The following is a 132957-nucleotide window of genomic DNA, read 5'->3' on the forward strand; positions in this document are numbered from 1 at the left end:
GTGAAGACAAGATTATAGAAAAAAGAATGAGAAGGAACGAACAAAGCCTCCAAGAAATATGGGACAAGACAAGATAAGAGAAAAAAGAATGAGAAGGAACAAACAAAGCCTCCAGAAATATGGGACTATGTGAAAAGACCAAACCTATCATTGATTGGTGTTCCTGAAAGTGATGGGGAGAATGGAACCAAATTGGAAAACACACTTCAGGATATTATCCAGGAGAAATTCCAGAACCTAGCAAGACAGGCCATCATTCAAATTCAGGAAATACAGAGAACACCACTAAATACTCCTCAAGAAGAGCAATCCCAAGACACATAATCGTCAGATTCTCTAAGGTTGAAACGAAGGCAAAAAATGATAAGGGCAGCCAGAGAGAAAGCTTGGGTTACCCACAAAGGGAAGCCAATCAGACTAACAGTGGATCTCTCTGCAGAAACCCTGCAAGCCAGAAGAGAGTGGGGGCCAATATTTCAACATTCTTTTTTTTTTTTTGAGACCGAGTCTCGCTCTTTTGCCCAGGCCGGACTGCAGTGGCGCTATCTTGGCTCACTGCAAGCTCCCCCTCCCGGGTTCATGCCATTCTCCTGCCTCAACCTTCCAAGTAGCTGAGACTACAGGCGCCCGCCATCATGCCTGGCTAATTTTTTGTATTTTTAGTAGAGATGGGGTTTCACCATGTTAGCCAGGATGGTCTTGATCTCCTGACCTCGTGATCTGCCCATCTCAGCCTCCCAAAGTGCTGGGATTACAGGCGTCAGCCACTGCACCTGGCCAATATTTCAACATTCTTAAAGAAAAGAATTTTCAACACAGAATTTCATATCCAGCCAGACTAAGCTTCATAAGACAGGGAGAAATAAAATCCTTTACAGACAAGCAAATGCTGAGAGATTTTGTCACCACTAGGCCTGTCTTACAAGAGGTCCTGAAGGAAGCACTAAATATGGAAGGGAAAACCAGTACCAGCCACTGCAAAAACACACCAAAATATAAAGACCACTGACACTGTGAAGAAACTGCATCAACTAATGTGCAAAATAACCAGCTAGTATCATTATGACAGGATCAAATTCACATATAACAATATTAACCTTAAATGTAAATAAGCAAAATGCCCCAATTAAAAGACACAGTCTGGCAAATTGGATAAAGAGTCAAAACCCATCAGTGTGCTGTATTCAGGAGAACACCTCATGTGCAAAGACCCACATAGGCTCAAAATAAAGGGATGGAGGAATATTTACGAAGCAAACGGAAAGCAAAAAAAAAAAAAAAAAGCTGGGGTTGTAATCTTAGTCTCTGATAAAACAGACTTCAAACCAACAGATATTGAAAAAGACAAAGAAGGGCATTACATAATGGTAAACGGATCAATGCAAATAAAAGAGCTAACTATCCTAAATATATATGCACCCAATACAGGAGCATCCAGATTCATAAAAGAAGTTCTTAGAGAGCTACAAAGAGACTTGGACTCCCTCACAATAAAAGTAGGAGACTTTAACACCCCACTGTCAATATTAGACAGATCAACAAGACAGAAAATTAACAAGAATATTCAGGACTTGAACTCAGCTCTGGACCGAGTGGACCTAATAGACATCTACAGAACACTCCACCCCAAATCAACAGAATATACATTCTTCTCAGCACCACATGGTACTTATTCTAAAATCGACCACATAATTGGAAGTAAAACACTCGTCAGCAAATGCAAAAGAATGGAAATCATGACAAACAGTCTTTCAGACCACAGTGCAATCAAATTAGAGCTCAGGATTAAGAAACTCACTCAAAACCACACAACCACATGGAAACTGAACAACCTGCTCCTGAATGACGACTGGGTAAATAACCAAATTAAGGCACAAAGAAGCTCTCCGAAACCAATGAGAACAAAGACACAATGTACCAGAATCTCTGAGACAAAGCTAAAGCAGTGTTTAGAAGGAAATTTATAGCACTAAATGCCCACAGGAGAAAGCATGAAAGATCTAAAACCAACACACTAAAATCACAATGAAAAGAACTAGAGAAGTAAAAGCAAACAAAGTCAAAAGCTAGCAGAAGACAAGAAATAACTAAGATCAGAGCAGAACCGAAGGAGACAGAGACAAGAAAAACCCTTTAAAAAAAAAAATCAATGAATCCAGGAGCTGGTGTTTTGAAAAGATTAACAAAATAGATAGACCACTAGCCAGACTAATAAAGAAGAAAAGAGAGAATAATCAAATAGACACAATAAAAAATGATAACGGTGATATCACCACTGATCCCACAGAAATATAAACTACCACCAGAGAATACTATAAACACCTCTATGCAAATAAAATGGAAAATCTAGAAGAAATGGATAAATTCCTGGACACATACACCTTCCAAAGACTAAACCAGGAAGAAGTCAAATCCCTGATTAGACAAATAACAAGTTCTGAAATTGAGGCAGTAATTAATAGCCTACCAACCAAAAAACGCCCAGGACCAGATGGATTCACAGCCAAATCCTACCAGAGGTACAAAGAGGAGCTGGTACCATTCATTCTGAAACTATTACAAACAATAGATAAAGAAGGAATCCTCCCTAACTCATTTTATGAGGCCAGCATCATCCTGATACCAAAACCTGGCAGAGACACAACAAGAAAATATTTCAGGCCAATATCCCTGACGAACATCAATGCAAAAACCCTCAATAAAGTACTGGCAAACTGAATTCAGCAGCACATCAAAAAGCTTATCCACCACAATCAAGTTGGCTTCATCCCTGGGATGCAAGGCTTGTTCAACATATGCAAATCAATAAATATAATCTATCACATAAACAGAACCAATGACAAAAACCACATGATTATTTGAATAGATGCAGAAAAGGCCTTTGATAAAATTCAACACCGCTTCATGCTAAAAACTCTCAATAAGAAAACAAAAATGGGACCCCTTCCTTACACCTTATACAAAAATTAACTCAGTATGATTAAAGACTTAAACGTTAAACCTAAAACTATAAAAACCGTAGAAGAAAACCTAGGCAATACCATTCAGGACATAGGCATGGGCAAAGACTTCATGACTAAAACACCAAAAGCAATGGCAACAAAAGCCAAAATTGACAAATGGGATCTAATTAAACTAAAGAGCTTCTGCACAGCAAAATAAACTATCATCAGAGTGAACAGGCAACCTACAGAATGGGAGAAAATTTTTTCCTAACTTCATTTTTCTGTTGCAGGATTCCATCCCAGATATCACATCACATTTATTTGTCATGTCTTTTTGGGCTCCTTTGGTTGTGAGTTGCCCCTACTTTGCTTCATTCTTCTTTATGGCTGAATAGTACCCCATTGTGTATATAAACCACATTTTTAAAATTATACTTTAAGTTCTGGGGTACATGTGCAGAACGTGCAGCTTTGTTACATAGGTATACATGTGCCATGGTGGTTTGCTGCACCCATCAACCTGTCACATACATTAGGTATTTCTCCTAATGTTATCCCTCTCCTAGCCCTCCACCCCCTGACAGGCCCCAGTGTGTGATGTTCCCCTCCCTGTGTCCCTGTGTTCTCATTGTTCAACTCCCATTTATGAGTGAGAACATGCAGTGTTTGGTTTTCTGATCTTGTGCTACTTTGCTGAGAATGATGGTTTCCAGCTTCATCCATGTCCCTGAAAAGGACATGAACTCATCCATTTTTATGGCGGCATAGTATTCCATGGTGTATATGTTCCACACTTTCTTTATCCAGTGTGTCATTGATGGGCATTTGGGTTAGTTCTAAGACAGGTCTTTTGAAATTATCCAATCAGAGGAATGGTTTTTAAAAAGGAATTAAAAAAAAGTAAAGAAGTCTTATAGGACTGATGAGACACCATTATGTGAAACTCCTGACCTCAAGTGATCCACCCACCTTGGCCTCCCAAAGTGCTGAGATTACAGGTGTGAACTACTGTGCCTGGCTGGCTGTAATATATTTTATGTAATTTTCATGGTAATCACCAAGAATAAAATCTGTAGTAGATAATAAAAATATTAAGAGAAAGGAATCAGAGCATACCACCACAACAGAATTCCATTAAAATTAAAGTATCCTGCTCTATGAAAGAAGTTGTTAAGAGAATAAGACAATATGCAGTAGGAGTAATATTTACAAAACACATACCTGAGAAAGTATTTGTTTCCAAAGTAGACATAGAAACTTTTTTTTATTATTATACTTTAAGTTCTGTGGTACACATGCATGTGTTCTCATTGTTCAACTCCCACTTATGAATGAGAACATGTGGTGTTTGGTTTTCTGTTCTTGTGTTATTTTGCTGAGAATGATGGTTTCCAGCTTCATCCATGTCCCTGCAAAGGACATGAACTCATCCTTTTTTAGGCTGCATAGTATTCCATGGTGAATATGTGCCACATTTTCTTTATCCAGTCTATCATTGATGAGCATTTGGGTTGGTTCCAAGTCTTTGCTATTGTGAACAGTGCCACAATAAACATACATGTGCATATGCCTATATAGTAGAATGATTTATTCCATGGTGTATATGTGCCACATTTTCTTAATCCAGTCTATCATTGATGGACATTCGTATAAACCACATTTTTTAATCCGTTCATCCATTGATGGACACTTAGGTTGATTCCATATTTTGCCTATTGTGAATAGTAGCTCTAACTCACTTTTTCCGTTATAAAAACCATGAGTTCTTTTTCACATGTAATACTTTACCAGCTTGGGGAAAGGGCATTGTGGTTAAAAAGACTCATCTTCCTTATGATCTGCTCCTGATTTGTCTTTGCTCTGTGCCCGAGGGATCATCACAGCCCCGGTTTTAAGCTCTCGGATACTCTGGGTAATATTACTGCCGCTGAATAGTTGTTGACTGGCTTTCTGTGGGGAAGAGTGGATTCCAGTTACTTCTACTTTGTCATTTTACTGATGTCACTCTCCCTGACTACATTTTTAATCATTAAAAATGTGTGAAAGGTTTCAATTGAGGGCCTTATACACAATACCTGATCGGTAATTCTCAAAACTGTCAAAATCATAAAAAATAAGGAACTTACCCAGTGACTTCACTCAACAGAAGGCTGTAGCCTGAGTCTCTGTTTGTTTGTGGAGCCCAGGCTGCAACCTTGCCTGAATGCACAGTTCAGCCACTGGCAGAAGCCAGCCATGGTGCACAGCCTGGAGCCCCGCCTGACCAAGAGCATTTGTGGAACCCAGCCTACCTTTCCAACCAATTGTAGAGTCCAACCAATGGCACCACCCAGCCAAGGAGCACAGCCTGCAATGCACTCAGACAAGGATTGTGGATCCCTGTGAAGGACTCTTCCTGACTGCAAAGTCTAGTCAGAGGTTCCACCCAACTAGGGAGCCAATCAGTAGCCCTGCCTTAGCTTGAAGCCCAGCCAGAACCCATCTCACCTCAAAGCATGGGGAGGAGCCCCACCCACCTAAAGAATCTTACAGCAAGCTCCACCTGCCTACATATACTAAGAGCTGGCCTACCAAGAACGCCAGGATGGACTAACTGACGGAGGTCTATCCCTGCCAAAGTGAACCCATAAAGGCTAGAAGAGGTAGCTGCTTCCTCAGATGTGCAAACACCAGTGCAAGGATACAAGGATCATAAAAAATCAGGGAAACAATACACCATCAAATGAAACTAATAAAGCTCAAATGACTGATTCTAAAGAAACAAAGATCTGTTAACTGACTGACAAAGAATTCAGAATAATCCTCTACAAGGAGTTCTGTAAACAAGAAAAAATTGATAGACAACTAAACAAAATTAGGAAAATACATGAACAAATCTAGAAGTTCAACCAAAAAAGCCCATTTTTTAAAAACAGAAATTCTAGAGATAAAGAATGTAATGATTAAACTAAGGAGTTCAATAGAGAACTTCAACAGCATACTAGATTGAGCAGAAGAAAGAATCAATGAACTTGAAGACAGGTTTTTATGTTTGTGTGTGGTTTTTTTTTGTTTTTTGTTTTTTGTTTTTTGTTTTTTTGACGGAGTCTTGCTGTGTTGCCAGGCTGGAGTGCAGTGGCGCAATCTCGGCTCACTGCAACCTCCACCTCCCGGGTTCAAGCAATTCCCCTGCCTCAGCTTCCCAAGTAGCTGGGACTACAGGTGTGTGCCATGAACACAGGTCTTTTGAAATTATCCAATCAGAGGAACGGTTTTTAAAAAGGAATAAAAAAAGAGTAAAGAAGTCTTATAGGACTTACGAGACACCCATTACGTGAAACTCCTGACCTCAAGTGATCCACCCACCTTGGCCTCCCAAAGTGCTGGGATTACAGGTATGAGCCACCATGCCTGGCTGGCTATAATATATTTTATGTAATTTTTGTGGTAATCACCAAGAATAAAACCTGTAGTAGATAATAAAAATATTAAGAGAAAGGAATCAGAGCATACCACCACAACAGAAAACATCAAACCACAAAGGAAGACAGCAAGAGAGAGGAAACAAACAAAAATACAACAAAACAGTCAGAAAAAAATTAACAAAATGGCAACAGTAAGTCCTCACCTATCAATAATTACTTAAACCTAAATGAATTAAATTTTCTAATCAAAACACATAGAGTGGCTATCCTTTGATCCTCTGGGGGTTGCAGTAGGGGAGATCCTTCCAGGCTAGTCACTATACAGAAGGTAGGGACTGGAAGGATTTTCTTTTATAGAAATAAACCAAAAATGTGGTCACAATATCTAGAAAATAATTATTTCATTGTGAAGCATTTTATTAAATCCTAATATTAAATCACATTTAATTATACATTCATTGACTCACATTCAGTAAAATTGCACAAAACCAGAACTATTCAAAAATTCAGATCAACGTAAATATCACCACAAAAGCAGCAGTCACTATGCCTGTTAGAAATGCTCACAGACAGCCTGCCCAGTCCTCCAATGATGATGGTTTTTCAGATCTGTACCATGTCTGTAGCTGTGCCACTCATGTCTCTGTGAGGGTCACCATTAGAATGTTCTGTGGCATGGCTCTCCCCCCTTCACAGAGTATTTCTAGAGGCTTGAATGTTGACTAAATTTATACTTTGTGATTGTATAACCTAACTCTTTATCAAACTTCTAGATTTCTCTTAATAAATAAGTGATTTGACTACTGACTATTAGATGTCTTTCTCTTTTTCCTGTTTTGAAAAAAAATTTTTTAATCTGTCTTTGATTTCTTACCTACTTATGGAAACATGACAATTAAACCAGCTTTTAACTACAAAGCTACTGCTATATTCCTCTGCAGTTCTTCTCTCTGCCTCACAATTTCTGTTATTTGGGACAATGATGCCAACTTGCTGAACAGCAATGGAGAGGATCCACCAATGATATATAAATCAACCGTTCCAAATCTTCCTCATGAAAATGAAAATACTTGGACAACCTTCAAAACATTGACTTTATATAATTTCAGGCATCTGAAATGCATAGACACATCCCACTTAAGGATCTATCTACATTGCACCAAGCAATATAAATTTCTGGATTATGTTAAACCAACTCAAAGATAATAGTCATTAATTAGCAGCGTAGAGATAACCATAAAGGTAGTTCCATGTCATGCTTGAATCTTCTCTAAAATGACACCAAAAAATGTTCTATTTTGTTTATTTGATTATCGACAATTGCCAAGTATTCATTTTATTCCATTGTCAGTACCTGAGCTTGCAACATTTCTCATTTCTTCCCAGATCAAAACCACATGCACAATACCCTTTAGAAGATAATTTGAACTGCTGATCTTTAATCTTTTGCCATAATGACTCATAGCAAAGAAATTTTCACTTGAATGGTAGCTGTTGGATACATTATTTCAGAGGAATGAGTCTAACAGTAAGACGTCCATGCAGGTTGTCTGGGAAGGTGTTTTGGATTAGAACCTTTCAAATATTCCACCTTGTCTTTATTTAGGGTTAACAGATTTGTGTTATGTATACATTGCGTTATCTTTCTTATGAAGATTTGATGGTCTTTAAATGAAGAAAGATAAAATGTGAATTCTTGTGATTATACAGCTACGTACAAATGGTCTTGATTAGCACTGTCCAATATATTATTTATGAAATTTTAGATTTTCTATTAGCCACATTTTAAAAAGTGAAATGAGGTTAAATTAATTTTCATGATATATTTTAACTCAATATATTCAAAATATTACCATTTCAACATATAACAAATATTTTTAAGTTATAGTTATGATATTTTAATTATTTTTGTACTGTTTTTTGCAATCTGGTTGTGTTTTGCACATACAGCACATTTCTGTTAGAACTAGCCACATTTAAAGTGCTCAGTCACTACATGTAGTTAGTGGCTACCATCTTGGACAGTGCAGGTCTACTTACAGTGGTGATTAAGAGGAGCAAATGGGCTTCAGATGGTTTAAGAGTTGGAGCTAATATGATACAATGAGAAAAATGTGGGGTTTGGTTACTTATATTCAAATTCTAGTTTTCCTAATTAACTAAGAACTTTTAGAAAAATGGTCTTGAATCTCTCTGTCTGTTTGCATGTTTGTCAAAAACAGAAAATGATATTTCATCTGGTTACAGTTAACATTAAATGGGGTAATGTTCATAAGTCTTTGAAAATGCAGAAAGGCCAGTGTTCAGAGAATGGGGCTCTCATGAGGGGCAGGAGCTTGAAAGAAAGATAAATCCCAGGAATCCAGGAAACCCAGCTGGAAGTGAACTGTTCTGCAACTAGATTCCCCTGGAGAGGTAGGTTGCACAAAAGTTACTCTCATGGTTACTGAAATGAAGAAATATGCTTTTGGGTCTAGCAGCTGAGGGGTCCTTGCCAGCTCTACAGACCACTGAGAGCTGATGATAGAAGCACACGCTGCCCATGTAGAGTCCTCTGGGTCTAGGGAGTTGAAGATCTATCTGCAAGAGACTGGAACTCAGAGTTCGTTGTACATGGCTCAGATAAAATCGGGTTCTGGGCAGGGATTCACACTTTTTTTAATGACCTGAATAAAATGAGGTGGGAAAGATAACTTTCTAGTTCTATTGTTCTATAAAACAAAAACCTGTAATTGTTTGAAATAACAAAGCAAGGAATCTTTCCTAAAGGAGACAGTGGAAAGAAAAGTAACCTAAGAATGCCTAGTTGGTTTGATGCTAAACTGAGGGAAGGAAGTACATTTGATAGTAGAAGTAAAAACCTGATTTTAATGTATAATTGGTAAGAGGTATAGCAAAGAGGTAACTATACCCTGATGGAAATAAGATGTTCAAGTTGCTGAAGTCATTATAGAGGAAAATGTGTATACAGGTACATAAAGAGGCAAATTAAAAAGAAGAGGAATGTGTGTTTGTTTCATCAAATACCCAGAAAGACAAGATAACCTGGAAAACATAACTTTAAAAGAGGGAATGTTATATGTCCCTCAAGGGAGAAAGCACAAACATGTCTGTTTCTTGCTACACAAATATCTTCTTCATAAGAATAGCAGTGCAACCGTAAATCTTTAGAGTATGTATCAATGAATAAATAAAGAAATGGATGAATATATAACTACTCAATAGAGCAGAAGTAGAAGTTAGGAAATTAAGAAAAAGAGAAGAAAAAAATAAATGCACAGGTCCCAGTGGTGGAAGAAAGAACTAATTCATATATTCATATATCTTATGGGACAAGGAAAAAACAAACTGAAACAGCAAACCCAGAGTAAAAAGTCAGAAGACAGTGTTAATAGCAAAAACAGTTTAATACTTTTGTTTTATTTTGTTTGTTCTTTTTTGATGGTGATGGAATGGGTCTTATTACTGCTAGCATCCCTCTGCTTAAGGAAACTTCCTAAACATTCTTACAAAATGTATTAATTTGGAAGTAGCAGTGTTCTAAGACAGATTTAATTCACAAAAAATAATTATCCTTCCTAGTGCTTTTTTTTTTTTTTTTTTTTTTTTTTTTTTGGTAAAAATGAGCTATTTTACCAAGTTGGAAATAACTGAATTGGGAAAAGTGGTTGAGAAGCAAGTGGCTTTTCTTATTTAAATGAAATTTTAGGGGAATCAAAAGCTGACTTCATTTTCGCCTGTGAAAATAGCTCAATGCAATGACCACATTCCACAGTGTCACCTAGTGGTCTTAAGGGTCTGGATCCAGAGCCGAGGCAAACAATGGGGAGACGTACTCTTGGCTTCAGAAACCTGCCATTTCAGAGAGCAACCTTCTCTTTTTATTGAAAGAGGGAGTTTAAAAGGATTAATTGCTGGCCTCAGAGCTTGGTTATGGCTAACAGTCTCCAGCTTCACCTATGCTAATGAGTTTTACAGCATTGGCCCTCAGTTATTTTTACAAGCTTTAAGTCAGAGCTTTGAAATTCGGTTTGCACATATCTGATGTAAAACTGTGTGGTCTGGTATTTTTTTTGAGATTTCTGTCCAAGAACAAGATAGAGAACATATCAGACAAAGAAATGCATGGTTTTATGCAAACATTATTTCCAAGTTGTGTGGAAATGATGTGTACACAAACAGCCTCATTCTCCCCATCATGCTGTCACTGTGTCTCCTATGTTTGATTGTCACTTGATTACAAGATTGTAGGCCTCACTGATGTGGCAGTGCTGTTTGGTTCAGGACACTGTCCTTTGTCTCCAGGACCATTGCAACTGCCCCTTCACTGACTTACCTGCTACCTTAGTTCATTTTCTGCTGTTAGAACACCACACACTGGATACTTTATATAAGAAGGAGGTTTATTTTGTCTCACAGTTCTGGAGGCTAAAAATCCAAGAGCATGGTGCCAACATCTGGTGAGGGCCTCATGCTGCTTTATAACATGGCAGGAGGTATCACCTGGTGGAAGAGGAAGCCGAGCAAGCCAAGGAAGCCGAATTCCAACTCACTTTTGTAACAACCCACTGTCATGATAACTACACCCCTCCATGAGATCTAACTCACTCCTGTAAGAACGGCATTAATTCCTTTATAAAGGCAGAGCCCCTGTGACCCAAACATGTCTTAGAGGTCCCATCACATCTCAATACCACATTGCAGACCAAATTTTAACACGAGTTCTTGGGGAGGAACAAACCACATCCAAACCATAGCAACTTCCGACATCCTGGACCCTTGAGAATTTATTCCCTTCATTGCTGCCAGTCCACTTTCTGAAATATCAATTTGATTGTGTTATTCTCTACCTAAACCCTTGATGGGTTTGTCTTTTTTTTGACCTCAGCATAAAGTCCAAATTCCTCAAGGGACATGTATGACTCTTCAGGACCCACCACTACTCACCTCCCAGGCTTGTCTCCTTCTACTCCTACTCAGATTCAAGCCCAGCCAGACCAAGCCTTATGGGATGCACACCTAGGCCCTTGCTCATGTTGCTCCTACTGCTAGAACGCTCTTCCCCTCCCCATCTTTACCTGTGTTTTTCCTGCTCATTCTTCGTCCTTCTTGAACCTCAAACTTGGGTTAGGTATCTCTTCTACATTCTCCTAGAGTATTCCTCATGATCCATCTTGTGATACTTCATATACTGTTTAATCATTACTTCTACTTCATTATACTATTAACTCCTTGAGTGTCTTATATCTTTATATCCCTAGTGCCTTAAAGAGTGCCTGGGACAGACTTAACCTTGACAAATATTTGAATGAAAGAATGCATGAATAATTAAGTCCATGGCTTGCTTCTCTGCACCTAATGCAACCAGCCAATCAACTTTGTTCCAAATATGAATGTGAAATGATGCTTGATGAAACTTATCTGGGGCTATTAAATCACAGAACCAAAGAAAAAGAAGATGTGTTACATTCTAAAAAGAGCTCACAACAATAAAAGTCAGACATCCCCCACCCAGGCTCTACTACAACTAAATAGGTGGTGGTTCTACAAACAGACAGATAAATTTAAGGCAATTTTTCTAAAGGTTCTTAGTTAACTGGGGGAACTAATTTAATTCTGAAAATTCGTGAGAAATATTTTCCAGTAAAATATCACGTTGGTATGCAGAAGAATTACCTAAGAATTAATCGTGAACTCTTAAATCAATACACAACAGTTCTCAAATATCTAAGGAAATTATTTCACTTTAGAAAATTCCTATTTAAAATTATTTTCACTATCTTGCAAGTACAAAATTTGTTCTGATTTTTTGAGTATACCTAAGTTAAAGATAGCCCTTTTGTGATGTTAATTTACCTATGAACTCCTTCCAAATTGTCTTTATGAAGAAGTTGATGACTTAGATATTATTTCTCTTTTCACAGTTGAAAACACCACCTGATACTTGGAAAGGTGCTCAATGCCACCCTGGGTAAACATCGGTGGTTTCCATTTATGTACTGGTTTCCTTTGCTCTACTTCCTATCATACTGGTATGGAAAGAATTTTTAAAGACATAAATGATCTAAGGAAATAATAATTTAATATACTTGGGGTTGAATACAAAAGAAATTTTAATGTTCTTTTCACTTGTATCAAAGTAAAGGAAGAAAGTAAAAGAGTTGTGCAATAAAATGTGATATAAAGTTTTATTTTGGGTCTTATAGGACATGTTTAGGGATAATAAATTTTTATGCTGTATGTCAGTATTTTTGTTGGAACTATTAACAACTCCATTAGCAGATGGAAATTCTCTCATTCGATGTATGAAACCTGTGAATCTCCTTCTCAGATAAATTTTATAGAGAATATTTTTCATATTTATATGAAACAGAGACTAAGTGGAAAATAAACTCTGCTTCATAGAGGAACAGTGTTTCTGCCATTAATGTCTGAAGTTTCTTGTTTGTAGCATTCTAATGGTATTTTATGATATCTGAAAAGAACCTCTCATATTTGTGCAACCCTCGAGATAACAAACTTCAAAAAAACCCAGAGATCACAGTGAAAATATGCTTTCCATTATGCCTACTGAAATGTTGAGCATAAGTCACATATACATCTATTTGGTTTATAAAGTATATCCTTCAAGCTCCTATTTCAGTTGGAATCCAACTATTCATTGAATGAGAATGGAACTATGGAATTAGGAGTTTGGGATTCTAGTCCCCTCTTGCTAACTACCTGTGTGATCAGGGACAGAATCTATTATTTTTCTAGGGCCTTGGGTTTCTCTGTTGTGAAATGAGTTGAACTAGATGATTTCTAAGATCTCATTTTCATAGAGCCTGAAAAGTGATTAAATGAATTATTATATAAAAATTATACATCACATCAACAGAATATTTTCCTTCCTCGAGCCACCAAGATTTTACATTTTAATAATTCCTAATTTGCCTAGAATGCTCTCTGCCATGTTTTTGCCCTGTGTGAACTAAAAAACAAGGTTAAATGGAATCTACTTGGAGGAAGTATTGATCTTATTTTTCTGTGAGATTAGAACCTGAAGAACAGCGTCTGTTATTTTAGTACTTAGTTAGAATTCCAATTATACACCTGCTTGACAAAATTTCCCAAAATGTATTCTCTTGAACACTGGCTTTGCGTGAGTTAACAGATACCCTGCTCTTACAGAAAGAGTCCTGATGTCAAATAATTTGGAGAAATGGTGGATCAGCAAAATTAAACCAGCCTCATTACCAAATTCAGAATATTAAACTTGTGAATGCTAATTTTTATTTTCCGATACAGAAATGTAGTGTGCTGTGAGCGGCGGGGGAGGTGGGGGTGGTCTGCTGCCACATCAGTAGGTAACCCCCTCCCATCACACCTAGCTCCCAGCATGAGTAATCAGACAATGAGATTTTTGGCCAGAGCAACCAAGTATGTAGATGCTAAACCAAACCCAGATTTACTAGTAGTAGAAAAGGCAGATCTTGAACCCATCCAAAAAAGTTCCATTTAAGCAATCTGCAAGTTCAATTTAAAGAAATACTCCCTAAAAATGAGAGAGAAGCAAAAATGGAAAGGACTTTTCTGGAGGCAATGGGTTGCGTTCACAGAAAATGTTCACACTGAGGTCACCAAGAATTACAGGAACCACATATTCTGGGCTTTTCCCAGGGGAAAGGTGGGTTGTGCTTGCTTTTGGTTAAGGGGACCCTGCCCATCACTGCAGATACCTTGTGAAGGTCAGGTGCTTACTCAGCGGGGGATCTCATGGCAGGGCTCTGCTACCCAGTCATTTTGCTGGAAGGCTGTGGGGTGGTACCCACTCCAGGGTCTGAGCTCACTGGTACAGCCTCAGGGACCAGGATAACCATGAGGCCAGAAGAGGAATATCACCCTCCCTGAAGTTCATCCTAACCTCAGCATCGTCCCCCCCGACTACCATGGACACCCAGCCAGCCTGACCCCATGTACTGGTCACAGAACAAAGTTCAAAAATGAGGCAGCAGAGTTTAGAAATTAGAGCACGGCTTTTGGGGTCAGACTCCCTGGGTTGGTATTCTCAGCAGTGATATGAACTATCTGTATCCCAGTTTCCCCATCATAAATTAGGGCATTATTTGTAGAGCTACCATGGAGTTGTTTTGAGAATTGAATGAGTTAGTCCACAGGAAACAATTCATAGATATTATTATTACTTTGCATTACTACAGCAGATTCAATTTTTTAAATATTTCTAAATCTATTCTCTTGTTTGAATCTTATAAAACCCTATAAATTAGGGCAAATGTAGAGTATTATGCTTTTTTCTGAGATGAGGAAATTGAAGCAAAAAGCAGCTGTATGACTTAGATGGCTAAGAGCTTTAGAATCAGGGATAGTTGGTTTTGAATCTGATTCTACCACCTACTAGTCCTATGACTTAGTAAATGTCTTAACCTGTCTATGTCTCTATTTGCTCTTCTCTAAAATGGAAATAATAATGGTATTTACCTCATAATGTTGTGAGAAATCAGAGTTAGTAAATTTCAAAGAATTTATAACAATTCTCGGCAAATAAGAACTAGTCAGTTTTACTGTTGTTTTTACTATTTCTCCCCTAATTAGTCTTACTATTTCCCTGCTGCCCCAGTGCTTGATAAAATACTTGCTACATAATAGGTGATAAATCATATTTCACTGAATAAAAATGCTATAGGATTTCAGAAGAGAAGGAGATCATGAGACCTGGGGAAGTCCTAGAAGATTTTATGAAGGAGGTGGGGCTTGGGTTGGCTTCATGGGTGACTAGAATTTAAATACGTGTGGAAAACACGTCAGCATTTTTATAGATGACAGAAGAAGGAATATACATTATACATATACTCCTGGATTTATTCATTTACTGTTATACATTTACTCCTGGATTTACCACATTCAACTTTGTATTATTTAATTTTCTCCATTTCCAATTAATTAATGGCAAAACCTATTCAAAACAAATTATAAAATGTAGCTTTATCTTACATACATGTTTTAGGTGTTTGCTGTAAGTTTCATTTTGTATAATCAGGCATCAAACTGAATTAATCATTATAAGACATTGTGGGAAAAAAGCAAACTCAAAAACCTTGGGGATGTTGCTCAGATGCATTGTAAGAAATGATCCACAATAATTTCACAGAGAACTTTCATTTTATCAAAATTTTATTTTTGTCAAGTAAGTCCAATTACAACTCTGCTTCTATTAGTAACTTGGGATTTTTTTTTATGGTTCCAGGCAAAACCTCTACGTTTAATCTGCCTGGAGTAAAATTCCTTCTTCAACTGTCACAGAAACAGTTGAGCTATTAGTATGTTTTTTACTTATTATTTGCTACAAGTCCTTGAGTATTTTGATTTTTTTGTTCTGCACATGTTTGCCATTGCCAGTGGGGGTACATTAAGCATATTGTCCTGTAATTAACACTGAGTGCTCTTCAGAAACTAAAAAAGGGTTTTTTGTTTTGTTTTATTTTGTTTTTAACCCTGTATTTGTAGCACTTCCCACCGTATAACACAATAGTCAAACACAAATGCAGAAGGACTGGCAGAACATTGTTCTCTATGTTGTTGTCCTCAGATCACCCCGTTGTTTCTAATACTCCAGAGGATCAGCTGAGATTCATGCTGTCACACTTGACCTAGTCACTCCTGTTTGTACCCCTCCCTCTCCAATTTTTTCTATTCATGGATAATTTTATCCACTGGGCTTTTTCTTCCTTTCTGTCATATTTCTTAACAACTTCAATACCCACATAGATGATTGATTCAGCATCTTGGCCTCTCAAATCCTCAGGCTCTTTGTTTCCAATGACCCATCACTTCCTCCCTACCTCAGCAGCACATCTGGAATCTGTAAAAAGCCCTCTTCCTGATAACCACAGCCTTTTCTTCCAACTCTTCTACCCTGTAGTGCCACCCAAGGAATTGTTGGGCCTACCAAAGTATCAACCCAACCGTTTCCTACTCTCAACCTTCTTCTGGTGCCCTTCTGTCCCATCTAACCCAGCACAGATTCCATGGGCCATGATTATAAACTTGGCCCCCTCTCTCCTGCCTTCCTCCCTTCACTGAGCTTGCAAAGCTAAAACTTTACTTAGGCCCTGCTAGCCACCTGATTTCCACCTGCACCCACACAGCTCAACAACACCAAGGCAAATATACAACTAATCCGACCAGCTTCTCTTTAAGTTCATAGAGAGACTCTCAAATGAGCACACAACCCTGTCTGGCACTCCTAGCATATTTCTAATGTTTGCCTGGACATTGCTTCATGTTACTAAAATAAATAGAGACAATCAGATGGGCACAGAATTGGTTCGCTTTACCTGGACTCACCTACATTAAGAATATCACTATTGGGTGCAATATGTGGATCAAGATATAGAATACATTTTAACAGTATAACTACATTTTTTGTTTCCCTGAATTTGTTAATTGAAAATATTATACCTGCAATAAGGCCAGGCTACTTGGCAGTATCTTTTAAATCTTCATTAGATTTTTCAAAAAAAATATTGCTACATTATACTATAGTTAGGCATTTTCCTATGTGTTTGGACAAAAAATTCCAGCATTATTTGAAGACGAAGGGTCAGTGGCAAGTAGAAAATGATCTGTAGGGTACAGGGTTCTGTTCTTGTACCTGTGTCTTTGATTTTTCTTTATGAATGAGTTGGATGAAGATACACAAAGCCAACTTACCAGATTCACAGATAGCAGAAAGTTGGAGGCAAAAACTAATATGTTGGATCAAAAGATATTGGTAAAAATTTAACATGCTGTAAGCATGGGCTAAAACAAGATAAAATTTAACAAGAATAAAAGTAAAATTTTTCACTTAGGTTGAAAAGCAAGTCTGTCATACAAGTTCACAATGTAGAGCACTGAATTAACAGAAAAAAAATGTACAAAATGCAGCAAAGCACCATGGCACATGTATACCTACGTAACAAACCTGCACATGCTGCACATGCAACCCAGAACTTAAAGTAAAAATTTTTTTAAAAGTACAAAAGTATTGTTGCATTTACATAAAATTTATGTTCATCACAAAGAAAGTAATAGACTTTCCCCTATTCCATCCTAGGCACAGGTCTGACCTCAGCTGGAGAATAGGGTTTAATTCTGTGGATTTGATTTCAAGAGAGATGTAAAGCCTACAGCTCATCAAATAAAAGGAAGACAGGATAGGGTAGAATGGAGACCCTGTGGTGAGTGTGAAGCACATATCTGAGGGGCTACAGAGCAAGCCCTCCAGTGACTGAAAGACAAATCCAAGGCCATTGGGCATAGTTGAGTCTGGTGTCCACCAGAACCCCAGCTCTGCAAGTGATTCATGCAACCTCTCCAAGCCTCAGTGGCTTCACCTACAGAAACATTTGGGGTGATATTAGTAATATGAACAATCACCTCTTGAAAATGGTGTGGAAACTAAATGAGAGGATAATCCATTTGAAGCAATTAGCCAGTCCTGGCACATAATAAGTGCTCCATGAATATGAGTTATTGAGCAAGGGCAGAGCTGGCAGAAGGTATGGAAGAAAAGCACATGGCTTCTGTGTAGCCTAAAGTTGGTACTTCCAAAGTTCAGTACTTTTTATATTTATTTATTTTACCTAGTTATTTTGGGAGGCTTTTTGGTTGCTTGTTTTTTATTTTGTGTTTCATTATTGTTGTACTTTTGAATCCAGACAATTTTAGTTCTAGTTAGAGGGGAAAGTTGAAAATAACTGTTTTTTCTACATTCAGTCCAGAGAACAGAAGGAGAAAAGTGGCTCTGAACATATTAGGTGTTATGGTAACAAGAACCATGACGCAGAGACAAACATGAGGAAATGGTCAAGACCTGCTTGGTTTCCATGCCCCAGAGTCTCATTTTAAAAACCTTTGCTCCTGCCTTGGAGGTGTGAGTTTTGTTTACACAAGGGTGATGTTGCCTTACCTGTTGCATTCAAGAGGACTAGAGGACAGACAGTAATTTCCTGTGGGAGAGACTCAAAGCAGCTATTTGTCTTAAGCCCCTGCCACTGTGCAGCTTGTCCCAGGCAGAGAGCTGTGAGCCTCTCCTATAACCTGTCAGGAATGATGTGGCAGGGCCTCACTGCTCCATTAAATGGGGTGCTTTGGCCTCAATCCTTTTCACTGATGTTAACCATGTTCTCCCCGTATTTGTCCCTGGAGAAGAAAAAGAATTGCTAATCACTTCTCCTTTAGAAACAGTACACGCCGCAAAACTAGCCAGATGCCTCATTTCTGTTTCTTTCCCCAGATCTCCTCTGAGAGACTTAGTCCATTTTCTACTGCTGTAACAAATAAGACAGACTACAAAATTTGTAAAGAAAAGATATTTCTTACATTTCTGGAGACTGGGAAGTCCAAGAGCATGGCACTGATACCTGGTGAAGGCCTTCTTGCTGCATGACAACACAGTGGAGGGTATCACACGGCAAGAGGGCCAGAGTGTGTGCGTATCGGCTCTGGCCTCTCTTCTTTTTATAAAGCTGCCAGTCCCATGATGGAGGCCCCAGCCTGATTACCTTATCTAATACTAATAACCTCCCAAAACCCACACGTCAAATCAACATGCACATTTGGGGATTAAGTTTTCAACACACAAAATCTGGGGGACAGATTCCAGCAGTAGGACTTGTATTGCCATGCTGCTCAATACGTTTCCACTCTCCTCTGTTCAACTTCTCAATCGGTCTTTTTAAAAATGCCTTTCTTGAAAGCTTGCACACTGTTGGGGGGAATGTAAATTAGTGCAGCCTCTATGAATAACAGTATGGAGATCTTTCAAAGAACTAAAAATAGAACTGCCCTTTAATCTAGCAATCTCACTACTGAGTATCTACACAAAGGAAAAAAAATTATTATATTAAAAAGATCCTTGCACTCATACGTTTATGGCAGCACTATTCATAACAGCAAAGCCATGGAATCAACCTAAGTGTCCATCAGTGGATGATGTGTGCCATGGAGTACTATTCAGCCATTAAAAAGAAGGAAATCATGTCTTTTGCAGCAACATAGATGGAACTGGAGGCCAATATCCTTAGTGAAGTGACTCAGAAACAGAAAATTAAAAACCACATGCTCTCACTTATAAGTGGGAGCTAAACAGTGGGTACACACGGACATACCGAGTGGAACAATAGACATTGGAGACTTCAGATGGCAGAGGGTGGGAAGGGTGAGAGATGAAATACCACCTATTGGGTACAGTGTTCACTATTCAGCTGATGGGTACACTAGAAGCCCAGACTTCAGCACTGCAAAATACATCCATGTAACACAACTGCACTTGTACCCCTAAATCCATAAAAATTAAACATTTAATTTCAAAAAGATAAAAGAAAAAATTGCTTTTCTTGTCTTCTTCTCCCTCTGGTTTGCATCACTCAATTTCTTCTGTCCTTTGGAATCAAACTTCATGAAAGAGTGCTTCTCAGAGCCAAACGTAGGAAGTGCTGTGGTCATGTTTTGTTATTTAGTTGGTGATGGGTGGTGATATTCATTTCATCACTGTGTCTTACAACTTACGTATATGTTACATATGTGTTTTTATAAACATCAATGGAGACAAAAGAAAAAAAATAGTAGCCTTCGTGTGTCTCTATTGCCTTCTTGCATATTTGCTCCTCAACCCACAGGAAACTGGACCCTTCCCCAGAACTCCATTGAAATTTCTCTGCTAATGTGACCAATGGCCTCTTCATCACTAGGTGGCTGTTCTTATTTCGCTGGAACTCTATGAGGTATCTGATGGGATTAAGACTCCATGACTCTCTTTTCCCCGGTTTTATTAGAGTATAATTGACAAAACTATTTATGGTGTACATGATGTTTATGTATATATTATTTAGTCAAGCTAATTAACATATTCATTATCTCAGTTCTTTTGTTTGTTTAAGGTATACTCCCATGACTCTTAAACATGTTGCTTCCTATTTTCTGGACAACCTCTCTCCACCCTAGTTTGCCATTTTCTCAATATTTCTTCCCAGGTCCTCTTTTTTCTGCTTAACCACCTGTAGCAGATGCTGTTGGTTAGCTAATCAACCTTCATTCCCAGTGGCCTCCTCCCTGACCACCTCCCTGGCAGGATAGGTCATTAAGAGAGCTCTGATGAATGAGGCTTATGTGGAAGGCTGTAAGGTTTTCAGCAAAGCTTTGCTTTCCTGATATTTTCACCCTTCTCCTTCCCTCCTGCTAGAATGCAGACATGATGACTGGAATTGCTCCAGCAAACCTGTGACTGGATGCTAAAGGAAAACATTAAGATAAAGAGATATCTACACCAACTGAATACTCAACTCGAGACTTTTTGTTATAAAAAAGAATAAAATCCTATTTTTTAAAAGCCACAATTCAGGCTTTCAGTTGCAGCCAAATGCAATCCTGACATACTCTCAAATGTTATCTCAGAATTCTATTCTCAGTTCCTTTTTCTTTTCATTTAATACATTCTCCCTGAATGATTGAACCAAACCCACTGACACCAATACTGATGATGCAGAAATCTACAGCTCTACCACAAACCCTTTCCCCTCCTCTATGTAGATATGTTGAAATACCTTAAATTCATTATGTCCAAAGCTTCTCTCACAAGCCTCTTCTCTTGCATGCACTGCTGGTTAATACATTCAGTCTTTAAGCAAAGAGAAAATAACTATAAAATCTTCTCAATCACCACTTAATTCCATAACCAAGTAGGGAATAAATCCTCCTCAACTTCATTCAGCCTCCCAATTTCCTTCTCCTTTACTTTGAAGGATAATTTCACTGGGTACAGAATTTTAGGTTGATGATTGTTTTAACACTAAATATTTCACCCCACTCTCTTCTTGCTTGCATAGTTTCTCTTGAGGGCAAGATTGCTTAAGAACAAAATACTTGGGTATATTTTTTAATGGCTACTTTTCCCCTCCCGCTGCCAGAAGCATAAAGGAATTTTTCTCTGCTCTTTAGAGAACCTGGAGGTAAAAGTCATAAAAGTGTGGAGGCTCCATCAAGACTGGGCCCTCCTGGAGTTTTTAACTCTCAAACTTGTCCACACTGACTTTTTCTACCAATTTGTCAATCACAGATTATGTTTTCCTACCCTAGTACTGGTTCCCACAGAGTTTTTGTTCCTGGGCTTCTGCTCTGATAGGTAGAATTCTATCTACCTATCTACATATACATTCTCTGTATATGCCTATCTATCAGTTTTGGGGCATTGGTTTAGCTAAGACCTCAGTTCTCTGATGGATCTAAGTTATTGATTTTCTGTTTGTTCATTTTTTTTTCTTCTTGCATGAACAGGATAAATGACTTCCATGCTCCTCGCATGCCAGGCTGGAAACCAGAAGTCCTGAATTTGTTTCTAAATGATCTCTTCTTCTCAACCCAGCAGCCATTGTCTTTGTTCAGGCCACCAGCATCTATCTTTCAGATTGATGCAACAGCCTTTGTACTGCCTCCCTGCCTCTAGCGTCACCTCTCTTCCATTCATTTATTTATTCAAACAGAGCATTTACTGAACACCTGCTTTGCATCAGGCACAAACTAAGACCACCAAAATGATGCAGCGATAGCACCAATTTCTGGAATGAAATTAATCAGCTGACTTCCCTGCTTAAAATCCCCCATTGCTCCTCATGAGTAGCAGGTGGAAGCCCAACTCCACAGCAAGGACCTCAGTGCCCTTCTGTCTGTGACCTGGTCATCTATTTCTGACCCATCTCCCCTCTCTTACTCTGCAGTTCCTAAAGACCCTTCTCCCATCTCTCATGAGATGTCATCCTCTATGCCTCTGCCACTTATTTCCTCTGCCTGGAATGCTCTTTCCCTTTCTTGTCTAACTAACCCCTCCTGATCCTTTAAAGTTTAGCTTAAAAGTTAGTGGATCCTTGCCAGAGGGATCGTCTTAAATAAAAGATACCAAGGGATCCATTTAGGAAAGAAACCACTTGAGGGTATGACTGTAAGTTGTCTGACAAGCTCAATTTTTTATTGTAAAATAATACTTTAAATTTTTGTAAACTATATGTTTGTTACAGAAAACTTAAGACAAACAAAAAAAGTATAACAGAGGAAAAACAAAACCCACGATCCCTCATTCAACAAAAAATGCAGCTAACATTATGGGCTGTTTATCTACCATCATCTTTGCACTCAAACTGATGATGCACTTTAAGACCGCAACATTTCTCAACAGTATTAAAGACTCTTGGTACCCATCATTTTTGGTGGCTGCATAATGTTTCTTTTACATATAGACTATAATTTCCTTAACCCCTCCCATGTTGTTGAATGTTTTGTTTCCAATTTTTGTTATTGTAACTTATGCTGTCCTGAATATCTGTGTGCACAAAGCTTTGTTTACATTTCTGTTTATTTCCTTGTGAGATATTCTTAGAATTGTACATCTCAGGGAAGAGACTGAGTTTTTTAAATTTTTATTTATTTATTTATTTATTTATTTATTATACGTTAAGTTCTGGGATACCTGTGCAGAATGTGCAGTTTTATTACACAGTTATACACGTGCCATGGTGGTTTGCTGCACCCATCAACCCGTCATCTACATTAGGTATTTCTCCTAATGCTATCCCTCTCCTAGCCCCCCACCCCACAACAGGCCATGGTGTGTGATGTTCCTCTCCCTCTCCATGTGTTCTCATTGTTCAGCTCCCACTTATGAGTAAGAACATGCGGTGTTTGGTTTTCTGTTCCTATGCTAGTTTGCTGAGAATGGTAGTTTCCAGCTTCATCTGTGTCCCGGCAAAGGATATAACCTTATCCTTTTTTATGGCTGCATAGTATTCCATGGTGTATATGTGCCACATTTTCTTTATCCAGTCTATCGTTGATGGGCATTTGGGTTGGTTCCCAGTCTTTGCTATTGTGAATAGTGCTGCAATAAACATACATGTGCATGTATTTTAATAGGAGAATGATTTATAATCCTTTGGGTATATACTCAGTACTGGGATTGCTGGGTCAAATGGTATTTCTGGTTCTAGATCCTTGAGGAATTGCCACACTGTCTTCCACAATGGTTGAACTAATTTACACTCCCACCAACAGTGTAAAAGCATTCCTATTTCTCCATATCCTCTCCAGCATCTGTTGTTTCCTGACTTTTTAATGATCACCATTCTAACTGGTGTGAGATGGTATCTCATTGTGGTTTTGATTTGCATTTCTCTAATGACCAGTGATGATGAGCTTTTTTTCATCTGTTTGTTGGCTGCATAAATGTCTTCTTTTGAGAAGTGACTATTCATATACTTCACCCACTTTTTGATGGGGTTGTTTGTTTTTTCCTTGTAAATTTGTTTAAGTTCCTTGCAGATTCTGGATATTAGCCGTTTGTCAGATGGATAGATTGAAAAAATTTTCTCCCATTCTGTAGGTTGCCTGTTCACTCTGATGATAGTTTCTTTTGCTATGCAGAAGCTTTTTAGTTTAATTAGATCTCATTCGTCAATTTTGGCTTTTGTTGCCATTGCTTTTGGTGTTTTATTCATGAAGTCTTTGCCCATGCCTATGTCCTGAATGGTATTACCTAGGTTTTCTTCTATGGTTTTTATGCATTTAGGTCTTACATTTAAGTCTTTAATCCATATTGAGTTAATTTTTGTATAAGATATAAGGAAGGGGTCCAGTTTCAGTTTTCTGCATATGGCTAGCCAATTTTCCCAACATCATTTATTAAATAGGGGATCCTTTCCCCATTGCTTTTTTGGTCAGGCTTGTCAAAGATCAGATGGTTGTAGATGTGTGGTGTTATTTCTGAGGCCTCTGTTCTGTTCCATTGGTTTATATATCTGTTTTGGTACCAGTACCATGCTCTTTTGGTTACTGTATCCTTGTAACATATTTTGAAGTCAGGTAGCATGATGCCTCCAGCTTTGTTCTTTTTGCTTAGAATTTTCTTGGCTATAACAGGCTCTTTTTGGTTCCATATGAAATTTAAAGTAGTTTTTTCTAATTCTGTGAAGAAAGTCAATGGTAGCTTGATGGGGATAGCATTGAATCTATAAATTACTTTCGGCAGTTTGGTCATTTTCACAATATTGATTCTTCCTATTCATGAGCATAGAATGTTTTTCCATTTGTTTGTGTCCTTTCTTACTTCCTTGAGCAGCAGTTTGTAGTTCTCCTTGAAGAGGCCCTTCACATCCCTTGTAAGTTGTATTCCTAGGTACTTTATTCTCTTTGTAGCAATTGTGAATGGGAGTTCACTCATGATTTGACTTTCTGTTTGTCTATTATTGGTGTGTAGGAATGCTTGTGATTTTTGCACATTGATTTTGTATCCTGAGACTTTGCTGAATTTGCTTATCAGCTTAAGGAGATTTTGGGCTGAGCGATGGGGTTTTCTAAATATACAATCATGTCATTGATACGGAAATTTTTAAGACTCTTGATACGTATTACCAAGTTGCTTTACAGAAATTTAGACCACTACTTCCATCTGCAGTGTGTTAGAGTTCATGTTTCACAGAATCCTCACCTGAATTGAATATCTTTTTAAAATTTTTCACATATTTCTTTTTTTTTATATATTTTAATTTCTTTGTTTATTAGTTCAGATAAACTTTTTATATGCTTGCTAGTTATTTATGTTTCTTCTTTTATGAACTAAGATAGTCTCAGGTTTCAGAATTGAACACGGTGTTACAGTAAGGAGATTAATTCTTTTCAGTCATCAATCAATTTGAGCTATTGTATACATTCGTATATAAGGTTATTAGTTATTTGTCAAGTTAAGTTATGTTTTTAAAGGTATGTTTAAAAAACACATCAGGAAGAACTCAATTTACTCCACATTAATTGATAAGCTATCATGTACCTGTTACTGTTATAGACAAGATATAGAAAGAAAAATTAAACATATATTTGCCCTCAAGATGCTTACACATTATATCATAAACGGTACAAAACAGGGTGGTCTTTGCTAGTGAGCTGGAAATTTAGAGCTCATCGTGAGTTCAGAGAAGATCTAATTCCTTCCAATGAAGCAGAAAAGTCAGAGAAGGACAGAAGATTTTCGAGAGGAGCACTAAGAATAAGGAGTTTAGTAGGCAGAAAGGGGGAAATGTACACCAGATAAGACTTACTTTGCTCAATGGACAACATTATTAGGAAACCTGTCTTGCAATGAAAAGGTGATATGCTTGGTGGGTTGCAGAGTAAGGTACGTGAGGAATTTGTAAGAGCCTGGAGTGATTAGTTTGCGGTCAAACTATGAAGAAGCTTATACGTATTGATAAGGAAAGTGAGCTCATCCTTTATGTGTGGCGTCAACAGTTTTTAAAGAAAGGCACTATTATTCTAATTTCACAGATGAAGAATTTGAGGTGGAGAGAGGTTAAGTACAAAGTCTTGTTGTTAGGAAGCGAAACAATTTGAACCGTGTGAGTCCTGAAACAGGGCTCTTTAAAGCACAGTGCTGTAATGCTTTCCATTAGTCCCCTCATCCTTACCATGCCTATGTGAAGGAGGCACCAGGAGCTCTGCTAGGAACTGAAGACTGTGGAAGGGGAAATGGGTTCCATTCTCTCTTCAGATATCATACATCCACACCCAACATGCGTTCATGTGCACACACACACACACGCACACACACACCCATCACATCACATACCAAGAGAAGAAAAGCTACTCATCTACCTGGACATGACAGATAGCAGGAACTGAAGGAAATCAAACTATTTTACCCCCAAAATATGTTTGTTTGACATATTTTGAAATGGCCCTTGTGAGGAAAATCTACATTCTATAGAGATTCCCTTTCTTTTTCTAAGTCTCTTTGCTAATCCAGTAGAGAATTAGCTAAGAGTCTGACACTTTTTTAGGTCTGATAAGAAACATTTACAATCTATTCTCTCTGAAGCCTGCAAGCTGGAAGCTTCACCTGCATAATAATAACCTTTGTTTCCACAACGCCTTATCTTCACCTGCCACTCATTTCTATTGATTCCAGATCTTTAATCAGAAAATATTTGAATCCACCTATGACCTAGAAGCCTCCATTTTGAGTTGTCCCATTTTTCGATACCAAGATGTTACCAGAAAGGGGTTCCAATCCAAGAGAGGATCCAACCCAAGAGAGGTTCTTGGATCTCACACAAGAAAAAATTCAGAGTGAGTCCACAGAGTAAAGTGAAAGCAAATGTATTAAGAGAGTAAATGGATGAAAGGATAGCTACTCCATAGACAAAGCAGGGCATTCCCAAAAGCCAGAGGAGGAACACACCTTAGGTACAATGCTTGTTTATATATAAGATAACAAAGCAAAACATCATGGGGGAGATATGCTCCACTACAAAGGCTTGTGACAAAGGATTGTTAATCTTTGTGTCACTACTGTCTTCTAAAGAATGTATATTATTATCTTCAAAGTGAAATTTAAACTAAGAATGCTTTTGTTCTTAAGATATTGGGAAATCTGGACATTTTCTGGGTCTATTAAGTCCTACGTCTGTTTGGTAAATATTATTAACTTGTTCCCTTAACTGTAAATACCCTGTTGACTAAGAATGCCTAACCTCCTACAAACGAAACCCAGTAGGTCTCAACCTCATTTTACCCAGTGCCTATTCATGATGGAGTCACTCTGGTTCAAATGCCTCTGACATATTTTCCCCCTCCCTTTTGCAAGGAGACCTTAATCCTAAGGGTTGTAGAGGGATGAAGAACCATCTTCTGTAGCTTTTTCAGTCTCAACAGGGGTGACGATATTCCTGCCTAACTATTAGAGTATCTTGTATTCAGGGTATGGAGGAGTTCAGTCAGAAGGTGCCAGTATGGTGAGGGTCATTCACAACTCTGAATCCTGATAAAAGGTGATATCTGGAAGATTAATAAGTGTCCAATTTAAGAAAGCATTGAGTAAGCTTATCTCTAATTCCTATACAAAGAGTACAACAGCAATATATCCCACAATAGCAAAGCAATATAACTAAAAATATTCCAAGTAAACTAAATAAGAAGACTTTCCAGGAACTGGGCAATTGTTGGAACCAAGCTGCTAGGGGGTTGACTGACAGTACATCAATGGCAGAGACATGCCTGTCTAAAGCTTTCATAGCCTGGGTAATATTATGTGAATAGTCTGGAACATATACACAAAATTCAGTTTTGACTAAAGCACAAGCTCCCCCTTGAGCTGCTGTTAAAATGTCCAAAGCTGTTTGGTTCTGTAAGGCCACCTACCTAATTTGAGAAGTTTCCTCAGCTGGGAGGGGAAGGACATGGAGTGTAATATTGGGAGCTGCAGCTGTGTGTTTGGCTAGGGCTTCCACTTGCAGCTCCATATCAACTTTGGCTGCCTGTGAGGAAATTTTAGCCTTTGGGTAAGACCACCAAGACACCTGTTTTTGTCACCTATGGCAAGACTTTACTATTTCCCAGTTAGATAAAAGAGAGTCCAATTTAGTGAGGATATGTCCCAAGAGATAAGGGTGTATACTTTCCAGTCCAATTATAAGGTAAGTCCAGCTAGCCATGAGTTCCACAAACCCATAGCCATTCCCACGGAGAAGCGTAAGCACCTATTTTTGGCAAATTATGGTACCATCCCATCCACAGGTGGTCTGTTAAAAGAAGGGTCTGATTACACTCTTCAGGTGCTAACCATCCTATATCACGGGTTTCAGTCTGATGGTGACTGTTATTTTGCCTTTCAAAACATAGAAGCACTTTGCTCAATACTTGTATTTAGACAGCTGTCATCCACCCGACTCCATCGTGTACAGTATAACCTAAAGTTAAACTGGAATTCAGCTGTTTTTTAATTAGATGAAAAAGGTGACTTTTTGTCTCTCTGTAGGATAGGAAGAAGCTGAGGCCCATGAGACTATAGTATATGAGGAAAGTGGGTATGTGTTTACCATTTTCAGTTTCCCGATCATAATAATGTCCTCATACACTTAGGTTGGCTGGTTTAACAGACCAGGACAATGGGAAGTGAAGAAAAGTGGCAATTCTCCACTTACCCAACATGTGATGTGATCATATAGAGAGGCTAAAGTCTATGCCCACTCAGCAAATAAGCTACTCACTGTGTGATTCCAACTTATACCCAAAAGTAGAATGCCAATCCCAATTTTTATGTTAACTATCCCTTTCATTTATTCTGAGGAGGAGCCAGGGGTCACAGGTTGGCTCAAAGGAATAAGTAGGATCAGTCTCTTGTGTTTTGGCAGCCCATGGGACTTCATAAGAAACAGGTTTAATTCGAGATAAGTGGACCCAGCTGTTTATTCACTGCTTGTCTGTTACCCAACTTCTCTTCATTTTCAATGTCCTGGCCTCCAAAGTTAAAGAAAATAGGAAAATACCATCTGTATTTTTAAGGCCTATTGTTTTATTTTCAGCATTACAAAGGTACTAGAGATACATAGTTTTATTCAGTGTCTATGAATTATTCCTACATGAATCAGCAGAAGCAAGTGATGAGGTTTAGGATACCTCCCTCTAAAATATAGCACTTTGGCATTTGAGGAAACAGCAGAAACAGGAAGATGCTTCTCACCTTTCCCTGCCCTTCTACCCTGAAGGAGGTCATAAAACCTTAATTCCAGAGGTGCTTTCCCTACCCAGTGGGAAGGAACATCCTTATCCTCAAAGACAGAGATGCCAAGAATCTGAACAAAGAAGCTTTGCTATGATCTCCCTAGGCTAATACCATTGGGTCACACCCCTTTTGTCCAGTCATGCTTCCCCACAGCTATCCACTTCATATTTGGCATAAAACTTTGTCAAACTTGTCATAAAAATACAACAGTTCTCCTGTTTCTTTGGGTCTTTACTTCTGAAGCCTCCTGTGTCAGATAACACATATTAAATACATTTCTATGGTTTTCTCTTGTTAATCTGTCTTTTTATTATAGGTGCCTCCACCGTTAACCTTGTGTTGAATAAGAATAAAGATATTATTTCTTCCCCCTATACAGGGAGTTGAAAGATTTGATAAATAAGAATTGTGTGCTATTTTGGTGGGCTCTCTGCCAGGCAGTGGCAAGTAAAGCATGAAGGTAGTGTGCCTTCTTCCCAGACATAGCATGACAGCATCAGAGGACCTCTCCAGACTTACACTGGAATTCATGAACCACCATTTGGAGATGGTGTTAAGGTTCCTCATGTGATTTAATGCACTTGAAGCCTTCTTATTTCTCTGCAGTCAACTTCTTCCTCAGTAGAGGCACATTAATCCTTTGGCAGAAACCCAGTTCCTGTCATAGTGATTTCTTTAATTTTACCTTCATGTCCTTGACATTACAACCTTTATTTTGATTTGACTTTATTTTTATTTATAAAAGATATTTAAATATTTATAATTATTTTGATTTCCCAGTCAATTCTTTATAATATGCTTTTTTGCATCGTTCTAATTGTTTTTTCTATAAGTCCTTTCTCCTTTTCTCAAATGGTCACTACTGCCTGCACATTGGGGAGCTCAATATCTTCATCAGAGTCTTCCTACCTGTCCCCATCCCAACTTTCAGGATTCTGTTCTTTCCCAATAAATGCCTTTACTCTAACAGTAGACACCTACAGGGCTGAGAGTTCAACTTTTGTTATAATTCAGACAATCACATGACAAAGACCTCTGTTTGATTTTCAACAATTTCAGCTCTGTAGTTACATGAAAGAAGATTCTCCTTCAGAGGACACTTAGAAGCTTTTAGACTATTTATGTGAAGCTGGAGCCAGAAATTCAAATTTATGAGCTCATCCTTTCCTTTCGCCACTTTGTCCAACAGTATTAGGTGCAACTAACCAACATCATTTCATTCCTTCATTTTCCAAATATGTTCACAGGTATCACACACAGAGTTACTAGGTTTCTTGCATCTTAAAAGTGGTCAATTAGGAGTATCCAATGCAGATATTTTGGGTCTCCCTATAAACAGTTTATGCCATGAACTACCAGTGATCTCTGTATTATTATTGGAAATAGAGTTCTTAGTATTTTTAAGCCAAATCAGATTATAGAACCAATTCCAGAAATCCCCAAAACAATGAAGAAAACTCATTCTAAAAATTCTGTTCCTTTAGAATTCCACTGTGAGTACCAAAACCTGTTTTAGTCAGGGTTTTCCAGAGAAACAGAAGCAACTGGATATAAGCAGAGATATAGGGAAGGGAATTTATTAGGAAAATTGGCTCACTTGAATATGGAGACTGAGAAGTCCCACAGTAAGCTGTCTGCAACCCAGAAAACCAGGAAAGCCAATGGCATGGCTCAGCCCAATCTGAAGGCCTCAGAGCCTAGGAAATTTATGTTGTAATTCTCAGTTTGAGGTCAAAGGCCCGAGAGCCCTCAGTGCCACTGAAAAGAGTCTAAAGGCCAGAGAACCTGGAATTCTGACATCAAGGGCAGGAGAAGAAAGGCATCCCATCTCCAGAAGAGAGATGGTACGAATTTTCCCTTCCTCTACCTTTTTATTCCATCAGGTTTCTATCAGAATAGACGGTGCCCACCCACAATGATCAGTCCACTGACTCACACTCTATCTCCTCCAGACATACCCTCACAGACACACTTGGGACAGCCTAATCATTCTAATCAAATCCCAAACCACTTGAATTTCCCTTTCAGAAGAAGACAGGTGGGCTCAATGCTTACCTAAGCATTAAGAATAAATAATGCTTTACCAGCTATCTAAGTGTCTCTTAACCCAGTGAGGTTAACACCCAAACTCAACAATCACATTCTTTTCCTCAAATAATCACTATTGCATGCATATTGTGGAGGCCCAAACAGATGATGATGGAAGGGCTGGGCATACTTATTATTTTGTACTAGCTATGTGGCTGCTCAGATTTTTAAAGAAAACATAAACTACACAACCTTGAATTGCTAATTCTAAAAATCTACCTCTTTTCATCTGAGACATAATAACCAGCAAGATAAAGTAACTTCCTCAAAGAGACAGCTAAGGATTTTAGTTTGGTAGAATAAGTTTCAAGAACTAGATGATTTTCAAATTATTCAAAATAAGATTCAAGATTAAATAAATAAGTACATGTCTAATATTTAAAGCAAACATTTTGTTTTGTCTGGTAGAATTCAGATGTTGACTATTTATGGTATCTTATATGAGTAAACATAGTACATTGATTGCCAAGATAAACCAGAGATAAATAAACACAATTATAGGAAATTTCTTCTGACATATACATATTGCAAGGTTTGAATTTCTGCTTTGTAGCTTGAAGTCACATATGTAATAATATTTGAAGATGTATTGATTCTCTAGGAGAGAGTAATTTTCTCCAGGAACTAAGGAATAGTACCGTATGCTTATAATGGAGGGAACATCTGTTAATCATGATTTTTTTTCTTAATTCAGGAAACTTTAAATGAAAAAAAAAGAGAATACTAACCAATAAGAGAAACATTAAGACATCAGTAGGTAAATAGATAAATAACCTGAATAGAAAATACACACAAAAAGGAAATATGGCTAGAGAAATAGGGAGGAAAAAAATGAAGGTTTAAAAGTTATTGTTAGACTTACTCAGAGAGAAAAGTGCATTTTGTTTAGGATAATACAGATGGGCCAATTCTAGCTGTGAAAAGATAGCCCTAGGACAAATCCTCCCTTAACTGAAAATAACAGTCTAGGTCTCTCTAAAGCTTTCTTTTCGGAGGTCTCTTTACCCCTGTCTTATGAGATCTGAGACTGAAAGAAGAGGCAGGGTAGGAGGATAAAGAAATACAGAAAATGTTTCCATGTTTCCAGAAATCCACTGATACCGTTTGGATGTCAGTCCGCTCCAAATCTCATGTTAAAATGTGATCCCCAGTGTTGGAGGTGGGGTCTGGTGGCAGGTGTTTAGGTCATGGGGTTGGATCTCCCATGAACGGCTTGGTGCCATCCCCATGGCAATGGGTGAGTTCTCGCTCTGGCAGTTCACACAAGAGCTGGTTGTTTAAAAGCGCCTGGCACCTCCTCCTTTTTCTCTTGCTCCCGCTTTCTCCCCCTTCACCTTCCACCATGAGTGGAAGCTTCCTGAGGCCTCGCCAGGAGCAGACACTGCCACCATGCTTCCTGTACAGCCTGCAGAACCATGAACCAATGAAACTTCTTTTCTTTATAAATTACCCAGCCTCAGGGATTCTTCTACAGCAAAGCAAAAACAGACTAACACATCCTTCCTAATGGTCACTCAGGCACTGGCTCAGGAAACCCCCTCTCTCCCGTTCTGGCTCAGATTCCTTTCTTCTTTTATTCACTGGCTCTCACATCATGGTTTCTTATCGCACTGACCTGGGCTAGAATAGCTGTTTCTCCATTTCCATGTCTCTAACACCTTGGTGGTCTGATTTGAAGCATACCTACATTATTCATCTGCTGCATTTCTCTAGCTCTGGTTAATCTCTATTTCAAATTTGCTCTTGCACAGATCCATGTGAACGTTGAGATGGAAGATTCTCCTGCAGTGTTTGTTCTCCAGTGCATATTCTTCCCAGAGCAGGCTCCAAGTTCTTCAGAAACATCTTTTCTGTACGTATAACCAATCGCTCCTCTGGGAAGAAGTAGAATCCTGGACTGTTTCAGCTACTCTGGAACTTGGAGAAAGAAAGCAGCTTCAAAGAGCCTGCAAAGCTCTTCCAGACCTTCGGAAGTCATGGATTCTCTGACTGTGGCATGCACTCTGACACAGTCCTCACCCACCCAAGCACCTATTGTTTTGCTTCCAAATTTTAATGTTTAACTATTTTATGCTCACTTCTTTGAGAGCTGCATACACAGGAATATGGTAACTCAAAAACTGGCCTTCCAGATCTTCCTAACAGTGCTTTCTCTCCATCAATACTTATTTTGGGGGACCCATCCATTCTCAATCTTAGCCCCCAACCCAGTCATCACTGTTACCCAATTTGCAAACATATCCCAACGGAATTCCGGTCCCCTATGTAGCAAAATGCACCATCTCAAGTTAGAATATGACCTCCAGTAATGACATCTTGGAGAAAGAATATTTTAAGAAAACATACTTTTTCTAATCATAATTAAGTATACTTTAGTTATGACATATCTATTATTTATTTATATGATTATGCTTAGAATCATATAGAGGGCTTCTAATGTTAAAGAGAGAGATCCATCAAGGTTGAAAAATCAGCTTTTCCTTTTTTTGTTTTCTGAGAACTACAAAACATATTTATTAATTTACTCATGAACTACATGACTCCTAAGATTCCTTCAAGGAAATAGTTTTTAATTATTTTATCAATCTAAATCTATTTGAATCTAAATCTATGTGAGTTCTATATTGTGTTCATTTCAATGAGGGAAACAGCAAGAGAGAAAGAAAGTGCAAAAGAGAAAAGCAATAGAAGGGGAAGAGAAGCACACAGGGGAAAGAGAAAGATGGATGAAGGAAAAATCCCCCGTTCACTCAATCAGCAAATATGCATTAAGGGTTTCATCTGTGGCCAGCACAGAGCTAAAAAGGAGAAAGAGGAGAAAGAAGGATGAAATCAAAAGAATGGGAGAAGCCTAGTGTTTTTTTAATTAGAGGGCATCCGGGGTTAACTGCTATTTACTAAAGCTGTGGTGTGTGAGGTGTTATTGCCTGGAAGATGAAGCCACCTCCATTCGACATTTTATCGAGCTAAAATATGCAAATCACAGTTCTCCACAGCACATCATTAAACCTTCACAGACTCTTCCTGAGATGGAATCATCCCGGTGATAAAATCACACTGGGGGCTGCAGAAGCTCTTGCCAGGCCCACACTCATATACGGGATATTTGCCAAGAATCAGATGAACAAGGGCTGAGGGCCAAATTTGGCCCATGAGCTGGAGGTTTGCCAAATCCAAAGTAATTCAAGACGCTGGCCAACAAATATTCTGCAGTATGAAGTCATGTCCTGAGTTCACAATTTCATGTACTGAAAAAAATGAATATAATCAGGGGCTACTTTTTTTATGGCATGCCAACCTCTTTATACTCTTAAAAGATACATGAAATGAAAAATGCTCAATTATAGATGAAATATATAATTGGTGCCTGTTATAAATTTCAGAAAGACCAATTTATTAAAATTAGTGAACAAAGAGTTTTTAAGTTGCAGACCTAGTTCAATCTATTGCTAGCTGAATACATACTCTGAAGATATATCAACTTCTGTCAGTTCTTATTTCAGCAAATGGGGTTTTCTGATTTATTCAATGACCAGGACTTTCTGAATTGTTGACACTGTTTTTCTCTCTTAATTCCTTAAAAACCAGGTCAGTTTTCTTTTTTATTATTATTATACTTTAAGTTCTGGGGCACATGTGCACAACCTGCAGATTTGTTACATGTATATACATGTGCCATGTTTGTATGCTGCACCCATTAACTCACCATTTACATTAGGTATATCTCCTAATGCTATCCATCCGCCCTCCCCCTACCCCATGACAGACCCCAGTGTGTGATGTTCCCCACCCTGTGTCCAAGTGTTCTCATTGTTCAGTTCCCACCTATGAGTGAGAATATGCGGTGTTTGGTTTTCTGTCCTTGTGATAGTTTGCTTAGAATGATGGTTTCCAGCTTCAAAACCAGATCAGTTTTGTTACCTTCTTCCCTACTGACCCCTCCAGTTTTCTGATAGCAGTGGCTTCAGAAGTATGTGTGAGAAAAGTCAAAGCAAAGAAGGATGAAATATATCCTGCTTTAGAATATTGGAGAAAGAGCTTTATAAACCTGTAATATTCTTATTTAGCAATTGTGTTCAATAAGTTTCTCATTATTTATCATTTAGACTTTTAAGCTAAAGTGAGATAAAATTTAGTATAGATTTCTTCATATTCTCTTAAATTCTTTTGCATTTTGTGAAATTATTTTATTGAACTGTAAAATCTTTCTTTATATAAACTCTTTTGAAGGCTTTACTGTATCATGAAATATGATTTTCCTTATGTCTTATGCCCAAGTGGTTTTCAGAGAAAGACATTTTGGTTTTATAATGAAAATCAATGGGCAAATAAGACTACATGGAAAGAAACTGTACAGATACTATGGTTGGGAATGGAACTATTTCAGTACTCCGTTACACATTAAGAATTTGGAGTTCTGCAAATTTACTAGAAAAAAAGCAACGCCATCAAAAGATAGGTAAATGATATGAACAGACACTTCTCAAAAGAAGACATTTATGCGGCCAACAAACGTGAAAAAAAGCTCATCGTCACTGGTCATTAGAGAAATGCAAATCAAAACCACAATGAGATACCATCTCACACCAGTTAGAGTGACGATCATTAAAAAGTCAGGAAACAACAGATGCTGGCGAGGATGTGGAGATATAGGAACAGTTTTACACTGTTGGTAGGAGTGTAAATTAGTTCAACCATTGTGGAAGATAGTGTGGCGATTCCTCAAGGATCTAGAACCAGAAATACCATTTGACCCAGCAATCCCATTACTGGGTATATACACAAAGGATTATAAATATTCTACTATAAAAACACATGCACATGTATGTTTATTGCAACACGATTTACAATAGCAAAGACTTGGAACCAACCCAAATGCCCATCAATGAGAGACTGGATAAAGAAAATGTGGCACATATACACCATGGAATACAATGCAGCCATGAAAAAGAATGAGTTCATGTCCTTTTCAAGGACATGGATGAAGCTGGAAGCCATCATTCTCAGCAAACTAACGCAGGGACAGAAAACCAAACACTGCATGTTCTCACTCATAAGTGGGAGTTGAACAGTGAGAACACATGGACACAGGAGGGGAATATCACACACCAGTGCCTGTCAGGGGGTTGGGGGCAAAGGGAGGGAGAGCATTAGGATAAATACCTAATGCATGAGGGGCTTAAAACCTAGATAACGGGTTGATAGATGCAGCAAACCACCATGGCACATGTATACCTATGTGACAAACCTGCATATTCTGCAAATGTATCCCAGAAATTAAAGTAAAATTTTTTTTAAAAAATTCTAAAACAAAAAAAAAGAATTTGGAGTTTTGGCAAGATTTTTGGACAAGGAAACTCCCACCAAAATTCTATAATGTAAGAGCTCAGTCATAAAACAGAGCTCAGCTGGCGGAGCCTGATTTGCCTCCTACAAACCTCCCTTTAAAAGGCTCAGGAAAGCAAGAATGAGGTACAAAGTTGCAAAAGCAGTGGATTCTGGAAATATGGGTCAACTCACTGGAAGAATTTCAACTCTCCAGGGTGCAAGTAGGGCCCACAGGTACAAGAGTGAGAGTGAACTAGAAAGGTACAGCCCATCTCTGATGTCTCTCTGCACCCCTTCCTTCACAGTCATGGGGACTCTACAGGCCACGGGGTGGGCTGCCAGCCTCCTTGATCACAGAGTCCCTTTCTGAAGGAAACAAGCTCATTTCACAAGCACGGCAAACCCTTTCCTCCTTAGAAACGCTCTTTCTCACTAATTTTAGGGACTGTAATTTCCAGTACTACAAAAGACCATGTGCAGAAGCAACAGTGGTTCAGTTCATGTAATTCCTCATGTTATACATTTATATATGACAAGGACTGCCTTAAGAATTCAGGATGAAATGATGAAGATACCGTCTTTGCATGAATATAATAGTAAAACAAACACACACAAATTATAATATAAAAAAAATCCTAGAGGCCAGGTGCGGTGGCTTATGCCTATAATTCCAGCACTTTGGGAGGCTGAGGTGGGTGGATCACTTGAGGTCAGGAGTTTGGGGTTGGCCTGGTCAACATGGTGAAACTCCATCTCTACTAAAAACACAAAAATTAGCCAGGTGTAGTGGCACGTGCCTGTAATCTCAGCTACTAGGGAGGCTGAGTCAGGAGAATCGCTCAAACCCAGGAGGTGGAAGCTGCAGTGAGCCAACATCGCGCCACTGCATTCCAACCGGGGTGACACAGCAAGACTCAGTCTCAAATAAACAAACAAAATTCTAGAAAGCATTTCCCAAGGCCTGAAAGCTAATGAAGGGCATTTCACAGGTGGCAAGTTGACCAATGCAGCGTCTCTTCTCCCATTCCTTCACAGCCACTCAGCCCTGCCTCTTAGTTAGGCATATTGCTTCCTACAATAAAAGACTCTGCCTCACCTTCTCCTCTGGGCTATGCTGACATAGTGGAGCTACCAGGTCAGCCATGGACAGCCATCTTTCCTGAATTATTTTACGTGAAAAAATGGTGCATTTTTATTTTACATCGTTATTTGGGGGCTCATCCGGTGAACTTAAATCTAACTGATTCAAGGGGCCAGTCACATGAGGGGAGAAGGCAGAAAGGGCCTAGCTGAAGAAACAAAAGAAGGCATGCAGAGCCAGGAAGGAGAAGACCTCTGAGAGTAGTGTGCTCTGTCATTGTAGTATGGAACTTTCCTACTCCTAGCACAGGAAGATCTAAATTCTGCTTCAGAACCACTAAGCAGTCACTCCTCATTCTAGTAGAGCCACGGTAGAAAAGTAAAACTGTGGCCCAACAACTTTGACTAGAAGACCAGGATACCAACCAGCATTTCAGTGGGGAATGAGGTAGCAGCAACAGCAAGTATTCCCAAGAGAAAGTACTGGTGGTGTGTGTGTACGTTAACAGCCACACTAGTGTGGCAGCAAAAATGTCACACTTATTTTACTTAGAAATAGATGTTACTTATTTTCAAGCTCCTGCTTGAGTTGATGGCAACAGGCTTGCCTATTGTAACAGGCACCCTCTAGGGTGCATACCCACACCCACCCGGATCCCTGCCTCCTCATGTCCATGCCCTTGTGAAATCCTCTTTCTTTGAGTAGGGGTTGGACCAGTGATTTGCTTATAATCAATAGAATATACACGTGTAGGTGTGTAGTAGGCGCTGTCATCTAGGTTGGTGTAAGTACACTCTGTGATGTTCACACAATGATGAAATTGCTGAACAATGCATTTCTCAGAATGTATCCCCACCAAAAAGAGACACAGGACTGTAGGCAGGAGGAAATACATAAGTTAAATGCAAACACTAAGCCATTTTATGTCAAGGACTTGAACATCTGTGGATTTTGTTATCTACAGGGGCCAGTCCTCTGTGGATACTGAGGTACAACTGTAAGGTTTCACCTTTTAGTTTTAGATCTCTAATCCATTGGGAATTTATTTTTGTGTTTTGTGTGAGATATATATCTAATGTTACCTTTTTCCAAGTTACTATTTCATCCTCCAGTCTCTTCTTTCTCTGTTCCATTTTCCATACACTGCCCGATCTGTCTTACTAAAACAGTTTCCTCCATTCTTCTCTTACTCGGTGACCACAAATGGCTTCTTGTCATTTGTTGCGTCAAATCCAAACAAAGGCTTCATGCCAAAAATTAAAGTTCTCCATGATATGCAGCATTTAATGTATTCAATTCCTTCTCCATAATCCTAAAATGCACCTGTTCCACAGCCTTTCATCTAGCCTTCAAAATGTCCCTGAACTTTGGGATTTTGATAGTGCTGTTCAATTTTTTCTTCCTGTCTACCTATAAGAGTGCTACAACTCCTTAAATCAATATATTTGAAGAAATAATTACTGTAATTTTATAAATGTGGTAAGAACTGAACACCAACAGATCCAAGAAGCTCAACAAACTCCAGGCACAGGAAACATTTTTTTTTTTAAATAAAGGACATTTTATAATCAAATTACTTAAAACCAATTGTGAAGAGAAAATCTTAAAAAGAACTAGAAGTGGGTAAAGACCCACATTACAAACTGGAAATCAAAAATAAGAATAATCAAAGGCTTCTCATTGAAAATAAAGAAAGAAAACAGGGCAATATCATTTTTAAAGCAGTGATATTAAAAAAACAAAAACAACTATCAGGTTTGGGAGAAAGACTGAGATAGTCTATGAAAAACTTTTAGATGCTAAGAACGAAGCATAAGATATTTAAACAGATGTATAAAACAATGTGACAAAATCCAACACTCATTCATGATTTAAAAAAAAAAACAACAACACAAAACTCCTAGCAAACTAAGAATGGAAGAAAACCTCCTCAATCTGATCAAGGGAATCTAGAAAAAACATTTACATTATACTGAGTGGTAAAAGACTGCATGCTTCCCCCTAAGATCAGGAACAGTCAAGGATGTCCACTCTCATCGCTTCTATTCAACATTGTACTGAAGGTCCCAACGTGTGCAAAAAGGCAAGAAAAAACATACAAAAGGCATACAGATTGGCAAGTCAGTGTAACTGTCTTTATTGACAGACGGCATGATAATCTATGAAGAAAATTCTAAGTAGTTTACAAAAAGGTACCAGAATTAACAAGTAGGTTTAGCAAGGTTTCTGTATATGAAGTCAATATGCAAAAACAATTGTATTTCATATACATGCCAGAAACAAAAATTGCAAATTATTTTTTTAAAGATAGGGTCTTGCTCTCTTGCCCACGCTGGAGTGCAGTGGCATCAGCATGGTTTACTACAGCCTCGAATTCCTGGGCTCAAGTGATCCTCCCACCTCAGCCTCCCAAGTAGCTAGGACTACAGGCATGCACCACTGCACCTGGCTAATTTTTTTTGTAGACACAGGGTCTCACTGTGTTGCCGAGGCTGGTCTCAAACTCCTGGCCATCCGCCTGCCTCAGGCTCCCAAAATCTTGGGATTTTGAAATGAAATTTTATTTTAAAAAGTATAATTTCCTATAATATCTAAAAGAATGAAGGATGATTTTAACCAAATATGTGCAAGATTTGTACACTGCAAAGTACTTTCATGGCTGAAACTTTCATGGCTGAAAGAAATTAAAGAGGACCTAAATACATAGCCACTAATACCATGTTTATGAATCAGAAGATCCTATATTGTTAAGAAGTAAATTCTCCCCAAATTTAGTTCTAGATTCCACACAACCCCAATCACAATACCAGCAAATGTAGAAATTGACAAGCTCATCCTGTGGAAATGCAAAGCACCTAGAATAGCATAAACAACTTTGAAAAAGAACAAAGTTGAGAATGTGTTTTGAAGACTTATTACAATTCTACAGTAGTTAAGACAGTGTGGTATTACCAAAAGGATAGACTGTGAACTCAATAGAATAAAATAGAAAGTACAGAAATAGACCCACAAATGTATGCTCAATTAATTTTTAGCAGAGTTTTCAGGGTAATTCAATAGGGAAATGATAATCTTTTTAACAGCTGTTGCTGGAGCAATTGGACAGCCATATGCAAGACCTTGACTCTTTTCACATATCATGAACAAAAAATAACTCAAAATTTATTATGGACTGAAATGTAGGAACTCAAATTTATGTAAATGTAAACATAAAATTAGTGATTTTATTGTATATAAGCTATAACTCAATAACTTGTTTAAATATTTTCATTTTTCTACAACACATATTTTGTTTCTTTTGTTTATATTGAGTGCTAAAAGAATGAGTTAAAATTCTCTTCTCATAGAAAGCTAGTATTTTACAAAGACCTGGTTCAAATCATAATCTCATCTAGCATTTGTCCTAGGAAAGTCTTATAGATTAAAAATCTGTTTCCTAAGAAACACAGAATTGCATATAATGTTTCAGTTTTTCAGGAGGGTTCCTATATGCATCCACTATATCCACTAAAAGCTTCATATATCACTGAACTTGGCAACAGCTATATAAGAATTATAATTCCAAACAATTCTTTATATAGTTACCTCAAGAGATTTGTTTATGAAACACTTCAACAGCAAATATCTCAAGGTAAAATTGAACAACACAAAAATAAGAAACTGATAGAAGAACTCTGCTTTAGTAAAGCCAAACTGCCCCCTCGGTAAATATTTATTAAGCACCAAGTTCACATATATGTCATAGAAACCGATGATGATGTAAGCTTTGGCCCTCCCCAAAAACCAGCAACCAAGCCATTCCTGCGAAAACTGGTATTTATTACTGAACCATGGGCTGCTGTTCTGTTAACAATATCTGAATGTGATCCTGCCTGATATGGTTGTTGATATGTTGCATGACTTCCTAAGTAACTGGTTGTTAATCACGTCAAATGGAAAAATAACACTGCCAGGTGTGAGGTGAATAAAAACTGTAACTATTATTGTCATACTCTTGGAAGAGAAGCCTTCTCACTTTCTGATCTTCCTTAAGAAGAAAAGAAAATAATAGATACAAGTCTGGAATTCCCCGACCACTTCCATGGTGTTCTTCAAAGTGTGGCTATGACATTTGGAAATCTCTCATTGTTTTAGTTTATTTTTATTTTTATTTTTTAAATTTATTTTTATGTGTTTATTTTTTTAGACAGGGTCTCGCTATGTTGCCCGGGCTGGAGTGCAGTGGCGCAATCTTGGCTCACTGTAACCTCCACCTCACGGATTCAAGCAATTCTCGTGTGTCAGCCTCCCAAGTAGCTGGAATCACAGGTGCACCACCAGGCCCAGCTAATTTGTGTGTGTATGTGTGTGTGTGTGTGTGTGTGTTTTTAGGTAGAGATGGAGTTTCACCATTTGGACAGGCTGGGCTTGAACTCCTGGCCTCAAGCAGTCCAGGAGTTCATTGAACTCCTGGCCTCAGCCTCCCAAAGTGCTGGGACTACAGGCATGAGCCACCACACCTGGCCCCCAGTTTATTCCTCTTAACTGTTCTCCACTGTACATGTTCACCTTATAAGTGTTTGTCACTGATTGCTCTACTGTGTAGGTTCTTTCTCTCAGCACATCCACCTTTCATATACTGTGTTGTTAGGCACACAGCAGTAATGACGTGCCCCCTTGCCAGTCCGATCTTCCTAAGTCATATCATATTAGATGAAATATATATTTTATATATATAATATAATAATGAATAATATGTATGTTAAATATGGCTAAGTGAACATCATGGATAGACTTGGAGATGTACAGAATAGAGGGAAGTATCTCCAGCCTCAGGAGGCTTGTGGAAAGCAAAGGAAGTTCAGATTCTAGACAGCTAGCTGTGCTCCATTTTATATATATATATATATATATATATATACATACACACATACACACATACACACACACACACACACACACACACATATACATATAAAAACTTCAGGCCACTGTTGGCACCAGCCAGTGAAATCATTTCTCTCTCCAGTACCTCAGCCCCTGTCTCGGCTGCCTTCCTCAATCCCTTTCAGATCCCTTGGTCCTTGGTAGAGCCCAGGGGACTCCTAACATAACGCCTTAGAGCAATTATCCTTGCATGCATCTGCCTTGGAGGCGGCTCTGTGATTTAATAGAGAATCTCAGTCTTTCTCTGGCTCTGTGCTTGAAAAAGTCTAGTTATTTGACCTCATCAATTTGATTGAAATGATCCCATGAAAATATATGACCATTTCAACATTTTCACAGAGTTTAGTGTTTTATTTTCCCCATTCATTTGTTAACTCTGTATGCCTTAAATACCCATTTTGAAATCCATAGTATTGTATTGAAGGACCCAGCTAATTTTCAGCATATAATTATTGTATGACTCCATAAGTAACTGGTTGTTAATCGTCTTAAATGGAAAAATAACACTGCTGGCTGTGAGGGGTGATTTTTCTTTTCCGCTTCTTTTCCTTGGGTTTACCCAGTTGAAGCCTGTGTATGCTAGCCACATAATAAATGCTCATTAGATAGTGATCTGATATTAACCGTATGTGACCCTAGTACCTTGAGTGACTTACAATTTTAATGACTTTTAATGAATATCTCCTACTATGTAACACCCGAATGATTTTAAAATTTTAATTCATTTCTCTTTAGCTTTTCAATCCCTTTATTCTTAAAGTATTTTAAGGAAATATTTTTGCAAGTGAAACTCCTTGTTCCCCAGACTGCACCTCTTTCCTGCATTCTGAAGTCTGTTTCCACCTGCTGGCTAGACATTGCTGTCTGGATGTTCCTCAAGTTTCTCAGGCTCAGCGCATGGAAATACTCAACATCACCCTGATCAAATGCTCCTCTTCGTAAGTCTGTTATTCAGTGGCTCAATCCAGAGTCCTGAGAATCACCGGAGACTTCTCTCTCTCCCCCTTCCTCCCATGGCTCATCATCCCATCAATTCTTCCTCCAAAATACATCTCACATCTGTTTCCTCTCCTCATTCCCCCTGCCACGCTGTTGGTTCATGCCTTCTTAGATGAATGCAATACATCTTACAGGTCTTCCTGCCTTCAGGGTCTGTCCTCTCCAGCACACCCTCTCCATGGGTCACGCCAACCTATTCTCCCCTCCTTGATTCGAGCTTTGCAACTACTCTCCCTTTCCCACCACGTGAAGTCTACATTTCTTCCCATGGCTTAAAAGACACTTCACATGCTCCACTTCTTCTACTTGCATGCCATGCCCTCCCACAGCCCCCTTCACTCCAGCCTTCTACATATGCCACACCCCCTCATATTTCATCTTAAATGTAAACTCCAAATTTCATGAATGAACCCATCAATAAATGAAATAAAAATATGCATCCTGACTGTCCCAGGATTGCCCAAAGAGGAGCAGAGTTAACTTGGATATTCAGAGATTCATCTGTGTATTGAATAGTTGGGGCTTTGCTTCTGCTCACTAATTCTTTCATCCAAAATGAACTGTTTAGGGCATCCTGGGGAAGATGTTTTTATCCTGCTAACTCTTGGGAATAGGAGTAAGCAGTGGCTGGCAACTGAAGGCTGGAACACTTGCTACTGGTAATCGCAGCTTTTAACGTTGCACCTCTTTAGATACTTAAAGAATTCTCTGTTTTGGTTCCATTTTGTACACTTTTGAAAAATAATCTAAAGAAACGAGCTGTGCTCACAGGACTTCATAGCTCCCAAGAATTAAAAAAAAAAAATCACTCGATCAACTTAATTCCCTTTTCTTTATCTTCCCTCCCTCGTTCTCTTTCTGTTCCACTCTCTTTTCTAAGCTGTTTCACTTTGCAATACCTTGCTGGTAAAGAGTTGCAAAATAATGCAATCTTGACTTGTTTTCTCCTAAGTATTTGATTTAAAACTCCTGTATCTAAAGAAATACAGTTGGGGTCATTAATAAAGAAAATCTTTTTATCTGAAAAAAAAATTCCCAAGAGTTAGCGGGATGAAAACTTTTCTGCATACTTCAGGCAGCTGTCAGAACGAAGGAAATGAGGTAATCGAGAAACGGAGCACAGATCAATGTTTACACTCACGCAAAAGGCGAGATAGGAGAAGAGAGAGAGAGGAATGGTCATTGTGGGTGTTTGAGCTCAGATGAGGGCCCCTGTGGGCTCAACCAGGTCTGTGTTTTATAATCCTATCAAATGTAGAGCTGGCATAATGAATTCAAAATGAATTTAGATAAAAATGATTTGTGACTTTTCACTTTAAATCAAAGCTCATTACCCAGCAATATATATGGCTGGCACTCTATAAATAAAAATACATTTATTCAGGGTAAACTTAATACACAGACTTGGAAATTTAAACAGCCCCCAATAATGTTCTAATTTATTTTATGTTCCCTGAAGTTTTATAATGAAGGCACTAAAAGATCATGATACATATGCCTTAGAAAATAGCACCTGTTGACTAAATGCATATTGAGGTTCAGTCCCATTACACAGAATTTCAGAAAGACAAAGGAATTTAGTTAATGTTCAGGAATCATTTTGTGAATAATAAAAGGAATGCCAGCTCTGGAAGTAATCTTTGAATAATTCACTATAAGAAACTTGGGAATAGTATATAATGTAGAACACATTCCAAAAGAAGAAAAGCTCTGCAAAGAAAAAATAAATTTGTGTATTCATTTATTCAGTATACACAGCACATGCCTCTAGGCCAATCACATCAGTTTTAGCCTTGTAAAACTAAGCATTAAACTGATGATTTCCAGATTTATCTGTCTGTTTGAGTTAATTTTTATTGTGGCAAACACAGCAGCAACAATACAGTCAAAGTTTCAGTGGCTTACACAATAAACATGTATGCCTTGCCTATGGGTCTGTGGCTGTTGCGTGGCTCTTCTGGGCCTGGCTGAACTTGGGTCCAAGCATGCCCCATGTGACTCTCATTCTGGCTAAGGAGTGGGGGAGTACCAATGACCATGCCATACCACAAAAGCACACATAAAACCTTTGCTGAGCTCACGCCTGTAATCCCAGCACTTTGGGAGGCTGAGGCGGGTGGATCACGAGGTCAGGAGATCGAGACTATCCTGGCTAACATGGTGAAACCCTGTATCTACTAAAAAAAAAAAAAAAAAAAAAAATTAGCCAGGCATGGTGGCAGGCGCCTGTAGTCCCAGCTACTCAGGAGGCGGAGGCAGGAGAATGGCATGAACCAGGGAGGCAGAGCTTGCAGTGAGCCGAGATCGTGCCACTGCACTCCAGCCTGGGCGACAGAGCGAGACTCCCTCTCAAAAAACAAACAAACAAACCTCTGCTGGCAGGTGGCATATGTCACATCTAGTCACATTCAGTTGGTGAAAACAAGTCTCATGGCCAAGGCAAAAGTCAACGGAGCAGAAAAATATACTACCTACCGAGAGGCCCTGCCAAGGCACAAGGCAAAATGTGGGGGCACATACTCTTATTACAGGGAGTGGAATAATTGGGAACAATAATCTAATATACCATAATATCTCTAATATGTTTTTGAGTATCCACCCAGTTTTTGGTCTGGCCCGCAATCTTGGGTCACTGCAACCTCCGCCTCCTGAGTTCAAGTGATTCTCCTGCCTCAGCCTCCCGAGTAGCTGGGATTACAGATACCCGAGGATGCTCTCAGTTTCACACAGAAGCAAGAATCTGTTTTACTTCCTTCTACCCTTCAGACTTACTTTGGCGTGTGTGCCTTGATACCACCGGGAGAATAGCTGACACTATTTCCTAATCTCTCAATCCATCAATCAAGATGGACAGAGCTGAGGTTTCACCTAATGACCTTCACAACTCAGATTGTTCCCTTCCCTGAAATGCTATCAAACTTTTGGTCTGCATTTTTCATTTTGGTTCTTACCTAACTTCTTAGTATTCATATATCTTGTGCATGACTTTATTTTACACTCCTGTTAAAAGATCGTTTTGTCGGGTACACAATCTTTAGTTGTCAGTAATTTTTTCTCAGAACTGTGAGCATTACTACACTTCTTCTGGCTTCCATTGCTGTTGTTGGCAAGTCTACTAACATTCTAATTTTCCCTTTGTAGGTGGTCTGTCTTTTCCCTCTGGTTTCTTTTATATTATACAATTTCAAAACTGAATGTCTAAATATGGATTCATTTTATTTGCCCTGCCTAGTAGAAGTTGTCCTTGCTATATCTATAAATTCTTGTATTTTATCAGTTCTAGAAAATTCTCAATAATTATCTCCTGAGATATTATCTCCTCTTCTTTCTCACTAGTTTCTCCTATGGGGACTATAATTAGCTGTATGTTGAAATTTTTCCTGCTTTCCTCCTAGTCTCTTCTTTCATTTTTTTTTTTCATTCCCTGTTTATCTATGCTGCCTTCTGGGAAGTTTCTTCACTCCCTTACTTCCATTTACAACTTATTTTCTCAACTATGTTTTGACAGCTCTTTACCCTATCCACTGAGTTTTAAAATTTTAGGAACATATTTTTCATTTCTGAAAATTCTCTTTGTTGCTTTTTGATAGTTTCTTATTCCTTACTTATTCTTGTGATTGCAGTCTTTAAATATTTTACATTCCATAACTGATCATTTCGATATTTGAAGTACATGGGGTTCTAAATTTATTGCTTTGTTTCTGTCAACTTTTACCCATATGTCCTTGGTTGATCTTTGATAATGAGCTAATATTTAGTTGATTTTAACCTGGATAAAATCTAGGGGGTTCAATTAAGAATATTTTTCTTATACAGTGTGCATTTCTTTTGCAATGGTGCTACAGGACACTGCCTTTCATGTCTTTAGCCTGATCCTTCATGGAAGCTTTGGCTTAGCTCTCAGATTAGGCCACTGACTCAAGGCCTAAAAGTTGCAGTGCTGATATCTGCATTTTTTGCAAACCAATCTTGCCTTTTACATTTGTTCACTCTGCTCCATTGCCATTTCAGCATTTGGTTCTTATTTTTGTCATGTATTTTCCCTTTAGACTCGATTCCCCTCATTTTGAAGACTCCAGAAATGCAACAAAATTTTTTTATGCAGCTGTTACAGTATTTTCAAGTAAGAAGTCTTTTCAGTGTATCTAATCTACCATACTGCCAGTAGTGGATGTCTCAGGGTTATTTTTTACTCTGGGTTCGTGGCTATGCTCCTAATAATTGAGCTTGTCAAGAGTTGAAATTCCCAGACAAATGGAGCATGACTTAAATTATTTTAAATTTAGAACATCAAAGTTAGAACACTTAAGCCCAGGCATGGCGGCTTATGTTTATAATCTCAACACTTTGGGAGGCTGAGGTGGGAGGACTGCTTGAGCCAAGGAGTTCAAGACCAGACTAGGCAACATAGGGAGACCCCACGTCTACAAAAAATGAAAATAAAAAATTAGTGGATGTGGTCACATACACCTGTGATCTCAGCTACTCAGGAGGCTGAGGTAGAAGGATTGTTTGGGCCTGGGAGGTTGAGGCTGCAGTGAGCAATGATAGCACCACTGCACAAGACTCTGTCTAAAAAAAGAAAAAAAAAGAAACCTTCATTTAGACTTTCTTGATCAAAATGGACCCTGTGCCAGAACTAGTTTGCTCAACTGATGGACACACTGTGTTGACTATGCTGATGAGATCATGTGATTGTCAGGTTTGCTGTGCCCACAGGGTGCAAATAAATCTTACTGAATAATGACAATGCTATAAACTCACACATAAAGGCTAATATATAGCTATAATCACAAATACTTAGCTAGTATGGCTGAATTCCTCAGATTTTACTATAACTTGATTTATGATAAGGAGGCTATTCAAGTGAACATTGACATTATTGGCCTGCTATCATGAGCTTGGGATTCTGATGTTTATTATTCTATAATTTATCTTTTTGAGGACAGATCTTATCTATTCATATAATTTGTTCTTTGAATATCACTATGTCTTCTTTTCCCCAAAACAGAAAGTGATACTAACTGCTAATGGATCAGGTTTTGTGAATAAGAGGCTATATAAAGTGAAAAGTCTATAGAAGTGAGAAATGTTTACAAGGCTATACTCTCATTAAGTAGAGTAAGTGTTTAGTAAATATCTTAATTGAAAACATTAATTTGGCAACGTAATGAATTATAGCCTATATAAAAAACAATCACACAATTATGAAAATATGTTAAAATTAGGGTTTCTGACCATTTTTAAGTAAATTATGTTCTTGATTTAAGAATTTTATATTTAACAATGGTTTCCAAGATGTACACAAAAATTACAGTAGAAGCTAAGAAAATGCCTGTGCCCTCCCCCCACCACATAGAACTAGGTAATTAGTACTTTCAGTAAATAAATTCCCTTCAATTAGCCAGAATTATATTGAATTGTGCTATATAGTAAATAATATATTCACATGAGGTTTTATAGTATTATTGCTTAAAGTATGGGTCCTACCAACAGGTGACTGGAATGAAGGGATGAGCTGATTCAGGCAAGGATCAATAAAAAACACTTGTGCAGATTCGAAGTTAATATCGAGTGAGAATCAGTTTGCACAAGTCTTTCATCTCAGCTCTGCATGAAGCACTCCTTGGAACCTCCTTACCAACTGTGGCTTTAAGAATAGACTACATTCATTCACTCCTATTTAAACACATATATTATATCCCTGTGTACATGTCAATCATTTCAGTTTCGGTGCAAAAGGCTGGATATTCACACCAGATAAGTCAAAGTTAAAACATATTAAATGAAATGGTATCTCAAAGCTTGCATGCTCTACCTTTAAAAACCAGTGAGCCAAAGATATTCCTATTATTTATAATTATTGATTTCTGAATGTTTGTGTTAATACATTTCAAAGATTAACATTGAAAAGCCTAACAGAAAGGAATAACAATTCAACTTTTTGGCAATGTAAATCTATTGCTAGGGCTCGATATCATGAATAAATCTAAACTAATTTCTTTGACATCTTGACATTTCTTATTTCTCCAAAAATTACATTTTCATAGAAAATATATTTATACTTCAAATAGACTTATGATGGACAATTCATGGTATTTAATTGCACTTAAAAACTCATGCTCAAAATTTCAGTACCAGAAACTAGCATCCATCGTCTCGACAGCAAAACACAAAACGTAAGAAAAACTAATCATTCCTTTAAGTGAAATAAGGCAATTTTTACCTAAAAAGACCTTGAGGTTAGTGAGGGAAAAAAAGATGCTTGAAATGTAAGAAAAGATCTTGAAGTATTTCTTTTCATCTTTATTCTCTCTGTTGCTTTTTCTTTGATTTGAAAGATCAGATGAGACCACATATAAATATGTCTGGGAGGTGTCTTAGAGAACTTAACTCACTTCTTAAAAAGAGAAAAGAACTAAATACATTATGTGATAAATAAAGTATTTTTTATTGTAAATTCTGTTTGAATCCTTGTTCTCTCAAAGGCTAGAATGAAAGAAAGAACAAGGAAAACCCCGTGTTTTATGATTTGTGACGACAATAGTCACCACAAGGTAGTTTTTTTCAGTGTTGTTAGGACACAGTTAACGACAACATATAAGAGAATCTGCATCGTTCAGTCACAAAATCTTCTCTTCAAATCAGAACTACAAACTGTATTCTAGATAGATATTTCCCTGTTAGTAAAATATAAACTCAGACATGGAAATTCTACATCTTTTTGGAGAAGTCTTAATGATTACACTAGGATCAACAGAATCCTACAACCAAAAGTCAATTTTTATACTTTTAACTTGTACTAACTATGCTGTTGAGAAAGCTGCTTTCAGGATGTAAGAACTAAATTATAATTAGTGTTTTCTAATAGGTGTGCAATACAGAGCTGGAAGCAAGAATAAAATTATTCACTTCAAGAAAAAGGAATATGATTATACGGGAAGTATGTGAAGTGAAAATATTGTATGAATGTTTTACAGTAATTATTTAACACAATGCCATATATTTAAATTATCTTTTCATATGTCATTTGAAAACATTTAGGTACATTTGAATAGAAGTGGGTGTTCTTTGTGTATCTGTCAATAAGTAGCTTTTTTACATTTGTTTATTGCATGAAAATATAATTGTAAAGGGTTTCATAGCCTATTCAGTGTAAGCCTATATCCTTCATATTTGAGAACTTCGATGTTTGGATTTAAACAAGAGCAAATTGTTGTACATGCTTTGGAGGAAAAAAATTTTTAAGTGATTAAAAAATATTTCTTATCGGATAATACCAAAGTCCTATTATACCTTCTTTTACACACCATAATGAATTAGTGATCAAGAACACAACTGTAGATTTAAACTAAAAGAAACAAAAAAGAAAGAACAAAAAAGACAGCCTGCATAGTGACAAGAATCCATCTCCCTTCATGCCGGTGAGGTTTTAGCTGTGAGCATGCTCAGAACATGGGAGGCACTGAACTTACTACATCAGAACTCCTGCTGAGGTATAAGAGGATACGTCTAATAACTCAATTGCTGTAAACCTATGATTGTTTTTCTGGTTTTTAAACATCTCTTCAGCCTCAGATTGATTACAATGTTCTTTCTACTTCATTTCATCGTTCTGATCAATGTCAAAGGTAAGACTGCTACTTTCTCGCTTTAAATGAGTGCAATTCCCAAAAAATACATTTCTATGTAGTTCTATGGCAGTTGTAATAAATATATTGGGGTGTTTAAAAAAAAAACAGACATCAAATTTGCCTGGTATTTGTCATTATCTTTCATTGCCTGTAGTCCCATACAGCCTAGTAATTTTTAGATGCAACAAATTTTTCATGGAAACAAGCCTTTGTATGTTATTAAAGCTGTAGATAAAATATGTCAAAAAACAATGTTGACTATATCAATTAAAACATAGAAAACATTTTTGGCATTTGTTCTAAAAAGTGTGACAAATTAATAAACTAAAATTGTGTTTTGTGGAATTTCAACCTGTTGAAATATGTCCATAAAATTCAAGTAATTATTAGTAACTATCTTGCGTGAACATAATTAAACTGGGAACTCCAAAGCCACAGGCAGATCTAAAAAACGGTGTCTGTCTCTAAGAGTAAACCTCTCTAAAATAAAGTTATTAAAAGTCTATACAAGTGCATTTACTTAGATAATTTTCTTTTGTTTTTAATTTGTGGAAATTTTTATTTCAGTCAAACTCTTAAGTTTCAAGTCAGTACCATTTTCATTGTAAAGCTCACCAAAAAATAAAACCTAAATCTTCACTTGTTTTTAAATAAAAAGATACGTTGTCAGCCTATACATTCATAAACAACCTATTAATCACACCCAAGATTTGCTGGGGTTTATTATTATTCAAAAATGTTTCTATTTTAATTTGTATTTTTTCTTAAAGAATTTTGATAAACCTCTGAGAATAAAGGTTAAAATTTGAAATTATTTTTATTTTCTGAGAAATTCATTTTAGGTTTTTTAAATATTCAGTTTTATTAGGTGAATTCCAAGTGAATATTTTAAATCTTGAAATAAAATGCAATACTTATGAGGAATTATTTTAAAACTTCTAACAAACAAAAGATTTTTAAAAGGCTTAAAATATCTAAATTTTATTTTGAATTTAAAATAATACTAAAACTTTACTACAAATATTTAAAATCTATATCTCCATACACCTAGCATGACTTTTATTTTATATTTTAATATCTCTTACATGAAAAGCTAAGTATTAACTAAGAAGAAACAATATATGAACTCACCTTGCATGCAGTACAGTTGCAACAAGCAGTCTATTTCTATATTTAAGGTCCTACTTCAGAAGTTCATGTTCTATCCACATTTGAATATTCAATTTTATACAATTTTAAGAATATACAGCTACAAAGCAGGTTCTTAAGACATGTCATAGAGCTCATCTGTGCCCTTAAAAAGTTCTTTAATGTACGGGACTATAACCACAGTTTAACCAATTTTACTATACTTTTGCTTTTATACATAATGCATTTAATTGATTTTGCTTAAACCGTTTATGAGATGAAAAACATCTATTACTAAAATAACATTTTGTGATTTGCCATAATGTAAAGTCACCCTTTAAACTAAAAAAAAATTCAATTAATAATTTTTGTTTGATTTTATTTCTAAGTAAAAGCCATATTTCAAACTCCTAGTACCAACCTAACAAATATTTATTGATTATAATCCTGGAAGTTTTTATTTTCTAATTTTATATTACTTTTGACTACTAATTTAAACCTTTATGTTTAAAATGATTTCTTTTCAAAGCAAGACACATTAATCAATGCTTTGACATTTTATTCCTACTTATAAAAATAATAGAATTTGCTCTATAATTAGTAAAACTCTTTTCTTTTTCACAACAAAATTGTGGACAATTAAAACGGTAAGGCTTTTCATAGTAACCAAAGACAGCTCATTTAGAATTGCCTAAGAGTAAAGGTTGTCTTTTTAATTTAAATAATATTTGTGATAGACTCTTAGGCCAGATCTAAACAAAACATAAAATTAGAAATTATGTGATCGTCTTTTCTTCTCTGACCATCATCACTCTGGAGTGCCTAAGGAATGAGTGATTGCCTTAAGCTACAGGCACTAACAGACAACTATGCATAATGTATCTTATTATTATTACGTGTGTTTTATCATTAATTTATTCACTGTGTATCTCTGTTAACCAGCTTCAAACTACTTTTTAAAAAACATTTCTTAATGGACAAATTAGGAACCATATTACACATCAAAAACATGGGCTTATGTAGGAAATTAAAAGCATGAAGTATTGAGACTGCTACTTGGTAACTACCAATTGTGTTTTGTGGAATTTCAACCTGTTGAAATATGTCCATAAAATTCATGTACTTGTTAGTAACTATCTTGCGTTAACGTAATTAGACTGGGAACTCCAAAGCCACAGAGAGATCTAAAAACAGTATCTGTCTCTAAGACTAAACCTCTCTAAAATAAAGTTATTAAAAATAACTTTAAACTTTTAAAAAACATTTCTTAATGGACAAATTAGGAACCATATTACAAATCAAAAACATGGGCTTATGTAAGAAAGTAAAAGCATGAAGCATTGAGGCTGCTACTTGGCAACTACCAATTGCTACTTAAATAATTTGCTTAACCTCCAAAATAGGTTAACCAAAACCGGGCCCGAACAGTATTTTGAGGGGCGCAGTGTTTGACTGCCCCCTAGTGGCCAGACTCAAGGCATGCCTGGCATGGTCCTTTCTTACGGATGTCAGTTTCACTTGGCCACTCTGACTTGAGAAAAGGTTTTCCATCTGAATTTTAATTTCACACCTTTATATTCATGCTGTGGATAGTTGTGAAAATCAATTATATTTCAGGCCAGTCATCCCGAAGACTGACCTGCTTGCGGGCTGAATGAAGCCCACTGTGAGGGAGGAGGAAAAAGATTGGGAACATGGGAGTTAAAACCTTTAGAGACGTGTTATCTCTGAAGACGCCAGCTAAATACATCTCACAACAGATGCTTACTCGTGTGTTCATCTTACTGTGAATAAATATGACCAGATGTAATCAAAGAGTTTTAAGGCCTCTCACTTGAAGTGACAAAATTGCCTGCCATGTGAATTTTAGAGGCAAAATTGGGATGCTGCTTTCTAATAGGTTGATATCGAAAAATGGCACATTTTTATTCTGGAATATAGTAAACCAAATAAAATTCAATTAACAAAGAATGATTTTGTATAAATAGTTATGCAACAAAAACTGCATCTAATTTTTAGCAGTACATATCTATTTAAGAGCCCAGAATGGCTTGGTTTATTTATTTGGTAAACATATGACTTAACATTCTTTGGGTAAAATGAGTGTGCTTGTTTCACATGTGAAGTAGTAGTGGCATTAGAGGCCTAATTATCTAAAAACAAAAAATAAACCTCTCATATGCTTTACTCGCCCGTACTTCCAGTTTTTGCATGTATTTTAAAAAATTAAGTTTGCAGTGAAGGTCAATGTTGTTATCAGAAAAGTGCTCCGAAGCGAAAATAAAACAGCTGATTCAACAGTCATGTGATAAACAGACTTTTGAGTGTTTTAAGATGTAAAAAGAATTGAGATTGAGGCCATACGCAGTGGCTCACACCTGTAATCCTAGCACTTTGGGAGGCAAGCAGATCACTGAAGTCAGGAATTCAAGACCAGCCTGGAAAACATGGTGAAATCCCACCTCTATTAAAAATACAAAAATCAGGCAGGCATGGTGGTGCACACCTGTGGTCCCAGCTACTCGGGAGGCTGAGGCAAGAAGATTGCTTGAACCTGAGAGGCGGAGGTTGCAGTGAGCCGAGACTGCGCCACTGTACTCCAGCCTGGGCGACAGAGCGAGACTCTGTCTCAAAATTAAAAAAAAAAATTAAAGAATTGCGATTGAAAATTTAACTTTATTACAAAGTAAAAAGCCTTTACAACATGTTCAATGTGATTGATAAAGTTCTAGTCATCCTTTCCCATCCTCCCCCTTCCCACTGTTCTGACTCGGGCCCCCTTGCTCCTGTTCAAGCCTCTCGCCTCTCCTTCCCATCTTTATTTATTCTCCCCTCCTCCCTGCCTCTTTAGGCATCTGTCTCAGATGCTCTCCCGGCCTGTCTTTTCTCCATTTTCATGTCTCGCCCTCCTACCCCCATCCCTATCTTCTTGGTGTCCTCACCTCTGAAATCCCCCTTCTGCTCACCTTGGGTCTGCTCTTCAGCTCTCTTGCTCTCTGAGTTCCCATATCCTCCAACTCTGCCTTTGTCCTGGCTACATCCCATTCTCGGTAACTCTCACACCTGCTCCATCCTGATTGGTCACATCTGGCTTTTCATTTCCACCTTGGAATACATCTATCCCTCGATTCGCCCCCTTCCTCAAGTATTCCTGTCTCTAATCACCTCCTGTCTTTGCCGAGCTCCCTCCCCAGGGGCTTCCTGGATCTTCTTTGTCTCCCTTTTTTGGCCTTTGCCTTCTTTCTATTATTTGTCTCTATCCCACAGTCTCCTGGCCCGACCATTGGTCACCATGTCTGTTGCTTGCTAGAATACATGCCCAAATACCACCAAATGAATATTGTATCTCTGTATTACTTCAATACTGGTGTGCTCTCTTTTTCTAAGTCCAATGATTTGTCTACAATTCTAAAATCCAGAAAGCTCAGAAAACTGAGTTGATCACCTTTGCCTACAAAATCTGGTCAGAATTGGCCAGGAGCTATTTAGATTCTTTATGCACTTATTGTAAAATTTCATACACTGTGCTATAGAAAAATTTTCATGTGTTTGCTTAGGAAACTTTGCCCCAGGTCAGTAGGAAACTATATAGTTCATAGCATGTGCATTAACTTTCTAAAATTCTAAAAAATATTATAAATTCTGCAACATATCTCTCCAAAGGGTTTCTGCTATGATGGTACAGATCTCCATTAGCCATGCCCCTCTACAGATCACCGACTGTTCTGTGCCATATTATTCTCGAGTGGCATAATGGCTATTTTATTTGCCCAAGGAAATTCAGTGTTAATAGAATGTGTCTGATGAAGGAAAGATAATTTTAACTAATTCTCCTTTTCTCTGATTCCAGTTTATTTTCTATTCAATTGCTAGGTTTGTTTGTTTGTTTTTTCAGTGACTATATTTTTTATTTGGATCATTCCAACTGCGTTTAAAGCGGTCTGTTTGGGGTCTTATAAACTTTCATTCTTATTTCATGATATATTCCTTCCATTAGTTCTTTGAGAATTTTAATCACGCAGAGTTTAAAATAGTCTTTAAAGCTCTATCGGCTGGGCGTGGTGACTCACACCTGTAATACCAGCACTTTGGGAGGCTGAGGTGGGCGGATTGCCTGAGGTCAGAAGTTTGAGACAAGCCTGGCCAACATGGTGAAACCCTGTCTCTACTAAAAATACAAAAAATTAGCCACACGTGGTGGTGCGTGCCTGTAGTCCCAGCTACTTGGGAGGCTAAGGCAGAAGAATCGCTTGAACCCAGGAAGTGGAAGTTGCAGTGAGCCAAGATTGTGCCACCATACTCCAGCCTGGGTGACAGAGTGAGAATCCATCTAAAAAAAAAAAAGTTCTATCATCTCTTTCCCAGGTATGAATTCCCCCTTTTTGTGGAGCCCTGGACATTTTCATAAAGTTGGAAGAATGTTTCTCCTGCACACAGCTCCTCAAAGTAGTCTCAGAAGTACTTCCACATAGCCCAGGGAGTGTTCAGGTCTGAACTGTCGCATCTCAGAGATTTTGCCTGTGGGTGATCCAGTTCCAAATCTCATGCCCATTTGCAGTGGTATCACCACTTCTTTCCCTGCTGGCCATGAGCAAGCATTATTTAAATCACAATCTTGGGCGATCAGAGTTATTCCATACCCCATGCATTGTCAGGGGCTGAGTCGCAGTGCTTGGCTTCATGCAGATCCCAGCCTCTGCCAGTTGGGCTGCACTAAGCCCCTTTCTCAAACTGGCATTGAACCCAGTTGCGATTGTTTCTGCAGTCCCGGCTCCCTGCAGAACAAGTGGTTTTACATCCTCTCGCAACAGTGGCTTTTTCTGAATTCATGTTCTATGGAGAGCTTTCTCTCCTACAGCCCAAATGTTTTCATGAAAAAGCATAGTATCAGTTTTTTCTGTGTCTATGGAAGAGTATGATGTGAGAGCATATTCAGGGTTTTCTCACAATGGATGACCTTGATCCAGAAGTTCAGCAAAGAAGGTAGATTTTGTCCTTCAGACTGTCCATTTTCAAAGATTGGATATGGGTGAACACACACACACCAGAGATCTGGAGTCGTGAAGTAAAGTGCTACACAAACATTAAGAGATTAGGAGACGGGAGGCAGCAGAGCAACAAGGATGCTGGATTTGGGGTCAGCAAACCCATGTTCAAGTCATAGCCTTGACCTTGACTGGCGTTTGGCCTTCGGCATACCAAATAACTTCTCCGCTTCATCCACAATACTTACATAATTATTGAGTTTCCAAGAACCACTTGTCATGATGTCAGAGACATAGATTCCAGAACTCCAGCCCCTGAGGATTCAATAGGTCTATGGCTGGTCGTGGGCTCTGCACATTTAGGAAGCAGCCCAGGTGATTCTGATAAACCTGTTCAATGGATCATACACCTGGAAAAACTGGCCAAAATATACATGGGCTTTTTTTTCTTTGAGATGCTAATTTTTGTTATATTCTTTGTATGTATCAGGATTGCTAATTGGATTCACCTGGATTGTTTGACACATTAATTCTACTTGAAACGGTGTTTTAAATTTGGGGGCAATGAGGACAAATTAAGTATTTGGTAAGGGAATAGCTGAATCTACATTGTCTACTTATCAATATAAAGTTTCTTAACAAATAATATAGTTCAAAAACTGTAATTAATATGCTAGTTTACCTATAGAGCAGACTTGATGTTAATTACCACTCCCACCTTTAAGAGAAATTAATAAACTCATAACACAAATGGCTAAGGAAGAATCTCTTCTGATTTGGGGCCAGATTCTACTTCTTATTCATTACCTGGCTTTCTTTATCCAATTTTTTATTCGATTATAGCTCAGCCAGTAGACATTGAATAGGTCATTGCCTCTTTCTCTCTTTTTCTGTTATTCACACCTTGCCTGGGACATTGTGTTTCAACCCCATAGGCTAAAAAATAATATATCTATTGCTGTAGATATTTCTACTCATAATTTCCTTTCATGTAAACCCATGGTATATAAGAAATGTAGAAGATACTGATTCTCTTTCATTCTGCCTTAAGAGCCACTGTAAAAATATTCCCTTAAAAGCCTCAAAATTCAATCGGAGGGTGAGATGATAGTTATGTAAACTTTCTTGTACATAGGAAAAGGATAATAATCTACACTGAGTGTTACGGGAAAACTCTGTTCCCTTATTTGAAGCCATTTCTTTTTTGGCTGTTTCCTGTTTCCCACTTTAAAACGCCGCTCTTACTGTAATAACTAAAGTTAAAATTAACCACTTGGAAAAATAAATTGCCCTCCCTAAAAGCACAGGGTTGTGTACATGCTGTTATTTTTGTTCATTTTACCTGTGAATTGTAAGTTTTGAAAAGAATAAAGCATGAGAAAATTACCTGTGCTGTGACCCGATTCTCAAAATTATATGGGCCACCTTACCCCATCCTACATAGATTCCAGCTGAAAAATTAAGAGAGGCCCTTTGCCACCGCTCCTCTTCCCTAGAAAATGGCTTTAAAAAAATAGAAGATGTTGCCAAGCAAGTTTTTCACTTAAAAAAACGGAACCATTGGTGTAAGATAAATGAAAAAAAGAAAATGAGCATAATGCTTCTATTACATGCACTCAACCCACACTGACATCATCATCAGCAGATGTATGCCCAAGTTTGGCCTAAGCTTCTGACATGGATTGTCACTGAAGCACTGATGTGCTCTCCACTCCTATATATGGAGCTTTAGGTATTTGTGGCTCACTTACAGAAACGGCATTGCTATTCCGGAAAATGTTAATTAAGTTCAGACAACAATTTTTGAGGCATCTGCTATATACTAAGAACTGAAAACTTTTCTAGCCATTGAGAGAATCAAAATTAATAAATTCCATTACTTTTAATGGCAAAAACCACAATTTATTTTGCACCAGCTTAATAGTATAATAATAATGACATGCTATAAATATTACATAGAGGTATGTGCAAGATGGTTTGGGTAGAAAAAAGGGAAAGTTTGTACTGAGGAGTGGTTTTGAAAAGTCTCAGTAAAGTTTTTGCAAAAATGACTTCTGAGATGATCATCAAAGAAATAGGAAATACAGAGAACAGAACATGCTACAATCTTAGTATCTTAATTATCTTAAAAGTCAGGGCTGCAAAGAATGTTTTCCTAACTGAATACAAGATAATTGTAAAAAGTGAAGGAGAACTGTCCACTGGCCCTGCTTGATCTGAAATCACTTTGGATGTTGTAGTTTGCTCATTTTCAAGACTATATGGTATGTCATTGAGAAATATTCCACAAATGTTTATCCGTTTTATTTTTCAAAGACACTTGGATTATTTCTGGCTTGGGGCTATTGTGAATAATTCTGCTGTGAACATTCTTGTATGAATCTCTTGGTGCACATGTGCATGAATTTCTATGGGCATTTACCTAGAAGTAAATCTACTGACTCGTAGGGTTTGCACAATTTCAAACTTAGTAGATAATGACAAACTGTTTTCCAAAGCAGCTGTTCCAATTAACACTCCACCAGTGTATGAGGATTTGCATGATTTTACATCCTCATCAAATAGTGTATCATTGGGTTTTTTATTTTTAAATTACACCCATACTAGTAATCTTAGTGATATTTTATCATGGTTTTAATTTGCATTTCTCTGATTATGAATTAGATTTAATACCTTTTCAGATGTTTTTCGTCATTCAGATATCCTCTTTCGTTCGGTACCTATTCAAGTCTCTTGCCCATTTTTCTATTTACCGTTCATTTTTTCTTTATTGATTAGTAGGACACCTATACGTTTGTTAATTACAGACCCTTTGCAAATATCCTCTACTCTGCAGCTTGTCTTTGCACTCTCTTAATGATGACTTTTTTTAAAAGACAGGCCAGGCACTGTGTAAAAATCTCGCCTGTAATCCCAGCACTTTGGGAGGCCGAGGCGGGCAGATCATGAGGTCAGGAGATCGAGACCTACCTGGCCAACATGGTGAAACCCCATCTCTATTAAAATACAAAAAAGAAAAAGAAAAATTAGCTGGGCGTGGTGTTGTGCACCTGTAGTCCCAGCTACTCAGGAGGCTAAGGCAGGAGAATCTCTTGAACCCAGGAGGCAGCAGTTGCAGTGGGCCAAGATTGTGCCACTGCACTCCAGTGTGGTGACACAGCAAGATTCCGTCTCAAAAAAAATAAATAAAAAGACGTTCTTAATTTGTATATTGTCTAATTTAGGTATCTTTTCCTTTATGATTAGTACTTTTATTTGGCTTTTCTTCTTTGTATTCTCCTTAATACATCTATCTCACAGTCATAAAGATTTTTTCTTATGTTATCTTCTAGAAACTGTATTGCTTCACCTTTCATATTTCAACCTATTGTCTATCTAGAATTGAGCATCACCTTGCCTCACTCCTCTGTGGTACAAATGATTACATATGTGTCTGTCTTCTTCCAAACTTTCTATTCTGTTCCATTGGTCTATTTTTCAATCTTTCCACCAACATCACACTGCCTGAACTATTGTACCATTATAATATGTCTTGCCATACAGATAATGAGTCCTCTCTCCTTGTTCTCCTTCTTCAATGGTAGCCTGGCTCTTCGTGTTCTTTTGCATTTCCACATGACTTTGAGAATCAACTTATCCATTCCTACACACATACTCCTGGGATTTTTATTGAGATTTCTTTGAATCTATAGATTGATTTAGGGAAAGAATGAGCATCTTTAAAATATTGTCCTCCACTTATTTAGGTTTATAATGTCTTTCACTAATAGTATATACTTTACATAAATGTCTTGCCCATTTTTTGTTAGATTTATTCTTAAATACATGACCCTGTTCATGCTGTAGTAAAAGGTGTGATTTTTAAAACGTTTCATTGTCTAATTGTGGCTGAAATATAAAAATACAATTGACTTTATAGAAACTTTGCAAAATTCACCAATGCTAATAATTTATTATTTTAATATTCACAGTCATATTATTTATGAATAATCACAGTTTTATGTCTTCTCTTCCAATATGTATGCCATTAATTTACTTTCCTTGTTTAACTCCGTTAGCTAAGCCCTCCAGTACAACAATGAATAGATATAGTAGTAGTGGACATCATCAGTCTCAAAGGGAAAGCCTTCAAAACCTCACTCATATGCTGTGGGGTTTTATAGATAACTACACTTAATTAAATCAAGTAAGTTACCTTCTATTTTTAGTTTGCATAGTTATTTTAAAGTCAGGATCTGGCAGTTCCATCTCTGGAGCCTCTCATAAACGGAGTTAAAAACAAGTGACAAACTGCAAGAAAATATTTGTGAGTTACAGAACAGAGGACTAACCTCCCTAAAGAATTCTGGTTGCATTGCCCGTTTCCGTTTTCTCACACATGGTTCAAAACACTGGTCCTGACTATTGCGTCAGGAATGAAAGTTTCACCGTGTCATCAGCATGAATTAGATGAAAGACAATCTTTTCAAAGGAATACATTTTTCATAAAGCCAAATGTATTCCTTTGAAAAGATTGTCTTTTCTTCTGTAGGTACAGTCTCTCTAATTTTTAACACTAAAATACTACTTTTCTAATAAATCAATGTTAAAATATATGGTAACTCAGAGTTTTAAAATCATCCTTATTTAACAAACTAAAACATTAGTAACTTTTGACAGGTTTCTCTAAATTCTTTAATTGAATTTATTTGGTCTAAGAAATGCAAAAATCTAGAAACCTCTGATCTAACGCATGTCAGAGATAGTCAGTGTATTGACAAAGAAAATGGAGCTGATGAATTAAGGAGATAAAGAGGAAGAAAAGGAATTTTTAGAAAATATGGAGGGAAAAAAGCTTTTAACCTGGGGACCAAGGTTGGATGTGTCAAATGCAGAAAACCAAGCAAGATGAGGACTATGAAAGAGCCATTGGATTTAGTGTCAAAATGGATGACAGTGATTCTGCTGAGAAGAATGTCAGCGGAGCAGCAAGGTCAAGATGGAAGCTATGGATTTAAGAATGAAAGTGTGGTAAAGAAGTGGAGACATTGACTTACTTGTATGGTTCTTCTGAGAAATTTAATTGTGAAGGGGAGGAGAGTATATCTCAGTTTTACAGGCAGGCAGATATAACAGGATTTAGGTTGGTTGACTCGTTTGTTTTGAAGATGGGAGCTGTGCAATAGAGAGACAAAGATATTGAAAATAGCTGGGTGCAGTGGCTCATGCCTGTAATCCCAGCACTTTGGGAGGCTGAGGTGGGTGGATCATCTGAGGTCAGGAGTTCAAGACCAGCCTGATTGACATGGTGAAACCCCATCTGTACTAAAAATACAAAAAAATTAGCTGAGTGTGTTGGCGCATGCCTGTAATTCCGGCTACTTGGGAGGCTGAGGCAGGAGAATCACTTGAACCCTGGAGGCGGAGGTTGCAGTGAGCCGAGATCATGCCATTGCACTCCAGCCTCGGCAACAAGAGTGAAAATCCATTTCAAGAAATACATATATATTATATATATATACAAAATATAGGAAAGAAAGGAAACAATGAATGCAGAGTCTGAGAAAGCAAGGTCGAGGTGAGCACAGAACATAGATGGAAGGCTTTACTATAGGAAAGACAAGAGATCTTCATTCTTTGTGCATCACAAAAGAAGAATCCAGGGACCTGGTCTAGTCCTGTGCAGTTTCCATACACTCAGCACGAGCAGTCTATGTGGATGGTACCCACGCTTATGTGAGGTGGGTCCTGCCCAAACATATACTGCAGCCTGGGATGCAGGTACATTCGTAAGTTGATGGGAATAGAATCTGGGATAATTCCCACTCAGAGGAAGAACAGCCAGTGAAAGTTCCATGGGACATAGCAGTCAATGAATCAGAGAAGAATTAAAAGAGAGGTGAAGGGACCAAGGTACCACCTTCTCTCCACATTTCTCAAACCAAGTTCCCATCGGGCTTCCCCTTGCCTGTCTCCTTCACAATCCCCCTTTCCATGGTCTTCTCCCCTTCACCCACCACACTGCCCATTCTCTCCATTCACTCACCTCAGGCAGGCTTTAGGAAGAAGGTAGTCTCTCAACTCATGCAGAACGAGATGAATTTTACATACTGAAAGGTAAGATTTTAACCTAAAAGAATGCATCTCTAAAGGTGGAGTTTTGGCAGTTTACCAGTCAGCAGAAATAATACTTTTGGAAGAGAAGTCTTCCTTCTTCCCTTAAATCCCTTATAACCCACCAACAGCCACAGCATTCTGTTTGTGACCCACATAAAGACACCCAGGCAAGGAGGATGTGGGGCTGACATCCATCCCTGGTAAGGATGATGTTGGCAGTTTGAAATTCTCTTTTTTCCAATGTAAATGAAAATGTATTGAGCCTACACTCTGTTCCACAAAGTTAGGCAGCATTTCCCCAAATCTGTCCTTCAAACATTAGGCAGTCATCTGAAGAAGGAGGGGGGTAATATTTTCTGCCCCCTCCCCCCAAAAAAATCTGTGGATAGGGTCCTGAGGGACTTTTACCAGCATGAAGTGGTTGCTTTGTCCCAGAAGAACACGACAGAAAATAGAGGTTGGGAGAAATTCCATTAGGGCAGGAATCTCTGAAGTGGAAAGGAGGTGGGGTAAACATGTGTGAATGAAACTGGATCAAAATTCTGAATATAACGATTGATGTGGCCAAGAAACACCATCCAGGCGGGGAGTACCAAACAGTTGCCTGAAAGGGTAAGATTGCCAAGTTTGGAAAACAACAACAACAACAACCACCACCAAGAGGCCAATTTCTCTTCGCCTACCTTAACATTAAAGCCTTTTAAGAAAGACTTTCCTAGTTTTCTCCAAACAAACAACAAATCATCTATCCAACAAAGGTGGGCTTTTAGTAAAATTGACTCTTCGCAGAAGTAGGGGCAGGCTCCGGCCAGGTGCACTCAGCTGATGGAGCTACTTCTCCTTGGCTTCTCAGTGGAGCCGCCCGGGATGGTGCTGCTGCCCCCCTCAGAGATGCCAGCCCCTGAGTTCCTGGTAGTGATGGACGCTGTCTGCCTTGCTAACTGACAACAAACTGCGGCACATAGTAGGCACTTAGTTAACATTTCTGGATGCTAAATGAATGTTCCCTCTGGTGCTGCAGTTAGTTGGCTCTTTGGAGCAGATGGCAAGGCTTGCCGGCAATTTCTATAGCCCCTCTGAGGCACCATTGCCATCCTTGGTGACCAGGTCGTCTGACTTGGGTTAAACACCACTAAGCGTGATACACTCCTCCTTGGCCTATACCCCCCTGGAGCCATCGCCCCTGGTGTTAGAGCCAGAACATCTGGCTGAGAGGATACAGGCTTTCTTCAGCTTTATGTAGGACTAGCATTGGCGGAGAAATAGAGAAAGCAAAAAGGGACGTGTATATCTCCATCAATTCTTAAACTGAGGACCTGAAAGATGATTCTCACCTGTTGTTTCCCAATAATCCAGGGAAAGTGTTGATGGGGAGCAAAAAATAGCCTTGAGCAGCAATCCAGTTGGCTTTAGAAGGCCATCTAAACGTCATTTTAAAATCTCTTGGCACAGACACGTCCAGAATATTGACCAGAAGACAGAAGAAGGGTGACTACTGAGCAATTCTCTGTCGTATGTTCGAGCCTCCTCTCAGCTGTGTGTTTGGCAGGGGTCCCATGGAAACCACTGCAGAAGCCATCAGCACTGCTACCATGCGGGCATCCTCCATTTTTATAATCCCCAAGCTTCAGTAAAAACTGTCTCTTTCCACTTCCACAGAAAGCAGGAAGAATAGACCACAGAATACACTTTCTACAGAGAGCTAGTGATTCTTTTTTCACTATGTACCAAGTACAGCAGGGGTTCTTAATTTTTATTTAATTTGTATAATGACAGAGTGGAATGATAAATGAAGTGCATGAAAGACTAAAAAATAATTTCTCATCAGAATAACAGCCTAAATCTGCTGCTTTGGGAAGCTTAAATTTTGAAAAGTGCTCTTCCTTCAATTCCTTTTTTTTTATTTCTAAATGGCTCATTAATTCACATGTTCACTTAAAAAATTACTGAGCACCAAGTAAGACATTAAGTTAGACAATAGAGATGGAAGCCACAGAGAGAAAAGGGTGGGGAATACATTGTATTCATTTATTCTCCTTATACATAAAATTTGTGCTTTGAAATGTCTTCAGGAAGATGCCACTCTGGGGTGGAAAATGGGGAATGACAAGAAATGCAGTCGGCAGGTTCTATTCGTACATGTTCAGTCTCTTCCTCCCCTTCTTTGTCCACACTTGTTAGATGCAACTCAATTTTTTTTCTAGGGAAAAGGAAACCATCTTGATGCCTTTTATTTGTGACAATTGATTGCTTGTTTGCCTCTGCCGCCTAGACGTTCTGCATATGTGAGATGGGCATTTAGTTAGGTCCAGCCCTCAAAGAACTCACAGTCAGCTGGGCGCAGTGGCTCACACCTGCAATCTCAGCACTTTGGGAGGCCGAAGCGGGTGGATCATTTGAGGTCAGGAGTTTGAGACCAGCCTGACCATTATGGTGAAACCCCATCTCTACTAAATATACAAAAAATAGCCGGGCGTGGTGGCGCGTGCCTGTAGTCCCAGCTACTGGGGAGGATGAGACAGGAGAATCGCTTAAACCCGGGAGGGGGAGGTTTCAGTGAGCCGAGATTGTGCCACTGCACTCCAGCCTGGGTGACAGGGCAAGATTCCATCTCAAGAAGAAAAAAAAAAAAGCAACTCATAGTTATTTTCATAATAAACCCTGGAAGGAAACATCACATGCCACCTTCAAAAGATCCTATTCACATCGCCTCACCTCTCTATTTCAAAATTCTCTTTAATCGAATGCTTAATCGCTTCTTCTAAACATTAAGAAAATATTGTTAGGAGATTGTAAGGACATTTTCCTTGGTTATTTATCATTTACAGTCCTCCTTCAGCTTTCAAAAGAGATTTGAAATAAAATAAAAATCATACATGTGATACGGCTTTTAAGATGGAATACCATAAAGAAGTAGGGGAAGCTTTTATTTTAGTCCCTGTTATTTCTTTCAGAGAAGTCACATAAAAAATCATGAAATGCTGAGGCACAGCAAGCTTCCATTTTACATAGAGCTTCCTTCTTAACATTCTATTTTCTTACCTTGTATGGAAATTGCCTGTGTGCTGACATCAACCCAGGGTTACCATGGGCCAGGCACTCTCACCACTTCATAAGCATCAGCTTGTCTAGTCCCCAAAACACACCCACAAGGGAGATGCTCTCATTAATTCTACTATAAATGTGAGGAAACTAAGATTTAAAGAGGTTAAGTAGCTTACTTGAGGTCACACAGCTAGTGAGTGGCAGAGAGAATTCTAATCCAGGTCTGAGTGTCTCTGAGGTGCATTATCACTAACGAATGTGTTTAAATAGTGGGTCACATCCCATTAGGGGATCATGAAATCAACTTAGAGGCACGTGATCCCTTCTCAACTGAATAAGATAGAATAGCAATGATCAAAGCTCATCCCACATAACTTTAAAAGAGTGATATTTCGGGAAATTTTGTTTTCATTATGTGGATGTGGGTGTGGGTTTGTGCTAGTGTGCGTGGGTGTGAGAGTGAGTGTGGGGGTGTAGGTGTGTGTTGGGAGCGTGGGTATGGCTGGGTGCATGCTGGATTGTGATATAAAATATATTTCTAACTGCAAATTACTGCCTTAAAAAATTTCTAAGCCACCACACAAAGATATATTGACTCTCTCGTTCATGTTCCAAACACAGGAGGACTACTCATTTTTATAAATCTGACTCCTATAGAAATCTTTACAAGCAAGAAATTAAGGGATTTTAAAATCTATGACACAGTATGCCTCTCCCTGCGTGAACAGGTTTAACAAGCCAACCCCAGCGTCATGCAGTGGAGAAGTCTTCCTAAAATAGTCACAGACTTGACTGGTCTTATGCCTAGTTGCCGGTAGTAAATCTTTCACCCACTACTGCAGCAATAGCAGAGAAAATGATTTTTGCTTTTGTAAGATCAAAATTCCAATGAGCAGAAAAGCATCCAAAAGCCACGCTCTGAGTCTTCCTCCTCAGTCAGAAAAGACCCAGAGGTTGTGGCCACACCAGCCTCCGAAGTGTGCACCAGTACACCCGGCTGACCCCAGAGAGGGCCAGAGGCTCTGCTTTTCCGTGCTTGCGGGATCTCCAGGGTCATCAGGACTAAATGACTCAAGCTGAAATGATCTACTCATCCTCCCTAATGACATCACTAAAAGCTTAATGTGCATTTGTAATTCAGACATAGCTTTGTTGCCTAAACTCCAACTCCTGCCCTTTAACAAATGACATCATTTGTTAATGAGAGCAGCAGGTTCTACCTCCTTTAGGAGAGTCTCCTGAGGGGCTTCTCTACAAGGCAGCATTTGCTTGAAGGGCTCAGGCCTCACAAGGGCATTTTCCCAAGAACCAAAGTAGACGTGCCTTCGTGTTCTCAGTCGTTTCCTCATCTTTATTTGGGGTATTAATGCCAAACATACACAGTTGCCATTAACATCAAATCAAGTAACTAGGAAATGCCCAGCACAAAGTAGATGATGTTCCTACTGAAGTTTGTTCCTTATCCTTCTGCTATGTTAAAAATATCATCTCCCACACCCGCCCAAGGGAATTCTGGGTCATGATGCCAGCCTTCAGCCAAAGTGCGTGGTTAGGAGCACTTTGCCCACATCCCTCATTCCCTTCAATAAGTCATGATGACCTATAGACATTCCTGTGTCTACACTCTCCTTAAATCAATTTCTGTGAAGTTCCAATTTTTTTTTTTTTTTTTTGAGACTGAGTCAAGCTCTGTCACCCAGGCTGGAGTGCAGTGGTGCCATCTTGGCTCGCTGCAACCTCTGCCCCCCAAGTTCAAGCAACTCTTCTGCCTCAGCCTCCTGAGTAGCTAGGACTGCAGCACGTGCCACCATGCCTGACTAATTTTTGTATTTTTAGTAGAGATAGGGTTTCACCATGTTGGCCAGGCTGGTCTCAAACTGCTGGCCTCAAGTAATTTCCCCACCTCGGCCTCAAAGTGCTGGGATTACAGGCGTGAGCTACTGCACCTGGACAGGACTCTTTTTAAAAAAAAACATGACTTCTGTAATTTTATTAGCCAACTTAAAACATGTCTCTTTATTTTCTGAAAAGTATCCTCTCAAAATTGAAAGAATATCTCTTACATCTAAATTTCTAGAATTGTTTTGGTCATCCTATCCATAGATATAATACTTTTGTAAATGTCGATTATATTTATTTTCTTTAATTTCTTATTCAACTCAGCTGTTATTCAACTATCATTGGTCTTCTCTTATGTACCCTGCACCAGAAGATTGTTTCTAACTAGTCCTGATTTATGCTCCTTGAAATGCAGATTCCTGAATTGATTGATAGTCTCATAGTGCAATGGCTAAGGGTGAGCCTATGGGGTCAGAGGGAGGATTCAAAGCCACCCTGTGTCACTTCCCAGACAAACCACTGCACACAAGATATTTAACTTCCCTAATCCCAAAACATGAAGGATAATATCGCCCATACATAGGCTGGCTGAAAGATTAACAATGATAACCACTGTGTGAAGTGTCTGGCAAACAGTAGACCCAGTAGACACGATAGATGAGTGTTCAATGTTCAATTCTAGTTCCCCTCTTTCTAATGTGTTCCTGGATTTCTCTCTAACTCATACTTAAACTCTCCTTTTGCAGGTATATTTTTATCATGTCACCTCAAGTCCTTCTTGTAAAAGATTAATAAGTAAATACATCTACCCATTTGACCTTATTAGCTCATGGTTTTACCTTTCTGTTTCCAAGGGTGGATGACTCCTTGATTTCATACAAATCTAGGACAATACATCTGGTTTTGTTTATGATTACCTTGTGGAAGTGAATTCAAAATGAACCTGGATTCTGTTCTTGATATAGCTGATGTTGGGTGTGATTATGGCTGTTTAAAATGTTATCATTGGCCAGGCGAGGTGGCTCACACCTGTAATCCCGGCACTTTGGGAGGCCAAGGTGGGCAGATCACGTGGTCAGGAGTTTGAGACCAGCCTGGCCAACATGGTGAAACCCCGTCTCTACTAAAAATACAAAAATTAGCCGGGTGTGGTGGTTCACGTCTGTAATCCTGGCTACTCGGGAGGCTGAGGCAGGAGAATCATTTGAATTTGGGAGGCAGAGGTCACAGTGAGCTGAGATCGTGCACTCCAGCCTGGCAACAGAGCAAGACTCCGTCTAAAAATAAAAAATAAAAAATAAAAAATAAAGTTGTCATTGAGAATATTATTCAAAGAAATTGTGCACTAAGAATAATACCAGATGAACTCAACTCATATAGTTCTTGTGAAAATTAAATGGGACAACACGGAGAGAGCTTGGCCATGGTAACACTTTGTTTTTGCCCCTTCTTTCATGTAGATTTTGCACTGACTCAAGGTAGCATGATCACTCCTTCATGCCAAAAAGGATATTTTCCCTGTGGGAATCTTACCAAGTGCTTACCCCGAGCTTTTCACTGTGATGGCAAGGATGACTGTGGGAACGGGGCGGACGAACAGAACTGTGGTGAGTGCTCCCCTCGGCTCCCCTTGTGTGCCTCACTTTATGAACACCCCAAAACTGTGGGTTGGTTGGATAATGATTGTGATAAACTAGGAAAGCTGATTTGGTGTTCTGTAGGGATTCCCTTTGAAACACAAATAATGACTCCCCAATGTATTTGTCATAACGACCTGAATTTTTGCATGTACAGGTTACTTAAGTCAGAAATACAGTATCATAAAATGTTATATTTTATAAAAATAAAATTATATTTGAAAATCTACTTCAATACTCATATTTTAATTATAAGCAGTTTTCTATGAATACCTCCTTATGGCTGGTAATTTGGTTCAGCTTCAAGAATATTCGTAAAGTGGCTGGGAGTGGCGGCTCATGCCTGTAACCCCAGCACTTTGGAAGGCCGAGGCAGGTGGCTCACCTGAGGTCAGGAGTTCGAGATCAGCCTGGCCAACATGGTGAAACCCCGTCTCTACTGAAAATACAAAAAAATTAAAAAATTAGCTGGCCGTGGTGACAGGTGCCTGTAATCCCAGCTACTCGGGAGGCTGAGGCAGGAGAATTGCCTGAACCCGGGAGGCAAGGTTGCAGTGAGCCCAGATGGCACCACTGCACTCCAGCCTGGGCAACAAGAGCAAAACTCCATCTCAAAAAAAAAATGCATAAAGTGTGAATGGGCCTAGCTAGAGAATTAATTGATAGAACAGACCTATACTGAGTGCCCGCTATGTGCCAGGAGCTCTCCAAATCACTGGGACACAGTGAGCTCAAGGGAGACAAGTGTCTTGATCTTGTGGAGTTCACATGGGCAATGTGAACTAAGATGATGATAAACCTGTATGTAAAAAAATCAATAATCTGAGTGATAAATAAGGAAATGAAACAGGATAATGAGATAGAAAGTAACTTGGAGGGAGGGATACTTCAAGGATGTAACCAGAGAAAATCTTTTTAAGATGATGACATTTGGATTGAGAACTAAAGAAAGAAAGAAAGAAAGAAAGAAAGAAAGATACTGTGAAATATTCTGGAGGGGCAGAATTCCAGGCAAAGGCAACATCAAGTGCAAAGGCCCAAGGCTGACTGAAACAGGATGATGTGTTTGATGGTGTGTGGCTCAAGCAGAGTGAACAGGGGTATACACATGGAATGAAGGGGTAACCAGAGACCAGATCCCAGAGCATCTTACAGGCCAATTTCACCTCTGTTTATTGAAACCTAAAAAATATTTTTCTCTGGAGGAAACTGATGCCAAGAGAGGCTGACATGTCTAGTTAATCCAAAAGAATCCTGTGTGTTTTCTCCCACAGAGAGCTACCTCTCTTCAGCACTGCCCAACCATCCATCAAAGTGGGGCAGCAAAGCCCATAGCATGCATCTCTAGATCTCCTGTCCTGCCCCTGGGTACTCAGGCGTGCCTCCCTCTGAAGAACATATCCTCTATCCACACTTCCCGTGGATCACTTCTACTCATTCTTTAGGGCCTGGTTTAAGTGTCTCCTCCTCCAGGAGGGCTTCTCTGGCCCCCCTGAAGCTGTATCACCGGTCTAGGATGGCTGCAATTTCTCTGTTATCACAGCACCCTGGGTGTATCTGTACGCTGCCCAAAGTAGAATGCCTTATCTTTTCAGTGTTGTTTGTTTGTTTGTTTGTTTTAGAGATGGAGTCTTGTTCTTGTTGCCCAGGATGGAGTTCAATGGCGTGATCTCAGCTCACTGCAACCTCTGCCTCCTGGGTTCAAGCGATTCTCCTGCCTCAGCCTCATGAGTAGCTGGGATTACAGGCGCCCTCCACCATGCCTAGCTAATTTTTTTGTATTTTTAATAGAGATGGGGTTTCAACATGTTGGCCAGGCTTGTCTGGAACTCCTGACCTTAGGTGATCCGCCCGCCTCGGCCTCCCAAAGTGCTGGGATTACAGGCATGAGCCACTGTGCCTGGCCCTTATCATTGTATTTATCTTCCTAGACAGGAACTCCTTGAGAAGAGGCCTGAGTCTTATCACCAGAGCTTAGAGCAGTAGAGTACACAGCAGGTACTCAGTCAGTGCTCAGTTTTGGGGGCAACTCTCTGGATGCCAATGGGCAAGTTACTCAAATTCTCATCCTTTCCTCTTTGCTGCATGGGAATCAGAAGCCATGAATGTTTACCCCATGAGGATTTCTGAACCCAAATTAAATAATGCAAGTGAGGGAGCATCATAGTAGCATCATTGAGAATATTAATAAGAAATAGAAATAAAGATTCCAAGGATCAAAGCAGACTGTGGGCAATTATTTTAATTTACTTAGGTATTTGTGTGAACTTCAGTATCTTACATTATAATGCATATTTTATTATTTTATAACATATAGTGAAATAACAATACTTCACAATTAGGCCTCCTTTTTTAAAAATATGATTTACCAAAAGGAAGAGGAAAATTTGGCAAATAAGTTATATTTACATATGACAAATTGACATTAATATATGACAAATTGAAGAAATGTTATTTTACTCAAAAACCTTTATTTATTTATTTATTTGAGACAGGGTCTCCCTCTGTCACCTAGGCTGGAGTGCAGTGCCATGATCATGGTTCACTGCAGCTGTGACCTCCTGGGCTCAAGCTATCCTCCCACCTCAGTCTCCCAAGTAGCTAGGACTACAGGTTCGCACCACCACACCCAGTTAATTTTTTCTGTTTTGTAAAGAGAGGGTCTGCCTATGTTTCCCAAGCTGGTCTTGAACTCCTACATGCAAGTGATCCTCCCACCTCAGCCTCCCAAAGTGCTGAGGTTACAGACGAGCGCCGCTGCACCCAGAAAAAAGCCTTTGAGAAACTTTGCTTTTGCTTTATTAAAAAAAAGTCAGATGACATAAATGTTATCAGAACTCAATATATCTATCAAGTATGTTTCTACATATACAGCAGTATGCATGTGACAAAAACAAAATTCAGATATTTTCTTCAGAGGTCCTCAAAATTAAAGTCAAACATGGAAAATGTCTGTATTAGACATAGATGATATTTTCCAAGACATTTATATTTATGTAAAATAATTATATACTTGCATTGCAAATTTTATGATACATTTGGAGTATTTTTCATGTAAAAAAGGGACACCTTGCAGATGTTTGCCTAACTTTTTCTCTCTTACTATGTATTTAAAATATCAATAATTCTATTACTTAAACATATTTTAGTTTAAAATCATTACCAAATTGTTAAATTCTGTCAGATGGTATTTAGTTTCTAGAATAAGTGACACATCTCAATCACTATTTCACAGGTGACACTAGTGGATGGGCGACCATATTTGACACAGTGCATGGAAATGCTAACAGCGTGGCCTTAACGCAGGAGTGCTGTAAGTGGTTTTGATTCAAAGACAGTATCAGCTTTGTGAAAAACATGATTTGTGATGCACAGATTTATATGGGTAATGTGACAAATTCCCTTCAGGATTTCCATTTTAGTTCAATGTATTTCACTGGCTAACAGGTCTGCTGTCTGCCTGTGATTGGAAAGATAGAAAAAGAAAACGACCATCTCCATTTATGCTATTTTCATGCATTACTCTCTGATTGCAAGAATATATAAGTATTGAATAATTGTGACAAATAGTAAAGTTCGTATTACTTTTAACTATTTTCTTCAAGAAAGATATTAGGCACTGAGAGGACAACGATGACTAAGACAGAGTTCTAACCCACAAACATCTCACATGTAGCAGGAAAGACAGCTCCTTACAAAAGCAGTGATGATATAATATTATTGCTAAAAGGGAGGAATAATGTTTGCACCAGGGAATGGGGAAGCCCATTGGAAGAAATGATGGCTGTGCTGAGGATGGGGAAAGATTCCCAGAGAGGATAACATTTGAGATGGACTTTGAAGTCCATGGATGAAGGAAAGGATACGAGGTGACAGGATGAGTAGAGGAGCAAGATCAACAAAACACTGGGGTCGGAAGATGCGCAGCAGGCTGCAGGATGCCTCTTCACAACCATTCTGAGTGCATGAGGTGGAGGGGCAGGAGCCGAGCCTAGAAGGCTGGTGCTAGCCCATGAAGGGTTGTGGTGTACACCTTGAAGTGTGGCCTCTATCCCATAGATAGAATTTTTGGGGCATGTGTGTATATGTAGAGACATAGATATATAATTAGGAAGATGAATGTACAATTACATACATTAATATGTATATGTAAATGTATGTATATAACATATATATCAAATACTACACTGATAGTATTTTATGTATTCTATAATACCAGTTTATAATTACCACTTATATATTTTATTATACACAAGAATATTCTGTATGAAAATTAGAAAGCAAAAAAGGATAAGATTAAAAATAAATATAACCAAAAGTTCTACTATTCTACCTGACCCACAATGAGTTGTCTTGCCCACATCCCATTTTAAAGGTTACTGCTGTATAGAGTGGGAAATCATCATAGTTTTGGGCCTTATGTTTGTTTGATTTGTTCTTATATTTGTTTCATTTTTTAATGAGGAGGAAGAGCATGTGATCAGAAATGTATGTGAGGAAGATTATTTCATTAGAATTGAAGAGAATGGATTAGAGCAGCGAGTCTCAGCCATGGCAACAGTGCCTGCAAAGAACATTTGACAGTGTCTGGAGACTTTTTTTTTTTTTTGAGACAGCATCTCACTCTGTTGCCCAGGATGGAGTGCAGTGATACAATCACAGCTCACTGCAGCCTCGAACCTCCCAGGCTCAACTGATCCTTCCAACTCAGCCTCCTGAGTAGCTGGGACTACAGACATGCACCACCATGCCTGGCTAATTTTCATATTCTTTGTAGAGATGGGGTCTTACCATGTTGCCCAGGCTGGTCTCAAACTGCTGGGCTCAAGCAATCCACCCGTCTCAGCCCCCCAAAGTGTTGGGATTACAGGCGTGAGCCACCCATGCCCAGCCTAGAGACACTTTTGGTCATCCTGATGGAGGAGGGTGGGTTGCTGCTGGCATCTAGTGGGTAGAGGCCAGGGCTACTGCCGAACATCCTACAATGCAAAGGACAGCCTCCCGTGACAAAGAACGATTGATCCAAAATGTCAATCATGTTCAGATAGAGGAGAAAGAATGATGATGAAAGAGTTACTGGTTATTATGTTTATTCCAATCCCCAGAAAATGCCATTGAGAGGATTGAGGTAGAGAGAGATGCAAAAGGCATTTCAGAAAAAGAATCCACAGAATCATGGGGGCATGATTGGCTTGCAGGTGATGGAGGGTGAACAGTTAATGCTCACATTTCTGGTTTTGACAACACACCCAGCTTGACCATATGAAATTATTCTATTGGTAAATAAGTTTCCAACCACAGGTTTTCAATTTAATCATATAACCACTATTTCAATGGTGGTTATGTCAATAAACATTGACGTAAGCATATGAAAGTTATCTTTAGGAAGTTGAGCTAATTAACATATATGTATAGACAACATAAAATATTTTCCAAAATGTATACACTAAAAGCATCTTTTACATTAAGTACTCAGTAGAAGTTTGTTGGCTTTACTAATAAAATTCAGTAAAATTTATTCTTAAAATAACATTTGGATAAAAGTGATCTAAAAGAAGCAGGGCAACTGAAAAGAACTTCTAATTACATTAAAATAAAGAACAAAATAAATTCAAAAATAACTCTCACATTCTTAGCTCTATCAGTACAAATATTCATAGGCTCAGAGGAGAAATCAGACTCCAAAAATACTTGCTCTTTCTCTCAAAGCCTCGCTCTCTCTCCTCTGTCCTCGTCTGTCTCTCTCTCTTTCACACACACACACACACACACAGTGACTGCCCTATGGACCAGCTTGGCCTGGCTTCTCCTTAGATTTCTCAATCCTTTACATGTCATTATCCTAGTAACTACGTAAGTCCCTTCAGAGTACATCCTGAGTCCTTCTTTCTTCTGAATGCTTCAGATAGATAGATCTTTGGTTATTTCAGCTTTGCAGCTTTTTACCTTCAACTTTCAACCTCATAGTAATGAAAAACAAAGAACCAAAATGAAGGAATATCTGGCTGGATGGATTTTAGTAAGGTGCCAGGGTGGTTATGGTAGAACCTGCATCTCAATCTTCTCATGGCTCTAAGGGAAGTTTGAAGGAAGAAAAAAAATGAATCTGATTTTAAACAATAAGGATTTGTTGAGCAACTATTTTATGCTATTCAAATGAATTGACTCAGTCAATTCATTAAGAATTACTCAAACATACAAATGTTTTTCATTGAAGTGAACTTAATCTTGCTTCACTAGATGAGTTTATGCTAGTTAACATTTTGTGCGTTTCTTCCAATCACTTGGTAAATGCCTCTGAAATGACTATTAGAAGCTAGAACTGAGATTAACACATTAGTCTACATTTAAGTAGGAGAGAATTCTTATTTAATTTTATTAGGGGCTGAATGAGTTCATTTAACAGATGTAAATTTTATACATTTGATGAAAAGAAAACAATATCAGTTATTAAAGGCAAAGTCACAATTAATGTATTTGTTTACTAGTGAAATCTTACTCTTTTTGTTCCATTAGTTCTAAAACAGTATCCACAATACTGTGACTGCAAAGAAACTGAATTGGAATGTGTAAATGGTGACTTAAAGTCTGTGCCGATGATTTCTAACAATGTGACATTACTGTGAGTAAAACTTAATTATTGGTGATATCTGTCCCTATAGTCACATGAAAACCAAGAAAAAAACCCAATAGTGTTGCTTGTGTATTAGCAAAATAATAGAAACTCTGTTTAAAACTACCAGTCATCAGAGAATTCTCCATGCTTCCTATTCAGGGGGAAAAAATGGTTTACACACTGTATGTTAGATTAGCCTGTGATCAGTTAGCTCACAAATGTCTGTGGGCCTGGAGTTCTTATTTTCAATTGCTTTCTGATTTATGTATGATTACTACTGTCCTTGTGCTGAAATGCTTTTTTTTGGTTTTAAAAGGAAGCACACTCACTTATTCTATGTTTTTTTTAACGTTGGTAATCTATCCAAGACTGCAAAGATATAAAAGATCCATGAAGCTAGTAGCTATGTTATATCATGCAAAATTTTCTGTACTTTGCATAAAGTTCTTGAAAGCCTCAGGAATTTGCAGTCATGTCATCATTTGGGCATGCATGGGTGGGTTGGGATCTTTGGTTGGTTTTTGGTTTGGTTTGGTTTGTTAATGCACCCACAGAGTAAAAACAAAGAAGTTAAATCAACATGGACTTCCCAGTCTGCTATACTAACTGGCTACATTTGTCAAATACTCACAAGCTACTTTATTTTGCTTTATAAACTTTTCATTCTCCCATGAAAAATTTTTAGTTATTGTCATGTTCAAATATGGATTAGTATAATGAACGTCATCAAATATTCTTTTCCCAAGCATGTGGCTTCTAGGGAAGAGTGGGTTGGCCATAACAATCCATAATGAAGTTTGCTTTACATGTTATTTTAGGTCTCTTAAGAAAAACAAAATCCACAGTCTTCCAGATAAAGTTTTCATCAAATACACAAAACTTAAAAAGATGTAAGTAGCCATTAATAGCATATTTATTTTTTTAAAAAAATCCTTGTGGTGGTGTAAGATGTTTTTGATCTAAAAATAAAATAAAATATTGTTTGTTATCTTTATCATTACATTTATGTTTCTAAATGTAATTAAGATTAGAAAATAAAACATTTGAAAGTATATTATCTTTCCATTTCATAATTTAAAGGAGCTGAACCCATTTTATTTAAACTTTTTCGGAGAATTAACTTGGAGTCGAGGTAAAACATTTCAATAGGAAAATACACAGTTCCATTATTTTCCTCAAGATATTGGGAAAATGACATTGCAGATTCAGAGGCACTTTTTCACTTGAAAAAAAAGAGTGACAGCATAAACAAGAACTATCAGATCATTTCAGATACATAATGATAGGGTACAGATATCCCCCAGGGTGTTAGGAGTGAAAACACAGGAGTTATGCAATCAGTGATATTAACATATCTGAGGAAAGAAAATGCCAATAAATAGGATATGATCAGCAGAGAAGGTATTCTGTGACAAAGAAGGGCCAATATGCTTCCAGAATCATCCAAGAAAGAAAACCGGGAACTGGGAAATATAATCCCTAGAGATGATCTCTCTTGGAGGGTCAGGATGCACCATCAATCCCCACCACAATTTTCATGAACAATCCCTTTGCTTTGATTCTGTACTCACCAAGCAACCTTAGGATGATGAATTTAATTTCCCACTTCTTCATTTTAAAGTATTTGAAAAGTTGCATGGCATAGAGAATAAGAGCATTCCTACAAGTGGGATGGGATGCTTTCTATTCACATTAATAAATGGAGAATATTCAGGGTCGTGTATCAGTCATTTGTAAGCTGGATCAGTATCTGTCAATCCCTCTGGGCCACTTGCTCTGTGGCACTGGAGGGGCTACACCTGCTGAGATGATCATTAGACTAGATAACAAAATTAGCAAGAGAATGCTGTACACTCTGCAAGCCCCCTTGGCGGTACCATCATCTTATTGTTTTATCCTTCAATATCCAGCATACAGGAGAAAAGTTTCTAGAAATGTGAAATTTATGAAAATCCAGGAATAAAAATTATCTGAATCTTTGCTGATACTGGGCACACACATTTGGTTTGAAATACCATCAAGGATTTTGTGTTCCTGGATTTAGGTATAAATTTCCTCATACAAGAAAAGAAGTAGCTAATGGAAGTCCATGAGGTAGAACCTTGTGTGAACATCAGTACTCAATCATACCTGGGCTTGATTGTGGCCTCTGTAAACCCCGGCTGCTCTCAGACCTGTTGCTTCATCCTAAAGTATGTGGGTATGTGGTCATGTCATTGCCACACTGGAGTAGCTATGCATTGGCTCTGCATGTCCAGATTCCTCTAGAGAGGAAATTCTAACCGCATTCTTCCTAGTCTTCCAAGAAATCCCTAAAATCACAACATGTTCATTAGATGAATCAATATTGTCTTTGTACTGCCTGAATAATACATGTGGGAGGAAAAATAAAATAGCACTAGCAGAAAGGAAGGGAAGAGATTTTTGTTTCAGAATTCTTGTTTCACAGCAATTGAAATTCTATTTTCTAGAGTCATAGAAGTTTTAAGAATTTCTAATTAAATCTTCTCATTATACACGAAGTGACTAAAGTCTGCAATGGTTAAATGACTCACCTAAGATCTACAACTAGTAAGTGGAAGACCCAGAATTAGAGCCAATGTCTTCTGATGTCCAAGGTAGTGCTTACTTTACCATAACAGGAAACCTTAAGAGGGAAAGAAATAGTTCTAGCAATCAACTGAATTTCTACCAGCACAGACTGTCCCACCCCATGTAGAATTCCCTTGTATATGTTTTGCCCCCTAATTTGGGGCAAGCTGACTTCTGGGGAGGGGGCGGAGTCACTAGAGGCTCAAGCAGGAGGGTTAAAATTAGACTTCTCAGGCCACGTCCTTCCTTGGTCTATTAACTCATAACTGTGTTCTATGCCAATATCTCCCTCTGTGGTCCCAGGCCCTGCTAGCCCACTGAAGAGAAGAATATAGAAGCAATTTAATAATTCAGGTCCACAATTTTCCTAGTGAAAAAAGATAGAGACTAACCTTTATTGCCAAGATTAGCTAGCAATTTCTCCAAGTAAATGTCTAATTCTACTTTGTCGGAGAAAACAGGCACCACATCGTAACCTGAATATCACCTGACAGGGCTTCTCCCCATGCAAGCTGTTATTTGATGATTTGCAGGCAATTTAATTTTCCCAGAGACTAATAGAAAAGAGGTTATGAGACTCTCATCAATAAACATTCACCAGGTGTCTACTATATGTAAGATAAAGCACAGGGGGATAAAACACAATTGCTTACAGTCATCTACCACTTTTTAAAGTTTACAAAGAATTCCAATATTTGGAATTTTCACTTTGGCTTTGATCCCCGAAGTCTGTGAGGTGGGGCAGACACCGTTACAGCAGTTTCAGGAATGAGGAAACCTACCTGGGGAGAGAGGTTGTTTGCCCAAAGTCAGTCAGCTGACAAGTAGTAGAGACTGGCCTCAAACCCAAACCTTCTGACCATGCTCCTTTGGAAGCCCACCCACATAGTCCAGGCTCAGAATATGTTATTATCAATGAAACCACCCAGTAAGTAAACTTTGATTTGAAAATAACTCAAGTTCTTTATACTCAAATATCCTAGAGCAGCTCATAAGCTCAACAATGCTTCCTTAAATCTCCTTTCCTCGCCATCCCCTTTACCCATATTCCTCAACTCCTCCTGCTCTTTTCCAAACTCCCAGAAAAATAGCCCCCTGCACCAGTCCTACTTCTTGTCCCTCCTGTCCATCTACTCTTACCTTTTTCTTCCCAATCCTCATTCAATGACCCAAATAACAAATGTGGCAAATACCAAACCATCCCCAGGAAGGGATGTCAGGGGGAGGAAGAAACCAGATGGGCCTCAGCCAGAACTCTTGGTATCTGGTAGCAGGAGAGCAGTAGCTAGCAAGACCCACATATTCATTCACTCCTGTGATGAATATTTATTGATACCTACAAGGTGCTAGGCACCAAGGATACAGCATGAACAACACAGATGAAAAGCCACAGATGAAATTAAGCTTGTGGAGCTTAATTTCCAATCAAGAAAGATAGTCAATAAACAAAGTTTAAAATATATAATTTGTTAGGTGGTGGTGAGGGCTAAAAATAAACCAGAAAGAGGATTAGAAGGTGCTGGGGAAATGGAATTTCAAACAATTCACTAATAATTTTGTCCACATTACCACTGCTCAAGGTGCCTCTAAAGCTTCCCATCATTCCTAAATTTACCCCCAAGAGACTGCTCAGAACACATCTAATCGGTCTTCTACATACGTCTACAGATATTTAAGACTAGCTATCATCACCCTCCACCACACCACAAATCTCTTCCCTAAGTATCCTCATTTCCTTAAATTCCTCCCCAAAGGACATAGTTTCAAATCTGTTCTTCATTCTAGTCACAATAATCTGCATATGTTTGCCTACATTTGTCTTGATGGGTGACATCTAGAATAAATATACTATTATCACCGTAACATGACCGAGGCAAACGGGGAAGAACTCGCATCCCTTTCCTTCTGCACTCTATGTGCCCTATGATTATGTTGCTCTTTTGATGACTTCTTGATACTCTTCACTCCTAGTGATCCATACTTTCTAATCCCATGCCACATGTGTTGCTGCTAAGTGATGTGCGTGCTACATCTTGTACTCATGCACTTAGCATTTGAGAGTTAGTCATGGGTCCTTAAATACATCCCTAGTCAGTTTCATCCTGTTAGAGTCAGCTTTTCTTACCGGAGTGTGAAGGTCTTTTTGTATTTTCCATCATAGTCACTACTCCTCTCATAATTATGTCATCTGCAAATAAGATCAACTACCTTCACCCAGATCATGGAGTAAAATATTGAAGAGAACAGCACTAAATTGTCTTTCTATATTCCTTCATCATCATCCTTCAGATAAGAATATGTGTCATTCTTTCTTTTGTCCATAAAAAATTATAAAACTGCTTGATCAATGCCCAGTAGACATGTAACAATGTTTATCACATAGTTTTGCACAGTCTTTCAAAGAAGAATATGAAGTTGGTCTGCCATGTGGTTTCTTGTGAACTCTCCTGGTCACTTTCTCTTTGAGGCATAGACAAAGCAGCATCATATTCACCTGTTCTATGATCTTCCCAAGACCAGCATTGAGCTCATCCAACTACAGCTTGTGAAACCAACTTCTTCCCTTTTTGAGAACTTAAGACTACATTTGCCATCTTTTACTTTCCAGCTGCTCATCCTTTCTCTGGATTCCTCAGCAATTGATCATAATTTGATGTTCTCATTTTTTGGCATTTCTCAATTTCTGGGAGAAAATTTCCAAACCAGAGGGCTTTAATTAATTTTGATTAACACCTTCTACCATCTTGGGCTTTCACTGACCTGCCATATAGCCTTTCCATTTGCTTCAATCCTAAGACCATCTTCTTTGATCCAGAACACAAGAACAAAGTAGGAGTTGAGAAATAAGCAGTTGTTCCTTTTATATTATCTCACAACATTATAAAACAGGTTCCAGGAGGCAAACTGAGACTTTCCTTAACACTTTCTTGCTTCTCCAACTAGATACACATTTTTATTGCCACAGTATTCTCTACTGTTTGAGTTTTACACATGACTCGGGTCAACTACAATTCTATTTTCATGAAGCCCTCACTTTCCTTCTCGAAGGAACAACTCTCTGACCACCATACCCTCCTCATGGGCTGGACAGTCCTCCTGGTTCTCTCTTAGTCTATTGAGGCCTGTGTCATAGCATACCTAGTAAGAAACCCATAAGGACTAATGAGTATTTGCTGAATGAACGATGGGTAGCACTAACATGTAGAACTAAAGAGAAGGTGGGGAGCATCTTCACCAGGGAGAAGAAAGAAACATAAGCAGAAATACTCAAAGGATGTTGAGAAGAGAGTGAACATGCAGTTTGCCTAAAGGAAAGGCATCCCCACAGGAGATGATGGAGCGTATGCCGGAGAGGTCACTGAATCTTGATTGTATGCCAGCTAAGGCATCTGAATTTTATTCTGTTTGAGCAGAGAACAGACATGCACAAATATGTGTTTTAGACTGTATTGAGCTAATAAAGTTAATCTGCATATTTAAGTTGTATTGGGATATATCCTATGCCAGGGGTTCCCAGACCCCAAACCACAGAGCGGTACCAGTCTGTGGCATGTTAGGAACTGGACTGCACAGCAGGAGGTGAGTGGTGAGCGAGCAAGCAAAGCTGAGCTCTGCCTCCTCCTGTCGGATCAGCAGTGGCATTAGATTCTCACCGTAGTGTGAACAGTATTGTGAACTGCACATGCAAGGGATCTAGGTTGTGCACTCTTTAAGAGAATCTAAGGATAAATGTAATGCACTTGAATCATCCTGAAACCATCCCCCCTCTCCATCCATAGAAAAATTGGCCAGGCACAGTGGCTCAAGCCTGTAATCCCAGCACTTTCAGAGGCTGAGGCAGGTGGATCTGTTGAGGTCAGAAGTTTGAGACCAGCCTGGCCAACATCGTGAACGTCTCTACTAAAAATACAACAAAAACATTAGCTGGGCATGGTGGGTGCATCTGTAGTCCCAGCTACTCAAGAGGGTGAGGCAGGAGAATCGCTTGAACCCAAAAAGTCCAGATTGCAGTGAGCCAAGAACCACCACAGCACTCCAGCCTGGGCAACAGAGCGTAACTCTGTCTTAAAAAAGAAAAAAGAAAAAGAAAGAAAGAAAAAAGAAAAATTGTCTTCTACGAAACCGGTCCCTGGTGCCAGAAAGGTTGGGGACTGTTGTCCTGCGAGATCACCAAATTTAATGTCAAGAGGGTCTCCAGTCTGGAATGCTCTAAATATTCACAGTGGAGTTGAGATCATTTAGGCATCCAAAAAAAAACAAAAAACAAAAAACAAATTCCTAAATCAAAATTAAATCTTAATTGCCAGATGAATAAGTGTTGCGTAACTGATCTGAATGTTTTTACCATTGATCAGTTTATTCATTTTAATAATCTTTTAAAATGTCAGGCCTTTCTAAATTGGGGGTGGATGCAGTTTCAAATGACCTTTCGGAGAAATAAAATACAATTTATGGAATTGACTATAATACTTTATCACTGCTACCATGGAAACAAACAGCAGTTCTCCTCCTTATTGTAACAAAACCTTTTATAAATTAGGAATTCCTTCTTAATCTGCGTTCTTGTTAAATACAATCACTGGCAACAAAACGAAATTCAAGGTGTCTGCCTGGCTCTTGAATACAAAATGGCACATTCAAAAATAGCCTATAAACATGCATGTCATTAAAGCATTTATTTGCTTTAGTTTCGGGTACATAAATTCCTGGCGTTTCTGCTTGAAAAGTCCTGACAGCTGAAACAGCAGGAATTCATGAACCTGTAAGTTATCCTTAGAAAAGGCATTCGGTGTAAAGTATATTAAATGGGCTTATATCTCAGCTCTGAATAAAAAGAGGGCGCCACTTGCCAAGTTGTCATGTTTCCAAATATCCCCACACATTCTTTAAGCTACTATTCTGCAAAGAAGACAGCAGAGACTAGAGGATGGAGTTCAAGTTCAGCAGCCTAAGTCTGAGACATGGAACGTAGGAGGGACTACAGTTCTCTGTGGGGTGGCAACCAGCTAACTAAATAGAAGACTAGAAGCTCTTCATTATTTAAGAGTTTGAGTTTTAACTGATGTCAGCGAAGGGAGATAGGTTGTACACATCAGATGAGTTGTGTGGATCACTGGTTTTGCTCTTTCTTTCCCTTGACTTATAAGACAAAAGCGTAAGGTCAAATTCACAATTTGCAACTGCACTCATCTGTTCAAGATGTGACAACATGTAGGTAAAATACACATTCCATTTTTGAATTTCTCATCTTGAATAAAATGTAAATAGCATTAGTTAAGCAGTGAATTGTATATTTAAGAGAAACTTCAATATACCTACAATACAGTATTTTGCTCTTTTTCTATTTTCATTTGCTACTGTAACATAATTCATCATATTAACTTTCATTGCATCAGTCTCAAGGCTCTGAAAGTGCTAAAACAGATATTGATCTGTGTGAGTTCATCCTATTCACAGCAGAACCTTAAACCAAAAGCAGAATGTATGCTGCTCTGTGAAGCATCTCCCCATAGATATGGTACCGGGAATGGGGGTTAAGATGGCACCAGGTCACACTGGGTTTCAAGTTTAATTTGCAGGATTGAAATTGATGCTTTGCATATCACCACAGATGTGATGCTCTGTAGTGCCAACACTTGGCACATGGAGGAACATAGGGAAAATGACCATATTTGTAAAGTACTTGGGGTAAAAGATTGTGTTTGCTGATAACTGGAAGCCTGTCCTGGCTTTTTTTTTTTTCCTTTCTAATAATCTTTATTTACTTTCACTTTCTTTTTTTAATTGAAGTTAAATAAGTGTACTTTACGATCTTTACCATTTTTAAGTGTACAGTTTAGTGGTAGTAAATATTCATTTGTATCCCTTCATCTCCCCCCTTCCTGACCTCTGATAACCCCTCCAATCTTGGCTTTACCTGGCTCTCTTCAGGTCTGAAAGAGTCACTATTCTGGCACTCTTATAAGACAATCGTGACTCAGAGGCAAAGTCTGGGGAGCTCTGCTAGGAAATAATCATGGTATAACAAAATTCACAGCATAGCCAGATGTCAAATGAGCATGTGATCTACAAATAGTTTTGCAGTAGAATATCATAACAATGAAACAGCGCTGTGTAATAGTTTAGGAAGCAATTCAAACCAAAATAAGAGAAATGGAAGCCATTCAAAAGACTATGTAACAATTTGTTACTATTAGTGTAGGTATTGCCTGCCCCTGAGAGCCTTCAGAGAACAGGAATTCAGAGCTAACCTCCCATTGTACAATGAAGACAGCAAATGGAAATTATTTACTTAGATACTCCTGACAGCGCAATTACGGAATCAATACTGTACTGTTAAGTTGCTTCAGAGGTTAAGTCAGTCCTGATCCTATGACTTGAAATTGGCATACTTGCCCTGGTTCAACTGCTGATGTCATTTGATTTCCTGAGTACCTAACTTGCCTTGTCCTTCTCACTTTGCATCATGAAATAGAAAAGAATTAAAGCTTGCCCTCTCCTTTATTTCATGGGAATAGAATAAAGATAAATGAGGAGTTAAACGTGCATCTCTGTGCACAAAGAGGAAGAAAGTTCAGCAGTGCGAGCCTGGCTAGTCTCACATGGCCAGAAACTCCTGCCAGTCAGAACAGGACTGTCACCATAGTTCCAGTTTGCGGAAACAAGACTAGATCCTTCCGCAGACACATCACACTGGAGTTCAGCGGTGTGAATCAGAGATGCCTCAATCTCATTGCATGAGTACTATGAGGAAAGCACTGGCTAGTTGGTAGCCATTTCTCACTGACAACATCTCCCCAACATGAGAATAGGACTTCGTACTTCAATTTCACAATTGTCTTCAGGTAAAGAAAGTGGAGAATATGTTCAACAACCTAATATAGTCCATAAACCATAATCACCTGACTCTCTTATCTTATTCCTACCAGATTTCTTCAGCATAATTGCATTAGACACATATCCAGGAAAGCATTTTTTGGATTATACAATCTGCAAATATTGTGAGTAACCTCTTTCTCATATTGTAGGTATAATTTTAAGCAAAGACTAAAAGGATAGAATGGTACTTTTTCAAGGCTCGACTTGATTGTAGGGAAGTGGGAGGAATAGGTTATCACAAAGTACTTAGATTAGTTATTACACTGAAAGAATTATTAAAAGATTCCTACCTTTACCAGAAGACATACAAAGGTTCTCCTTAACCTTGTCTTCTCTAGCTTGGGTCACTTCCACAATATTTTAGCATTTTATTTCTTTTCTAACTCTTGCTAACTTGCTATGCATTTTCTTAAAATGCTAGTCTACTAAGGATGTCACCAAAAAGGACAAAAGCAAAAATTGCCCCACATACTTAGTTATTATACCCTTACAATCTAACATGATGTAATATCCCAAAACATTTTAGGACCACTTTCTCTGCCCTGGCCCTGGTGTTGCACACACTGGGCTTGTGGTTATCTGTACCTTCTGGATACCCCTTGAATTTGCCCCCTCTGCTCATTCAGCCGAGTACTTTCAGACGCAGATGTCCATATTCATAATCATCATCAGTGGCTCATATTCTAATTATATGTGACTAAAATAGGGTATTGAGTTTGCCTAATTAACTCACCCATGCTATTTGTAGATATCTCAACCACAACTGCATCACAACCCTCAGACCTGGAATATTCAAAGACTTACATCAGCTAACTTGGCTGTAAGTACTCTAATTATTCTTTCTCCCATAGAGGATCATAGTCTTGATGATATATAACAGTGCTAATATAGTTTCCACTATTTGACATATCTTATTTTTATACTTGCTTTTCTGATTATCATATAATCTGCAGAACTTTATCCAGGCAATTCAATGTCATGTCAAGTAGTGGTTATGTGCCTGTGCATTTTAGGATGCTAAGAACCATCTGTGGCCTCTACCCACTAGATGCCTGTAGTATACCCCTTCTCCCAAGAGTTGTGACGACTAAAAATGTTTCCAGACATTGCTGAATGTCCCTTGGGAGGAAAAATTGACCTCTGCTGAAAACCACTGTACTGAAAAGTAAGCAAGTTAAGAACTTGTTCTGCTTTCCAGAGCATTCAGAGAGAAGTCTGAAAACATGATAGCTTGTAGTATTTCACCACTTTCCAGACTGAGCCACCAGCTCCGTTCCAAGAAACCTCACGTCAGATGTCTGTGCTTTCACCAGGAAAATACACAAGGGGCGGTTAGCAGGCTTTCTGTATTGTTTGCCCATTTTCTGCAGGTTGGCCTGGTCTAGTGGAAAAAGCCAGGGCCTCAACTTCATCCAAGCCCTTCTGTGTGCCTGGCCCTTAGCCCCATGCTTAGCCTTCCAGGCAACTTTTTCTTTCTTTCCTTTCTTTCTTCTTCTTTCTTTCTTTCTCTCCTTCTTTCTTTCTTTCTTTCTCTTTCTCTCTCTCTCTCTTTCTTCCTTCCTTTCTCTTTCTCTCTTTCTTTCTTCTTTCTTTCTTGTTTGCTTGCTTGCCTTCCTTTTTTCCTTCCTTTCTTCCTTCCCTCTTTCCTTCTTTTTTTTTTTTTTTTTGAGACAGGGTGTCACTCTGTCACACAGGCTGGAGTGCACTGGTACAATCTCAACTCACTGCAGCCTCAATCTCTGGGACTCAAGCAATCCTCCCACCTCAGCCTCCTGAGTAGTTGGGACTACACGTGTGAGCCACTACACCCAGCGAATTTTTTGTATTTTTAGTAGAAATGGGGTGGGTCTCACCATGTTGCCCAGGATGGTCTCCAACTCCTGAGCTCAAGCGATCTGCCTGCCTAATACTCTCAGTGTTAAGATTACAGGCACGAGCCACCACACCCAGCCCAGGCAACTTTCTTAATTTTCCTAGACCTCTTTATTTTCATCTGTAAATTATAATTCCTTTCCAAGAGGGATGTTATGAGGATTATATCACATAACAGTTAAACAATTCCACATGCAAAGCTCCTGGCATATAGTAGGTGCTCAATGTGGCTTCCTTCTCCCACTCCTGCCCTCACCGGCCACTGCAAGTAAGAGGAAACACAACCTGGCTTCATAGGCAACAAGAGGAATAGAGGCCTATTTCCCCTTACTCTAATTTCTTCTATAAAATATAGTTTAAAACAGTGGTTTGAATATGCAAATAGTTTCACTCTTTCACCCAGAAAGCTCCTTATGAATAGCGTGACATCCATCCATTGATTTAAACACACCTTATTTAATACATCAGTTTAACACCATGTGACCAAAGAACCCTCTGTGATTTCCTAAAAATTATACTTTAATTCATCCTTCAGCTCAGCCAATTAGTAGGTTAAGGCATTTATGGAGCCCAAATGCATTCAATACGTGGAGTTTGTGCCAGACCCAGGTACCCAGAGGTGACAGATACAACCTGGGTCTTTAAGTCCAGCAGGAGGTGGAGGCAGCAGGGAGAAAGCAAAACAATCAGGATCCAACTTGATAAGTGGGATGGAAGCTGTAGGAATTTGGAGGAAAGAGTTGCTCCAACCACAGACGGAAGGAAAAGCTCTTAGGGAAGGGACAGGTGAGCCAAGTATGGAAGCACACAAAGGAGTAGGCCAGGTGTTGAGGGGAGGCAGGTTTTATTTCACAAATGTCTCTAATATTGGAAATGTTTCTTGATACATTTTGTCAGAATTCTAGATGACAATCCAATAACCAGAATTTCACAGCGCTTGTTTACGGGATTAAATTCCTTGTTTTTCCTGTAAGTATTCATCAACCTTTCAATACATCTATCGATACATTGCAATGACATCTAGCACTAGCTTACAAAAAGAACTTTTAAAAAAATCAAGCCCACAAAAATTTTTATTAGTCAAAACTTCTCCTGTGTTTCCAGCCACAGTTACTGTTAATATAATACTTCCTGGCCATGGCTCTAAGGGAAGAGCTGACCAGATCATAATGAATATTTTAAGCCTACTAGTTAATTTTTCTATCCCTTTTGATTTCCTTTAGTACTAAGGCATGTTTTTATTTGCAGTGGTTGACCAAAGATAGTATTAATTTTTATATCCTATGTTTATATTTTCTTAGAATCTCCCAGGAGTTCATCTCCAACTCCATTTTTAATGGAAGAAAATGTGCCTTTGCCCAGCAAGACTCACTGAAACTTTCAAAATCTTTGTCCTACCAAGAGAGCTGTCTCACAATAATATTTTCACTGTTTATTAATACACTAGAATGATTTATCAGCAGGGGATTATTATATTCCTTTACAACTGATCATATAACATCATTATTTTTCCACTTGTCAAAAGGAACCACAATATCATAAATTCATCGTGCAGCTTAACATGCTCATGAGTTGTTTTCTTTCCCCAAATTCCCCCTACTGTCACTTCTCCAATTTAATGCAGTTTCCAATGTGGCCCTTTAATATTATAAATGATTAATGATGCCCTTAAGAAGAAACTTTGGATGTATGGCACTGGAAATGATTACAACGTGAAGTTTACAAGGAAAATTACCATGAACTTCAAAGTTATTACCCAATATATACTTTTGTTTCATCTCATAAAATTAAACTGTGTAACATCTATTCCTAGGATATGTATCATACTTATGCATTCATAGTTTCTTTGACAACATCTGCTCCCTAATCTTTGCCATACACATGTTTTAAAGACCATTTTGAAATAGCTATATATGTTATCATCATAAGATATTAATTTTAGCATGGAAGTTTTGAAATTTTAAAATAATAAAAAGACTGTCCTAAAAGTGTCATATCATTTTATTTCTAATTAACATTTTCTTTGTGTAAAGGTCTATGGTTAATAACTACTTAGAAGCTCTTCCCAAGCAGATGTGTGCCCAAATGCCTCAACTCAACTGGGTGTGAGTATTTATTTAGGAATTAATTTGTTATTTGCCCTGATTAAGGAAACTAGCCATAAAGTTAATTCAAGGTTACCTAGAAAGTCCATCTATAATTTCTTTCCAAAATCAAAATCTGATCATATTACCTTCCCAGTTTCAAAATTATTTGAGGGTTCCCAAAGGGTGAGGGTAAAGTTTGACCTTCCCTTTGAGCATCCAAGACCCTCATTTTCCATTCCTTACCCCATCTAGATGCTATCCCTGACCCTCGTATGCATGTATCAAACTACTACTCCTACAGTCAATTCCCTAAGCATATTGTTCCTTGGACTTAAAAAATCTTGCTCCCTTATTCTTTTGGATAACTTAAACATTTCCTTTGAAAGACAACTTAAACATCACCTCCAGGAGGTCATTCCTGACACACCAACCAGTTTCAGCAGCCACCTATGTACTCCCACACATTACATCATCTACAAAACTCCACCACACTGCCCTGTCTCAGGGTACTATCTCATCCCTATCTCAGGGTACTATCACCATATAGTCATTGGGCTTATGTCTTTTTTTTTTTTTTTTTTTTTTTTTTTTTTTTGAGACGGAGTCTCACTCTGTTACCTAGGCTGGAGTGCAGTGGTGCGATCTCGGCTCACTGCAAGCTCTGTCTCCTGGGTTCAAGTGATTCTCCTGCCTCAGCCTCCCGAGTATCTGGGATTACAGGCATGCACCACCAGGCCTGGCTAATTTTTATATTTTTAGTACAGATGGGGTTTCACCCTGTTGGCCAGGCTGGTCTTCAACCCCTGACCTCAGGTGATCCACCCTCCTCAGTGCTTATGTCTTCTATACTGTTCCATAAATTCTGGGAAGGCAGAAACCTATCATATGATTTCCTACCCCAGCATTAGGACAATGACCAGTACATAATAGGTGCTCAATAAGCCTTTGTTAGGATGGATGTACTAAACCATTTCCACTCCTTGTTAGCTTTTAACCAATACCTGTTTAAAACATTCATTTAATTTACGTCGTACCTTCACCACCATTACCCACCATTCCCTGCCACATACACCTTCACGGTCTTCTGCAACAACCAGGATTGTCATGTCCATTGCTTTCCTGTTCCATGAAAATGCTGATGGTAGCGCTGCTGGAACTCTTCTCTGTCAAATCATGGAACTCAAGACCCATAAGATGATAAAGTTTTAGTACTTCAGCTTTTGATCCCCTCTAAACTAACCTCAAAATCTCTTGTTACAACACTATTAGGTGGTGTTGTGTTTATTTTCTGATGTTTATTTTCATGTATTTATTTAAATATATGCTGTCAAAAGGCTTCTAAAACAGTAGAGGTCTCATGTAAGTGTGCCACTATTAAAAACGGAAATAATGACCTGAACACCATGAGAATAAGAATAGGTGAAAAGAAAATACTTAGAAACTAAACAAGTGCATATACACAATGGGAAACACACAGGAAAGAGTAAAGGTAGCAGAAAAATAGGAGCTCAGCCTGCTCTCCCTCCCCAAAAGGGGCATCAGTCAGCAGGAGGTGAGGAACCAGCCTCAGAGCTCAGGGTTCCGGAGACACTTATTTTCACAATGGGCTCCCACAAACACGTGGGAAAAAATAGACACGCAATAAAAACGCACAGGTAGCAAGACAGCCTGATTGCAATTGAGAGCCTTTCAACACAGAGGGTAGGAAGCTGAAAGGCCAGACAGGAAGAAAGGCCAGACAGGAGAAAACCTGTCCTGGGGAGGCTTCTCCTCTTCCGTTACTTGCTATCAAGTTGGACAATTGCTCCCACAACACCAAAGTGTCCTTCTTCGGAGAACATGAAAAACATTTTTTCCATTCCATTTCACAATATTTGGATTTTTAGGAGAGTATGGTGTTTGTTATTTTTAATCACAGTATATTGTGTGAAAAATGTACATCTCAAGTTCCTACACAAATCTCCAAGATAGTTTTAAAATAGGATTTTGTTAAAATGATAAAGGGATTGGTGATTTTAGTGTGACTATGAGAAAAGTTCAGAAGAAGAAAAATAGCTATTGCCATATTTGGGGAGCACTGTAAGAAGCTGACTATGAAAAGGAATCAGGAGACTTGGCAGAAAAATGGGCTGTTTCTTAGTCCCCCGCATTGCTCAAAGCGGGAATGTCAGAGTGTTCCGGAAGGCGCTGTCCACGTATGTGGGATGCCACTGACCTGCAGAATTACCTGGCAGAATGAAATCTCCCCAGCAGTGCTTCTCAGACATCAGCGTGCATCGTAAACAATGGGCGAACTTGCTGAGACACAGATGGCTGGACTTCAGTACTAGAGTTTCTGATTCAGTCAGTCTTGGGCAAGAATCTGCATTTCTAGCAAGTTCCAGGCAGTGCTGAGGTTGCATCCCTGCCATTCTGAGCAGCATTGCCCTTGGCATTAGCGTCCTTGAGGCATCATAGAAAGAGCCTGCACTTTGGCATCACACAGATCGGGATTCACATCCTGACTCTGGTGTTCAGTATGTGCAGGATAACTTTGGCCTGAGATTCTCCTTCAGCAAAACAGAGACAAAAACATCTACCTGATGTTGGAGGGAATGTGAGGATATAATGATCAATGACGCCACAGACATGGTAGTTAAGTGTCTAGGCTTTAGATTCTGACAGATCTGAGCTGGGTCAGTTCTACCACTTACTAGCTGTGTGGTCAGAAGGAAAGTGAATCACCAAAAGCCTTGGATTTCTCTTATGTTAAATGGGAGATAATAGCAGCAATTTGGCAGGAGTGCTGTGTGATGCGTGTAGAACAGCACCTGGCACCATAAAAGCCCAATCAATGGTAGTTTATGATGGGTTGGGCAATATTATAATTAATAGCATAGCGTTCAGCACAGAAAGACACTCGCTAAAAGTTAGGCTGCCCTTTCCTCAATTTTATTAACATTAGTTGGAAGGGGGAAAGAAGCATAATATTAGTTATACTAACCTTGCAATAATTAGGAGGAAAGCACAGTAACAACTGGAATGAAGTAAAAATAAACTTGATAACCATTTTAAAAAGTATCTCTAAGCATATGATTTGTACAAAAAATATTAAAAATATCTTTCCTCCATGACTTCCAGGGATTTGGAAGGCAATAGAATAAAGTATCTCACAAATTCTACGTTTCTGTCGTGCGATTCGCTCACAGTGCTGTAAGTATACAATGGACTTCACTAAATGAGGGGAAACCCTATATATTTGGAAGTTAAAAAGAAAACATTGACAAAAAATTTTAAAGTAGTGTTTTGTTTACAGCCTTGGTCTGACACTGCAGTGCTAGAAAATGCACACACTGATTTATTGATTTGGATGTTGGGACTGAGCCTCAAGTTAAGGTGCCCACCCTTTAGGGACATCATGTGCCATCTTTATTTCTGTGCACCTTCTCAGCTGAACTGGGACCTGAAAGTTCCAGTTTCCTAACCCCATGGTCACCAAGGAAGGGAAATAATGTATGTGAAAGGGGTTAGCTGTACAATGATTAGCTTTACAATGATTAGCCAATGACTCTTACCATTTGATGTCTTTCTCCCTAAAGAAAAAAAAAATCATAATTTCATCTAAAAGGAAAAACATCTAATGCATTCTGATTGGCCAAAGATTCTGCCTCATGATTCTAATCGCTGTTTATATTTTTTATGGGGGCGGGAAGGCAGATGGTTTGGTCAATCAGTGCATTCATGCTGGAAAGCTTCAAAACATCAGTGTTTTGGTTTTGTTTTAATGATAGTTTTCCACATTTAGTAAGCACTTAGTGATGTTTGTTGATTGGACGGATGATTGGAAAAAAGAATGGAAAAGGAAAATTAAAAGAGACATTTTCTAAAATAATTAGATCCAAACAAAATGCAGCTTTCTAGACCGCACTCAGGACCTCAAATTGCTCATGACAGCACTTCCTGAAGAGAACATGGGGATGTCCACGGTGAAAAAGTCCTGCCTTAGTTTCCACTCCAAAAGATGCCTCCCTTGAAGACTTCAAAGGAGGCTTATAAAATTCTGCCTGGATCAGTGGCCTCTCCCAATGAGAACTGATTACTACAGCAGACGCAAACCCACATGCTGATTCTCGCCATGTCTTACAGGTTTCTGCCTAGAAATCAAATTGGTTTTGTTCCAGAGAAGACATTTTCTTCATTAAAAAATTTAGGAGAACTGTAAGTAGCATCGTCTACTAGGAAAATATGATTGCTTCTTCCGAGATTATAAATTTAAATGACTAGTGAGACTGCTTTGCCACTAGTAGCAATCAAAATCCTGTAGACTATTGGATATTAAAAATCAATTAAGAAAACCAACATTATCCTGAAGTCCAAAGCACATTCAAATCAGACAGTGGGCTAAATATGGATTTAGCCTACCCTAGTTTCTCTGCTTGTTTTCTTTGGGTGATTTCTTATTTATGTGTGTTTGGGAGTAAATGAGTATTCCATGGCTTCTTAAACACAGGGATCATTTCTTTCTACTGACTGGAGTATAGTTAATTCCCAATAAATGTTTGATAATGAATAACTGACTAACTGAAATAATATTAATTCCTTATAACTGAACAAAGGAACAAATATGCTTACTAGTCCTTGAGAAATTATGACTTATATAGCAGGTGAAGCAAATCTCAATGCTGAGAATGAGGGTTAGGCTCACGGAAAAAATATTCAGAGAGCTCATGTGAATTTTTTCTGTTCAAATATTTGTTTTATGGATCTAAGCCTTTTAAAATCATTTCTCTCGCTATTAATTCATTGCTCCCCACATAATTGTGTATCAGTGGAAGTTAAAACTAAGTCTGTTACATTACACATAGCAGTGATAAGGATAGAAAACTCATCTTTCTGATTGAGGCCTTAAAATGGAAATTAATTTCTGAATTAATCTCTCCCCATTCTTTACACCTTATTTTGAAATCCAGAAAGGATTGGAGAAAATAACTCAATAAGAGTAATCTAAAAAATAACTCATGAATAGTTAAGGTAATTCAATCTAATTAATGAGCATCATAAATCAAATCCACACATATTTATGAAGTGCCTGGTATGTGCAAGGTACTGCATTAGAACTGAAAGTAAGTATGATCATTTTATAGGCAAAAACTTAAAGGCAGCTCACTCAGAAAAGACTTCCTCCCAGGGCATTCCTGCCCAGGCTGTGGAGGATGACTGTGGACTTGGGTTGCATGGTGGGGTGGAGGAATAACCCAGGACAAACAGAGGGGTTTTTTGTTTGTTTTGTTTTATTTTGTTTTGAGATGGATTTTTTTGCTCTTGTCACCCAGGCTGGAGTGCAATGGCATGATCTCCACTCACTGCAACCTCTGCCTCCTGGGTTCAAGTGATCCTCCTGCCTCAGCCTCCTGAGTAGTTGGGATTCCAGGCACCTGCCACCATGCCTGGCTAATTTTTTTTTTTTTTTGTATTTTTAGTAGAGACAGGATTTCACCATGTTGGCCAGGCTGGTCTTGAACTCCTGGCCTCAAGTGATCCACCTGCCTCAGCCTCCCAAAGTGCTGGGATTACAAGTGTGAGCCACCACGCCCGACCCAGAGGGGTATTTTATATATAAACTTAAGGAAACAGTGGTACAGAGTCCATATTTTTAAAATTTTCCTAACCCTCTTCTCATCCTACATACAGGCAGAGGCACACCAAAAATAAGAGCCCACTTAAGAGATGCCAGCTTGCTATTAAGATCTATAGTGATCCATTGCAATTCACTTAGCCTCAGAAAGCTAAAAGAAATTCAGAAGCTGGTAGGCTTAACTAGAACAAGGCATTCATATGTCTTGAGTTTACAAATGTTAAGTAATTTCACTGTGCCTTCATGGCAACAAACCCATCCATGGAGGAATAAGCACAAGTACTTGAGACCCCCAAAGTCCTTTCCTCCAAAAGAGTGTCCTTTATTTTTCTGGGTAACCCTTTGAAAGGCATTTTCTAGGTGTATGAGATCATCATCATATTGCTTTATTGTCAGGCTCTCTCTGGCCTGTGCGCACCTGTGGTCTCCCTTCTGGGCTGAGATCTAGGTGTGCTCCTCTCATCTGGAGGGCCAGATGAGACATCTCACTTGGCAGGACTTCAGACTTTGGTGTCACAACAGCACCTCAAAAGCAACCCATTTGAAACAGAACTAACAAGAGACCCCAATCTGATGGCCAGCTTCTTCACCTGGACTTGCCATCTCAGTGCCTCCTTCCTGGTAGCCAGACTTGAAGACCATTCCGTTTCCCTCCAACTTTCTCTTAATACATGTTCAGCCAGACCCTGAGCCCTGCTGCTGTCCCCCTTAACCCTCATTTGCTCTCACCTGGTCCATGTAGAAGCTCCTGCCTGGTCTTCCTCCCCCAACTCCCAGGCCTTGTTGCCTGTCTTTCATGCTTCTGACAGAATAATCATTCCATAACCCGGAGTAAATGATGCCATTGCCCTATTTAATGTTCTTACTTCTTGTTGCCTGGTGTTTAGCAAAGTCCTTGACACAGTTCTCAAACATTAATGGGCCGAAGAATCACATGGGATATTGGCTTAAATGCATGTTACCAGGCTCCCTCCCAGAAAGTCTGATGTGATAGTTCCAAGGTGGGTCCCGGGTATGTGCTCTTTTTATAAGCATCCTTGGGGACTTGGATGCTTGGACTCTACTATGAAAACTACTGCCTTGAAGTGCACGCATGGCTTTCCCATTTTGTCTCCACGCACTCTCCATGACGTCCTCTACCTCTCCCTACATCTTCCATCCTCCACCCATGTTGGATCACTTCCTGAATCCTGAAAGTGTCACTGAATTCCAAGCATCTGTGGTTCGATCATTTTTTACACCCACCTGAGAAGCTGTTCTTCTTTTACCCCACCTAAAATCATCAAGCTTTCTTCAAACACTTCCTAATGTCCCAGGCCAAGACTGATGACTCTTTCCTCTATGTTTTCTCTGCACTTCTATAATAGCACCTGTTTGATTGTTTCCTTGTTTGTATCTAGTTGCTACTCTAAATGTAAGCTTCTTTACAAAAAGAGCTAAGTCATAGTTATTTGTAACTCCCACATAACCATCAGCAGTTCCAGAGTATCAAAAGAGATCATTTTTGTTTGACTCTTAGTTAGGCAACTGTATATCTGTTTTAACATCTTCTCTGGCTCAGAAATATACTCTGGACTCTTAAAGATTCATTTCTTCTGATTTTAACAGGTCTCTTTTCCACATTTTATAGAGTCACTTTCTTAGGATTCTGTCTGGATCGGACAGTCCTATTATATTTAATTCTAAACTTGCAATTTCTTCTGCAAAAAATAGTCTTGTAGAAGAACACGTTAAAAGCGTGTGAACTTATTCAAGATTATCTGGGCAGATACTGAGTGGACAATATTGTCTTGGTTGGAATGCAAAATAAATCAAAGATGCAAGACTTGACCTCAAAAAGTGTAGTTGGATAAACAAGAGACCATGTATATGAAGCAAGTGGCAATCACAGAAGCATGAAGAGTAGAAGTGTACAAAGAGTATCTAGAGCAAGGGAAATTAACCAAATTAGATATGAAAGCCAGGTTGGGAATGTGTTGGAGAGAGGGTAAGAGGAAATTCCAGATAGGAACTGGACGAGCAAAGTGTTACATGTAAGTGTTGGAAACCGTATCCATTTGGCTGACTCATATGGCCCTGTTGTGTAACAAGTTATCAGGTTGGTTAAATTGGATTCATATTTTCTGTTACATCAAATGGGATGATGATAATTGTGAGGAGTAATAAGTCTGTCATTTACTTCCAAAGTAATTGCTTTGGGTTTTCATTGTTGTCAACAGGGATCTGTCTAGCAATATGATAACGGAGCTATCACCTCACCTTTTTAAAGACTTGAAGCTTCTACAAAAGCTGTAAGTTCTACTTCTCACCATAATCAGATTTAAAGGGCAATATTTTGAGCTTTCAAAATAATAATACCTTCAAACTTCTTTTCCTCTCTCATCTAATGGTAAAAAAAAAAAGGAACCTGTCATCCAATCCTCTTATGTATCTTCACAAGAACCAGTTTGAAAGTCTTAAACAACTTCAGTCTCTGTAAGTGAAATATTACAATTATATTGATTATAATTTTAGTGGATGTACTTAGAGACACATTTATTTTTAAATGGGTATTTTGCACACAGGAGCATGCATTTCAGACAATTGTCTGAATCACAGATCCCATCAAGTACATACTGAATGACAAATAAGCCTCATTATTTACCATTCGACATGTATGAAGTCCATTTCTGTACTTGAAGGTTTCAGGAATGTCCTTCTTGAAAACTGGGTTCATGTGGCAAAATCTCATCCTACGGTTTTCACAAAGAATTAAATTTGCAATAGTTTTGTTTCTAAAAGTTTGGTTAAAACAAATTATGTAAGACTTGCCTGCTTTTCCCGTTTGCCCTTTCCTACAAGGATCTACTTGATATTAGTGTACAGTGCATTGTTTTACTTTTAAATAAGTTTTTAAAAAACTGTCCCACAAATATGCACATTCAGAAAATTAATGTACAGTATTTTTACATTTCAACCATATTAAGTTTCAGTGGTATCAAGAACTCTGCCACTTTTCCTTTGAACTTCATGATTTCTTTCCAATGGATGGCAATTGCTGGCTAAAGGTTGTTTGTTTTCACACAGACAGCAGACTACGTTGCCTGACTGCAGCCTAAAGCATTTCCTCCTTTAATTCCGAAGACCAATTCTTAGTATCATCTTTTATTCTTGCTAGTTTTCTATCAGAAATTAATGCAAGATTTAGGTTTCTCTCTTACTAGATATTAGTGAGCATCCACTGATGAAAAAGATCTGGTCCCTATTCTTAAGAAGCCATAATATTAAACATATATGTTTATTTTTTAAAATATAAGGACAGACCTGAGGATGTGGACAGCATGATTCTTCTCTTTGCTTACCGCATACTGCATTTCTGAAAGCCAAAATACCAAGTCACTACATAATGCCTTCCTGAAAGTCAAAGTAGTAATTATTTATTACATACTTTTCTTTATTCATTTCTACTTTTTTTCTTTAGTGTCTTTCTTTCTTTCTTTCTTTTTTTGAGACAGAGTCTCGCCCTGTCGCCCAGGCTGGAGTGCAATGGCACAAGCTTGGCTCACTGTAACCTCCGCCTCCCGGCTTCAAGCAATTCTCCTGCCTCAGCCTCCCAAGTAGCTGGGATTACAGGCGAACGCCGCCATGCCAGGCTACTTTTTTTGTATTTTAGTAGAGATAGGGTTTCATTGTGTTGCCCAGGCTGGTCTCAAACTCCTGAGCTCAGGCAATTCACCTGCCTTGGCCTCCCAAAGTGCTAGGATTATAGGCATGAGCCACCGTGCCTGCCCAGTCTTTCTTTTTTTCCTGCGATTCATTTACCCATTTATTTCACAAACATATCTTAGCCACCAACTTACACAAAGCATTGTTTTAGCACTTGGGATACAGTGGCCCCTGCTCTTCAGGATGCTATAGGTTATTAATCAAATAATCACAGAATCCACATAAAGCTAAAACTGTGTAAGACAAGGACAGAGCCAGAGAGAAAAAAAAAAAAAAGGAAAATTAAACTTTTAGAAAGGGCTTAGAGTCTCCTGCTAGAGGGGCCATGCAATTACTCAGTAGTATAACAGCTTTCCCAGATTTCATTTTTGACTTCCAAAAAGCAAGAACTCCTTGGGCAAAGGAAAACTCAGAACCATGTTGAGAAATCTTTATTCAGATTAGTCAAAAAGAAACCAAGTGAGAATCAGACATATTTCAAAATAAACATTAAAAGCAAAAGGCCTCTGTCTTTTTAGATTATCTCTCTCCATCTGCTTCCTGAGAACATGGCAGCTCTTAATTCATACCATCCTAAAGAGATCTTCAAAGTGTCCACATTTGTAGAAGCAAGCATTGAGGTCAACTAAGAGAACAGGAGTGATCCTTGGATCCCTTTGAGGACATTTTATGGGGCCTGAAGGATTTAAAGGAATTTAATTAAATTTAACTTAAATTTAATTAAAGGAATTCTAAGACATACCACTGGTGTCTTAGAAGACTCCTGAATTGGAGTTCCTCTTGCTACCTTCATGGTTTTCCATCCTAAAGACACATAGGCCAGGAAGAAATGATCATATTTAAATCCAGATTCTCACAAAACTCACTTCAGTGATGCTCTCCGGTTGGAAAGATCATCTCCTGAATTAAACCCTCTAATTCCTATGGCATTACTTATATTAATAAAATCAAACTACAGAGCCAATTTCATAATACACAAATCACCACTGCCATTCTTAAATCAAAGAAATGAATGAATATGTTCTATTAGAATGTAATTCTGCATGTGAAATGACACAATCAGCGCCAAACTGCAGGAGGCATAAATAGAAACAGCCATTTTCTAAGACAGTGTACTGTAAAACTTTCATTCTAATCTGCATTGGTAACATAAGATCTTGAAGCATTATATTTCGGATATGATGAAGAATGCAATTATTAAAACGTTTCATCTCAACACCATTAAACCTATCATGTGTATTTTCCAGAGACCTGGAAAGGATAGAGATTCCAAATATAAACACACGAATGTTTCAACCCATGAAGAATCTTTCTCACATGTACGTATGTATAAAAAATGGAGGAGGAAGCATGGTAAAATGTTTCAAATTATCTCCTGTAAACTGTCTAATGTATCACTGCAATGTGTTTCTATGCAACAAAAGTCATTTTATTGAGAACTTTTTAATTTTGTCACCTTTGGTCCCTGTTCAAATAGAGTTCAATATTATGATGTGCCGACATGAATGACCCTTCTCTCTGGAAACACGCTGTTTATCCAATTGAGGCCCAATAAGAGATCAGGGTACCAGAATGCCACATATTACACAAGATGAAGTCACTGGCTAAATGGTACTCAGGCGACCTGGAAACATTAATTCACCTCTCATGAATGAGCAGTCGGCTGCTCTAAGATTTGAGCCCTTAGGAAGAAAGGTGCTATATAAATTCCAGGTGTTGTTACTGTTACTAAGTGCACTACAAAATGGAGGTAATTAATCTTTATAGTAGTTTTTGATAAGTCACTTTAGTATATTTGGCTAAAGTGCACTGTGTAAGTTGTGTTAATATATGTGTTCATAATTATTTCTTTATCAACTGTGTAATCTATGTGTTCATGACTTCAAAAATTAACCATTGTTATCTACAAAAATAGGGAGAATTCAATGTAAGATTACAAGTTGGGTGCAGCAAGTGGATGAAATGGTGGCTGTGAAGGTGCTCTTTTGGGAGAACATTTTGTTTATGTCTGTGCAGTAGGTGTGATTACTAAAAGACAAGTGTTTGATGCATTTCCACATGGTTTTGTTCATTTTCTTCTGTGGCACTATTAGATAAATGTTTAATGAGGGTATCATTTCCTTGTTGTAGGCAGGATATGGGGTCTTCTTAGAATAGAGAAATTCAAACTATTTAGAACTTGATGGAGAAACTGCTGTGTTAAATATAGACCTCAGGCCAAGGTCAAGAACAGGTCAACAATTAAGAGAAAACACATTAGCTTAGTTACTTCCCTACTAAGTAACCTACTTACTCTTCTTTCATGTTCCTTGTCCTTTATTTATTGAAACATCCCCACCTTGTCACCCCGATCCCTTTCACCGGACAACGAGTAGTGTGGTCACAGCGCAAGGGGGCCCTGAACCACTGAGTGATGCTAGATGGTTCTATCTGAAGATAGCAGACATAATGGAATCCTAAAAGGACCAAGAAGTCAAGCCATGTGTGTGCCAGGGACTCCAGGGAAGGAGAAGAAAAGAGAGTTCATTATAGGTCAGGTTCCTTTAATTGGATGCCAGATATTAGGAAGCTGAACTGTAAGCTACTTGAAGGCAAGAATTGCCTCCTATTTCTCTTCGTGACACACCCAGTGCTAAATTATTCATCATCCACTTGCTGATCCAAGAAGTATTTGATGAGTACCTACACGTGCCAGGCACTGCGTTAGACACCAGGGACATAATGATGAACAAAAGAGAGGATGTCTGTGCCTGAGAGCTTCCATTTAGCTTTGGGAACCAGAGAGTAAAGGAGCAAGTGAGTAAATAGTGAATAAGTGCTACAAATTTAAATAAAGCAAGGTAAGTGATAGAAGGAGGATTGAGGATTACCACTGAGGTGGGGTGGATGGAAGTTGGAGTGAAGTGACATTTGAGCAGACCTGAGCGGAGGGAGAAAGCAGCCCTGGCAGTATCCAGAGGAAGAATCTTCCAGGCAGGGGCATAAGAAAAAGCAAAGCTCTGAGTAGGGCATGAGCATGGCTTGTCTGAGGGTGTGTGTCTGGGTGGAGTAAGCATTGCAGGGTAAGAGGCGAGGTGGTGTAGGCAGCCAGGGGTCTGATGCCAGGCAGCCTTGGTCTAGAAACTGAATTGAGAAATAACAAAAAATGAATTAAACTGACAGCAAAGAGCAGAAAAGTGAACTGAAAGAAGTAGCAAACGAATAAAAATAGAGTAAGTTTTATGAGAGAAAATTCTAAACACACAGGTTTGAGGGATGGCAATGGCCAAATGACCTCACCAATTGCAGCACTTCCAGATGCCTTGTGCCCAGACATCCCAACTCCACTGACCACAAACAAACTCATTTTCCCATAGAAACTAACTCCTTCCAGACCCTGGTAAGAAATCTGTGTTTAAGGCAGCTGCTTCTCTTCCCAGATCCAGTGAGAATGCATTTTCCTAGTGTCAGAGGTCCTCCCTTCCTGCCAGTGTCGGGGAAGAGGAGGCTAGTTAAAGTCAGTAGACCTCGGTGTTTAAAACTCAGGACAAGACAGAAATGTTCTAGGTGAGCGACAATAGGCTTTTCCCATCCCAAGCCCAAGCCCCTGAAAGTTTGCTGGAGATCACTTTGACAAGGATAATCCACTTTTCATAATACCTTACAGAATAATCAATAAACCAATGTGACCAGGGAACATAGAGCCCCTGAGATTTCAAATTTTCATGTCCTCCCAAACTCTCCTCATCCAAGTTACTGAATTCCTATGTTCTTTAGGTTCCTCATCTTTAAAAGGATACTGCCTAGTGTTTCATGAAGAACTCTTTAATTATATAAACACTACTAAACAAAAATAAACAAACCTAGTGAAGTTGTATACCTAGCATGGAGTTGCAGCCCCGATAGGACTGCAACTGTAGGTTCTGTATCATTGCTGCAAAGTGACACTTTTTTTCCCTTTGACTTTAGTTATTTCAAAAACTTTCGATACTGCTCCTATGCTCCCCATGTCCGAATATGTATGCCCTTGACGGACGGCATTTCTTCATTTGAGGACCTCTTGGCTAACAATATCCTCAGAATATTTGTCTGGGTTATAGCTTTCATTACCTGCTTTGGAAATCTTTTTGTCATTGGCATGAGATCTTTCATTAAAGCTGAAAATACAACTCACGCTATGTCCATCAAAATCCTTTGTTGTAAGTATGTTTCCAGTATAAGTAGATTAAGGATATCTTCTGTGAGTTGTGCACTAGACATATATATGTATTTATTGGCTTTCAACAAATGGCATTTAATGTGAATTATACATCCTGGGCACATTTTTTTTCTAAATATAAAAGTTCTGGCTCTTTGTGGCTTTGTTTTAGGTTGTATGACCTTACAGTGGCCTGCTGTCAGGAGTATGTCTTGGGAATGGGCTAATAGGCAACCAATGAGTCAAGTGACAGATTATAAAGTTTTGTGGGTGATAAAACTAATCTGAACTTCAATTACAATGATACCTATGCTCTTAGGCCTGGAAAATGATTCCCTTTATTAACTATGAAGATACTATATGTTAACTGTTTAACAACTAGTCCTTCCTCCTTCCAGAAAATTCCCATTCCCATTTTTTTAAACTACAAAATAAAAACATAGTGTAGTACTTTAGAAATATTACAGATTTTTAAGTCCACTCACTTCTTGGTACTCAGATGTTTACATTAGTTCATTTGATATAAGATGAAAGGAACTAGATCTAATTAGAAAATTAAAATGCTGGAAATAGACTTAATCAGAAAACTAAAACAGGGACATTGGAAACTGATGACATACACTGTTTCGATTCTTCCACAGGTGCTGATTGCCTGATGGGTGTTTACTTGTTCTTTGTTGGCTTTTTCGATATAAAATACCGAGGGCAGTATCAGAAGTATGCCTTGCTGTGGATGGAGAGCGTGCAGTGCCGCCTCATGGGGTTCCTGGCCATGCTGTCCACCGAAGTCTCTGTTCTGCTACTGACCTACTTGACTTTGGAGAAGTTCCTGGTCATTGTCTTCCCCTTCAGTAACATTCGACCTGGAAAACGGCAGACCTCAGTCATCCTCATTTGCATCTGGATGGCGGGATTTTTAATAGCTGTAATTCCATTTTGGAATAAGGATTATTTTGGAAACTTTTATGGGAAAAATGGAGTATGTTTCCCACTTTATTTTGACCAAACAGAAGATATTGGAAGCAAAGGGTATTCTCTTGGAATTTTCCTAGGTAAATTATATTTTTTCATTTCCTGGAAAAACATAATTTTGCTAGAAATATGTTAAATTTCAGCAAAGGTGGATTTGTTTGTTTCAGAAAGTGAGATAATATAGTCAAGACTGTGTCCTTTTTTACAAAAAAAAGTTTTTACTATTGTGTTTATTGAAGTTTTATTAAACTTTTTATTAGACAATATTTAGTGTGGAAAATAAAGACATACTACCAGGATCTCTGGATGATATTTTTATTATCCATAAGATCCTTTGATTTCATGTTTATATGAAATGACTATGAGCTGAAGGAATTCCAGTTCAGTGCCTCATCCTGTAAACCTACCAAGTTATTTAAACTCTTTTTTTTTTTTTACAATCTAGTTATGAGTTAAGTAAATAATAATAAAACTCAGGAAACTGACAAGTAAGACATATCTGAATGGAAATACCAGGAAGGTTTATTGCCTTTGTTAAATGCAGCTGTTAAGTCAGCAATGTAAGGGTGCTTAATAAAGCTCTTTCCTTTCCAGTTTTCTCAATTCCTTCTAATATTGTAAAAGAAGACTCTGTGTTCTTTAGAAATGAATGACAAATTTAGCCCTTTAAAGTTAAAAACACTTTTTTTCTATTTTCTAATATGTATCCCTCCTGCTTAGAATTAAGGCCTTTCCTATATCCTCTTTGGGGCAATCTTCTTTTGACTCTCTCTTCTAATCTTTTCTTCCCATCCAAGGAGCCAACAAGCTCTTCTGTCCTTTCTTTTTCTTCAAAATTTGCTTCTGCTGCTGCTCCTTCCAGTCTCTACCCGCTGCTGTTGCCTTAGTTGGAAACCTTACTCCCTCAACCCTGAATTATTACCTTATCCCTTACTGGTCTCGTAACCTCTGGGACCTTCCCCTTCCTCTCATTTATCTATTCACTACCATTGTTATATTCTCTGACTATCAAAAGGACTGTGTACACCTCCACTCAGAGACCTTCAGTGGCTCCCTAGTACTATCAAGGTCAAGTTTAAATTAGTCACTTAAAACTCATCATGACATGACCCTAACCATCATGCCCAGTTCTTCTCCATTAATCCTTCTCTTCCTCCTCTGAAAAACAGAACATTTAGTTTGCACCACTTTAGTAATACCCCTCACACACTACCCTATTTGGTAGTTATTTGGTCATAGATATGTCATTCCCAGGATCCAGAGTATTACAGGCTGTTCTTTGTATTTCCTTATCATTCATTCCCTCATTACTCCTAACATAGGTGCACTTAATACAGACTCTCCCTGAAACACACACCACACACCACACACACACACACACCATGACATGCATTGTTCCAATAGGCATTTATTCAGCACTCACTATAGGCTGTGCACTATATACTATATTAGGTACGGGAGAAACAACAGATCCAGCCTCAAAGGCCTTACAGACCACAAAGGAGGAGGCAGACAAGTCAACATGTCCTCACATCACACACAGGCTGATAAATGCCATCAAGGAAGAGTACAGAATGTTCTAGGAGCCCCAGATCTGAGTAACAGGGAAGGCTTCCCAAAAGAAATGAATTCAAACTGAGGCCCAAAGGATGAGGAGGTATCAGCCAAGCGAAGGCAGAGGAGGGTGGGGTGGGGTCTGTGTTCCAGGAAGACATAGTGGATTCCCAGGCTCAAAGCCAGGGAACAGGGTAAGATGAAGGACTGAAGAAACTCATTTGGTGGAGCATACCATGCAGGCATGGAGCTCGGCCCAAAGGAGTTAAGTATCTGGGATATATTCCAGATAGACAAAGAGATCGTCACACACACACACAAACACACACTCACAAAATCATCATCATCATCAATTTGCATATGAAAGGAAGAGTCCCAGAGCTCTAAAGTACAATTTTTTTTCTGTTTGAAGATATAAGAATACATAATTTTTAATTAATTTTTTATTTGAAAATAGTTTTCATTTTAGGAAAGGTGCAAAGATAATACAATTTTCCAAATACGCCCCACCCGGCTTCCCCTATTGTTAACATCTTTCTTATATTACTATCGTGCATTTAGAGCATACACTTTTTTTTTTTTTTGAGACAGAGTCTTGCCCTGTCTCCCAGGCTGGAGTGCAGTAGTGCCATCTCGGCTCCCTGCAACCTCCGCCTCCCAGGTTCAAGTGATTATTTCGCCTCAGACTCCCAAGTAGCTGGGATTACAGGTGCCCACCACCATGCCCTGCTAATTTTTATATTTTTAGTAGAGTCCAGGTTTCACCACGTTGGCCAGGCTGGTCTCAAACTCCTGACCTCAAGCGATCCGCCCACCTCGGTTTCCCAAAGTGCTGGGATTACAGGTGTGAGTGACCACACCCAGCCTAGAACATACACTTTTGATCCTTTCTGTAAGTCTGCTATCAGAATTTGGGGCAGGGGAGCATTTTCTAACAGAGTGATTATCTTTTACGCTTAACTAAATTTTTTGGAAAGAGGCCTAAGACAACTAGTTTTATAAAATTTTACCGTATGGCTTTATACTATGATTTCATTGAATACGAAATGATTTGGATAAAAATAACAGATCACCTTGAATTTAAAGTATTTTTACCCTAGACTTCACCAATCTTACATACAGTCTAGGTTCAGATTCATATTTTTTAACAACTTTGAAAATATATGCAAGTCTTATTTTCACTGTGAGAAATGAGATGATCACTCAGGATTTTAGCGACAGCAAGAATAAAGCAAAGAGTGACTAAGAAGTCAGCATGAAAGGTAATAGTGATGTTAGGTGGGAATCTTGTGAATATATTTGGGCCCAAAAGAATAATTCACATAGTTGAATTTTTAACTTTTTTCTTTTTTTTTTTATAAAATTAGTCTAAAGGTTCTGAACCACAGTAGTTTAATTTACTATAAGAAACATGAAGAAAAATAAACAAAAATACATTTTTGTTCTATGTGTTATTCTTAAGACCAAAAACTTTAGGAATAATGTTTCTCAGACAATTATATTCATGATAAATTCCAAGGTTATTTTATTCGTTTATTAAAATTATTTTTATTTATTTTTATTCTTTTATTATTCATGTTTATAGAATAAGAAAATGGGGTTGTTTTTATTTTTTGAGATGTGCATATGATTACAGTAATCCCTTAAGGTTTGAATTTGCAGAGAGCTGAAAACAAAAATAGCTTCTTTTCATGCTTTAAAAGAGCTAGAGTTTACTTCATGATATGCCTAGATCTGAATTTTAGAAGTCTATAATTCCTCATAAGGGTTTATGTATTTGAAATCTCTTTTTCATCTGGTGAACCCAATTTCTTTGTTTTTATTCCCTTGAACCTGGGTTTTACCTAACACCACTGGGCTTATATAAAAGAATGCTTCCTGGAAGTGCCCGTGGAAGAGGCACTGTATTTAACATCTAAGTACAAGTTAAGCATTTGTAATTTGAAAATCCAAAATTTGAAATGCTCTAAAATATGGAACTTTTTGAGCATCAACATGATGCCACAAGTGGAAAATTCCACACCTGAAGCTTTTGCTGTCTGATGGTTCAATGTATGCAAACTTTGTTTCATGCCCAAAATTATTTAAAATATTGTACAAAATTACTTTCAGACTATGTGTATAAGGTGTATATGAAACATAAATAAATTTTGTGTTTAGACTTGGGAACCATTTCCAAGATATATCATCATGAATGTGTAAATATTCCGAAATCCAAAATCCAAAACATTTCTGGTTTCAAACATTTTGGGTAAGGGATACTCAACCTGTACCACAGTAATTTTACTGTTGACTTTTACGCCTGAGATGTTAAAAGTGTGCTTTTCCCAACAGGTGTGAACTTGCTGGCTTTTCTCATCATTGTGTTTTCCTATATTACTATGTTCTGTTCCATTCAAAAAACCACCTTGCAGACCACAGAAGTAAGGAATTGTTTTGGAAGAGAGGTGGCTGTTGCAAATCGTTTCTTTTTTATAGTGTTCTCTGATGCCATCTGCTGGATTCCTGTATTTGTAGTTAAAATCCTTTCCCTCTTCCGGGTGGAAATACCAGGTCAGTCTCTTCTATCATTCCCAAGTATAATACATCGTGCCTTCTTACGTCCTTCTTTTGACAAGGCCAGAGTCTAGGACACATAATAAATTATCCATAAAAACCAATACAAAGAGTTATTTCCCTCCATGTTTTATAATCAGTATTATAAAATAGAAACTGAGTAGTGGTGCAATCCAACCAGGAATAATAAAAAGCAGGAGCTACAGAGAAACTAAGTCTGAGTATCTTGCTTCTATCTGAGCAAGACATTGGTTCTTCACTAGGAGTATGCATAAAACAATCAAAATATACATGCCCAGGTTCCACCCGGGACTGTTTTGTCTCTAGAGGCTAAAACCTATAGATGGATGTTATGTAAAAATTCCCCTGTGATTCTGATGCACACTCATCTGGCTAGAACCACCATTCTATTCCATGGTCCTAGCCATAAAATGTCATGCTGGGCTCTGTGGAGCACGAGATATTTCCTGAAAGAGTCTCCTCCAAAAGGCCAAATTCCCTGAACACACCTCTACTTCAACCAGAGAAAATCACCTTTCCTTAGCAGAATTTCATCTGAAGCCCCTTCTGGAATCTAGAGATCACAGCTATTTAGGGGCCACCACCCAGGGCTTTAACCTAACTCTCAGTAAAATAGTTTGGAATCATCGTCAACCTACTGTTCCAGCCGATAGCAGATCTACTTGGGAGTTGATCCAAGACAGTAATTGTGTCTTATACATCTTGACTCCTCAGTGTCAAGCAGGATGCCTGATACTTTGATAGCCCTTATGAAAGAGTGATGAATGCACAGACGATAAACAGCTGTAACAACCTATGTCCCTCCTGTGCACTCAGTTGTGAGGCTATGTCAAATATCTTGCTGCAAAATACCACACAACATTCACAACATCCTCTTAAGCTATCAGTTCTGTCTCCACATGGCACAGATGCTCCTCAGGCCGTGTAGGATACGAAAGTGAAAATTAGGAAGGAGATCAGGTCAGGGCTGAATACTTGGAAGCCTTTGCTGGGTGGTGAGAGAAGAAGCCATAAGAGGGTTTTGTGGGAGGTCATGTGGGGAGACCCAGTTGCACGTGAAGAACAGAGATAATTAAATGTTAATAGTCACAGTTGTTCACTTGATGAACAGCCTCCAATCTATTACTGCTACCTGGACATCTCAATTTTACACCCTAACCTTTCAAATTCAGCAGGACAAAAGTGTCCATTGGCCTCCATTGCTCATGGAACAAAGTCCAAGTGCTGGGATGAGCATTATAATATTTCTTACCTCCCACCCTCATACACTGTGATCCAGGCCCACTGGAATGATTGGGCTTTGTTTTCTATGCTTTTCTGAGAAGACATCAGCCTTTCCTGAAGCTGTCCCCCCAACCTGGATTATACTTTCACCTCTTAAGATTTTAGCCTACTAAACACCACTTCCCATCCTCCAAGGCTCAACCCAAATACTCCCTCTTCTATGGTGCAGTGCCATTTTCGATCTCTTCTCACCCCACTTTCATGCAATCCAGTTGCTTAAACATCCATGATGGTTTGTTTACACCAGGTTTATTGGCCTCATGTGAACTGCCTCATAGCGACACTATTTCTTAGTGTGTCCATTGTGTCCTTCATATGATAAGCTTGGGGAGGCGTGTATGTCTTATTCCTCTGTGCATTTTCCACAGTGTTTTTCACATAGTGCTTTTGAGTAAATGATTAGTCAACTAAAGAAGGTGAGCTGGTCCAAGAGTGATGGAATAGGGGATCAGTCTCATCAACCCCCTCCCCACTACTGTCTCCACACTTTCTTCAAAAAAAAAAAAAAAAAAAAAAAAAAAAAAAAAAAAAAAATAATGGAGTCTCGCTCTGTTGCCCAGGCTGGAGTGCAGTGGTGTGATCCCAACTGACTGCAACCTCTGCCTCCCTGGTTCAAGCGATTCTCATGCCTCAGCCTCCCGAGTAGCTGGGATTACAGATGTGCACCACCACACCTGGTTAATTTTTGTATTTTTAGTAGAGACAGGGTTTCACCATGTTGGCCAGGCTGGTCTCGAACTCCTGACCCCAAGTGATCTGCCCCCTGCCTTGGCCTCCTAAAGTGCTGGGATTACAAGCGTGAACCACCAAGCCTGACCCCGTCTCCACACCTTTTGATGTGCTTTCCCACTTGTAGGGGGACGCAGCCTAGTGTGGTGGAAGAAGGACCCAGCAACAAGTAAGGCGGAGGTCCTGGGTTCCTTTCCTGCCCCTGCCACTGACTTGTTGAGTGATCTCAGGGAGACCATCTCACCTCAACTCAATGAGACTACCTCTAGATGGTCCCTCAAATTCCTGCCTGTTTTAATCTTCTTTGAGGCTTTTTCTGTCTGTATGAGGCCACTAGGACTGCTATAACAAAGGACGTCCAGTTCTGGAGGCTGGAAGTCCAAGATCAAAGTGTCAGCAGGTTTGATTTCTCCTGAGCCCTTCTCATTGCCTCACAGGAGGCGTCCGCTCTGCTGTGTCCTCACATGGCAGCAGAATTCATCATCCTCAGCGAGTCTACGACACCTCAGATCATGATAAGCTTAGTAAATACCCCCATGAAGGGAACTAGAAGAGTAGAACATTGTCTTGTGGAAACATTATTGAGCCACACACCAGTCTTTCTTTACATGTATAGTTCAATAGTCTGAGGTTTGTCTTGAACACCTCAGTGGAACCAGGAAAAATGTCATGATCACAGTTGACAAAGCTTCTTCTCGCTTGCCCAGCTTCCCATGGCGTTGTAAGAAATGCTGCCTTCACTGACCTAAACCAACCCTGTCCCCACCCTCCAAGAAGTCTGGCATTTACTGGTTATGGCATGCCACTGACAGTACCTGGGGTCACCCAAAAGATAGGCCAGAGTTAGCCTATCTCAGAACTCAGCTGCTGCTAATCTTATAAGAAGTCTCATCCCAGCACTTTGGGAGGCCGAGGTGGGCAGATCACGAGATCAGGAGATCGAGACCATCCTGGCTAACGCGGTGAAACCCCGTCTCTACTGAAAATATACAAAAAATTAGCCGGGCATGGTGGCAGGTGCCTGTAGTCCCAGCTACTCAGGAGGCTGAGGCAGGAGAATGGCATGAACATAGGAGGTAGAGCTTGCAGTGAGCCGAGATCGTGCCACTGCCCTCCAGCCTGGGCGACAGAGCGAGACTCCATTTCAAAAACAAAACAAAACAAAAACAAAAAGAAGTCTCATTCAGAGTAGAACTTAAGTCTATGGCCATACCACCCTGAACATGCCTGATTTCATTCAGAGTGGAACTTACGTGGCCTATTTGCCTTTGCCTATTGAAAGCAGGCACTATCAGGCATTGTTTTTCTGTGAGATTGGGGTGGGATTCGTGATCACAATTCCCTTTGTGGGCACAACAGAAAAAGGCCACTTATTTTGTTTTTCTTCAATCACTAACTGTTCAGATTGTCTAATTTTTTTTAATTAGGGACAAATAACATAAAACTTAATTTAAGACAGGCTAAAACATAATTTTTTTCTTTCATATTCCTTTCAGTTAAAAAATAAGGACAAGGAAGAGAAGATAGGATAGGAAGAGAGGAAGGTAAATATAGAAAAGGAGAGGAAAGAGATCAAAGGAAAAGAAGAAGGAAGGTCAGATAAGCAGTCAGAGAAGAAATGGAAAAGGAAGAAGACATAGAGAGGAAGAACAGAAAGATACAAGAAATAAGGCAGGGTCAAGAGAAGAACAAAATAACAGTGGCTGAAGGATTAAAAAAATTATGAGATTGCGAAGGAGGAGAGCAGAGGATGATGAGAGAAAGCATCATTGGTCTTACTAGCCACCTCTTCACCTGAATGGGGAGTTCCTTGAAATTGTGAAGATGTGAGAGGAAGTAGCGTCCTGTGGTAAGGTTTGAGGATCTCAAGTCTTAGTACCAAAAAAGCACATCAGCAGAGCTGACTCTGGCCCAGCCCGCTGGATTCAGTGAGCAAGTTATCACCAGCCCCCTTTAACAGAGAGAGCAGATGAAGTTGAGGAAGCATAAGTGATTCGCTCACACTCACCTAGCTAAGTGTCCGGCCACAGGATTAGGCCACGTGTAAAGGGAAAGATGCATTTTGTGCTAACCAAGCAAATGAAATGATGCTCTCAGGAAGGACACTATCATTCCAAATTTCACCTCACAAAGAACTTCTTGTGACCTCTTTCCCTGAATATTCTATTAGCATTTGTAGGGCTGCACACAAGAGAATTTCATCAAGTTTAGGGAATGCATTCCTCTTTGCTCTTCAAAGCTTTTAATAGGATAACAGGATAACCAGAACACCAGGGCAGGGCAATAAGCTTTGAGAACTGGATGGAGTTAAGACCAAGGTCAGATCTGGCTCCTGGACCAGAAGTTTTGTGAACCTCACTCGATTGACTAAAGATTATTTCTTTATTTTTTTATTTTCCTATAAAGGAAGGTGATAAAATAGGAAAAAATGCATTATATAGCAATTTATAGTTTACAAAATGTTTTCACATATTTCCTGTTAATATCACAATGACCTTCACATTATTTACTGAAACTCAGAAAAGTTAAATTGTTAAGACCTTGAATTCATAGCTTCTGTGCTCTTCCAACAAAGATTTTCCTTCAGGTGAGAGAAAACTTAAAATGTACTATGTCTCCCTCTCATAAATAGCATTGACTGCAAAGTGTTATTTGTATTTTATGTCTATTTAAAACTTCAACTTTTTTTTCACACTTTGCTTCCTTTTCCAGACACAATGACTTCCTGGATAGTGATTTTTTTCCTTCCAGTTAACAGTGCTTTGAATCCAATCCTCTATACTCTCACAACCAACTTTTTTAAGGACAAGTTGAAACAGCTGCTGCACAAACATCAGAGGAAATCAATTTTCAAAATTAAAAAAAAAAGTTTATCTACATCCATTGTGTGGATAGAGGACTCCTCTTCCCTGAAACTTGGGGTTTTGAACAAAATAACACTTGGAGACAGTATAATGAAACCAGTTTCCTAGCAATCATTTTGGATCACTGGACTTTCAGTGGACTACCTAAAACAGGGGACAGCTTTTGGAAGATGACATCTGCAATGCTTTTCATCTTTACCAACGGCAAGCCTTTCTGCACAGAGAGCACAGCAGAATGGCTCCTGTCACTGCATTCCAATGGCAGCTGTACTATCTACCAACCGTGCTGAGGACAGCACCAAAGGTTCCTCTCCTCACCCCACATGCCTGAAAAGCGCATGTGAATTCGTGTATAGTGGGCTGAGGTGCAGCTGGTCTCTAGCTAATCAACACAACCCACCAACAAATGACCACAGGTTGGCACTGTGTGGTCTTTCACATCGGGTTGCACTGTCCATGAAATAGAAACACTCACAACATCTGATTCCAGTGTGGCCATAATAACAGAAATCTAACATCTCTTTCCTTGCCTTTTCAATATCAAATAAAACCATCAGCATCCTGCTGGATTGATAGCAAAGGATTTCCAAAATATTCATCTACCCGAAGTCTTCCTCTGTGAAGGCCAGTGGAGTAGCCACTTTGAAAACAGAACTTCAGACCAGGTTACCATGTCTAACCTATGACCAGAGAGTCACATTGATGAAGCCTCATATCATTTGCCTTTTGGATTTAATTTAATATCAGAAGAGATGAATTCTTAAGATATTTTTCTGAAGGTTGCCCAGGGCACAAACAAATTGGACACTTTCACTGCTAAAAACTACACTTTAATATTCTTAAAGTATAATTTCTTTAGAGCAGTATCCCTATTGCTGGCAAGTTCTGCTTTCATAAAATATGCAGATAAGAAGTGTTAAATGGGATTCAAGAATTATGGTTTTATTTGGGACTGTTTGCATACTCACAATGGTTTTGTTCTCATTGTTTTTAACAAAAAAGCAATGAAGTTTGGGGTGGTTTTTTGAAAATGAAACTGAAAAAAATTATATGTGAAAATGAGAATTGGGTAAATAAAATTATATTTTGCACTTGTCCATATATTAATTTAAGCTTAACAAAGACCATGGATGGGGTTTGTTGACTGTTAAGCATGTTTCTCCTGATAAAGAATACAGCCAGGAAACACAGTGTTTCAGTTCACAAGACACATCCTATATTTTTCTTTCTCTTCCCCTTTTGCCACAGCATGAGGCAGTTACTTAATTTCTTCACTGTTCACTTCATTCTGAGTTCCTTTAATGAGATAAAATGTAAGCAGCTGACTAAGACCACCACAATACCTCCTATTACATATTAAATGGACACCCTTTATCCAGTAGCATCCAGAAGAGAAAGAAATTCAGAGTTTATGGGTCTCAGCCATTCTGGTAATTTACTTGTTATTACTCACTATTGACTAAAATCATAACGTGAGTTCATTCATTTTGATCGAGTAAGATATTTCTCATGTATAATAAAAGATTTTCATTAGGATTCTAGAAATAATGTTCCCACTCATTGACTATGCTACCCTTTCCTTTATGGCTTTAAATTTTTCTCCATCTTGTTTCTTCAGTATGATGAATTGCTTCCTAACTTGTTTTCCAGGTTTGCTGACATTTTATCAGATGTCTTTGCCAGTCCTTGATCATCTTACGATTTATTTCCTAATACATTTTCTAACACCAGGAGCATAAATAAGGGGTAGACCCTGAGCCTAGGGTATTGTAATTTTAGCACCAATGTGTGTCTCCCGTTCTTGAAAAGCATCATCCGTGGTCCATGAACCAAGTCTTTGGGAACCATGTAAGAGCCCGCACTTTACTGTAGTGCAGTGAGTGGGCATGAGAAGAGGCACACAACCAGATGCTTTGGGGAAGGTGGCAGCTGTATGGAAAAATGGGAGCTCTACATAGGTCAGCAACATGCCAACAAATAGCATGAACTTCATATCTGATAGTTTGGTAATTTATAGTCTTATTCTGTACTGCTCTGCAAATAGAAAACCATTAGAAATTTGTATTATTTTAGCAAATAATAGTCTTTAATGTGGATTGAGTGAGAACTTTTGTGCTAGGCCAAGCCTGTTTTCTAAACATGGTATTTCTGTGTGGTTATGAAAATATCACCTGTGTCCATGAACCATTTTCCATGACAATCTAAGCATCAATTAAATGTCACTGCAGAATTTCAGAGGCCACAGATGGTGCCATCTCTGAGTGGGAGAGGGTGTGGGCAAATCATCTGCTCCACATCCTAACTATGCATCTGTATATGACTGATGTCTTGAAGAGGATAAGAAAAAAATACCCCAAAAAATCAATATGGAGCTTCAGACGAGTGTAGAGAAAAAGGGTATGTGTTTTATTTGTGTTAGACATTGATAAGATAGTTTACATAGCTTTGCTTCATCCTAGAGGCTTTTGTTCATAGCTTTCATAGCTTTTTTTAATTCAGTAGGCTATTTCAGAAATTGCAATCGACATAAACTATTCTATCAAAAGAGTTCATGTCCATTGCAATTGCTGAAATGCCTCTTGATGGTCAGGAGCTTCAGGATAAATTATATTTATTTGAGCTTTATGTACAGGTAGCACTATCACCTTTCCCCAACCCTACCCTACACCCCAGCTCCACAGCTCCATTCAGCAGGTCTCCATGGCATCATGAAGCCACAAAAGCAGGCCCATCACCCCAAGGTTTATCTCTTAAGGATGACTCTGCTGCCAGATTGAATTCATATTTGGTGATTTGCTACAGATTTGCTCATGCTACATTTTCAAGACTTTATCTCACCCAAGGTAAAGACTTACCTTACCATCCTCAAGTTAGTAAGCAATACAGAGCTCCCGAGAGTGCACATGATAGAAAGGAGAAACCATAGAGTGTCACCAATCATATCTAACCTATTATTTTATAAATGGCCCAAGGGGAGCTGACAGAAATATATCTTCCAAAATTAACCAGAAATACTTGTAAGGCACATTCCTTTTTCATTGTTTTCAATGTAGCATAAATGGGCACTTACAAAGTTGCCTTAGACAACTTCACTCAAGAAACAAAATATTAATTAAAGATAAGAATTTGTATTTCCTTATTCCCTTACCCTGTTGAATAAAGAAAGGGAGAGCCATTACAAAGATCTGCTTATATATTTGCCTGTTTATATGTCAGGTTTTTGTTTTTGTTTTTGTTTTTTTTTCTGAGACGGAGTCTCACCCTGTCGCCCAGGCTGGAGTGCAGTGCCACAATCTCGGCTCACTACAAGCTCCACCTCCTGGGTTCACGCCATTCTCCTGCTTCAGCCTCCTGAGTAGCTGGGACTACAGGTGCCCACCACCACGCTTGGCTAACTTTTTGTATTTTTAGTAGAGATGGGGTTTCACCGTGTTAGCTAGGATGGTCTCAATCTCCTGACCTCGTGATCCGCCCGCCTCGGCCTCCTAAAGTGCTGGGATTATAAGCGTGAGCCACCGCACCCGGCCTATATATCAGTTTTCTGACATTCTGTTTATGCAGGATGTAAGATGCATATTTAGTAATGATCATTTTCATTTTTGAGCCAGGAAAATTAAATGAAATTAGACTATTCTCTTTTTAAAGGGCTTTTCAGTAGGAGACTTCAAAGTCCTTGAGAAATACTTCCTAAAGCCCTATAAACTAATAGAACCTATTACTCAACGTATTTCATTAGAATTGTCTTCAGGATATTTCCCCACATCCTGCATACAGAAGAAGTAAATTAAAAATGAAGAAATTGGGAAGAATAAGGCCAAGTTACAAAACTGCACATCCAGAAATGTGAACCTTCTGCTGTCTGAAGCCCATGGTGACATTTCTTACCTCTAAGTTCTAAGCAAACTCATAACTATTTTGAGTTATAAGCTCATAAGTGGCTTCAATATAAGAAAAAATTATTTCTAGACCACCTGAGAATCAATAATGCTTTTACTGGTTTCACAAATTTCTGAATTCGTGATGCTAGGGTGTTTGATTCAGCAATTATTTTTAATGGAAACTATACCCTTTGCTGCTATAGGCAACACACATTTAAGGTAAGGAAATAAAGGTCAAAAGTCAGGGGGCTGGAGCTGTAGTTTTAGTTCAACCATCAACTGCTTACATGACCTCAGACAAATATCTTTACATCTCTTCCCTTATCTGTAATAGAGTTTCCTTAAGATCAAATCACATAAACAGATGACTGGTCCCCTGTCTGTCAAAAGCCGTTTTGTGGATAAAACCACATGCTGAAGGTCCAAGTGGTAAGCATTTAAAAATTTACATCAAGTGCAAAGATCATTCCATTCTCAATTCCCCTGAGATATTACACATTGTTCATGAAGAGTCAATGCAAAGGGCACCAATGTTCAGAAAACCAGTCCTTTGAGGGGAGGCTTACGAGACCCCATTCTGCTGTGAAAAGAAAGCTGAAGCAAACCTCAGACAATGAAGCTTTTCTAAACCATGGCAGCTAACCAAAGAACAACAGTAAGCACCAGGTAAAAATTAGGTAACCTATTGCTAGCAAAATTTAGGAATGCAGAGATCAGGAAGATTAACATGCAATCGTTTTACCACAGATCACAGACTGGTCTCTTCACATAAGTGTAGGTCTACTACTGCCTACATTATTCTCTAAACCAGATGTAAATGCATGGGAATGTCTAGCATGTATGAGTGGGTATATTCCTGGGAAAAGTGTTGTAGGATAAAGAGATAACTATTTAATTTCCCCATAGAACCAGGATAGAACATGTGGTTCTTAACCAAGGTTGATGCCTATCTCAAGTCTTGCACCATCAGCAACACACCCTTTCCTGTGTATCATCAACTTCTCTTCCTCTCTACTGGCTCTTTCCCCTCAGCTCTCAATGCTCACATTTCTCACACCTAAAAAGACATTCCTACCACCCGACACCTTCTTATAGCTTCTGTCTTGTTCTCAAATGCTCTTTACAGCTAAACATTTTGAAATAATGATAAGCTCTTTGTCATCAACATCTTACCTCACTTTGACTTCTCAACCAACTGAATGTGGCTTCCACACTCACCACACCACCACACCACATTAAAGATTAATGTCTGCCCTGCTGGGTTTCAGACTTGTGTGGGAGCCTGTTGTCCTCATTAAGGTTGCCAGGACGACAATCCAGTGAGCATTTGCCTTTCCTCAGCTACTTTGCCTCCCTGGAGAATTAGTTACTGATGTCCATTTTCTCAATCTCTAAACTCCTCTCTTGGAATGAAGGATAACATTCATTTCTGTTCTGAACCACTTCCCTGGCTCTTCTTTCTCACATCTTTATGAACTTCCCTCTTTCTCCTCTTGGCCCTTAAACTTATGTAGAAATTTCTGGAGATTTACTCTTGGCTCCCTGATCTTTGCCCTCCATACAGATCTCCCTGACTTCAACCTGTCTACAGCTGTCATAGATAAGTTCATTTGTAAAAACTCTCTATTAAAAACATAAATACAGTTAGAGTGAGCTTATTTTGACTTTTCTTACTAAATCTTGACACTCGATTTTTAATCTGATCCAAAAATTATACAATAAGTTTTGTTGAGGCAGGTGTGCGGTGGCTCATGCTTGTAATCCCAACACTTTGGAAGGCCAAGGTGGGTGGATTGCATGAGCCCAGGAGTTCGAGACCACCCTAGGCAACATGGTGAAACCCTATCTCTACAAAAAAATACAAAAAATTAGACAGCATGGTGCCCACCCCCTATAGTCCCAGCTACCCAGGAGGCTGAGGTGGAAGGATCACCTGAGCCTAGGAGGTCGAGGCTGCAGTGAGCCATGATGGTACCACTGTACTGCAGCCTGGGTGACAAAGTGAAACCCTGCCCCAAAAATATTTATGGCTGGAAGCGGTGGTTCGTGTCTGTAATCCCAGCACGTTGGGAGGCCGAGGCAGTTGGATCATCTGAGGTCAGGAGCTTGAGACCAGCCTGGTCAACATCGTGAAACCCAATCTCTACTAAAAATACAAAAATTAGCCAGGCCTGGTGGCAGGCGCCTGTAATCCCAGCTACTCAGGAGGCTGAGGCAAGAGAATCACTTGAACCTGGGAGGCGGAGGTTGCAGTGAGCCGAGATTGTGCCATTGTGCTCCAGCCTAGGCAACAAGAGTGAAACTTCATCTCAAAAAAAAAAAAATTATATATGTTTATATACTAATGTAGTTGTTGAAATTCTATCCTCCCTGATGAAAATAGGCTATTCTCATAAATGCATCTAAAAGCAATAGATTTTTATATATTTAACAAGTGGGTTCAAGACCCACCTAAATTTGGGAGGGGGGATTTTTATTAAACAGGATAGAAAATTCCAAAAGGTTAAAATAAATAAGTGGCCCAGGCTGGAGAGGGGAGATGAGAACCCTGGTGGGTCCATATATACATTTCCTAACTTCTTATTTTTTCTTTATTTTTTCCTGGACCAAATCATAAGGCACAAACATGTCAACTAAAAGCATGAAATCTAGAAGGTGATCTTAAGGAAAAGTTTCACAGACCCTACTGAAGAAGCACTGAGTAGTGGAGTAAAAATCTCAATTCACATGATGGTTGTTTGAGGCAGTGGTATTAATTGATGCATCTTCCTTGTTTTTATGTCACAGGCAATAACCTTAGAGTGCTGTATTATTCCATTGCTTTGAAACAGAAAATCTTTTGGTTGTCATTGTCCGATCTTCTGCATTTCATGCTCTCCCTTAGATATTCTTGGTTCCTCACCTCCTTTGAATTTCTTATTTCTACCCAGCCCTGCTCTTTGTAAGCCAATAAGAAAAGGGTTGGACATAATACATAATTCAAAAGTAATAAGATTTTCAAGAAAGTGAATCCCTCCAAAATGCAATTATCTAAAATTCTGTTGTCTTCCACTCATTCATTTATTCATTCAACAAACGAGCCTTGTGAAACCACCTGGAGCCAGACATGCTATCTAACAAGATCATCTCCAAGGGCAGGTAAAGTCACGCCTCAAGAAAACAACTGCTATGGTTTGAATATGGTTTGTTTGGCCCCACCAAGTCTCATGTTGATATGTGATCCCTAATGTTGAAGATGGGATCTGGCAGGAGGTCTTTGGATTACGGGGCAGATCCCTCATGCATGGATTATTGCCATTCTCCCAAGTGGGTAAGTTCCTGCTCTATTAGTTCCCACAAGAGCTGCTTATTTTAAAAGTGTCTGGCACCTCCACTTGCCTTTACTCTTGCGATGTGATTTTTGCATAGGTTAGCTCCCCTTCATCTTCCACAATGACTGGAAGCAGACTGAGTTCCTCACCAGAAGCAGATGCTGCTGCCATGCTTCTTGTACAGCCTGTAGAATGGTAAGCCAAATAAACCACTTTTCTTTATAAATTTCCCAGCATCAGGTATTCCTTTATAGCAACATAAGTGGGCTAAAACAGAAAACTGGTACTGAAGAGTGGAGTGTTGCTATAAAGATACATGAAAATGTGGAAGCCATTTTGGAACTAGGTAATAGGCAGAGGGTGGAAGAGTTTACAAAGCTCAGAAGAAGAAAAAAGACAAGGGAAAGTTTGGAACTTCTTAGAGACTGGTTAAATGGTAGTGACCAAAATGCTGATAGAAATATAGACAGAAAAGGCAATATTGAGGAAGTCTCAGATGGAAATGAGAAACTTATTGGGCTCTAGAGCAAAAGTCACCCTTGTTACACCTAGCAAGGAACTTGCTGCATTGTGTTTGTCCCCTTGGGCTTGGTGGAAGGCCAAACTTAAGAGTGATGTCTTAGAGTATCTGGCAGAAGAAATTTCTAAGCAGCAAAGCATTCAAGGTGTGGCATGGATGCTTTTAACAGCTTACAATCAGACACAAGAGTAAAGGAATGAACTAAAGTTGGAACTTATCATTAAAAAGAAAGCAGAGCATAAAAATTTGTAAAGTTCACAGCCTGGCTGCATGTTCAAAAAGGAAAGAATATTTTCAGGTGAGGAATCCAAAGATGCTTCAGAGCAACCACTTGCTAGAACAATCGGTGTGGATAAAATAGAGCCAGGGGCTTATAGTAAAGACAATGGGAAAAAGGCCCCAAAATTATTTCAGAAATATTTGAGGCCACCCCTCCCATCACAGTTCCAGAGGTCTAGGAGGACAGAATGGTTTTGGGGAAATGGCCTGAGGTGCTGCTGACCTCTGAAGTATATTCCCTGAATCTCTGCCACAACTCAAAAGGCCCCAGATGCTACTTGGTCTGCCACTCTAGCTGGAAGCCTTGGCATCTTCCACGTGCTGTTAAGTCTGAAGGTGTGCAGAATGTAAGAGTTTGGGAGGCTTGGCAGCTTCCACCTAGATTTCAGAGGATGTATCTAAAAGTATGGATGCTCAGGCAGAAGCCTACTGCAGGTGTGGAGCCCCCACAGAGCGACTCAACCAAGGCAATGCAGAGCATAAATGTGGAGTTGGAGCCCTGCAGAGAGCACTTTACCAAGGCACTGCCTAATGATGCCATGAAAGCAGGGCCACAGCACTCCAGACCCCAGAATTATGGAGTCACCAGCATGATGCAATCTCAGCCTAAAAAAGCAACAAGCATTAAACTCCAACCTGTGAAAGCAGCCATATGGGCTCTGCCCAGCAAAGCCTTGGGGATGAGGCTGCCCAAGGCCTTGGGAACCCACCCCTCACACCACTGTGCCTAAGATGTGGGACATGAAGACAAGGGATATGATTTTGGAGATTTAGAGATTATTGTCTGCCCTGCTGGGTTTCAGACTTGTGTGGAAGCATGTTACCCTTTTCTTTTCTTTTGGCCAGTTTCTCCCTCTTGGAATGGGATTGTTTTCCTGTACCACCATTGTTTTCCTGCCTGTATCACCATTGTACCTTGGGAGTAAAACCCTTGTTTAGATATTACTGGCTTATGGCTGAAAGGAAGTTGCCTTGAGTCCCAGGTGAGACTTTGGACTTTTGAGTTGATGCTGGAATAAATTAAGACTTTCCAGGATTATTAGGATGGGATGATTGCATTTCGCAATATGAGAAAGACATGAGATTTGGCGGCCAAGGGTGGAATGCTATGGTTTGTATATGTTTTGTTTGGCTCTGTTAAGTCTAATATTAAAATTTGATCCTTAGTGTTGGAGGTGGGGCCTGATGGGAGGAGTTTGAGTAACGGGGGTGGATTTCTCATGAATGGCTTAGTGCCATTCTTGAGGAAGTGAATTCTTACTCTATTTGTTCTCACAGAAGCCTTTTGTTAAAAGATTCTGGCACCTCCCTCCCCTTCTTGCCTCCATTATTGCCATGTGATTTCTGTACAGGCCAGCTCCCCTTTGCCTTCCACTAGGAGTGAAAACAGCCTGAAGCCCTCACCAGAATCAGATGCTGGTGCCATGCTTCTTGTGCAGCCTGCAGAAATGTGAGCCAAATAAATCTCTTTTCTTCATACATTACCCAGCATCAGGTATTCCTTTACAGCAACACAAACAGACTAAGTCAACGACCATAGCAAGATAACTGTAGAACTTCTGTAGATTTGACTTCAAAGATTAAGTCCTGCATGTTTACCAGTCTTATCAATTTTATTCATAGCACATTCTTTCTTACTGCAATATCTTTTTTCTCTACTCTTCTTCCTACTCTCTCTTTCAAATACTTTGCTGACATTTCTGACCCTTTTTCTTTTGCTCTCTCACCACATACTATGCACACACATGAACACACATATGTACCTCTTTATCCCTCTAAGTCTGCTTTCTCGCCTCCTGGTCTCTGTCCTACCTCTATATTTCTATTGTTCTCTCTCTTTCCCTGTGTAGGCAGTGTTTGTGCCTCTCTCTGTGTAGGCAGTGTCAAGACAGGATGGAGGCCAAAAGTAAGATGGACACTTATATTGAGTGCATAAGAAAGCAAATTGATTGATAACATTCATTTTTATGCTTTCAGCTTGCTATAAGTGCCCTAACTTGGTAACATGGGTCTAACTGGCTGACAACTCTCATATAGCAACAGAATAATAGTATCAATACATCACACCTGAACAGTACTTTATATATTGCCATATGCTTTCAAATAGCATTTAATTTGCTGGAAGTCAAGCATTATTTATTCACAAGTGCCTGCTTTCACAGACACAAACATACACAGAAACATGTCACACATTGGAATTAATTTATTTGGCAACCTCACCTTCTCAGAACATAGCTGACTTAAAAAAAAAACACTATTTTTAAAGGCCTTTAAGGAACTAAAGACAAACAGTTGTCACAGATTCATAAATTAAAGTTTAGAAGCAAGATGTGTATAGAAAAAAAGCACAGAGCATCTCATTTGAATTATTCATCCATTCACAAATATTTATCGAGTGCCCACTATGCGAGGAAATATTCTAGGTGATAAAAAAATATAACAGTAAAAACATAAACCTGTCTAAATGGAGCTTTCATTCTTGGGGAGTAGGTGAGACAAACAATAATAAAGGAAAATGAGCAAAATTTATAATACAGTAGAGGATGAGAAGTTCTAAATGAAAAAATAAATCAGGGAAGTGAGAGAATTATTACTAGAGGAGGAGAAACAGCAATGAATGTATTCAGTAAGAGGTGACTTTTGAGTAACATAGCCTGATGCTACCATTTCTTCTCAGTGTATTCATCTTTAAAATATAAAAAATAATAACCACTTCACAAAATTACCCTAAGTAAACAAATATACTCTAGCACATAGCCTGAAACTAATTAATTATTCAACAAGTGATAGATATGTCTTTATCTCATAAATTTCAATCATCACAAAGATCCTCATCTACTCAGAACCCATTTTTCTATAATTCACATGTAATTTTAGCAAGATTATTTTCCTATTTTATTTATTTATTTTTCATTGTTTTGAGATGGAGTCTCACTCACTCTGTCACCCAGGCTGGTGTGCAGTGGCATGATCTTAGCTCGTTGCAAACTCCACCTCCCAGGTTCAAGTGATTCTCATGCCTTAGCCTCCTAAGTATCTAGGATTACAGCGCCTGCCACTACACCCGGCTAATTTTTGAATTTTTTGTAGAGACGACGTTTTGCCACACTGGCCAGGCTTGTCTCAAACTCCTAGCCTCCAGTGATCCACCCATCTCGGCCTCCCAAAGTGCTGGGACTACAGGCGTGAGCCACTGTACCTGGCCTATTTTCTTATTTCTAAGCTCAGATATTTTAAGAAAGTATGTATGCATATACATGAATATGTGTGTATATATGTGTGTGTGTGTGACATTCATTTGGATTTGTACTACAAATTTAGACTTTCTGTGGTCTATAAACTCCCAAGCCAAGAAATTTACCTAAAAATTTATCTTAGGATATGATACCTCTGTTGTAATTGGAAGAACTAAACATAATCTTCTCTAAAACACATATCCCCAACTCAGTCCTCCCAGAATGTTATATCCTTATATTAGTCCAGAATGTTATATCCTTATATTAGCCTTTATAGACTTTCACAGGTAACGTCTCACAGAGGATGAATTCTTAATCCCAAATTAGTAAATCATGAGGAAATAATCTACCATGAGTGAGATTCAACAAACACATAAAAATGATGATGAGAATCAAAACCAAAACCAAACCAAAACAAAAAACTTCAGGTAATAGAAATATCTGATAAAATCTACAAAATACATTCTTTAAGAATATTTAAGAATTACAAAAGAAATTGAAACCATAAAATGAACACAACTCTGTGAATAATGCCTTAAAAAAAAGATTATCTGGGAGTGACATTAACAACATAGCACAGAATAGGAGTTTTCAGCACTTACCTTTCAAAGAAACATCAGTTTGAACTACCATCCATGCATGAAGATACCTTCACAAGAGCTAAGGAACCCAGGTGAAAGATTATGGCACCTGGGTGGAACACAGAAATAAGAAAAGACACATTGAAGAGGGAAGGAAAGACTGTTTCATATTACCCATATCATTCACCCATGACCCAAGCCTGTGCAGCATGCACAGAGGGAGATACCCTCTGTGTGGGGGAAGGAGAGTGAAGTGAATACCCAACTTTGCCACAGACCAGAGGACTAGACCAGCTCCAAAGAACCTTAGAGCCAGCCCAGCTCCTGCAACTCCAAGCCCACTCCAACACCAGGCCAGCCGCACAGCACCCCCAGTCCCCCAAGCACCCAGACTCCATACAAGCCTACCTCAGCTCCAGGACGCCTTCCACATATGGAGGCTCCAGGACTGCCCCAGAACCAGGCCCGTGTCTTATGGACCAAGGTATCAGGCCCAAGTCCCCACTGATCAGTCACCAAGGCAGCCTACCCAAGGACTCCAGCAGTAAACCTGCTCATAGGCCTCGCCAGCTGTTCCAGCCTGAATCCCTGGACAGACTGATTTGTAAACGGCTTTCCATGCTGAAGTCAGTTGCAAAGACTGCAAGAGATGCCCACTTCCTCAAATGCACAGACACCCACATAAATCCACAATGATCACAAATAATCAGGGGAACTTGACACCAAGAAAGGAACAAAATAAAGCACTAAGTAACTGACCCTAAAGAATTCGCGATCTAGAAACTATGTGACAAATATTTCAAAATAATCATCTTAAAGAAGTTCAGTCAGTGATACAAGAACACAGACAACTAAATGAAATCAGGAAAACAATATATGAACAAAATGAGAAGTTCACCAAAGAGATAGAGATAGAAGCGATAAAAAGTCAAACATAAATTCTGGGGCTGAAGAATACAATGACTGAACTAAAAAAATTCCATAGAGAGCTTCAGTGGCAGAACTTGATCAAATAGAAGAAAGAGTCAGTGAACTCAAAAACAGATTGTGGGAAATTATTCAGTTAGAGGAAAAAATGTTTAAAAAAAGAATGAAAAACGCTTATGAGACTTATGAGACAGCATCAACTGAACCAATGTATGCATTATAGGAGTTTGAGAAAGAACAGTGAAAGCAAAATAAACAGAAAGCATATTTACAGAAATAATGTCAGAACACTTCCCAAATCTGGACATGTAAATGAATATTCAGATCCTTGAAGCCTGAAGAACCCCAAATAATTAAACATAAAGAGATTTTCACCAAAACATATTATAATCACATTCTTAAAAGTAAAACATGAAGTGAGAATTTTGAAAGCAGCTAGAGAAAAGCTATTCATCACATACAGGCATACTTCCATAAGACTATCAGTTGATTTCTCACAAAACCTTTGCAGACCAGGAGAGGGTGGGTTGATATAATAAAAGTACTAAAAGACAGAAACTGCCAACCAAGAACACTATACTGAGCAAAGCTGCCTAGAAATGAAGGACAGATAAAGATTCCCAGACAAACAAAAGCTGAGGAAGTTCATCACCACAAGACCTGCCTTACAAGAAATGCTAAAAGGAGTCCTTGTAGTTGAAACAAAAGAATACTAACTAAAACATGAAAACATATGAAAGTATAAAATGCACTGTAAAAGTAAGAATATAGTCAAATTCAGAATAATATTGTAATAGTGGTGTTTAAAGGACTTTTATCTTCCGTATAAGAATTAAAAGATGAAAGTATTAAAAATAACCATAGCTACAATAAAGGATTAATGAATATATGCAGTATAAAATATATAAATTATGACATCATTAAAATAACGTGAGGAGATGAGAAGTGAAAGTGTAATGCTTTTGCATGCAGTTGAAATGAAGTTGTTCCCAGCTTAAAATAGACTACTATAACTATAAAATGTTTTATGGGAGCCCCATGGTAATCCCACACCAAACAAAACCAAACAAAAACTATAGCAGATATACAAAAGATAAAGAGAAAAGAATCAAAGCATAACACTCCAAAAATAAAGTCATATCACAAATGTAGATAGCAAGAATGGAAGAAAGGAATTACAAAACAATCAGAAAACAATAAATAAAATGTCAATAGAAAGTCTTTACCTATCAATAATTACTTTAAATGTAAATAGATTGAATTATTCAATCAAAAGACATAGAACCGCTGAATGGATTCTTTTAATCCAACTATATGCTACCTACAAGAGACACATTTTATCTTTAAGAACAAACATAGGCTGAAAGGGAAGGAATGAAAAAGTATATTCCATGCAAATAGTAAACAACAGAGAGCAGGAGTGGCTACACTTACGTGAGCCAAAACAGATTTTAACTCAAATACTGTCACAGCAGATAAAGGGGACATTATATAATAGTAAAGAGGTCAATTCATCGAGAGGCTGTAACAATTATAAATATATATGCACCCAAAGTCAGAGCACCTAAACATACAAAGCAAATATTAACAGAGCTGAGGGTAAAACAAACAGTAATATAATAATAGCAGAGACTTCAATACTTCATTTTCAACAATGGATAGATCAGACAGAAAATAAAAAAGAAACAGCAGACTTGAAGGAAACTATGCGAGGTACTGTATATATTAATTAGCTTGACTGTGGTAATCATTTCACAATAAATATGCACAAAGCATTATGTTATAAACCTGAAAGATATTTATTTTTTTATTTGTCAATCATAGCTCAATAAAGCTGGGAAAAAAGAACTTCTTGAATAAAAAACATATTTATTAAAAGTAATGATTCAATGGATACTTTACAAAGCAGATTATATACAGCTGAAGAGAACATTATTAAAGTAGACATGAGGAAACCATACAGAATAGAGACAGAAAGATAAAGTAACAAACTTTCTTTCTAAAGAAAGCAAAGTTTCCTGACATGATAGAAGTGTTATTTTTAGGACAATGTAATTAATGGGAAGTGTTACAACCATTTCTTCACAAGTCACGAATAAGTCAAGAAGGCCTGCTATTCAAAGTTGTGCTGCATGTCTCAGGCCATACAAAAAGTAAGAGAAAAAAATACATAAAGATTTAAAAATAAGTAAAAGAAAGAAATAAGACTCTCAGTATTCATTGACTATGCAATTGATTCAATAGAAAAATTTAAGAAAGTCTGTAAGCTATTAGTATTAAGAAGAAAGTTCAGTATGTTTGCTAGGCATAAAATCAATAAGTAAAATCAAATCAAACTTTTAGAAAATGTGATTAATAAAAGAACTATTTATAATAGCAGCAAATCATAAGATATCCAGGAAGAAATTACAAATTGCAATGATATTCAAGACCTTATGATAGAATTTGAAACTTTAGCCAAGGGTGCTGGCTCATACCTGTAATCCCAACACTTTGGGAGGGTGAGATGAGAGTATTTCTTGAGTTTAGGAATTTGAGACCAGCCTGGGAAAAATGGTGAGACCCCAAATCTACAAAAAAAAAAAAAAAAGGAAATGTGTTGAAAATAATAAAAGATGTAATTCCAATCAAAATCCCAACTGGAAACTGTATAGAATTTTCAAAAGCTGACTCTCACTTGTATGGAAGACCAAGAAGTCAAGAATGGCAGATATAATTGTGAAAAAATATCAAGGGGAAATCATTTCATTAGGCATTGAGACTTACTATGCAGACTGGTTGCAGTGGCTCACGCCTGTAATCCCAGCATTTTGGGAGGCTGAGGCAGGGGATCACCTGAAGTCAGGAGTTCAAGACCAGTCTGGCCAACATGGTAAGAATACAAAAATTAGCCGGTCTCTACAAAAACACAAAAATTAGCCAGGTATGGTGGTGGGTGCCTGTAATCCCAGCTACTCAGGAGGCTGAGTCAGGAGAATCACTTGAACCCAGGAGGCGTAGGTTGCTGTGAGCAGAGATCGTGACACTGCACTCCAGCCTGGGAGACAGAGCAAGACTCCATCTCAAAAAAACAAAACAAAACAAAAAAACCTACTATGCAAATGCTAAAACTATGTGGTAATGATGAAAGAATTGATGAATAATCCATTGGGTCAGAATAGCATACCTAAAAACAGATCTACGTAGAGGATCTTGGTATATAACAGAAAGCCTAAAAATCAGTAGAAAAGGTAATGGCTGAGTAGGTACTACAAAATCTACCATTTGCAGATTGAGTCTAATTTTTTAAACTCAATATCTTCAGAAAAATAGAACAGAATACAGACTCTCCATAAAATCACAGTCACAATGTTTAGAATACAATCTCAAATTATTCTACATGCAAAGAACAAGAAAAGTGTGACTCATTCTCAAGAGAAAATACAAATCAAAAGAACTCAGCCTTAAGGTGACTCAGATGTTGGAATTAGCAGACAATAATTTTAAAGAAGCTATTATAACTATGCTTGACATAAAAGAAAATATGTTGGTAATGAATGAAAAGATAGGGAACCCTATCAGAGAAATAGAAACTATAGGAAAAGAACCAAGTGGATATTGTAGAGCTAAAAAATACAATGTATTCCTTTCCTGTGGTTGCTGTAACAATTATCACAAACTGGTTAGCTTAAAACAATAGAATTTATTATCTCATAGTTTTGGAGGCCAGAAGTCTGAAATCAAAGTGTCGGCAAGGCCACACTTCCTCTGGAGATCTAGAAGAGAGTCCTTTCATTGTGTTTTCTAGCTTTTGATGACTGTTGGCATTTCTTGTCTACAGCTCCATCACTACAATCTTTGCCACTGTGCTCACAATGCCTTCTCCTCTTCTGTCTGGCAAATCGCCATTGTGTGTCTCTTACAAAATTGCTTATCATTGAATTAAAAGCCCACCCAGATTATCCAGGGTGATCTCTTCATCTCAAGATCTTTAACTTAGTTACATCTGAAATGACTGGGTTTTTTTTCCAAAATAAGGTAACATTCATATGTTCTAGAGATTTATGTAGATACCTTCTGGAAGACTACTTTTCACCCTTATAACATACAATCTCCGAAATAAGAAAGAAAAAAGAATGTGCTGGATGAAACTGTAGTAGCATGGAGAGTCAGCAAACTCGAAGAAAGAGCAATAGAAATTATTCAATATGAAGAAAAGGTAGAAAAAAAGAATGAAAAGAGCCTCAGGAGCCTATAGGTCAGTATCAAAAGAGCTAACACATGTGTAACTGGAGTGTTAGAAGCAGAGGGAGAGAAGATGAAGGGAAAAAGCCCTCTGTAGAAACAATGGTCAAAATTTTCCCAAAGTCTGTGAAAGACATACATTGACAGATTCAAGAAGCTTTGCAAACCCCAGCAGAATTAATAAACCTAGGCAAGATTTCTGCATTTCATATGAAATTCTGCAATATTAATTCTAAGTAGATTATGTGAGAATTGACTGAGAACGTATATGAGGAAACTTTCCAGGCTGATGGTAACATTCTAATCTTGACAAAGGTTTGAACTACAGAAGGGCATGCCTTTACCGAAACTCAGCAAACATACACTTAAGATTTTTACATTTTATTGCTTGTACATTTTACCTGAAAATTTAAAAATGTAAATAATATTGAACTATAGTTAACATATGCATGCTATAATATTTAAGAGAAAGTATATCATGCATGCATGCATTTTAATTTTAAATTCATGAAAAACAGGGAAAATTGGTAAATGGATAGAAGGATGAACTGATGAATAGATATTTGATAAAGCAAGTATAGCAAATGTTAATGTCAGAATCCAGGTGGTGTAGATACAAGAGTTCACCAGAAAATTACTTTAACTTTGCTGTATGTTTGATATTTTTCACATTAGGATATTGGAGGAAAAATCAATGGGAAAATGAAGGACTGCTTTATATGTAGTTCTGAGTCAATGGATTATCCATATAGAAAAAAAGATTAAATAAAATTCTGATTTTCTGGGATACATTAAAATAATTCCAGATGGTTTTAAAAAACTAAATGTGGCCAGGCACAGTGGCTCACACCTGTAATCCCAACACTTTGGGAGGCTGAGGCAGGTGGATCACGAGGTCAGGAGTTCAAGACCAGCCTGGCCAACATGGTGAAACCCTTCTCTACTAAAGATACAAAAAATTAGCCAGGCATGGTGGCACACACCTGTAATCCCAGCTACTCAGGAGGCTGAGGCAGGAGAATCGCTTGAACCCAGAAGGTGGAGGTTGCAGTGAGCCGAGATCGTGCCATTCCACTCCAGCCTGGGCAACAGGGCAGGACTCTGTCTCAAAAAAAAAAAAAAAAAAAAAAAAAATATATATATATATATATATATATATATATATATATATATATATAGAATGCCACACTGTAATAGCACAAAAGTGGTGAGGTGGTGCACGCGTGCTGTCCCAGCTACTCAGGAGATGGAGGCAGGAGAATGCTTGAACTGGGAGGCAGAGATTGCAATAAGCGAAGATCACGCCACTGCACTCCAGCCTGGCAACAGAGCAAGACTCTGTCTCAAAAAAAAAGTGGAAATAACTGTCCTGTAGTAGGAATATGGATTAATAAACTATGGTTTGTTCAATCAATTATCATAGAACAGTTAAAATGATTTTATGTATCAAATTAGATAAATGTCAAGACATAATATTGATTAAAAATAAAGTTACAAAGGATTGTGTACAATATATCATCTATTTAAAAATTTAAAATACACAAAATGATATATCCTGTATATATCCAATACATGGTAATGATATACAGTCATGCATCACTTAAAGCCTGGAATACATTCAGAGAAATGTGTTGTTAGGCAATTTCATCCGTGTGCAAATATCACAGAGTCTATTTCCACAAACTTCAATGGGATAGGCGACTACATATCTAGGATATATGGCACAATCTATTGCTCCTAGGCTACAAACCTGTACAGAATATTACTGTACTGCATATTGTAGGCAATTGTAATGCAATGGTATTTGTGTAGCTAAACATATCTAAACATAGAAAAGATACAGCTAAAACATGGCATTATAATCCTGTGGAACCACTGTGAAATACTGGTCTGTCATTGACAAAATCTACGTTATGTGATGCATGACTATACTCCTATTTCAAGAAAGGACTTACCTCTGGTAGAGGAGAAAAAAAATATTTTTAAAATCTTGTGTCTTTAACAATTGTTCTTTTAAAAAAGAGACCTTGTGTAAATAGGACATGATGTAAATATGTCCTTTTTTCAAAAAGACCTTGTGTAAATATGACATATGTAAATATGATTTATCGGTTTAATTTTGTCAGTACATACATTGTTATTGATTATATTAATTCATAATATTTTATGTGATCATGTCATCTTTTAAAATTAAAATGTAGATGACTCAAGCCCTCACCTTACATATAGCATATAACGTACGAAGTCTTTTCAGTATTTCTTTGGAATTTCAGGGGATTTACAATTGGCTAAATGAGTTCCTGTTCTGTGAGCATCTTTCTTTCTCTCTTGATCCCTGGCTCTGGGCTTCTGCCAGCCTTAACTGCCTCAGTCTTCTTTCAATATGTTCCTTCCACCAACACATCAGCATAGCAGAGGGAGTCTTAGAGGAGGGGTGCATTGTTCCTCAAACCCCATTATCATTATGAACACGGAGCTACCATTTATGGTAGATTTGTACTGATAGTTGAGGCTAATGAAGGATTACAGTTTAATACTTGAATAAAATATTCTAAAAGTTCATTCAGCCATTTCCACCTCTATGTTAGGCCTACATTGTTTCCATCTTCCTGGGCTTTTCTCTTAGGCACAGGTGCACCCCCCCACACAAACATACACACATTCTACTTACTCTGACTGCCAGTCTCCTACCTCCAAATCCTGTTAGTCCTTCTGCAGAATAGTTTTGTTCTTCACCCTTGCCTCAAACTAAGTTTTAG

General features: G+C 38.5%; 1 protein-coding gene across 1 annotated transcript; it reads left to right on the top strand.

Annotated features, from left to right (window-relative positions):
* The first annotated feature begins 50484 nt into the window (after window positions 1–50484).
* Window positions 50485–114306, top strand: RXFP2 (relaxin family peptide receptor 2). Its single transcript, XM_003826863.7, has 18 exons — window positions 50485–50987; window positions 69544–69690; window positions 72956–73033; window positions 76237–76342; window positions 77155–77226; window positions 85858–85929; window positions 86556–86627; window positions 88577–88648; window positions 89713–89784; window positions 92887–92958; window positions 93892–93963; window positions 97600–97671; window positions 97784–97855; window positions 100333–100404; window positions 103034–103263; window positions 103904–104314; window positions 108123–108341; window positions 113091–114306. The coding sequence occupies exons 1-18, from the start codon at window positions 50894–50896 to the stop codon at window positions 113348–113350; spliced, it is 2265 nt and encodes a 754-aa protein (XP_003826911.3). The 5' UTR covers window positions 50485–50893; the 3' UTR covers window positions 113351–114306.
* Window positions 114307–132957: the final 18651 nt, after the last annotated feature.

Source organism: Pan paniscus, chromosome 14, assembly GCF_029289425.2.
Source record: "Pan paniscus chromosome 14, NHGRI_mPanPan1-v2.0_pri, whole genome shotgun sequence".
NCBI classification, from domain to species: Eukaryota; Metazoa; Chordata; class Mammalia; order Primates; family Hominidae; genus Pan; species Pan paniscus.

What these genes read in the sequence shown, in the direction of transcription:
- RXFP2 (XM_003826863.7), top strand. Translation starts at nt 50,894, where the DNA reads ATGATTGTTTTTCTGGTTTTTAAACATCTCTTCAGCCTCAGATTGATT. An exon ending in CGTTCTGATCAATGTCAAAG is followed by an intron (nt 50,988 to 69,543) that starts GTAAGACTGCTA and finishes TCTTTCATGTAG; the next exon opens with ATTTTGCACTGACTCAAGGT. An exon ending in TTCTCTTGGAATTTTCCTAG is followed by an intron (nt 104,315 to 108,122) that starts GTAAATTATATT and finishes TTTTCCCAACAG; the next exon opens with GTGTGAACTTGCTGGCTTTT.